The sequence below is a fragment of the Anolis carolinensis genome, chromosome 4 (genome assembly GCF_035594765.1).
Source record: "Anolis carolinensis isolate JA03-04 chromosome 4, rAnoCar3.1.pri, whole genome shotgun sequence".
NCBI lineage: Eukaryota > Metazoa > Chordata > Lepidosauria > Squamata > Dactyloidae > Anolis > Anolis carolinensis.
This window is the reverse complement of record NC_085844.1, coordinates 148622557-148766735: the sequence shown is the minus strand read 5'-3', so window position 1 is coordinate 148766735 and position 144179 is coordinate 148622557. Positions and strand designations below refer to the sequence as shown.

Sequence of the window (144179 nt, the reverse complement as noted above, 5' to 3'; positions counted from 1 at the left end):
AAATTGATTTCTCATATGCCGAAGTGCAGGTATGTGGAAAACCAAAATGACAGCCTTGCTCCCTCTGTAATAAAAATTCTACTCCCTAATGGATTTTTCCTTCAGTGTTCAGATTTCTAGCATTTCAGATAGTAAGACACTGTATACACCTAGGTGGGTAAAGGTTTTTCCCTGACTTAATGTCCAGTCGTGTCCGACTCTGGGGTTGGTGCTCATCTCCATTTCTAAGCCGAAGAGACAGTGTTGTTCGTAGACACCTCCAAGTTCATGTGGCCGGCATGACTGCATGGAGCGTCGTTACCTTCCTGCCGGAGCGGTACCTATTGATCTACTCACATTTGCATGTTTTTAAACTGCTAGGTTGGCAGAAGCTGATCTTTCAATCAGCAAATTCAGCAGCTCATCGGTTTAATCTGCTGCACCACTGGGGGCCTCATCTATATTTTTGTCTTCACATTTCCTTGATAATTTTGCAGGCTTCATTCTTTGGACACCTAAATTGTTATTTCTGAATTACTGCATTGATAAAAATGGAGGAAGAAAACTTTATTGGGTGGACAAAATTCATACTTAGGGGACAATGTCCTCCTTTTGCCTGACCAGTAGTCAGGGCCAGCCCAAGGTAATTTTCAAGTGTAAGCGAACAGAATCCCCCCAAACCAATCACTGAAAAATACAGTAGAGTCTCGCTTATCCAACGTAAACGGGCCGGCAGAATGTTGGATAAGTGAATATGTTGGATAATAAGGAGAGATTAAGGAAAAGCCTATTAAACATCAAATTAGGTTATGATTTTACAAATTAAGCACCAAAACATCATGTTATACAACAAATTTGACAGAAAACGTAGTTCAATACACAGTAATGCTATGTAGTAATTACTGTATTTACGAATTTAGCACCAAAATATCACAATGTATTGAAAACATTGACTACAAAAATGCGTTGGATAATCCAGAACGTTGGATAAGCGAATGTTGGATAAGTGAGAATCTACTGTAAAAGCGTTGGATAAGCAAAAATGTTAGATAATAAGGAGGGATTAAGGAAAATCCTAAATAAAGAACAACACTCTGAAAACAGGAATTCCAGACAGGAAACAATCAGGGCCAGCTAACACCTCCCAACCAAGGATGCCCCCCAGGGAGGAAGCAGCCAGGCTTTTTATCTGCAAGGCAATTAAATGCTAATCAAGCTGGCCAATTGAAACATTCACACTAGCCTCAAAGAGACAAGAGCTCTTTCTCCTACCCTGGACTTTCCACAGATATATAAACCCCACTTACTTAGTTTCCAACAGACCTCACAACCTCTGAGGATGCCTGCCCTAGATGTGGGCCTGGCCCCAGAGGCTGGGTGCAGGCCCCGAAGGCAAGCGGTCCCAGACCAATGCCGAGAGGAGGCAGGGGTGCATGCTTGGGTGCACGCGCATGCGTGTGCACCCCTGCCTACTCTCTGCTTTGGTATGGGCCCACTCAGCTTCGGCCTGCTGAGCGAGCCCGGACTGAAGCCAAGAGGAGGCGGGGTGCACATGCACGCGCACCTGGGAGCGTCTCAACTGTGCCCCCTACAGAATGGCGCCACAAGCAAGTGCCTAGTTCACCTTGAGGTTGAACTGCCTCTGCCAGTAGTAGATAAGTCTCTGCTCATATGCAGAGCTGTATCTTCCTCTGCTAAGAATGGGTGACTTAGAAAAGTTACGCAGTGGGTTTCTTTGGCCAAGCAGTGATTTGAAGGCAGTTCTCCAAAATCACAATTCAGCCCTCTAACCCTACACTGGCTCTCCCCCAAATCTATATTGAATTTTAATAGCCTCAGGGGTGTAATGGAAGATGCTGGTTACATTGGTGAAAATGCTAAACTAGTGGTATGAAGGGTTAAGCATGAATAGCGCCCATGGTTTTTGTTGCAGTGTTGTTATTGTGGTTTTTAAAACACTGGAATACCAGAGTCTTTGCAGGAAAAAACAACACAACTGTCCCTTTAGAAAAATATTGCATTTCATCAGAGTATGGTGTAAAAGAAATATTTATTACCACCTCTCAATACACAGAGCTCTGCAGGTAGGAGATAAGGCAGTCGGCACAGAAGCATCATCGGACATGCTTTCACGATGAGAATGTACATAGGACGCCTCTCTGAAGTCCAATTTTGAAGGGAAAAATAAAAACAAGAATTATCTTTATTTTTAAGGCACTGACTCTTTCCCTACATGCCTTTCTGAACAACTATATTTTTGTTGTGAACAATTAGGGATGTTTCATTATTATTATTTTTTAGAGCAAGACATAATTTGCGCGGCATCTAAAAATATGCATGTAAAGAAACTGCAGATGCATTTTCTTCCAAGGGAGAAGTGTATGCTGAACTCTTCTAGAGCCATTTCACACTCTGGGTGCATTTGAATGTCATGGTAAGAGACAATTCTGGCTTACCATGACATTCAAATGCACCTATTGTTTCTTGAGCTGCTCTTATTAGCTGCAGGAGCAATGGGACAGCAAGTACCTGCTCATAGTAAACCAGGATTTTTGACAATTCTGGCTTACTGTGAGTGGGTACTTGCTGTCCCATTGCTCCTGCTGCTAATAGGAGCAACTCAAGAAACAGTCCATGATATGCTATGTTTAGCATGGCATGTGAACCTAGTAATCTGGCCTGGCTCTCCACAAAAGCCAGAAATAAATCTCAGAGTTTTGATGTATCTCTCTAGCTTTGCAAGAGACAGACAAGCTGGAATATCATAACCACTGATCGGAGGTCCTTAGTTTATTGGTGCCCTCCCATTTTGAACAGGAATGATTGGGTAGAAGGATTACGCTTGAGGATTATGTGATTAATGATGAATTTATTGTTTTAATTGTTTTCAATAGTTTTAATGTATTTTATAATTTTATGTCTATGGTTTGTTTTTAGGGCATTTAATAGTTGCCTATGTGTAAAGCCGCCTTGAGTCTCCTCTGGGGTGGAGACAGGCAGGGTAGAAATCTCGCAAATAAATAAATAAATAAATAAAATAGAAGGCACAAACATATTGTCTCATTCACTTTAAGCCAAATGTGTTAAAGAATTCTGGCTCACTTTGGACTCCAAACACAGTCATGATGCTTCCACCATGACCCTTAAATGGTTGTGCAAGTCTCAAAGTGACGCTTGCAAACCTGTATATCTTTTATTTATGCTTTACAACAGAGATGCACATCACTTGGATTTCCAGAGGTTGTTATACTGACCTTCCCAATGAATGCAAACAGGCAATATCTGATTCCCCTGTGTTATATTTTGGAGCTGAACACTTTAAAACCTCAAGTCTACACTTAATAGGTGGAACATATAATGTGTTTCAATGTATTTCAGTATACACTACAGAGTTATTGCATTTACTAATATTAAAAAGCTCCTGGAACACTTTAAAAATATAAAACATTACTTACACAGTAATAGTTATAACATTGAGGTTCCACTTAAATTTCCAGGGCTGCATTCCATGGAATCTAGTGTTTTGTAGTTTGCTTGTTTTTTTTTTTGGGGGGGGGGGGGGTGGGGGTGGCAGGAGACCAGAGGAATGCTCCGTCTGAGAACTCTGAATAGCTCTACCTAAACTGCAGGTGCCTAGACTCCATATGATGTAAACAGTTAAAGTAGAATCGTAGTGCTATGATTGTATAATGTGAAAGCACCTTTATATCAATGGGGCAACTACAGCCCAGAGTGACATCAAGTGGTGATTTGTGCAGAGCTTGATACATAGACTTGTGTGTGCTGTGAATTTATGATGATCTCGTGAATTTTATAGGGTTTTCTTGGGCATGGAATACTCAGAGGTGGGTTTGCTCATCCTTTCCTCTGAAATACATTCTGGAACACCTGATATTCTTTGGCAATCTCCCATCCAAGTACTTACCAGAACTAACTCTGCTTAACTTCCAAAATTCAAACATGACCTGGTTCCTTGAAGGTATTTGCATGCATTTTAATGGCTATGGGAATCATAGATTTGATTTATTTTATTGTTTATTTAAAATGACATGCAAGCCCTTCTAGCCTATCAACACCGCATGTTCTTTTTTCATGGAATTTACTTTCAGATGAAATCAAGATAGGGAATGAAAACAGTCAGTTTAGTGGGGTCAGCTATATATGTGGGGGACAGGCAGGCAGGCTGTTGACTTAGACTTATGGCAGTCCAATGAATGTGAGATACCTAAGTCACCCTGTTATGAACAGTCCAACCTCATTATACAGGGCTAGACTCTAGCCCCCGTCACCCATGGAGCCAGCCAGTTCCAATCACACGTCATGTCAGCTCCATGGGTGAAGGAGAGTGGAAAAGGTGTGCCACCACTGCCCTGGCAACATGGGAGGCTTCCTGCGTTGCCATTATTTCAATGGGGGAAGCCATGTACCCCACACTTTCCCCTGTGTGAACAGCTGCCAGAGGAGCCTGGCAAAGTGGGGTGTGTGGCAGTGGCTTTCCGACACCCGACGGCGAACCGGAGCATTGTCGAAAGTATGATGAGGTGGCCACTCAGGTCTTGAAAACTCACAACCGTAACTTCCTAGATTATCACACAGTCATATACCCTGTCTCATACACCTTTTGCATACTGGTTCCTATGAATCCTATAAGGTGATGCATGGTTCATTTCATAGGTAACCTGTAGGCAAAGGATTTCTTGACAATACCTTTTGTAAGGTGAGAAACAATCACTTGTCTTTAATTTCAGCACATGCGTCAGCAGCATGGTTTTTTGAGCGTGATCGTACTCCTGTATTCAGCCAATGTACAGCTTGCTGTCTGTGCCAGTGATGTGTCTTGAGGTGCATTTGAGGGGCAGTTTTTTCATCCTGTTTGATTCTCCTTTGCCAAAATAGCCAGAATTGCACTTCTGGAGAGAGTCAGAGAATTATCCTGAGTAAAGCAATTAATATTTCCCATTTCCCCGTGATTGTTTCCTTTAAATAATGTTTTTTTTCAAAAAAAAATTTGGAACTTTGCAGTTTGATAGGAGCAAAAAGCATTTATTTTACGTTTCTCCATTGGAACAAAAGTCACAAACTTGCATGGTTGCACAAGATCTGCCCCCCAAAAAATCAAGAGTGAGAAAAAGGGAAGATATGTTGGATAGATTGGGAGAAGCCATTTCTCTACCGCGTGATAAGTCAGAGACATTTTATTAGAAACAGAAAGGAGAACCAGCATGTGAAATGTATCAATTATGTATCAAGTCCTCATCGAGCTTTGTGGAACTATGGATTGTCTACTTAAAACATGTCTTCCACAATGTGTATGATAAGGTCCTATCTACCTGTTTTAGTAATTGTCTTTAGTAATTCCTTTCACCTGTAGAGTTCTTCCTGTTTGCCTATTCTGAAGAAAGACAATATCTTTAATCCTGTTCTAGAAATGGGTGTAGAAACTGGCTAGTTTGTGGATCAAAGCTGTAATAAATGGGTGAGAAAAGATGCCAAAGGATCTGGCCCTATCCCCTGACATAATCAATTGTTTGACCAAACCACCAAGAATTAGGTTATTTTTATGTCAGGACCGATCTCTGGTGTGAGAATAGTGGCCATCTGTAAGGACGCTGTCCAGGGGACACCTGGATGTTTTGATGTTTTACCATCCTTTTTTGGGAGGCTTCTTTCATGACCCTGCATAGAACTGGAGCTGACAGAAGGAGCTCATCTGTGCTCTCCCTGGATTTGAACCAGCAATCTTCAGATGAGCAATCCAACGTTCAGTTCAGCAGTCCTGCCGGCACAAGGATTTAACCCATTGCGCCACCGGGGGCAAGCAATTAGGTAGCATCATTATAACGCAGTGGCTCTCAACCTGTGGGTCCCCAGATGTTTTGGCCTTCAACTCCCAGAAATCCTAACAGGTGGTAAACTGGCTGGGATTTTTGGCAGTTGTAGTCCAAAACACCTGGGGACCCACAGGTTGAGAACCACTGCTATAATGCCTGGCATGCAGAAGGTTTACATTAATTTAACCGTTTGCATTAATTAAAAACCTTTATTTCCTCCCTTCTCTCTTCTTCTCTCTTTCCCTCTCAACTAGGAGACACAGCATATCTTGGCATTTTTATGCCAAGAGTAAACTTGAAACAGCACAACTTTAGTTCCCTAATAATATGGTAATTCCTTAATAGCATGTTTAAGAATTCCTAACGATTGATGCTAATTTTAAGCTAAAGAGGTACAGTCTAGATGTGAATAAGGCTGGCTAATTACCCTGCTCTCATGTCTGAATATTAATAGCCTTCTAAGCTGCTGCTGCTGCATACATTTTGGACCGGAGTCTGTTACTGTTTTGTACCTCCAATTCCCATTATCAGGATTGGTCCCACTGTGACTGAACAGATATCTTTATGAATACTGGAGGGGAAAAAATTAATTTAGCCTCCTGAATCAAGATTTTAAATGGATGGAAGAATGGATTGTTAAGGTTGCTGAGTCAGCTCAAATGGGCAAATTAATGAGGATTCTGAAGGATAAGCCAATTGAAGCCTTTTTGAAAACCATTTATGGATTTTTTTTGAGCAATAAGAAATCTAAAGATGTAATAATCTGCGGCTATGGTTATCAGTAATTTTAGCAGGCTTATTTAGTTGGATCTGTAATTGTAGAATAATATATATTTTCTTTTGTATTATTTTATAATACAAATCTGTTAAATCAATGAATTTGATGAACAGCACAGTCTTATACACTGTTTCTCAAAGAAGCAAAGATTGTTAATGTTAAAATTAATTAAAAAGAAAACAACAATATACGTTAAATCGATCTTTGTCTTAGAAAAACTTAATGAGTCTGTTCAAACTTTAGGCAAGGTATAATATGTATAAGTAATGGACAATTCTCTAATACTGTGGTCAAAGGGTATAAATTAGCACAGTTGTGATAAATGATCTATCTAAAACACATTTGGAAAACTGGGAAAAATATCCCACCTGATTTTGGTTAAACATTGCTTTGACTGGAAGAGAAAGTGTTAATTCCAAAATAATTTTGGAGTCGATTCTTTGAAGTGACTTAAAGGTCACTTTATGAAACTATCACTGGATTCAATCACATGCATATATTATCACGCCCAAGGTAAAGGACTTCCTTCACTAGTTTTGGGTCTGTCTTTACTCCGAGATCTGTTTTAGAGGCTTGAATTGTACATCCTCTTTGTTGTCACTGTGTGCCTTCAAGTTATTCCGAGTTGTGGTGATCCGACAGGGCTATCATGGCGGTTTCTATCCAAGATTTATTCAGAGGGGGGTTACCATGGCCTTCTTCTAAGTGAGATTTTCCTAAGTCAGTTTCTTTGAGTAGGATTCAAACCCTGTTCTCCCAAAATCCTGAGTGCATCTACACTGTAGAATTAATAAGGTCTGACACCATTTTAATTGCCATGGTTCCATGCTATGGAATAATGAAACTTGTATTACAAAAGTAATTAGCCTTCTAATTTTGTCTCACTAAACTACAGATCCCAGGATTCCATAGCATTGAAGTGGTATTAAATTGTCTTAATTAATTTGGCCATTCTCATCTATCCCATTTCCCATGTTTTTAGACTGAAATGTTTATGGTCTCATTAATTCAGGCCTTCAACCAGGTCAGGTTTAGTATTGGGTCCAATCTCTTTCTCTCAAAGACAGATGCTTGGTGCTATTTTAAATGTGTTGGGCAAGTTATGCCATGTTAAAAGGTTATTATGCCAAGTTGCTGTTACTAATACTTTTAATATAAATTCTGTTGCTTACTTTCTAATATCATTTTGATGTGTTTGTGAGCTGCATTATATGGAAGTTCAGTGAATGAAGCTGCCTCATGAGGACATCGGTCTTCAAAGGCAGCCTAGAAATTCCACAACACATGAAATAAAGACTTAAGAGCAGATTTGTTTATGCATATTACATTTGTTGGCAAAGCCTTGTGATATCTAAAATGGCCCCAGGAAATGAATTTGGATAACAAAAATCCCAATGTATTCTCCCCCATAAGTATCTACTCATCAGCCCCTGAAATTTGCCGTATGAGCATGACCCATTACATCAGAAAAGGCCTTTAGCTAATACAGGCATTTTGCTTTGCAGATCTCATATGCTAAACCTCAGATGGGGGGAAATAATGCAAATGCATTGCCATAAATGTGCATTGTAATGTAAATGAGTTCTTCAGCTCTTAGATATTTATATAAAAATACAAAAAGCTGCCTTTTTGTTTTAAAATTGCATATTCTATCATATCTACCTCATTTTCCCTCTCGTCTCCTCTCTTGTAACCTTTTTTAAAAAGATGGTGATGGAGATATGGGAAATTTAAAATGCCCAATTTTAAATTTGTTTTATCATTTTGGGAGCAAACAAAGATTTTGAATATAGTCAAATGTCTACCCATTGCCACATGGAAGGCTGGGATTTTGGATGATGTAATCAAGAAATGTAAATTTCCAAGCTAGTGTGCATGATGATGTCTGTTTTTACACTTGAGTTGGAGTGGCACCCGGAGCACAGTGGGTTAAACCGCTGAGCTGCTGAACTTGCTGACTGAAAGGTCAGCAGTTCGAATCCGGGGAGCAGGGTGAGTTCCCGCTGTTAGCCCCAGCTTCTGCCAACCTAGCAGTTCGAAAACATGCAAATGTGAGTAGATCAATAGGTACCGCTCCAGCAGGAAGGTAATAGTACTCCATGCAGTCATGGCCTTGGAGTTGTCTACGAACAATGCTTAGAAATGAAAATGAGCACCAACCCCCAGAATCAGACACGACTAGACTTAAGGTCAGGGGAAGACCTTTACCTAGGAATGGCACTCATCTGTGGGAGTGGGACCAGGACCGGAACCATCCTACTCAGATGAAGGATGTCTGCACAGGAATATTGTTCCTCTCTTTAAATTCCCCAGTAGATGTTCCAGAATTTAAAGTAAGAACTGGCTAGATTGTACTCCATCTGTACATAATATTAATGGTAAAAATCAGAGCAGCACATGTCAACTTGCTTGTAAAAAGGGAAAGATCTCTGCAATGTTTAGTTGTAATTTCACATACACAGCTTCTCAAGGCAGTTTTCAGTATGTTTGCAATGTTATCCAAGGTTAAGACCAGAAGCCATAGTTAGGCAATGTGTACCATGCCAGAAAAGGAAATACAGGTTGAGAATCCTTATCTGAAATGCTTGGTAAGGGAAGTGTTAAATATTTTGGGTTGTTGCTGGTTTTTAGATGTTGGAATACAAGCAGTTCCCGAGTAACAAACATCTGATTGACAAACGACTCATAGTTAGGAACTGGATGGGACAAGAGGAAGTGAGAGAAATCTAACCCTAAGAAGGGAAATTCGCTCCTCAAAGAGATATTGTACTGAAAAGGTCTCTACTGAAGCTTTATCACCAATCCTTGTTTCCACAACAAGCCAACTTTTTCAAATCCAATTCTCACAGGGATAAGAAATGAAGTGAAATCTTTTGAGCAGACAGCAAAACAACCACCAGAGGGGTGTTAGCCCTTCCCTATGCTACCCAAAGCTAAAAATATATGTTTGGCTGGAGTTACACTTAAATAATGCACTGGTTCCAACTTACATAAACATTCAACTTGACAACAAGCCATCAAAACCTAGCTTATTTGTAACTTGGGGACGGCCTAGAAATGTGTTTGAATAAACGTACATAGTGAGATATCTTGGAGATAGGAACTAAGTTTAAACACAATATTAATGTATGTTGTAATACGTCTTGCACATATGAGGTTAATTTTATACAGAATATTATTAATAATTCTGTCCATTAAATAAAATGTATATACAATGAACTACTAGTACATAAGCAGTACATGTCGAAAAGATCTTGGAGTTCTCGTGGACAAGTTAAACATGAGCCAACAATGTGATGCGGCAGCTAAAAAAGCCCATGGGATTTTGGCCTGCATCAATAGGAGTAGTGTTTAGATCCAGGGAAGTCATGCTACTCTTCTATTCTGCCTTGGTCAGACCACACCTAGAATACTATGTTCAAATCTGGGCACCACAACTTAAGGGAGATGTTGACAAGCTGAAATGTGTCCCGAGGAGGGCGATTAAAATGATTAAGGGTCTGGAGAACAAGCCCTATGAGGAGTGGCTTAAAGAGCTGGGCATGTTTAGCCTGCAGAAGAGAAGGCCGAGGGGAGACATGATGAGGGCCATATATCAAGATGTGAGGGGAAGTCATAGGGAGGAAAGAGCATGCTTGTTTTCTGCTGCCCTGGAGACTAGGACACGGAACAATGGATTCAAACTACAGGAAAGGAGATTCCACCTGAATATTAGGAAGAACTTCCTCACTTTGAGAGCTGTTCAGCAGTGGGACTCTCTGCCTCAGAGTGTAGTGTTAGAAACGTACAAGAGGAAACAAAAGAGAATATTAAAGCTGTGATCACGCAATTAATATCAAAATTACTATACTGTACAGAACAAGAAGCAAATGGACAATTGGACAGAGTATATAGAGTGCAAACTCATTTTGCAAAGAAAAACAGAGGAATTAGAGATGTTATAGTACACTTTGTAAAGAAAAGCACTCGAGATAACGTCTTACGAGAGAATGCATCCAATCCAGTATTTTACAAAGAAAGGAAAATAACAATTCTGAAGGAGTTCTCCCAATCAATAATGAACAAAAAGAAGAAATACTACTTTCTAACGGACGAATTGAAAAGACGCAATATCAGATTCAGGTGGGAAAAATTCGAGGGAATAATGACAACCTATAATGGAGAAAAGTTTTGGCTGACGTCAGAGGAAAAAGCAAGGGATTTTTACAAGAAATTAAGGAAAGACTGCGAACCAGGTATACCAGAAATCTCGCCGGAAGACATGAAAAACCCGACAAAGCCAAAAAAAAGAAGATTCGACTCACCCGAAGAAGCAGAAGGCACAACAGGTTGTCGATCAAATGATAAGAAAGAATTGACAGAGGACGAAGAGGAGGAAGAAGAGGAAGAAGAAGGAATTTTGGCAGATGAGTGATTTTACACAGTCAATAAAATGTTTTTCCAACAACATCAATGGAATGAATTCTTCCAGTAAGAGGAAGAGACTATTCAATCAATTAAGAAAAGGGAGTTATAGTATAATAGCTCTACAAGAGACACACATAGCCCAAAAGCATGTAAAATATCTAAAAAAATGATCAATTAGGACAAGAATATTATTCATTAGACTGTAAAAAAAAAAGAGGGGTAGTAATTTATATTGACAAAAAATTTAAATCAGAAGAATCATTTAAAGATAAGGAAGGCAGAATAATAGCGGTAAAAATTGACTTAGGAAGTGAAAAAATTCTCATATGTAATATATATGTCCCGAATGGTCCTAAAAAAAAATTTATTAGACTGTTAAGAGATAAATTAAATCAATCAGAGTGTGACCATATCATCATGATGGGAGACTTCAATGGAATTTTAGATAAAAATATGGACAAAACCTGGAAAAATGAAAGCAAAAAGAAATCTAGCCTCTTGCCTAGGAATTTTCTAGCCCTAAAACAAGAATTTGATTTGCAAGATGCTTGGAGAGATGACAATCCCAATCAAAAAGATTATACCTTCTTCTCAAATAGGCACTGTATTTGGTCTAGGATCGATATGATCTGGACATCGAAATCAATTTCAACTAAAATCAATAAAATTCAAATATTGCCGAGAGATCTTTCCGATCACTGCCCACTAACTATGGAAATAAATTACAGAAAACACCCCAGAGTTTGGAGGCTAAATGACAATTTGTTAAAACAGGAGGAAGATATAAAGAAACTAAAATTGATGACGCGGGAATTTTTTTTAATAAATGATACACCTGAAGTTAAACCACAAATAATTTGGGATGCATTTAAGGCGGTAGCTAGAGGCTTTTTTATCCAGCAAGCAGCGATAAAAAATAAGAGAAGAAATATAGAGCTAAATAATATTAAAAAAGAAATTGAACTGAAAGAAAAAGACTTAAAGCAAATCCAAAAAATCAAAAAGCGAGAAGGAGTTTGGAATTATTAAATAAAAAGAAAAATTCATGGGAGCTAGAGAAGATAGCCAAGCAAATGAAATGGGCAAAACAAAATTTTTTTGAAAATGCAAACAAACCAGGCAGGTGGTTAGCGAGACAAATAAGAAAAAAAAAAACAAAGTCAACATGTCACTAAAATCAGAACAAATGGAGAAAGTGCAGTAAGAGATGTTGAAATAAGGGACGAATTTATGAAATTTTATCAGAAACTGTACTCAAGCGATAATATTGAAAGAGAGGAAATAGTACAATACATTAGTAAACAAGGTTTACAAAAGATATCTGAGGAACAAAGGCAAAATTTAAACAAAGAGATAACAGAAGAAGAAATCCAAAAAGCGATCAAAGTGCTAGAGGCTAATAAATCTCCTGGACCCGATGGCCTAATAGCGGGATTTTATAAAATATTACAAAATGACATAATAAAATTTTTGAAAAAGATAATGAATTTGGCCTTAACTAGTAGAAATATCCCAGAGTCATGGAAAGAGGCAGAAATCATAATGATTTACAAAGAAGGAGCTAATTCGGAGGAAGTCCAAAATTACAGACCCATTTCTTTATTAAATAATGATTATAAAATCTTCACAAAAATATTAGCAAATAGGTTTAAAGAATTTCTTAAGGATTGGATATCGGAAGAACAGACTGGGTTTTTACCAAATCGGAGCATAAGAGACAATGTAAGAACTATAATTGACACAATAGAATACTATGAAACAAACCAACAAAAGGAATTGGGACTACTATCATTAGATGCCGAGAAGGCTTTCGACAAACTAAACTGGGATTTTTTAAAAATATTATTGCAGGAAATGGATGTAGGGTGGCAGTTCCAAAATGGTATTAAGGCAATATATAATGAGCAAAGAGCGAAAATTAGGGTCAACGGACAAACGACAGGAATCTTCTCAATAAGTAAAGGGACAAGACAAGGCTGCCCCCTTTCTCCTCTGATATTCATTTTTGCGCTAGAAGTGTTAATTCGTAACTTGAAGCAAGACAAAAACTTAAAGGGAATAAAAATAGACAGGCAAGAATTCAAGGTCCGAGCCTTTGCGGATGATATAATCTGCATCATTGACGATCCCAAACATAATATTAAAGGATGGTTGGACAAAATTGAGGAATTTGGAAAATTAGCTGGATTTAAAATTAATAAGAAAAAGACAAAGATATTAACAAAAAACATGACAAAGAATAGTAAGGAGGAACTAAAAGAAATATCAGGATTAGAAACCCCCCCTAAAATAAAATATTTGGGGATCTGGATTTCGGCAAAAAATAACCAATTACTAGAACTAAACTATATTACAAAATGGAAGGAAATAAGGAAGGATTTGGATACATGGGAAAATTTAAATTTATCATTATTAGGACGGGTAGCAACAATAAAGATGACCATTTTGCCAAAGATGCTGTACCTCTTTCAAAATATACCCATAATAAGGAATAATAAAATATTTAAAGAATGGCAAAGAGATGTAACTAGATTTATATGGAATAACAAAAAACCTAGGATCAAATATAGTACTATGATTACCCCCCAAAATAAAGGTGGTTTAGGACTCCCCGATCTAAGACTGTATCACGAGGCATGCGCCTTAGATTGGATAAAAGATTGGACAAATCTTCAAAAAGTTAACATTTTAACATTGGAAGGCCATGATCTACGCAGAGGTTGGCATGGTTACCTATGGTACAATAAAGTTAATGTGGAAAAAATTTCTGTAATCATTTTATTAGGTCATCTTTAATTAAAGTTTGGAAAAAATATAAAAATTACTTATACACAAAAACACCATTATGGCTATCCCCACTAGAAGCCAATCAGAGGAGGCTTCTAGGGTGGACAGAATGGCCAACTTATAAAGAAATTTTGAAAAAAGAGAGTATAATTCAAAAATCACCTCAAATTAAGGATTTGATTGAAATACAAGAAATTAATAAAAACGTCTCATGGTATCAATATATACAAATTAAAGAAGCCTTCAAGATAGACTCACGAAACGGCTTCACAACAGAAAACAGTTTTTGGGATATTCTGATCCAAAGAAAGAACAAAATTGTATCAGTCATATATAAAAAACTGTTAGAATGGGCAACGGCTGAAGTGGAGATTACTAATTCGATGATAAAATGGGCACAAAACATAGGCAGACCAATAAAATTAGAAGAATGGGAAGCAATTTGGACAAAAAAAATGAAGTACACATATGCGATAGAACTTAAAGAAAATTGGTTAAAAGTAATTCACAGGTGGTACTTGACACCAAAAAAAATAGGATTAATGTGGAAAAATGTAAACAACCACTGTTGGAGGTGTAAGGAACAAGTAGGGTCCTACTTCCATATGTGGTGGAAATGTAAAAAGCTAACTAGCTATTGGAAAGTAGTACAAACAGAATGTAATAAAATATTAAAATCAAAATTCGAGTTGAAACCAGAAATCTTTTTATTAGGCCTCTCAGATCCAAAAGAAAATTTAGATGCAAACAAAGATAAACTCTTCACTTATTTCATTACTGCGGCGAGGATTATAATAGCTAAGCATTGGAAATCAGAAACACCACCTACAAAAGAACTGTGGATAGATAAAATCATTGAGATAAGAGATATGGACAGATTAACTTTTCTACTTAAAAATAATATGGATAACAAAATGAAAGAAACGGACTGGACAGACCTAGAAGATTACCTCAAAGACAACTATGTTTAAAGGACAAGCAGAAAACTGGAAGAAAGAAGATCGGAAGTCATCCATTCCCTCCCCCCCTCCCATTAGAAATTACCCTTCCCTAACCCCCTTTCCTTCCCCCCCCCTCACCATTTGCTATAGAACTATTACATCCCCTCACCCCTCCCCCCCAACCCACATCCCGCCCCTCAGTATCTTTCCCTTGGACAACCCCTCCCCAACCTTCCCATAGGGCCACCAATGTAACTCACAAAAAAGTTTCAATAAAAATTAAAATTAAAAAAAAAAAGAATGTAGTGGAGGGTCCTTCTTTGGAGACTTTTAAACAGAGGCTGGATGGCCATCTGTCGGGGGTGCTTTAAATGCGATTTTCCTACTTCTTGACAAGGGGTTGGACTGGATGGCCCATGAGGTCTCTTCCAACTTGATGATTCTAAAATGTCTACATGGACATTTCTGGATTTCGGAGTTTTTCCGTTTTCAGAATTCTATATACACCTGTATTTTATAAATTATTTGCAGCACGAGCATGGACAAACACTACTTAAATGTGTCACTGATCATGCTTCTTAGATATGCAACAAATGTTTATATATATATATGTTAATGTGTGTGTGTGTGTGTGTGTACACACACACACACACACACACACACACACACACACACACACTGTTCCAAAGTATGATGCTTTAAAACCATCCTTCAACTATTGAAACTCTTGCCTCTGTCCAATGACTGAAGGAACGCCAAATCATGCTTTGGCTCAAGGGGAAAGAATGGCAAGACTGACGTTACTGGAATTTGTAAGACGGAGAAACTACATTGTTCACGTTTCTTTAGAAAATTACATGATATTTGAGATTTCTTTGGAGTCTTTGGGGATTCTATTAGACAGTAGCTTATAAAAGGGAACATTTTTCAGTAGACTTGAACGGCTAAATTTGAGCTGTACACATTTCATTCTAGTAAAAGGTACTGAAAAAATGTAGGCAAAGGAAGGGGGGAGAGGGTGTCCAACCATCATTGGAAATTTCCTTCAACCAGTTTTTAGGCAATAACATGTTAGCCTTTCCAGGTCACTGATAATTAAAACACCACCACTATACAGCATTAGCCATGTAGTATGCAGGTTGGGTGAGAAACAGAGCAAGGCTTTAGCCTGAGAGATTAACACACTGCACACACTGCAGGCTGCTATTTCCAATTAACACCCTATATGTTTTCACAACCCATAGCTGGGCTGAAATTAATGGAACTTTCCCCCCTTCACACTAAACTAATTTATATGAGTCAACCCAAATTAGAGATAGAGCAGGCAGCAGTAAACAATTAGTTTCCTTTTAAAATAAAGAACATTAATGAGAATCAAACATTTCTGCTCTCCAGACAACACCGGATAACCTAGTTATTGATTTATATCTGGTCTTGGAGTGTAGGAGTCATTCATTCGTATCTGCTATATTTGAATATAATGTACACAAAGATATTTGATCTCCATGATTAAGATCTTTGAATCTGTGACTCCATAACCACTTATTCTTTCTGACATAGTTTCCCTCCCTAAAGTCTTGAGACTTAATTCTGCCTTCTCCCTGCCCTAAGGAGGCTAGACTAAACTGGCTAGTATTTTTGTTCATTTCTGATTATAATTGCAAAAGCTTCAGCACTGAGATTAAAAACTCTGCTTCCAAAATCTTGTGTGCAGCAATGAGAACAGGTTATTAAAATAGGCTTTAGAAATTTCCATTGGCTCTTTATTCTGTTGGATTATGGTTGTATGTGTATGAAATGTAAATCAAGTGTTTTCTGCTGTTTTGCAAGAGTGTGTGTTTCAGTAATGAAACAGTTAACAGCAGGCTAGTTTTGACTGACAGCCTGCTGTTGATTTATCAGGCATGATTTCCGGCCTTGGAAGTCGGGAACTTACTTCTACTGAGGAATGTGTTTTATCTTATCTCTGTGTGTGTTGAGCTGGTGCTTGCTGAGGCAAGAGGCTATAGGAGAAATGCCAGCTCAGAGCGATGGCTTTTGCTATGCTTTGTAAATATGTTTATAGATATTGAAATAAATGTTTGGACTTCAGACTACGGATGTGTTTGAGTCTGACATTGAACAGAGGAATTGGTGTGGCAGATGATTGCAACCAATTCATCAGGGTGCTGGAGAAGATGATCGATGGAGTCTGAAAAAACCCACCCAGCACGCACCCTGACCCCCACACTGACATATTCTTACTGTTTTTATGCTTTTTATATTGTCAGACAGAAGTGCTTGAAAGAAACATGAACTGATTAGTGGACTCTGCTGCACTTAAAGATAAGTATGACTCTGATATTAAACAATATTTTAATAGTTTAAAAATGGTATATAAGAGGATTAATTGCTATTCTTCTTGCCAAATTAGGACAGCTTGAATCTCAATTTATTCTGAAGGCAGGTGTAGGTGAACATACATGTGTGCAGTGTAGGATGGGGCAACCTATCATTTATGATTATTTGGTTGCCATTTTAAACCAGTGTTTTGTTTTATATCAGAATCATATTTATCTTTAAGTTTGACAGAGTCTAGCTGGCTCATAAAGGGAGATGCGTTTGGACAGGTAAGCTGGACAGGAACCGTTTAGGGATTTTTAGGCCAAAACCAGCACTTTGAATTCTGCTCGGTAGCAGACTGGCAGCCAGTAGAGCTGACACAACAGGAGGGTTGTGTACTTCCTGTATGCCGCTCCAGTGAGCAACCTGGCTGTCGCCCATTGGACTACTTGAATTTGATGTTACAAATTAAGTCCAAAGGACTTAACTCAGCAAAAGCAAAGAAAGCGGAAGCAGAATCTTGCACTTTCCTGTCAACTGATGCAAAAGCAAAACACTGCTTTCTCATTAATGTTTTTGCTATTTTGATTACTCTTTTATTACTTGGTCCCACATGTCCTGGTTTCCTGTGAGATATTGGAGGAAATAAATTTGTATTATCAACCCATCGATAGAACAACTGGTAGAGGACAAAATTGCCAAGGGTAAAGTGAAATATAAGTTTCCTGACATTTTAGGAAGCTAAACTGGGAGATGATACAAACAGAAGAAGGACAGGTTGCTTACCTGTAACCATGTTTCTTCGAGTGTACTCTGTGAATTCACACTAATGGAGAGGCTGCGCCTGCGCAGGTCCCAACGGAAACTCTTCCCAAGCTGAAGTTTAAATTTTGGCGGTAGCCACGCCCCTCCGTCCCCGGAGGGCATATAAGGCAGCCCTCGGCGTCTCCTCCCCAGTTCCTACGCCGCAAAGGCAACGAGAAAGGAAGAGGGTTTGCCAGAGGGGAAGGAAGGGCGGGCTTGTGTGAATTCACAGAGTACACTCGAAGAAACATGGTTACAGGTAAGCAACCTGTCCTTTTTCTTCGTGTACTCTGTGAATGCACACTAATGGAGACTAGCAAGCTTAGGTCTCGGAGGCGGGCTAAGCAAACCCTGACAACGAGAAAACTGTCCAAACATATGTTTATTAAACATGAAAAACATCAAAAAACATGGTCCAAGGACCCATTAAGGTATTGCATCAACACACGCCAAACACCGAGAGCAGTTCGGTAAGGCATGATATACCCTTTAAGAGCACATGTGAAAAAACAGGAAAAACATCATTCCCCTAAGGGGGAAGGCAGTAGCAATAAGGCACGGATCGTCAGGAGAGCAGTGCAAACATGTACCAAACAGGAAAAAACAACAAGAGGGTCGCGTGAGAAAAAACACCCACAGAGAAGTCATAAATGCAGAAGGTTAGGACAAGCATGAGGATAAAACTGCCCTAGCAAAGGCGGCATCCTTCAAAGTTTTTTGGTCTAACCTGTAGTGAGACACAAATGTAAGGGGGTTGGACCAGATCGCTGCCTTGCAGATGGAGTCCAGGGAAATGCCCCTTAGGAAGGCAGTCGACGTGGAGAGACCTCTCGTCGAACGCGGGCGAACCGACGGGGGAGGAGGTCGTTTGGCTAGTTCATAGGCCAGTTCAATGGCCTGAGCAATCCAGTGTGAGAGTCTTTGAGAAGAAATAGGATTGCCCAGTTTATCTGGGGCATGGGCCACAAAAAGTTTTGGGGTCTTTCGAATGTCCTTAGTACGGTCCCGGTAAAACAGAAGTGCTCTACACACATCAAGGAGGTGCAGTCTCCGCTCAAGGGGAGACGAGGGGTCTGGGAAGAAAGCGGGAAGGACAATGTCCTGGTTAAGGTGAAAAGCCGAGACCACCTTGGGAAGGAAGGTGATGTCCGGACGGAGAACGGCGCGGTCGTGATGAAAGCGGAGGTAGGGTTCATCGACTCGAAGGGCCGCCAGCTCCGAGGGTCTGCGCGCTGAGGTTATAGCCACCAAGAAGGCAACTTTCCAAGAAAGGAGACGTAGGTCGGTCGAAGCCAGCGGTTCAAAGGGAGAGGCAGTAAGCTGGGAAAGTACAAGCTCGAGGTTCCACCCTGGAGTAGGAGGTTGAGTCGGTGGGCAGATGTTGTTGTACCCTTTCAAGAAGGTCTTGACAAGGTGGTCGGAGAATAGAGATGGTCTACCATGTTGTTGAAAACACCAGGATAGAGCGGCCAGGTAAGATTTCATAGAAGCAAGAGAAAGTTTTTGGTCTGCCAGAGACATAAGGAAGTCCAGCACAATCGGTACCGAGGTTGGGAAAACAGTAATTCCTCGGGAGCGAAGAAAGGAGCGAAAGCGAGAGACTTTATAAGTGTAGGCCCTGGTTGTAGCCGGTTTGTGAGCTGCGCGGAGGACCTCCTGTAGGTTTTGCGGGAGGGAGGTCAGGCGAGAATCCTCCAAGCAGTGAGATGTAGAGAGGGGAGATCCGGGTGGAGGATCTGGCCGTTCTCCCTGGATAAGAGGTGTGGCAGAAGAGGTAGAGTGAAGAAGGTCGCCTTGGAGAGATGAAGAAGAGCCGGGAACCAAGATTGACGAGGCCAGGCTGGAGCTATCAGGATCGCCGACGTAGGTACCGACCGGAGTTTCTGCAGGACCTTCGGTATCAGAGGAAAGGGCGGAAAGAGATAGATCGGTTCCGCCGACCAGTCCAGAAGAAAGGCGTCTCCCAGGCAGCCTGGAGAGGAGGACGGGGGGAGTCTTGCCCCGTATCGAGGCAGCTGAGCGTTCTCGGGAGAAGCGAAAAGGTCTAGAGTGGGGAAGCCCCATTTGAGAAAAAGAGAAAGAAGAGTCTCGGGGTCGAGCATCCACTCGTGGGAGGAAGTCGTCATCCTGCTGAGGGCGTCTGCCAAGTTGTTCTGGATCCCGGGAAGGTGAATCGCCGAGATTTGGATGTTGCGGGCTATGCACCAATGCCACAGCTGGGAGGAGAGGAGCATCAGCTTCCTTGAACCCGTGCCACCCTGTTTGTTGATGTAAAAGACTGCTACCGTGTTGTCTGACTGAATGAGTACAGATCTCTGGGAGATCAGGCGTGAGAAGGCTCTCAGAGCCTTGAAGATAGCAAGGAGTTCGAGAAAGTTTATGTGATTTGCCTTCTCGGAGGGAGACCAAAGGCCCCGAACAGTGAGACCCTTCATGTGGGCTCCCCAGCCGAAGTTGGATGAGTCCGTGGTTATGGTAGTGGAGGGAGGAATCGGGTGGAACGGAAGACCCCTGCAAACGTTGGAGAGGGACTTCCACCAGAGAAGCGACCGACGAACGTGAGGCGGGACCGAGAGAAACCTCGAGTTGGGGTGGCGGAATGGCTTGAAAGCGTCTATGAACCACCTTTGAAGAGGCCGGAGATGAAGCCTGGCGAACGGGGTCGTGAAGACTGTGGAGGCCATGTGGCCGAGCAGTACCTGGATGGATCGAGCCCGAACCCTCCGGTGGGTCTCGCAGAAAATGATTTGTTGGCGAAGAGCTAGAAACCTGTCGAACGGAAGGGAGACAGTTTGAGCAATTGAGTCGAACAGGGCACCGATGAAGCAGATTTTGTTCGACGGGGTGAGGTGAGATTTGTCGTGGTTTAATTGAAGACCGAGAGATTCTAGAAGACAGAGGGTGTAGTCGACGTGACGTCGGAGAAGGGCAGGGTCGGATTCGACCAGAAGCCAGTCGTCTAGATATGGAAAGACTGTGATCCCTTGGAGCCGGAGGTGGGCAGCCACGACAGCGACAACTTTGGTAAAGACCCTTGGGGCCGTAGCGAGGCCAAAGGGTAAAACGGTGAACTGGTAGGTCTGGTCGAGAACTTTGAAAGAAAGGAAGCGCCTGTGGTTTTTTCGAATCGCCACGTGGAAATAGGCGTCTCGAAGGTCTATAGACACGAAGTAGTCTCCGCGTTGAAGCATCGGGAGGATGGAGGCGATGGAGACCATCCTGAACTTGGTTGGATGTATGAAGACATTGAGCATGCGTAAGTCCAGAATTGGGCGGAGGCCCCCACCCCTCTTCGGGACCGTAAAGTATCTGGAAAAGAAGCCTTGAGGGTCCTGTACCGATGGAGAAGGCCGAATAGCCCCCTTGGCGAGAAGGGCGTCGACCTCTGCGAGAATTTCTTGAGAAGGGTTGGAGAGAAGGACTTGACCCGTGGGCGGGAGTTCTTCGAATTCCAAGGCATAGCCTTCTTGGACAATCTTGAGAACCCAGGCATCTGAAGTAATAGATTTCCACCGGTGAAAGAAGGGAGCCAGGCGGTCTAGAAAGAGACCATGAGGCTGATTTGGTGAAGGGGAGGGGTGTGGAGGCATGAGAGCTGCATCGGTACCGTAGAAAGAGTCTTTGGAAAGAGAGATGGCGTCAGGAACGCCGGAGAGGTTGAGCAGCAGTGGGGGTGGCTCGGCCGCGTTGTCTTTGTGGCTGAGCGGCCCGACGGGGTTGCTGGCGATTTTGGTTGTTTGATACCGAGGGACGCCGGAAGGATTGATGGCGGTAAGAAGGAGGCGGGAAGCGTCGAAAGCGTTGAGGAAACCACTTGGTGCGGTGAACCTGGGGTTGATCGCCGCATTTAGTGGCCAGAACTTTAAAGTCGTGGTTGGTTTTTAGCTTGTCGTCGGTGCCAGAGTTAAAGAGGCCCATGGCGTCGAAGGGGAGGTCTTCGATGACCTGCCTTGAGGAGGAAGACAGACCGGAAGATCTCAGCCAGGCGTGGCGACGAATAGCAATGGCGTGGGCAATCATCTTGCCGGCTGTGTCGCCCGTATGCTTAGCCATCTGGATTTGATGATGCGCTAACGAATCGGCCTCTTGTTGGAGGGTAGACATAACCGACCGATCTTCGTCGGACAACTTTGAGAAGAAGGGCTGAGCTTTTTCCCAAAGAATCTGCTGGTATGCCCCCATACAGGCCCCATAGTTCGCCATTCTGCAAAGTAGAAGGGCTCCGGAATAGAGCTTCCTGCCGACCGCGTCGAACCTCTTGCCCTCTCTGTCTGCGGGGGTAGTGGATTCACGACCGGAGGACTGAGAAGCTTTAACGACCATGGAATTTGGGTCGGGATGGTGTTTAAGCCATTCTAAAGAGTCGTCGTCCGTACGATACCAAGACTCGATTCTCTTCGAGGTAGGAGGGATCGAGGAAGGGGTCTTCCACGAAGACTGGATGACATCCAGGAGGTAAGGTAAAAACGGCAACAGCGTGGCTGGAGGGGCCTGGGCTTGGACCCGTTTGAAAACTGGGTCAGTAACTGCCTTGGAAGTCTGTTTGATTTCTAGACCCAGGGCGTCGGCCATTCTAATCATTTGTTCGGAGAAAGCCCGAATGTTGTCGGTAGGCGAAGGAGGGTCCACCTCATAGGCGTCATGAGGAGGAGAGAGATCAAGGCCTAAGGATACTACCGAGGCCGAGAGAGCGGAATCAGGGCGATCTATATCGATCTCATCGTCCCCAGCCCCTTGAGGGGACTGGGGGGGAGATGACAACACAGTCTCTGGTGGCGGCAAAGCCTCAAGAGCAGAAGCCATCTGTGGCCGAGTATCTTTGGAGGCCGAGGCCTGGGCCGCTCGAGCCAGGCGAGTGGTCTGTCTACCCCGGTGTCGAGGTCGGGGGAAAAAGCTGCTGGCGAGACGGACGATGAGAGACAGCAGGTCGAGGAGATGGCACCCTGACCACTGTCTGAGTGGAATGGTGGGGTGAGTCCTGTAACTCGCCATCAGAAAGTTGGTGAGGAGAAGTTTGGCGAGGTCGCTGAGCAGGAGCGATCGGAGAGGACCTTCTAGAAGAAGTCGCCGAAGAAAGGACGTCCATCTTGGAGGAAGCAGAAGAGGAAGAACGTTGGGTTGCCCTCTTCTTAGCGAGTGGTTGTTTTGATGGAACCCTCAGGGATTTTCCCGGCGTGGGAGGGACCATTGCTGAGTCGGATTGGGTCCGACGAGCTTCCTCGTGAGCCCTTTTAAGGGCGATCTTCATCGCAGAGGTCGACGGAGGAGCCCCAAGATGGGATCGGGCCGAAGATACGGAAGCCACCGAGCTCGATGTCGAGGAAGGGCCGACCCGACCAGAACGTGTCGACACCGTAGCCGTGGTGAGTGTGCACGGTGGTTTAGCGGCCTTAGACGATCTGGAGGCTCTGGACGCCTTAGACGAGACCGAAGGGGCTTTAGCTGTTGAAGCCGACATCGAACCCGGATTAAGCGGCGGCTTCGTGCCCGAAGTCGACGGAGCGGGTTCAGGGGCAAGCGATTTTTCGTAGAGCGCCGCTCTAAGCCTCGCGGCTCTATTTTTTCTAGCCTGAGCCGTTAGGGCCAGGCAGAAGCGGCAGGTACCGACGACATGTGCCTCTCCGAGGCAGTAGAGGCACTTGGCGTGGCCGTCGGAATCAGGAATTTTAGCGGCACACTGAGTGCAGCGCTTGAAGCGAGTCGTAGACATGAGAATCCGAAGTGAACCTTGCGGCGGAAAAAAAGGAACTGGGGAGGAGACGCCGAGGGCTGCCTTATATGCCCTCCGGGGACGGAGGGGCGTGGCTACCGCCAAAATTTAAACTTCAGCTTGGGAAGAGTTTCCGTTGGGACCTGCGCAGGCGCAGCCTCTCCATTAGTGTGCATTCACAGAGTACACGAAGAAAAAAGATTGTGAATAAAATATATTCATGGTTTCTTCTTTAAACAGTACTGATGTGGAGCTCATACATTAAGATTCTAATGGCTGGTCCCATGTAATCAACAAATTCTGTGCAATCATTGTTGTAAACTAACGCCAAGTCATCTCGCTTCCATCTCCTATAATCTTTCCATTCCTCACACACGTGGGTCCACTATTTTGTTATGCACGATACACATCTATGCCACACTTACTTCCACAAAGTCCAAATTAAGAGTGATTCTAGAATCACTTGGTTCATGGACACACTTTCCACATTGGTATTGTTTAATGGAAACTGTATGCATCCAGTGCATGCATTATCACAAATGAAGAACACTCAGGTGCATTTTGTAGCATGTCTACACATTACTCTTATATTCTTATTTTTTTTAATCCTAATCAGTAATTCTTGCTATAAAACAGGTAATATGTCATGGCAATGTTACAGAGTATATAGTTTCCTACATAGGAAAGATTGAAAAGAAGAGAGATCACTGAATTTCACTTTTAGCACACTGTTACATCCATTTTGCAGTTATCATACACAAACTACTGGACTGGGAGTTGCATATAACATTTTAATGCTCCTTGATTAGTTCACCATCCTAAACAGCTGCAGTGTGCAAATGCTGTGGCCGGGCCATTTGGCAACGATATGAAATGATTATGAGGTTGCTGGCATCCAAGTGTTTTCTCGGCATTTGGGAAATAGAACATTTTTGAAGGAACCACAATAGTACAGCCACCAGTGCCAAAGACTAGAGGAGACATTTTAATAGAATAAATGCACAAAACACCCCATATATACTAATACCTAACTCATTCTGTAAGTGCATATGCATAGTATTATTATTACTATCATTATGTTTATTTTTACCCAGCTTTCTATCTCTATAAGAGACTCAGAGCAGCTTACAGTAATACTAAATGAAATGCAATTTAAAACCTAAAAATATACAAACATTAAAATAGAATTAAAATTTAATTTATTAAAAAGTAAACAGTCAAAATCCTTAGACTGATTAAAAATATATTTAAAGCTAAATCCACAGCACCTTTTTTTTTTTTTTTTAAACCTCCTTTAAAAGCCTGCCTGAATAAAAATGGTAGTAACCATACATCAGAAGGAGGTAACAGTCTTGGGGAAGTTTATAGCACTAAACAGATATATGCTGCCTTTAGGGACAAAACCCCCTAAAACTGATAAGGGAATCCTAAAACAGAACATGCTCACTAGGCAGGTAATGTTAACTATTGGGGGAATGGAAAAATGCAGGTGTAGAAAAAAGAACGTGAGGATTCCTGTACCTTTAATGGTATTCCTTGATTTTAGCAACTCTAGGTAAAGGCAAAGGTTTTCCCCTGGCATTAAGTCCAGTCATGTCTGACTCTGGGGGGTGGGGCTCATCTTCATTTCTGAGCTGAAGAACTGGCGTTGTCAGTAGACGCCTCCAAGGTCATGTGGCTGGCATGACTGTATGGAGCACTTTTTCTGTCAGTTTTGAGTAATTCAAACTGTTCCAATCTTCTTGTTTCCATATTGCTTCTGTTCCCTTGATCATGCTGGATAGGAGTGCCACAATGAAAAGTGGACAGGGCTCTTGTACCTTTAAATGGTACAATTTCAATTGGCATTTCTTCACATGTAACTGGGTAACAAACAGACCCTGCTGAAATTTGCCCTTCCATAACCTTACAGGTACAGGAGCCCACTCCAAGTTTTCGTTCTGGCAACTCAAGGGAGGAAAGGGATGGAGAATGGTAGAGAGTATTTCACCTTGCATCATTCATTCTCACACTTTTATGTCTTTGCCTTATCTAAGTGACATTCTAGGAATATCCAAGTTGTCTAAAAGACAAAACAAATACACTCAAAACCTATGGCAGTATGCTTATTTGATTAGTCAAAAAGTACAAAACACATCACACTGGCTTTCAAAACTTCACAGCCTTCAGCATCGAGCAAAGATGGTAAAATAGAACCCGGGGAGAGAGAGTGTTGTCACAGCACAATTTATTAATTTTGGGTAAATTTTACTGTAGACCTTTATGCTGTGGTTTTCAGTAGCGAATAAATCTCAAATTATGCTGTAAAGCAGCCTACAATGAGATTTTACGAAGGATGGCATAACAATACTATAAATAACAAGCAATGCAATTTTGGTCTGGTTGAGTAAGCCAAGGTTCCTCTAGCCTTCTTTTCTTTGGTCGGTTTTCAAGTCTTTGGTTGGTATTAAAAAGCTGAGCAGGAAAACAATGTTATTTCCCATGCCATCCGCCTCATCCCCAGAATGTCTGTAATGTATATGGAAGTCTCATTTAGAGATTGTAACTAATAAAAAGCTAATTGAGTTTTGGGAGAGAATTCACAATTTAATAAACACAGTCTCCTAGTTATTATTAGGAGACAATGTAACACTATGTTTTTATTACCTACTATACCAAGTAGTAATAGCAGATGGTATGAGAACCTAGCTCCAACTGGTGTTTTTTTCAGTTGGAGAACCCCGAATCCATGGAATTTACACATTTACTGTTGTGTAAATAGATTTGATGTAGTTGAAACTAGAATTTGGATTTGGGCTTGTCTGGCTGAGATATGGTGAATTACCGTAGTACCTGACTAGGAAGACAGTTTGACTTGGTATAATAAGGTAGTTCTTACAAACACAGAGAAAACACTATAGCATCAAAAAAGAGTAGATGCTAAATTTAGAGAATTAGCAATTGAATCTGCCTCTTAAACTAAACATTTTGATGGATTATTTTCCAATCTCATATCCTCCACATGCATGAACAATGGTTCCTTTCACTCCCACTGTTCTTCTTGGCTAGGGAGCTGTATCTCATAATATTTTGCATGTAGTCCTGGATGGGAGACCACCAACAAGCACCGGATACTGTAAGTTATATTTCAGAAGAAGAAACTGGAAAAATCACCTCTAAGCATTCCTTGCCTAAGAAAACCTTACAAAATTTATGGGGTCATTATAAATATGCAGGTGACTTGAAGACACATGCATATATATATAAAAATTAGAGAAACGAAGAATAGCTTTTGCCAGCATGAGCCATATTCCCACTAGGTAATATGGCAAGGGAGCAAAAATATTGCCACAGCCCCAAGATTCACAGAAGTTATGACACACCACTTTTAATTTTATACAATTGTTTGGAGAGAACCACAGGAACCAATGTGCTGTTCTTATGCAAGTGCACACAGTCACCCGGCCCTAGGTAATCAATGGTCTATTAACTCTCTGGCAAAAGTAATCAGGAATCTGTAATTGATTAATTCTTAGATCCATTAATCACGCACTTGAAATAAGAACTCATTTTCAAAGTAACCATTAACAGTAACCCTGATCAAATGAGACTTTCACACTGATTTGATTTTTATTTGCAGAGGTCATTGTTTTATTAATGAAAGGAAAATGAACTGCAGAAGATGGATTAAACAGCTGGGAATAGTGTACAGCCAAAACTTCATACGATGGCAGTGATAGCAGGAATGAACAGAAGTGAGAATGAACAGCAAAATGCTACACATAATTCCATGCAGAGTCAGGACTCAATTCCTCCCAAATTCACAGAGATATTTTTAATATAGTGCTCCTGCTTCACAAGGAAACAATTTAGTATTATCTGGGAGTTACGATTCCAGCTATAAACTTTGCAATGGGTTTTTTTACATTGTTCTTAGCACTCATGCCTTTTTGACAATCAGATATTCTGTATATAAGGGTCTGTACTTACCAAGCAACCTATAAATTTACCATAGGCTGTAATCCTACATTTTAGAGCTAGAATCCTCTTAAACAGCTAAGCAACTTCCTTCTTTCATATGCAGGTTGTGCTTCAACAATGCATCACTTTTACAGATAATTTCCTGCCATGTCAAATCTCTTTTGGTACCTGGATAAACTGGATGTTTCTCAAAGTATCTTTCAACAACTTGAATTGTTTTGTAGTCATTGTCATAATCACATCATCAAGATTTCTCCCCCAGCCTATTTCTAATTCTCAGTCCAACTGCACTTTTGCAACAGATTTGCAACAAACTTCAGATTCTAAAAAACTCTTATAGTCCTCATGGATTATTCTTATTTCAACTGATTTCCATTTCAATTTATGAATAAAATAAATCATGCAATATTTTACTTGATTGCCATGTGATTGATATGAGAACCGAAGAACAATTTATATCTAACTTGTCTGCTCAGGCCTACCATTCTGTTCTCAAATTCCTTCTGCTCCTGTTCACAGGCAATGGGCCACATAGAAGCCACCACCTGTGACTGAATGCTATATATAGCCATCATAACTAGTAGCCATTGGCATACATTATCTTCTATGCATTCTTAATAATTTTAAAATAATTTAATTTTGCATATAACGCTGGAAGTGGCAGGGGGTACAATTTAGCTTTTATTTTGTACTGAATATATATTTTCTTTAACATGTTAATGAACTTGGCATTCAGGGGACTACTATACTATGCCGAGGAAAGCAAAACACAGCCCACTGTGCATGATTAACTTGATAAATTGTAGATAAAATCACAGGTCTTTTTCTAACTTGAGAGGCTGTAAGTTGATGCAGGTCTAACAGATGTAACTATAGCTTTTATCCTGTGTTACCAGGTATTTTTTTCCAGTTTTGCAACCTGACGATGTGGACAGGATCCCTGAAGAGGTAACAGCTATCACGTATGTAATGGAACTCTGCCCTTCTTATAAAAGCAGCCAGAGAGGAACTGACTAAGTACAGGAAGTTATAAACATGACCTAAGAATATTAATAGGCGAATGCTTGCATTTAGCAGGGAAGGATGTCAGCATGCCTAGAACTGGCTATGTTAAGACCTTTACTGGCCTTTAGTCTTTGATATAACTTTCTGGATTTTAATTACTTTGAAGGAATGTTTCTGGTATTTTGTTTTAAATGTTAAATTAGTGGACTTTAAAAATTGTTTTTAGCCATTGCATATCACTTTGGAAAACTCAGTGGGCTGAAGGGCAAAACAGGCAGTTCCGAAGTTGTAGAAACAAGGATTGTTGATAAAACTCCAGTTAAGACATCTTTTCCCCATGACAACTCTTTCAGGAGTGAATTTCCCTTCCTAGGGGTAGATTTATCTCACTTCCTGTTGTCTCACCCCCGCTCTTAACTATAAGTCATTTGTAAGTCGGATGTTTGTAACTTGGGGACTGTCTGTATAGAAATCCAAGAAAAAAGAAAGGAAAATGAAAATCAGTCATATTCTCATAATTGAAGAACCATATAAATGCAATTTTCCCAATAGTAATAAAAATGAATTAAATCTATTAAGATAGTACCACTTCAGGCTAAAGACTTGGACATATATCTGCCATACGACTGAAATATTTCCCCAGCATATACCATAAGTAGCATATTAGAAAGAAAACTAAATAAGAAGCTCTTTTCCCAATAGCTGGTTCCCTAGAATTCTATGGCATGGAGAACCATTCAACCATGAAAGAATGTAAGATGAAAGTGGATTTTATTTTATTTTAATGAAAAGTGTCCTCTGCCACTTAATTAGATACAAAAATGGCATTTCTAGATACTCATCTTGTTAGTTCTATTCACTACCATTGCTGGGACAGCTTGTCCAAGGTAAGATATGGACAGGAAACATGAGCGAGATAGGCTTGCTTGTAGGACCATCACATATGAGAGATTTTTTTTCCTGAATGTTGGCTATGTCCTGAGCCAGGGTTCACCTGCTGGAACAACTTATCAACATCAAGATTTAGAAAGGCTTAACGCCACAGTAATCTGTGAATGCCAGAGCTCAGCCTTCATACACAGAGTGAGTGTCAGGAATGCACAAGTCAATTCACAGAAGTATTATAAGCTTGTAGCTTTTTCTAAATAGAGTATTGAATCAGAGCTTGAAAGAGACTAAAACATCCAGGAAGCATCACATCTTTGGTTCAAAATAAAAGCCGCCTCATTTCATACCTTGCCTTGGAAAAAAAATGTCAAGGCTTATACATCTCCATTCAGATCCAGCTCCCCTTCTGCGTTTATGCAGACAAGTCACCTTGGTGCTTTCTTTTCAGTGCTTGAGTCATGTTTATAGCCATAGGGACACTAATTGCATTCTGTTCTGGCCACTGTGCCCTCTTCACAGGTTAATAAGTTCACTATGCATACCTGCTTGCTTCTTTTAGAAGCTATGAGATGTGTGCTTTGCTCACAGGAGTGTTAATTAGTTGCCTTTGAAGATACATTATTGTTATCCTCTTCAGGCTTCCTAGTTGCTTTTAGGTACTGCTGCAGTATATGCTTAAATAAAGAAGCCTTACTAATTGTAGCTCGAGTTCTTAGAACCACAATATACAAAATATTAAGTGCCCTGCATTTTCTCAACACGTATTCTTATTGACACAGCAAATTTTACTGGAGGCTTGATAACAACTTCTCAATACATATTCCAGCTGGTAGTAAATTACAATTAAACCAATGCTTTAGATGCAATCAGACATCTGTGGCCCATACTTCTGGGACTAGGAGGCTCTTGGATGTCTAGGTGTATATGTTTCCATTCCCCTTCTGTATTTAGGCAGACAAGTCACTTTGGTGCGCTCTTTTCACACTGCCAGGGCTAAACAATCATTGAACGATTTGAATATGGGTGAGATGGTGATCTTGTTTGTGGCAGAGGGTTTTAAAAAACAACAAAGTGTTATGGGATACCTTGAGATTACCCAATGTTTTCTAGTCCCTGTCTAAGTAGTTAGCACAAGAAATCTTGGATCTGGACACCAAGTGTTGACTTGAAAGGCTTGTTCTTGAAATAGGGGACAGGGCCGACAACTGACCACTGTGTCTATAAATGAGTGACGTCTTAAATACCTTGGGGAAATGAGGATTACTCTGGCCCTTGGCTCCCTGATCATCCTGACTACCTTGTAAAAGAAGATCAAAAGGAAGGTGTAAAAGTGATATGGATCTTCAGATATTCAACAAATTGCTTCTTTCTTCATAGTTGAAGGTGAACCTTGTGAGGAGGGCACTGTTTGAACAAAATTCTACGTAGGGAGTCCAGCTTCATAGTCAGTCAAGCAAAGATATCCTGATACGGGATTTGCCTACTGAACCAGTTTACTTCAAAGAACTAAGTACAATTTAGGCGTCTCTATCTGAGAGCAAATGTGGAGATGTTGTCAATAGAATATAGCATCCAAAATCGAAAAATCCTCTGGTACGAAGCATTTTGGATAATGAAGATCCAACCTTTAATGAGTCAGAAACTTATTTTGTCACTAACTTGGGAAGGGGTGGAGGAGGGAGAGCCACTGCAATGCTATCAATCAAGGATCTCTTTACTCTGAAAAAAAGTTTAGGTACTTAGTCCTATCAAGAGAAAAATTGTCATCATCTATGCACATTTTAACTGATTAGGAGTTTTTCTCAAATGATATTCCTAAGATCACAAATAGCAAAATGCTGATTAGTTATGAATTAACTAGCTCATCCTTTCATGGGTTATCAAACATTACAATCAAATTCATGTTACATGTGTAAGGATTATCATGGATATAGTGCTCACAAGCTTCAAAGTTAACTGGTTGTCTTCTATCTCCTGTATTTACAACATAGAAGAGCTATCACAAAAAAGAATGAAAGCAAAAGTCTAGTTAAATAGATAAGTACCACCTCCATTATGCAAAAAACACTTTTAAAAAATCTACTCATGCCCAATATTTCTGCAACTGTCTTCATGTCTAAACTTAATCTTTTACAATATCACACAACGGCCAACCATTTCAATACATTCTCTATATCATTTTTGCTAAATTCATCAATGTAGCTTTGAAAAAAATGTAGTACTGATATAACTGTACAAACAGCAGGTTTTCTCAGTATTTCTACCTGAGAACAAAGGCAGATGGCTTGGAAGTCCTGTTTGCTAGCTACATCTGGCACATCTATTTTGTTTACCATGTTAAAACAAATCAGACATTTTTCGCAACTAAATGCATGTTATTGAGTGGATTGCTTATTTTATATATTTCTGAAGTGTATGAAAACTGCACCATTTTAATAAACAACTAAAGCAAAACAGGATATTCCACCCAAGGCACAAGAGAGATGAATCCAATCAATGCCACATACTAAAAAACTTTGCTTCAGATGATTGTTCCCATTAGCTTATCACTCCTAGTAATTGCAAAGTTTCCAACTGGAGGATATAGATGATGATCTGATATTGGATTGAAAAGAATACATACAACTAGAAAAAGCACATTTACTTACTTTTACCAATTCTGCTTCCAGAAGGAGAATCTTCAACAATTATTCTGTGTGACTGTGCATCAAGCCACAGAAAGTTTTAAATGTTAATGGAATGTTCGTGTCCAGTATTGCTTCACCTTTTCTCTTTAAGTTTAGCATAAGAGGTGTGCCAAACGGCAGGGCATATGAGAATAAACACAAGGCTGCCACAAAAATGCCAACACTTCATTTTTTTTCATTTTAATCTGTTTATACCTTTACTATCTGATTTGATAAGTGTGCCACTCTAAACAGATAACTAATGACATTGAAGAATGACAAGGAAGTGCATAATGTCATGATATAAAAAGACAGAATCTTACACAGGGTAAGGTTCACTAGGTGTTTTTTCAACTGTATCCTAGTGTCCTGGTACTCTTGGGTTGGATGCAGAGAGGACTTCTTAAAGTGGTTAATTTGTAAGATTTAAATCTCTCAAACGCCATCTGAAGGATGGGAAGACTACTGTGTGCAATTTTAAACAGATTTCGTTGTGACTTCAAAATCAAGGGAATGACTGCCCAGCTGAAGTTAGGAGGAAAAACTCTGTGGATCTTTATGCAGATAATACAGGCAGTCCTCAGGTTACAAACAAGACAGGTTCAGCGGGTTTGTTCTTAAGTTGAATTTGAGACAGGTACATAATGGAAAGACAAGGAAGCTTGGAGAAGATAATGACACTGGGGAAAAAGGAAGGAAAAAGGAAGAGGAGCCGACCAAGGGCAAGACGAATGGATGTTATCTTTGAAGTGACTGGCTTGACTTTGAAGGAGCTGGGGTGGCCACGGACAGGGAGCTCTGGCGTGGGCTGGTCCATGAGGTCCCAAAGAGTAGGAAGCAACTGACCGAATAAACAACACCAACAAGATTTCTTAAGTGTAACTCTAGATCATGCACACACAAATACATACACACACATATGTAAACTTTGGATAGCATAGGAACACTGAACGTCCCTGTGGAGTTTGTCTTACTGCCTGTGCCCCTCTTCAGAAGATTTCACTTACTTTCTGTCCCTGTGATAACTGAATTTTGAAAATTTTGGCTTGTTGTAGAAACAAGGATTGGTGATAAAACTTCAGTGGAGACACCTTTTGCCAATGATATCTCTTCCAGGAATGAATTTCCCTTCCTAGGGCTAGATGTCTCTCATTTCCTGTTGCTTCCATTCTTAACTATGAGTCATTTGTAAGTCGGATGTTTGTAACTCAGGGACTGCCTGTACATGAATATGAATATGTTGCTACTGCATGGGAAACAGACCCTTTGAATAATATGCAACTCAAAAATGAAAAATTTGATGCAATTACTAATCAGGAAAATGATTCTAATAAATCATTCAGCATTACATTTGCTCTTCATCAACTGAACACATGTATCTGAAGTTATTTACATTTTAAGAAGTCTCACCTGGTTTTGAAAATACTAATTGCTTATTAATTTTGTGAACTTTTAACAGACCCATAATGAACAAAATGGAGGAATGTCATATTTCATGCCACAATTAAAACACCAAAACATACTACCAGCTTGTACTCCAAAGCGGAGAAAAACAGGTTGTAGCCAAGAATATATTTTCATATATTGAAAAAAATTCTTTAAAATCCTGTTTTTCTAGAAAATACAACTTTTAGCGGATTTTATTTTTAAATTTTAAGATGAAAAAACCCCAAAAGTCTGTAAAAAATCAGCATAAAAATTCAAAAATGCCAAAAGATCTGGAATAAAAGAGGCAAGTTGCAAAAAACCAACATTCTTTTGAAATAGACAACTTCTTGAAATAGACAAAAACTAACAAAATTGTTTTTGAATATAAATATAGATATTTGAGAGTTATAAAATATGACAATTCTCATTTGAATCCAGAATTCTAGTATGACTTGAAATTTAGAGAAAAAAATGACATTTTCCATTTAGAGAAAAATGGAAACGTTCAAGCACATTTTAATACATTTAGAATTAAATCCCACCAGCTTTGCCTCCCCCTCCCTCAGTGTTCCACTATGTCCCACAGACAGACACTGCTCAATGTCTATTTGAGCAAGAATGAGAGTTTATCGCCCATGAAAGTATCTTATGAGTAGTGAAATTATTTTAGCAGACACAGAAAATGGAAGATGAACTGCAGCAAAAGCATGGCAAACCTGAAAGATCAATTAGTGCAGAGATCTATTTTAAAAAACAGAAAAGATAGAATTTACAAGCTACAATAAAAGTTATGTCTAAAGCTGTAGGTTATATAACAGGGTGGGAAACGTTAATATCAATTTCTATCTGTGCTTCTAGAAAGCAGTTACTATTTTTGATGCATAAATTCATACACTTTAAAAACTGCTATGCATAGCATATGATTTTTTTATTGTATAAATTCAGACAATGATAAAATCTGATTATTATGCTTTTCCCACCCTGGCAGAGAATAAACATGAACTCAGAAGCACAGTGGAAGTGGAAAACAAAGAAGAAAAGAGAGAAAAGGCAGCAGAGAAAGACAGAAGAGGTGAATACAGAGCTACAGAAGTGTTTATTGAGCATGCTACAGAGGCAAGCAGCGTACACATAAGAAGAAATTAAACAACCATCAAACCTCCCAACTTTGTTAGAAAATTAATTTTTAATTGTGCCGCTTTCAAACTATACTGAAATATTACATTTCTAAAGATGTAAAAACTCAACTAATAGAAAATATACATGACCTTTTTCTACATAGATAACAGAATCTATGACTTTTGAAACTAAGTACATCAATTGCAAAAGTATTGGTCATTTGAACAGAATCAAGACAACAGCCCAACTGACAGAGGAACTGTTTTCAAATGAAATTTTCCTGTAGATTCTGAGCCATGTTTATAGTAAAGTCAGATCCATTTCTAGATACAAAATATTTTGAAGAGATTTATTAAAACTGAATATTACAATGCAAGGAAAATTAAGACTAAAGGCACATAAACTTTGGTCCCACCTGGTTGTCAGTTTTGTTTTTTGTTTTTATAAAGAAAAACTGCCACAAAATTATTAATCTGTCTGCAAAAGTTTGCAATACTTTCTTCATCCTTGAAATACATGCACCAACTCCTGAACTAGCTAGACCAGTCTGCACATGCTCAGAAATCCACAACCATATTTCAAATTGTAATTACTAACTAAAAATGGCAATATATATTTAAATGCACATAAGTCATGTCAACTTCAAAAAACATCTACAAAAAATATTCAGCCACAAACAAGACATTACTTAGTGCCAACATTTATATGATACGCCCCCAGTGTGTGTACAAAAAGGTTAAGACTTTACAATGCTTTTTCCCTAGTGGCTTGAAGCCAAAGGAACAAACAAGCAAGCAAACAAAAATAAAAGAATCACCCTTCTGCCTTTTAAAGAAATTAATTCTCTGCATCTTGTTAATACTCTCTAACACCTATATCCTTAACTGAACTAAAGGTGGAATACACAAGGCCATTTTAAGTAATAAAGAAAAAAAATAAAATGTGCTAATTTTATTTAGCAATGCAACTTATTTTGTCTTTAAATGATTCATGAAAAGCCAATAAATTTCAAGCAGGAGAAACAAAACTTAACCCTTTTTACACACTCCTGCCTAATACATATTTGGCAAAATCCTGCAAGTTAGGCGACACAGAGTCCCTCTGAACGCAGTGTTTTAATTCCACTGATTTCAGCAGGAAGCAGGTAACCCTAACATTCACAGGATTGCACCCATTAATTCCCATGTAACAATGTGCCCCAGACAACCAATTTTTAAACTAGTAAATGCAACTCTAGCAACTCTAGGTTTTCCTTTTTTAAGGCACGTATGTTAACTAAGTTGAAAAACTATGGGATTTCCTCAGAATCCCTTTTAAACAAAATGGTTTCATAAACATATGCAAAACCAGCAGATAATATCACTGCTTCTTTCTTGTAAATCCTTTTTTGTTTTCATTTTATACATAAACAATCAAGGAATGGTAACAGCATGAAAAACAGATGTCCATCTCTGGTCCCCGCTTTCCCGAACAGTCGTAGATGACAACACTAAACAATGTGATACAACCTTATTATTTTGATCTCTCACTTCAAATGGTTGATTTGGAAAAAGAAACTCTCAGATGATGATTTTCTCCGAGATTGTAATTATGCAGATCAATCAAGGCTTGGATAGCTTCTTCTACTGTTGACATCTGAAGAAGAGCCATCTTGTGATCTCTTCTGGAACAAAGCAGTAAGATTAGAAACAAAAATGCTAGAAAGTTGTTAGATAAATCCTATTTTCCCAAAGATGTCTGAACTCTCATTTAAAATGAAATTTCAAAGAAAACATGCTTACTGGAAAAATTTAAATGCTTTCACAGTGCCGCCAGTATTAGCAAACAGCATACGCAGGTCATCTTCTGATACTGATGGTCTATATATAAAAGGAGAGGATAAGAGGGAGAAAAAATTAGAAAATTACATCTAGTCTTATATCACTCCTTCAGGAAATCTGTGAGCCCAAACTTACGGTATATTAGATAAATGAAGAGTTGCAGAAGGAGGGAAAATATTCTGGAAGTTTTTTGAACCAGGCTTCTTGAAGCGATGAAGAGGTGAATTGCCGAAGTCTTTAGTTAGCCCTTGGTCATCAAGTCCTTCTCGAGGTAGTTGTACTGTCTGATGCTTGGAAAGAGTAACACGGATAATCTTTCCATACATTTTCTGCCCATTAAGATGGCTCATGGCTGGAAAACAGAACAAATCATTCAATTTAGTTTAGTTTCTACTAAATTCCCCATTAAAGTTTCTAAATAATTCAAGATTAAACAAAACAAATCACTGCCTGACAGCAATTTATTCTGTTAAATTAACAAATGTATCTAATCATGTTGGCTGGAAATCTTTTCATTCTAAATTCTAACTGACAGCTCATTTAAAAGTGCTGCTCATACTGCAATATATTCAACAAAGAAAAAAACCCAACAAATATTACTTCCTTCAAATACTTTAGGACATTTTAGTGAGAAATGTATTAGCTTGCTTCAGTATTTAAGTCTTATGGAACTTCTAAAAATTTTTTTTTAGTATGACATCTTGTGGATTACAATCCACTTCCACAGATGCATGATGTAGCCCAAAGTTCACTTATACCGGATGCCTGAATTGTTTTGCTTCCTTACATAATTCATAAAGGACCATATTGAAATAAATATGTTGAGTCTCCTAGGAACCACAAAAGTCTCCCAATTGACATAGTTTAATATGTCAAAAAGTACATTATTACTACTGATGTGCGATGGGAAGTTGCTGCCAATTGTGTGAGAAATAAGGTTGAACACTGTGAAAGCCACCCACTGTATGGCTATACGTCTCCTTCCAGTAGAATTAAATCAAGAAAGAGTTTTATGAGAACCACCACTCCTCTAAATGTTCCTCCAGCAACAGCAAGAATATCCCTGTGGGCAGCAAAACCAGGCAATTCCAACTGGATGGCCTCCCACGAGGATCTTCCTCCATGGGCAATCCAAGAATGGGCAATCTGGAAGTCCCTGAACAGAAGCAGAGCTAGCAGATCAAAAGACAACCTGGCAAAATGGCACTACCTAGAAGAATTCTCCAACTTGTGCGATTGCAGAGCAGAACAAACAACTCAGCATCTGTATGCTTGCCCACAATGCCCAGACTCATGGACAGAGGAAGAACTGTTTAAAGCTACAATGCAGTTGCTGTTGCCCGTTTTTGGTCTAAATCTATTTAACAACTTGTGATCCCTTTATTTTTATCACTTTTAAACTTATTTATTATGCAGTGCTTTTGACACAAAATAAAAAAGAAACTACTGTTGTTGAAAGAAAAGTATTTTAGTAAGACCTTTTTGCAATCAAGTAAATGTTACATTTAGAGATATAAATCAGGTTCCAAAAGGCCATACATGTTGTTCCACACATGTCTTTCAGTACTTTCACACAAAATTCATTTCAAGCTAATATGACCAAAGAGACCTGTAAGAAAGGAGGGGGGAGTACTACTTTCAAGTGTAAATATAGAGAAGCATCTTATTGTGCACGTGGGATTTTTCTGGGTGCTAGTTATCGTCTGGTAATCCTTAACACATCCCTGAATGCTCAACAGTCTTCTGAAGCCTCTCCTATAAGATGCTCTTATTTGTTGATTAACAAGCCACTCCATTTCAAGGAATCTAATTTCCAAAACAGTGCGAAGAGCTATGATCAGAAAAAAAGAAGAAATCCTCAAACATCTGAAGAAAATTCTAGAATGAGCAATACACATACAAATTCTTTCTGTACTGTAGAGTGTATGGATCCTGGCCATATTTTCCAACAAAACAGTTATAGCATTCATAAAGAAGTAACTTTCCACATATCAGTTGGGTTTGTGAAACACTAAGCCACCTTCCATACTAAATTTCATACTTTAGAAAGATTAAGAAATAAACACTGAAATGTGAATTCAAGTTTGTTCAAATGAGTTTAAATTGCAATGCAAAGTGGCACACGGAAGCAAAAACACTCATCTCACCGAGCTGCGATTGGTTTCCATCAGCCATCTGTATGAGAGCACTGTCTTTCTTATTGTATAAAATCTTCACACGCTGCACATCCCCATAAACACCTTTTCAGAATCAGAAAAGCAATTCAAAAGAAACAGTGTTTTAAGGATAGCTAAACAGGACATTTTGACATATCAATGAAACATTCGGACAAGTCTCTCACTTCTCCCAACATTCACACAAATGAATAAAGAAGGACAAGATCTTGAATAGGTGAATTTTGAAAAAAGGAAGACATTTTGATAAACCCTCAAAGCTATGTGAATGATATTAAATTAAAGGTCATGCAAAATAAAAATGCATGCATTAAAAGAAAATTTGCGTCTATGGAGAGTTTTAAAAACAGCAACAGAAAAATAGCAAAAGATTTACTATCCAACTTTAAGCCAAAGTGCTAGCTACAAATAAGAATTAAGGTGAAACAAATAATTAAATCAATAATAAAAGTATAGTGCTAACGATAACATACCGAAGAGGGTAAACAGACTTTGGGGCGTAACCATCTTTAGAAGGAGAGAAGAGCAAGCAGCATAAGACAAGAAGAGAGAAGAGTCGAGGAAGAGCGGAGATGAACAGATCATCCATAACGAAGGGTGGTTCCCGCAGAATGGTGAGGTGGTCATGGATCATGGTTCAAGGCGGTTAATTGGGGCAAGTTGGTCCGAGGAACATTTTGTTCAAGCACAGAAGCATGAACATAGGGAATGAAGACAGGGGGCGTAGACAAGGAATGCAAAGGATAGGACAGGGAAGGGCGTGGGAATTTGGGGAGAGAGAGGGAAAGGGTAGGTGAGCACAAAGGGAGAAGGATGAAATGGGGAAGGGAAACAGCAATGCAGAAGAAAAATAAGGTAGTGGGGGAACAAAAAAAAAGTAAAATATAGGTCAGTACATAGGAAATGCAGGAATTTGGTCAGAAAATGGTTTGGTTTATGTATTGTACAAGAAAACTGAGTAAAATGTAGTCACCCAAGACAAAATATGGGTAAAGTACATCCATATAAAACAGTAAATTACATTTCACCTGAATGAAAAAAGAAAACATGCAATAGAAACTTAAAAAATAAACACCTCTGAACTTTAACTGCATAAGCATAGCTGGTTATGAAATGCAGGCAAGACTTTCAAAATGGCACTCTGATCAAAGCATTTTAACATGCAATACTATGAAAGACAAAATTAATCAATGTGTAATGATTTATATTAAAAACAGAGGCCAATAAATAATGGAACACAATCAAGGTAGACAAACTGATATAGACCCACATTTCATACCAGCGTTCACAGCAAGTCAAAGTAAAGATCCAAGACAACAAAATGCAAAACTAAACTAAACTTCTTGAGATGTCAGAGTTAAGAAAGTAGCAAAGTAAAGATTTTTTAAAGTAGAAAAAATGAATAGAAACTGCAAAGGAAAGATAAAATTACTAAGAGAGACTGAAGAGGTCCACGGCAAGATCTTTGGGAGAACCTTCAAAGAAAAACGTGTTAGAGTCGTTCACATAAATTAATACGACAAAAATGCAGTGACATGTAAGCATGAAATGAACAAGCAAATAATTAGCAGACAAAGAACAGAAGGTGTTTTTAAAGAAGATCTACTTTGCAAAATGGATCAGCATTCTTACAAAAATAAAGTAAAAGACACCCATTACATGCAATATTTACCATATTTTTATTAGGAAAAATAGGTAGGCAAATAGCAAATGAAATTTTAAAAGATGCTACCTGAGAAAATAATATTATTTAACTGTAACAGAAACCATTTATTAGCATCTAGCTGTAAAACAATCTGGAGTAGCATGAAAAAAATAATGGGCCTTAACACAGAGAAGCAAGCTGAAAGTAAAGCTGTATTTAAGAAATTTTGAAAATGAAGGATGGCAAAAGAAAGAGGATGAAGACGTAAGTTCACTGACCTCTTCATTTAAATTGCTAACCAGGAGGACGGTGTTTCCGCCAGATGAAACTCCAGGCATCCCCACACGGCCAGCGGCAGCGGCCGCAGCAGCAGCGGCCGCATTTGGAATACCCAATGGACTCAGCGCTCCTGGAACAGCTGCAACAGGAAGCCCTAATTTTAAAATAAAGCATATTTTACGAAACACACACAAGTCTTTCCAATATAGTCTAATTTAAGAGTGCTATGTTGATTCTGCTCCTCTGTTCATGGCATCCACTTGTTCATTTTCACAATGTGGTCTGTCAGTTTTCTCTTCCTTTAAACTCCTATGCCCTTTCAAGAAGAGTGAAGAAAGGTGGTGTAGAAGGAAAAAGAATTAGCAGGCTGCTTCTCCCTCCTTCCCCTGGAGGAATTAGAGTACAAGTATATAGCTTCACTCATCTGTGAGAATGAATACTTTCAACCCTTTTCATGATTACAAGACAGTTTTTTTTCTCCCCACTCTTCAAAGACCCCCCCCACTCTTTTCTATTTTGACACTTCTTAGCAAAGAAACAAGTCTCCCAACAAAAACAGTATTTCTGCCATTATCGCTACTTGATGTTTCTGAAGTACAAACTACTATCTCAAATAACAAAACTATCACCCCCAAAACATTGTGTTGCTGCCTCCCCCTCAAGAAAACCCTTTGAGGAGCCCCCCTTTAAAATATGCAAAATAAAATTCAAGGATGAGACAATTTGCAAAATATTTTTGTATTCCTAATTCTGAAAAACAAACTTTGGAGGTTAATATTCCTGCTGGCTAGATGGAGGAGCCAACTCATTACAATGAATTCACTTAGTCAAGAAAAAAAGAAGCTTCGTCTTCTTATCTAGTATTCTAGCACAAGGTGCAATGAACCCTGTTATCTATCCTGCATGCCTCTGGCTTAATGGTTCCATCAACACAAACAATATTATTAGGAAGTCTTTACTTAAGTCACTTACTCTAAATGTAATCTACCTTAGATATTTCTCCCCCCCCCCTTTCTAACTGCTGATTACTCAATGATGTTTCATTCTAGCCAATAGATTAGCATTATCTAGTCAAGTAAATTTTATATGAAAGTGTCTGTGACATATGTTTATCATATAAGAAAAATTAAATGTAGGAAATGCTCTCAATCTGCTGTCGTGATAAGACACACGGGTTTTTGAGCTTCCATAGGTCTGGGATTGGATGAGTTCAACCTCATTTTTTAGTCTGCATACTCGCTATAATACAGTGAAAACATCCATAATAAAGAGAGGTATTTAGCCATCAATAATCTATCTCTAGAAGCTGTAAGGCTAATCACCACACCTAACATTGAAATAGAATCAAATGTCTTCAGAAACACACATTGTAGATAATGAGTAATAAGGAATGCACCTTTTCTACCAAATTCTTTATTTACAATCTACATATACTGTACAGAAAAGTCACATGTACCAGAAGCATAATAAAGTTAAGCTGCCCAAAATATAGGCACATTATTATCAAGACTGGAAACTTTTGAAAAACGTGCATACACTGTGCGGCAGTACTACAGCCAACATAGTGCCCATAGTATAGTGTAGTACTGGTTCATCACAAAATATGTTTTAAAAACTAAACTTTTACAAAATTATTAATTGCAAAGTTTCCTTATGTACTAATTGAAAAATGTCCTTATATAAAAAAAAATTCGGATAGAAAAAAAACCCTGCTATAACCTGCAGAATTCATCTAATACCATTCTCCAAAAAAGTAAGAACTCAACAAACTTCATCCCGACAATTTATCTTGTTTCATTTCCAACTAGAAGGTTCCTGGTTTAGGGTGGTCTTGGAAAGTCATTATTATGCTATCTTTATCATGCTTAAATAATCCTGGATGAAATCCCTGGCAACTATGATTTGTGAGAGCATATAAGTGGGAGAAAATGTAAAGTGTGAAGACTACTTCACTTTAAAATATGTTGAACCTTCCTTAAGCATTGAATTACTCAGTCATCACAAAGTGAATGGTCTTCCGACTCACCCAAAGGTGATAATATGTCACTATCAGTCTTTAAGTTTTAGTTATTAAAAACCCAGTATAAATATGTGACATGGAGGTAAAGAGACTTACAGTGATCTTGAAAAACCTTAAATTTTAAATTACTCTTTAAATTACCCCCTTGCAAAACTGCCACATTTAGAATAATACTGGGTAAAATAGTTTTTTGTTTCATTATTACTTAAAGCCCCAAAAGCAAGAACATGTAAATACAGCACAAGGGCATGTGTTTAGTCCTAGTCACCACTGTCATTTTACACACATTGGATCATCAGCCTTGTCTTGGAATGAACAAACTGAACCATACACTACTTACTTGCTCCTCTTCTTTGTCTCTCTATTGCTTACATAGGTGTGCAATTCTACCATTTAATTCTGCAGATGAATTTGTACTAAAACCTAAATCTGATCAATAGAAGATTTTCAAGGAACAAAATGTCTTATGTATTACAGAAAATACAGATGAGAAAGAAGTTAGTATCAGGTGGAATGCCAGAATATCTCCCTTCCATAAAGAAGCAGCCCAAACAGAATGGCTGGGGACTGTCATCAGATAAGTTCTCCTTAGATAGAAGATAGTGAAGTAGAGATGAAAGAAAGCAATGCCTCTCACCTCTCAAGCCTGTCTGTTGCTCTGCTAGGAACTCTCCTAGCTTGGATATGTAAGCTAAAATCAGAAATGTTTGGGAATATAATACTTTACTGTTTTGAATTTTTTTTTTTGCTACTGTGACAATAGGCAATAATTTTGTTGAGGGCAGAGGAGTCCCAAGGACGGCTAATGACTGAACAAAGGATGCCCTCCAGGCAAGAGACAAAACCTGTCCAATGCTAATTAGGGTGATTAACTGAAACATTAATGCCGGCTTCCCAGTGACAAAGGACTCTTGCCACACCCTGGACTCTACAGATATATATTTTTTCCTTTCCTTGCCTAGTTTATCCATGCCTCATAGCCTCTGAGGATGCCTGCCATAGATGTGGGCGAAACGTCAGGAGAGAATACTTCTGGAACATGGCCACACAGCCCGAAAGACATACAACAACCCTATAGTATTGATATGCTTGCTGTAGAATGAATTTTCAGTGTATGTACATATAAGAGAAGTTGTATAACATGTGAACAGTGAACGATTTAATGTTGATAAAGTTTTCTGTACAACTTTTGATCAGCTTTTTTTGAGACTTGGCTATCACTCCCTTAATTATTCCAAAGCATAATATTGGGGTGCCTACAGAGGAAAGGAATATACTACCTCTTGGTTAATTTCAAAATAAACTAACGTCATGCTGTAATCTAATCCAGTTTAATCTTCCAGCATTGTAACAGAGAGGCAGTTTATAGGCCCAAAGGAATAAATTATCAATGAAGAAAGGCATTGCCTCTAAAATGAATTATCTTAAGAACATGCTGTCTACAATCAATGGCTTGACTGAACCATCTTTGAATGTACTGTCCATTGAAAAGACCCTCATGCTGAGAGGGATCTGGATGGGGGCTGTATTAATGCTCTATTAGGAATGAATGATGAATTGACAGCTACAATTACAGTATCTCCCTTGGAGTCAAAGAGTTAATATCCTTCCACCCTGATGAGTTGACTCCCAAAAAAAAAGCAGCTGTCCAAATAGAATCACTTGTGATGATACAGCCTTGATGACAACAGTTAGACAATTACTCTTAACACTCTTGGAATACTGTGGATAGGGAAAATATGATGGAATTCTTGCGCTCTTATTTCTAAATCAGGGAAATTATAATCATAATTTCCCTTATTTTCCTTGAGCTGATACTGAGGCAGCTGTGGCACTCAGTTGTGGTAGAATTCTTGCAGCAGAATATATTAGAAATAGGGATGGTCTCAAGTATATCAATTCTTCTGTGGGGATTATCTACTCAAGGGCTATGTTTCAGAACATACTGTGCCTCTCTATTAGCACCAAAATTCTCCATTGAGCTTCTCGTATTGAACAGGAATTGGCTGTTCAGCTGCATGAATTTCTAAACTTAGACTCAGCTTGCTACAGTCTACAGCAGTGGTTCCCAAACTTATTTGGCCTACTGCCCCCTTTCCAGAAAAAATATTACTCAGCGCCCCCTGGAAAGGGGGGCGTGGCTTAGAGGGGTGGGCGTGGCTCCTGCTCAAGAGGGTAGGGCTGAGCCCCTCCCCTAGTCCAAGATGCAGGGCTGGGAGGGGGAGGTGGGCTGGACCACAAATGGACGGCCAGAACTGGGATGGGTGGAGTTACGAGCTCTGAGGCAGGACTGAGCTTCTATCCCTGTCCTGCGGTGCCTGCCAGGACACAGGGGGCGGGGCTAGAGGAGGGGGCAGGGCCTCTTCCCAAGTGCCTGACAGGGCTGAACCTCTATACCCCGCCCCCGTGTTCTAACAAGCGCCTCAGGGGTTCAGCCCTGTCTCGTGCTCTTGGAAGGAGGCCCCACTCCCTTCCCTAGCTCCGCCCTTTAGTACTAAAAGGCCTCTCAGGGGAGGTATAGAGGCTCAGCTCTGTCTCGGGCTCTTGGGAAGAAGCCATGCCCACTCCTCTAGTTCCGCCCCCTGTGTCCTAACAGGCGCCTCAGGTGCTCAGCTCTGTCTCTGGCAATTGGGAAGAGGTTCCTCCCCTCCCCTGGCCACGCCCCCGTGCCCTAATAGGTGCCATCACCGCCCCCCGGAGCGCTGCAGTGCCCACCAGGGGAAAGTAGCACCCACTTTAGAAATCACTGGTCTACAGCTACAAGCTGAGAGAGTACACCCTCCCTGAATCTGTAAAAGGCAGTAAGACAGTCCCAAAGTTATGAACAAGATAGGTTCTGTAGGTTTGTTCTTAAGTTGAATTTGTATGCAAGTTAGAACAGGTACATTTCTTAAGTATAACTCCAGCCAAATGTAAATAGCTTTGGATAGCATAGAGAAGGGTAAACACCCCTGTAGTGTTTGTTTTGCTGTCTGTGCCCTTGTTCAGAAGACTTTACCTCACTTTCTGTCTCTGTGAAAATTGAATTTTGAAAAAATTGGCTTATTGCAGAAATAAGGATTTGTGAGGAAACTTCAGTGGAGCCATCATTTTCCCATGGTAACTCTTTCAAGAGTGAATTTCCCTTTCTAGGAGTAGAATTATCTCACTTCCTGTTGACTCACCCCCATTCTTAACTATAAGTCATTTGTAAGTCAGATGTTTATAACTCAGGGACTGCCCATATTATGAATCAAATGTTGTGGAGTTTTGAGTGGTAGGCTCTCTATTTTATAACACCAAGTGTGAGCAGGCCAGATTGCACCAGAAATATGCCTTGCCTTTCCTTGATCCCATGACAGATTAGGATAATGATTCAGACATCCTAACTCAACATAGGGCGAAAGTTTGTTTTGAATGCAAAAAGACTTGGAACATACCCTATATACTCAGGTATTAGTCTAGAAAATTTAGTAAAAAACAAACAAACAAATCCTAAAACCTGATGTGCCTTATTCACAGCTCAAGGTGAGTACTGTTCTGTAAGTCTTAATAAAAAAGACACAATCCCTTCTCTGAGTATAGTGGTGAAAGGTAAAAATATAGTATAACCTGGAAGAACCTAAAATATGTACCAAACCTCTACTCTCTCTGCCATAGAATCATTTCTAGTCTTTTTGAATGTCTGGATCAAGAAATAGTGGTGCTGGCCAAGAGTATCTGGCCAACTGAAGAATGATTCTTGACTTATTCATAGGTCATATCAAAATCCAGAATTTTGACCTCAAAACTGCCCTCAATTTATACATCAATACATACTGTAATCAAATGTATGCTGTGAAACAGATAACTGAAAATTATTCTTCATTAGTTTAAAGCTTTTTCATTCAATTCTAATGAATCAGTCTCTGTCCTCCCATATAAATAAGGTGAGTGTCAACTACTAAATAACTTTTAAGATTTTTCTTGAATGAAGTACTGTATTACTATTGTATCCTCCCCTTTCCATTTTACTGAATTACATGGAAAACCATATAATTTCTTGTTTCATTACCTGAAAAAGAACTAGTCACCTTAAGCACTGCACAATTTATTTGCCTCAGCTTGAATGTACAATGCTTATTTTATAATTCCATAACCTAAAAGAATGATTTTTCTTATGCACATATTTTTCATTGAAGTCATTAAGAGAGTTAATATTACTTGAATTCAATGCTATTTCTTTATTACAAGATGAAATTATTAAGAAAGAGCCACAAAGCATTTTGAAATTGATCTTTTTATAACTAACACAGCAGTAATTAAATAATCCAAATGCACATTAGATTTACCTTTAGTTCTGAATGTGCAAAGTTTTAAATGCCCCCCAAAGATTAAATCACAGCACAATGCTAATGTTACTATACTTAAGATACAGGAACAGTATCAGAAAAATTTCAGTCAAATTTTTATTTCATGTACCGTAATTTTCTTCTATAACATGTAAAATGTATATGATTAAATAAATCAAGTTCCTCCTGACAACAAATTTAAAAGCAAGATTTTCTATTTGTTGCTGGGGTTTTTTTCCTTCAGGAAGATAAATACTCATTAGAGAGGGTAGGCACCTTACATTGTCAACAACTGATTGCTGCAAATGAATAAGAGAGCATATGACTGTATATTGTCAAAGATCCTATGTTTAAATTTAATGTTCTAATCTTGGACCCTTAAAAAGACCCAGAATTAGCAATGGCCTTATGTACATTAGATGCATTAAAGACTCCAAATAAGTAATGCATAAAAATGTAGTGATCTAACCAGCAGAACATGGGCAGTGGAGACTCAAAAGTATCTATCAAAACTTCAGAATTTACCAGAACTGCATTTTGTCAATAAATCACTGTACATCTACACATTTAGTCAAAATAACCATCTCGCTCCTAATTCTCATTGAGTCTCACAAACATGTGAAATGGAAATACTTGTATTTCATGCATAATGACCTATATACATACTCACAGTTCAGCGTGTTTTCCCTTGAAGCAATACTCACCAGCACAAAGCAAAAAGTATATTTATTTGTTTACCTTGATAATGCAATTTGTTACCCCAATGAAGATACTAGAAAGATTAATATGTTTTAAAGTAAGAAAACTTGCCATATGCAAGCCCTTACCACAGATCGGTAAAAGTAAATTTCAGCTCTTCAAAACATGATGTGATTGAGGAATTTTCAAATATTTAAATGTTTAAAATTATTGAAAAGGCTTCAGAACTTTCTCCTGTGTTGCGTCTCCCTAGATAGTAGCAGCAAAATTGCAATAATGTGCTGACGACACAAGAGTGTCTATAACTCAATGGTAGTACAAATGCTTCACTGAGAGGAGGTCAGGATCTGTTTGGTGGACAAATCTGTATGACCAGTTTGTTCAAATACACTGTGTATCAAACAATGTCTCTCAACTTTAAGATATTCATCCTGTTCCCAAAGGACATGCACTCCTCTTAAACGACCAATTTTATAGTTTGGGAGTGTTACCAGATCTAGCACTTTTAATAAATGCCTAAACAGAATCTGTGGAACCCAGCATCCTCAAACAACAGCAACTACACATGCATTTTAACACTTCATAATTCGTGTTTTAATAGAGGTTAATATAGTTTTTAATTGACTTTGGTATTGTTTATTGTTTTATTGATTTTGTTACTGTTTTATTTAATGTGTTTTGGGGCAATGGAATTTTGCCGACTGTTGTAAGCTGCCCTGAGTCACTACGGGTGAGAAGGGCGGGGTAAAAATAATGTAAATAAATGTAAATAAACGTGAGATCAGTGACCATCCTTTTCCTTTATGGCTTCCTTTGAGGACTTGTATACCACACTATTCCAATGCATTATATGTGCAATTTTAAAATCTACTTTTCAGGTAATATAAACTGTAATCCTTGGGTTGCTGTCAAGAAACAGATACAGAGACCAATTTCACCAGTTCTAAAACAAATGCTTTCATTATCAGTCTATTTCTGTGCATGAGTTAAACTTTTGGCTGCCAGTCTTCATGCCTGAGCTTGGTGCCTAGTTACTTCAAAGATCATCTCATAATACATGATCTTATTAATCTTCGTCCTCCAGAATGTTCTGCCAAAAACAGTTAGGTGATTGTTTGTCAAGGAATTTCTTTTGGTCACAGTGCTTGACATCCCAGAATGTAAAATACTTCTGAGAATTTCACATATATTCATATGCTGTATCAGTATTGTCAGATTAATATTTTTGAAAAAAAATCAGTAATCAGTTCAGTTCTATCATGATTTTTCTAGAAAAAACCCCCTGAAACCACCTAACTGTGAAAATGATTCCACTGAAAGAAATAACAGAGTTGGGGTTGTTGTTGGGTTTTTGTTTTGTTTTTACAAAAAACATGGAAATATTGATTTTATACACTATTTGCATATAAACCATTGTTAAAAAGTTCACACAAACTGTCTTGGACTTATGCTAGATGAAGATATTATAAAAATAGATAATTTGTGTATGGAACAACATTTGTCTGAAACTCTAAAGCAAAGTCTAAAACTACCAAAAGATGGTGTTATAATCTTCATCAAAGAATAATGATGAACCAACATATGCATTAGCAAGTCTAGTAGATGCTAAAAGGATATTCAATGAACATTAATTATATTTTTATAATGGAATAAAAGTGTTCCAAATGAAGACACTGTGGCAGATACTCAAACTAAAAAGATTGGTAGTGCTGAGCAAAACGGTATTAACATGAGTAAGGAATTAAGTCAGAATTAGTAAAAAAGAAAAAAGACAAACGCCTACTCAATGAAATAATCAGCTCTTAGGCCTTGGGACCTATTTATTTCTATTTTGTGGATAAGTTTATTTTAATGTAATTTCCATATGACACAATTGAAAATAATGGGAATACTTAGAGAAAGAGAAAAAACAGAAACATACCTAGAAGTGAGGTCTCCTTTGCAAATGCAGCAGCAATAGCTGGATCCAGAGCTGGCTGGCCGTCACCGGAGGGAAGGTCAGGACGTGTGTAATCCCTACTTTTATCATTATTGTACTTTACATTCAAGTTGACCAATTTGGAAAAATCAATCCGTAAGGTACAACAGGCATTATAAATATTCTGACCATCTAATGCCTAGAAGAATAGGAAAATATTAATTAAACTATACAAGAGAATTTGTAATTGTAGATGGAGAAAATTAAGTACATACTTGAAATTAATTAAAAATAAGTTTCATAAAGCCAGCTATTTTGAGATGAAACTAGAACTTTTCTTGCACACTTTGCTAGGTCCTTATTCTAGTGTATAATTGCTAAGCTTTGGCATCAATGGATTCATTTCCTTTTGTTACTCCCATGCAAATTCAGGAATAGATGAGGATTGCCTCCATCAACAATTTTGTTATCTAATACTTAACAAGAATTGATGAGATCTCTATTGATATCAACAATTATATTTTAATGAGAATTACATCATTACATCTGTTACAGTCACTCCTGTGTTATGTACAAAATGAGACATTTCGAAAGGTTGCATTTATGAGCTATACAACAATGGCAGACATTCCTAAACAGTGCATTAAAATTTAGGATATTCAAACTTCAGTTTTAATAAACATCTATTTTATCTATGTATGAACTCATACTGTAAAGTGTGTATTCAATGATTTAAGTTCTTCTGAATATCGGGAATCCCTTTCTCAACATATTTGATGTTCTTCCAAGTTGAACCATGCACTAGTTGCACAATTCAATCAATCTAGCTATTAAATTAATAAATAAGTATTCACCCTAATCCACTGCAAAATAAAGAGATAGCTACTGACAGCCGAATAACTGTCCAGTTCAGAAAACATGGCAAAACTTTCTAACAAAGCAGAGGTGAGGAAGACAGTAGGTGAATTAAGACACCTGGGCAACATTTGATAGCAAGCAATATAACCAAAGCTCTAATATCCTTCTCCACAACAATAATTTGAAAGAAACTGTCTCAACTCTTAAAGCTTTTGTTGTGGTGGTTGTTATTGTTGCTGTTGTTAAATATAAGGTTGTGAACATAATGCTCTTTTAAGAAAAAAAGGTGAACTGAATAAGTTCCTCCATATAATCTCTATGGGTGAAATTCCCAAATGCAGCAAGTAATTTAGCACCAAGGGAATACTGATGCTAGCCTGACTAAAATTGTCAAAGCAATTTTGAGATGAGTAAAGAAATGATTAGATTACTTAAGAGAACATCTGACAAGTCACTCCCAACAAATGTCTGTTCAGAATCTGTACTCATCAGGAGAGTTTTTGCTGCTCCAAGTTGGTTAAAACAGTGTCATTCTACCGACTCTGGGGAATTTCTAACTAGTACAAGCCTTCTGGAGCTTCTATTGAAATCATGATTCCATGAAGTTTCCTAGAATGATGATCCCCTCCCCCGTCTTTCCTAAGGTGTGTATATAGTCTCTTTTTATGGCTTTATTTTGTAATATAGTAGAGTCTCGCTTATCCAACATAAACGGGCCAGCAGAACATTGGATAAGTGAAAATATTGGATAATAAGAAGGGATTAAGGAAAAGCCTATTACGTTATGATTTTACAAATTATGCACCAAAACATGTTTTACAACAAATTGCTGGTCACATGACTTTGGAGGTGTCTACGGACAACACCGGCTCTTCGGCTTAGAAATGAAGATGATCACCAACCCCCAGAGTCGGACACGAGTAGACTCCGTTGGATAATACAGAACGTTGGATAAGTGAAGGTTGGATAAGCGAGATTCTACTGTATTTGTATATCACTTATTAATGTATAAGTGCCAGACGATAATTAAAAACAAAAATAAGGGAAAATACAAGAATAGGTGAACTGTGACTTCACCTGGTCCCCAAGGACTAAGTTAAAACATTTTAAAGAGAATGAAAACAAGAAAAGGACTGTGTCTGGAAACAGACTCAGACATCTCTTGCTTTGCATAACATTGGCTTCGTAATGTAAATTTCTGTTGAAACAATTTGGAACAATCTCTGCAAGCAGTGCTAACAAGTTCAATGAATATGTAAGTGCAAAACTATACAAAAAACCCAATATGGTTAGCATTTAATTGCAAAAGAAGCAGCTTCTCATAACTAAAAGGATTAAAGGAAAACTGTTGGGGATGCTTGGATACAATTTAAGCAGCTCAGATAAAAAGTATACTATAGACTGAAAAAACTTTTTAAAAGCTGAAGTTTTAAGGTTTCATTTAAAATGCGGAAAATTGGTCAAATGAAAACAAACTGGCAAAGCAAAATAATCTGACAATAAAAAAGCACAAGATGAGGAAGACTTGGGGAAACAAGATTCTATAATAGATACAGAAAACTTCTACCGCTATTTATCATTCAAATGTTTGGGGGTTTTTTTAAGTGGGGGGAAGAAGAAAGACATTGCAGAGCAGATGATTATTATGTGTAAATGTCTTCACTTAAAAAAGATTAGGCAGATCTCTTCCTTCACCTTGGGGAAGTTATTTGAAGAACTGAGTCACAAGGGTGACAAGGACTGACTATGGGTACAGGATAGATATTTAAAAGTCAATAATTCTAGACAGCATATATCTAAGTGTTCTTAATTAACTGAAATATGAAAGATTTGTTCTAAAAATATGCAGTTTGTCACTAACATTACCTTCCATAACGGAGGGTTAGAAAGTTACTAATGTATCACTGATTTTAACAAGGCAGATGGAAGAGATAATAGCTGGGAAATTATAGCCCAATTAGCCTAATTTCTGTCCTAGATAAGTATGTAAATAATGATTAAAACTATAATTATGCATACATAAGGTCAACAAAATATAGAGATGATCTGACCAATGTTATACATTGGGACTTCCATATTACTCTTGCTAAAGTCCTTTCATCAAAAGTTCCTGAGAGGGTTTGCATGCTTTACATGGAAAGGGGCCTCAAATTCACTTTCAGGTATCTCGAAGACAGGTTCATGAAGACTTATAAAAAAAAAACCCTATAGAGGAACTGTCATGTACTACAGAAGATCTTTAGCTAAATGAAGCAACAAATTCAACTTTCTGTTTTTAAAATTTGGCAATTGTAAAAATTTGGTAAGAAGACAAAGTCTCTTATTCACTGGTAACCACGAAGAACAATAAACCAAGAGAATGGGTGTATTGATCATTCTTGAAATAGAAAGAAAAACAAGTATATATTTGTATAGAATTAGGCCACTATCATTCAGAAATTATCTGTAGTCAGAATGTGAAGAGATATAGCTAAATTTGTGGATTACACCAAACTATTCAGGAAATCCTATGTGGTCTTTAAATAGCTAATTTGAAAGAATATTTTGAAATTCAGTAAAATGAGCTATGAATGGCTAATACAATTCAGCACAATACACAATGAGAGGAAAATATCCCACAAAGTGTGTGTGTGTGTGTGTGTGTGTGTGTATATCTCTCTCAACAGAGTCTGAATTGATGGGGTATAAAACACAACAACAATTTCAACAGTGTGTGACAACTGTGAAAAAGTGTGCCAAATTCTTAGTATTGTTAAACAAGGGACTAAAATAAATCAGGAAATATATCAATATTTTCATATAAATCTATCATCCAATTACATTTGAAAAACTTAGCATACCCCTTGTCTTCTTGACTCAGAAATGCTATATAGAGATGGAAAGGCTACAGAATGATCAGCCAAAACTGTTAACAAAATAAAAGCAATTAGAGCTTCCTAGTTTGTGTGTACATGGACATCTGCATTGTTTTTTTCTGAATAAACAAAATAAATACCATTGTTTTTTCATAAAGCTCAAGATAAAGGTTTGTAGCTCAATGACATAAGATGTGATAAATATGTGGAAAAAAAATCTATAGAAGTCTTTACAATCAGAGTCTTGATTCATTGGTATTACGCCTATGAATATCAATTTCTGATGAACCAAGAACTAGGGAAGTCTGCAGCTCTAAAAAAAACCCTGTACCTCTCAGAAGCCTATGGGAGATAGCAGGCACTGTTGGTAAACTTACCAACCTTTGCACTGATTGAGGAGATTATACAGTTTACCGAACACAAAAGAATCCCCCAATGTTTAACTTACGTTGGGGAAAACTTCCACTGATCTCTGCAGGACTGTGTACGCATGCTGAAGTATTAAGTTGCTTGGCTACAATCTTCAACAAAGGATCTGTATCAGGAGTGTCCAAACTTTTGGTTTCCCTGGGTTTTGTCTTGCGCCACATTCATAAGTGTCCTAAACTGGGCCGCACGTAGCTCACAGGTTGGACAAGCCTAATCTAACAATCAAATTTCTTGTGACATAAAGACACCCACCAACAGTACAGCAACAGCTTTAAAATCCACAAGGTAGCTGATATCATCTAGGGAACTTATCTTCTAATATCTCTGGCCATACTAAGTCTATCATACTACAACCATATGGATATCTAGAAAAGTGATGGGCATGCTAACAAATCACAGCTCTCTTGACAGTATTTTTTAAAGTGGCTGTGGTCATTTGTTTTAAACCCAACAAACAAAACACCTATATTCTGTGAAATCTCTATTAAGTTGGCAGATTTACATGAATCTTCACATGTGCATGGTGTGAAATCATATGGAGCTATTTTAATAAGTTTTAACCTGTCTTCTTTTAACTTATTATATTTACATTTTAAGACTTTCAAAAATCACTTTTATTGTTTACCCCATTCCGAAGTTGCTTTTGTTGTATGCTATCTTGAGAGTTTTAGATTGAGGTCAAGAGAAATAAAAATCCTTCAATCAGAAATAAAGTAGAAAAATTGTTCTGTATTGGTCTGGTGAGACAAAGATCATCACAATATCAACAGTAGCCCAACCTCCTATACCTTGCTAATTAGGGTGCACATGTCCAAATTTTCAACTTCAAAATAAGTTTCTAAATTTCAGTAATAAAGTTTCCACTGAGGCAGAGATGAATATAGCTGGCTACACAGTGATATCTTTAGTGGGGAAAAATTGGATACAAATACAAGCATTGGAGGTCAGTGGAAAAATAATGAATATCACAGGTGTTGCTCATGGCATTTTATGACTACCTCCTGCAGGGCTGCAGTATTTCAGTATAAACAACTAGTACAGGATGCATGTTAATGTTCGTAATTACAATACTGACCCCAAATGTTTGTATTTATACCTCATTCCACCTCATTTGAGAGAATAACTGGCACAAGACAATACATATTAGCAAGAAACCATTGTATACACAGGTAATTTTGCAGAACTATTATTTCCCTATAAAAATGTAGGAAAGAAAAATGGGAATAACTTTGCAAATACAAAATGTGAAGAAAAAAATCTGCTCATAAGAGGCATTCACAAAAAAATCTCACAACATGCATGCACATAATTAGCATTTCTTAGATGATATAGACATTTGCCATCTGCTTTGAGATTTCAAGGAAACCAACCCAATCTATGGAACACAGCTTCTGCCAACATGAATATCTCCACTATGTGCCAGGCAAATTTAATCAGAGAATGGTGACTGAATTCCTGAACACGTCTGTCTGAAGACAACAAGACACTAATAACACTCAACAACCGAACAATATTTCTATAGCTTTCAGTTTGACAATATTCTTATGAAGACTGCTCAAGCTTCTTCAATTCAGAATTAACTATTAATAAGCAAAGCTATACCATTCATCGTACAATCCCATGCATATTTACTTAAAGGTTGTCTCAAAATGTTGAATGGGAGTTTATTTCCAAAAAGATGGGCGTGGGATTGCAGCCTTGCATTGCCTGAATTAATAAAACACTGCAAATCAATTAAAATGTCCCTGTTAAGAATATTCCTCCAATTAATCAAGCATGGGATTAAAAGCACCTTGCAAAAGACACCAAGAACAATCTGTGAATAGGTATTATTTCTTGTCATTCTCTCACATACAGGAAAACTCAGCTGCAGTTTCCACTATGTCTCAACTGAAACCCCTTTTACCGATCCTCAGGCTTGCCAGGAATCAGATGTAACTCAAAAGAAAGAATTGTAATACCCCAATTGATTGTTACATTTTAAAGATAATCAAACTCATTCAGTTTTTCCAATCAAGCAAAGGACTGATCAAAACTTGATGCACTTTGCTAATGTAGATATGTATTAACATCCATACCCTCTGTTCAACCAGACCCCATTCAAGAGGCTAAATAAGAATTTTACAGTGAAAATGCCATCTGTAACCATTACACCAGATCAGCTGCTAGTTTCCTATGTTTAGAGCTGTATCAGGACAAATGAAATATTCTAATGTTTTTATTCATGTGGAAATTAACACACATTTTGTAGGATTACTTTTTGAAACTATCTTCACATGGTAGTGCTCACAATAAGGCAATTTAGGGGTTGGGAAGAAAGGTTTATACTAAATGTGGGGTGTCAAAACTTTATTACGGTCCATTACCAGCACAGAGAGGGACACACACACCCTGAGATGGGGAAACACAGTTCCCTAGAGAGGCAGACATAAAAAATATTGTTTTTTTTTAAACCCAACAACAACAATACTCTTTAAAAGACACAGTTAACATAGAAGATATGGGACTGAGGAGGGGAAGTCTAATAGGAGGGGTAAAACACTGGGGGAGCACTAAAGGGAGAGGGAGGTGCACATTACTAGTCCAGGAGCATCTCAGCTGCAACAGGTTGTTTTAGCTGTGCTCACGTCAGGGTACTAAATGTAGCATTGAAAGATGACTAAATTAGCACACTATATGTTGCAACCTGACATTCAGGTTTTCATTATTTTCATAGGGATGCTTCCATTGTGAGAGCCAGTGTGGTGTAGTGATTTTGGGATCTGCACTGACTTGAGAAAAGAGTTCAAATCCACAGTAAGCCATGAAAACCACCTCATGACCTTGAATACACCAGTTTGCTAGCCTCAGAGGAGGGAAAGGCAATTCTCTCTGAGCAAATCTTGCCAGAAAACTATGTGATTGGGTCATTCTGGGATAACCATTAAGTCAGAAATGACGTGAAGGCAAACAACAACCACCCCCAGCATGGTGACTACAATGGAACTAACATTTTAGGATAAGCCCATTATTTCCCAAGTAAGTGTGCAAAGACTGTATGCTTTGAGAAATCTATCAGTGATGTAGGATGCATGTGCCTTCAGGTTGCCTTATGGTGACCTCATAAATTTCACAAGGATTTCTTAGGAAATGAATATTTAGATGTGGTTTTGCTAGTTCCTTCTTCTGAAATATAGCCTATGATAGTATAGGTGTTTTCTCTGTCAGAGATCAAGGGATATTGCTAATGATGCTTTTCAAAATGAAATTCGAAAGTTCTCTGGCACCAAAAAGACTAACGGATTTATTAAAGAATAGTTTTTGTGAACTATAACCTACTTCTTCAAGGCATGTGGAGTGTTACCCAGCATTTCAGCTACATATGCAGTACATAAAATAGGTAGGGAAATTATTGCAAGGTCAGAGAGAACAGGTCAAGAAAGTACTAAAGGTAACAAATGCTAATGAACATATAGGCTGTAATTCTGCCTGGCTCAGCATAGCTCAACAGTTCAGGATGTAGACCTACCTTAGACTGAGCCATATACTACCTTGTAGTTACTATACAGCCTCTGAAGGCTCCCACCCACATGGCAATCCTCCCTGTCTACAAAGCCCCATAACCACATAGCCAGACACAAAATGATTATATAAATACTGTTGAAATTTGCCATGGGTCCTTGTAGAGAAGGCTTCAAAAGCTGTACAGAGAATTGGAGTAAGGGGGAGCTTTGGATGCTGCAGAGAGAGGAAAGGAATATCAATCTTTGCAGTGCTAAAAGGGGAAATATTCAGGCATAAGGGAAATTTATGTGTCTCCATAGGACTAACAGGATGCCAATCATAGTGTGATAAGAATCCATTTTCTGGATTTATCTCATTTCATTATCCCAGTATTCATTAAAGTATGTTCTGCTTTATCAGTGGTTCCCTTGCAGAAAGTATGAAATGCACTTCTAAAATTAGTGTCTACTTTATTTATCACCGATGGAATTTTAATAAAACATTTATGTTTTACAGTTTGCCTTATATCTGTAATTTTTCATACTATTTCTTTTACAGCTACATCTATTCAAATAGTGTCTTCTTGTACATTAAAATGTTATTGATATGCAAGCCTGTTAAATGATCTGCATAGATATCAATGGTGAATTGTGGTTTACACATATACCAGTATTAATGATGATGAACACTTAATTTTTTTCTGAGCTTGGCAAAGGACACTTACAAAATCTCAATGAGAATAGATGAGTTTCTGTAAGGATATAATCATGATCTACACAGCAGGCCTGCACAATCTGTGTCCTTCCCTGAGGTGTTTGGGATTCCACCTCACAGAACCCCTAGCCTGTTTGTCCAAAGGTCACAAATTCTGAGAGCTAAAGCCCAAAACACATGAAGGGTCACAAGTTTTGCAGGTCTGGTCGATAGGCTCATACATCCTCACCCTCCTCTCTTGTTCATATGAGCATCCACTTTGGGATGACTGAGTCATTCCCTCTTAGTAAAAGAAAAAGAAAAAGGTCTGAATTAGCCTTTTTCATGCTAACGAAATTATCTACGAGTAAAATGGTCACATCCTCAAGAAAAATGCTGTGAGTTTAAGTGAAAGCCTCATCAATATGCTCCAGTCTCAGTTTAAGGTAGAGGGCTTGCTTTAGTTCAATTTTGCAATTCATATATAGCAGAATTTAATAAATAATTGTGCATACTAATTGGTTGCTAAAATAGTTCAACCATATTGGTTTGCAACTTAAAAGGAGCATTTCTGTGACTAGATGAATAATCTCAACAATCAGGTTACAAAATCCACATGTTCTTTATCCCACAGCCCTATTCACTGATATGCATAGATGTATTGAATGCAAAGAGAAGAATATGTTAACTCATCCAGTTGCCTGCCAGTGATTCCATTGTTATCCTTCACGTCTGAATAGAAGAACCTCCTCTGCACATGGACCTTCTCCAAGTGACTCAGGACTTAAATATTTTGGATATCCTGATTGGGTGGATAGGGTCCATAAACAATGGACCCGCCACGATTTCCAGTGATAGTGGATCACCCCTAATTAGTAAATGGTGCAAATGTAAAAGCACCATTTCATGTTGATACCATGTAATATTATGGGGCGTGATCATCCACATTTTTCCTCTTTGTGATGGTCCCAGAACTGAACTCATATGGATGTAGTATGTATACAGAAAGTTTTTCTCCCACAGCTCATATAGAGAGCAACAAGACTGGAGATGGAGAAGATATTATTATCATCTCTTTTTATATGTTCGTTTACCATACGTTCAAAATATGTAAACAGAGCTGATTTGGCTCATAACTACTTAAAGAAATTGCAGCTATTCAGAAAATAAATTTTCCAGAATATTCTTCAAATAATTTTAAACAAAGCATGGTGGATATTATTAAAGCAAATAATGGTAGTCATTGGAGAGAAGACAATATCTCAATGAAATTGTGCAAGTTTGTTTATTCCTTTAAATATTTATATTGATAAATTCTATAAATAAAACAAAATACACTAAAGGATGTAAGGAAGCTTCTTCTGCATGTTATAATTTATAACAAGTAAGACAAACTATGATTTTTTTCCCCATGTCAGGAACAACCTGAGTCACTTCTGGTGTGAGAAAATTGGCCGTCTGCAAGGACGTTACCAGGGGACGCCCAGATGTTTTGATGTTTTTACCATCCTTGTGGGAGGCTTCTCTCATGTCCCCGCAACTATGATTAACACTTGCCTCTAAATGAGAAGCGAAGAATTTTAATTGTCTGATCACATTTTGGAAGGACAAAGAACATAAGTGATAAGACGACATACAAGTGGTAGTTAAGACCAATGCCAAGTGCAGCTGAAAGCCACACCCAAATACCACTTCTCAACATAGTCGCCATTCAAATCTAGGCACTTATCATAGCGATGAATGAGCTTGACAACTCCTCCCCCACAAAACTCTGCCGCTTGCGTCCTCAACGCAGCGTTTTGGTGACGATGTGCAGCTGCGGAAAGGGGTGATCTACTTTCTGGATAACCCTCGTATAAAGATCAAGTGGGCATTTATTTATTTGATTTATAATCAACCTCTTTTTCAATATGGTACTTAAGCTTTAGCTGAAAACTATGTGATGTGAACATTCATATATAATATCAACCTTTTCTCTACCTTGCCTATATTACAGTGGCCTCACAAGAGTTCTGTGGCAGAAGTTGCTTTGTGGCACTCCCTTACTGAGGGTAAAAAAGACACTGAGGTGGACTGGAAGACAGCAAGGAGGAGGGAAGGATGAAGAGTGAGGGCTCTTTGGTGTGAAATCCCAGTGGGATTACGGTAAACTAGCGAGCCACACTGGAGTATCTTCCTATGGCAGCTGACACACAAGGCGTACCGATAGAAAGCAGCCCTTTTGCCATTTGTTGTCTGGGTGGGAAGTTGATTTTGGTATTCATTGGGATCCTGGAACGAATCTCACACAGATAATTAGGGGCAACTGTAAATCTATATTTACTAACATAGGTTTCATAGAACAAATTACAATTGTACTCACAAGTTTTGCTTGTTGAGCATTTACTGGATCACCATACTGTAACAATGCTTGAAACTGGTTATTCTTTGTGAATGTGATTATTTTCAGAACTGCTCCAAATTTGGAGAATATCTGTTGAGGAGAAATAAAAATGTATGATTACTCAAATCTACACACAACAAATCATGTTTAAAGGGTTTCAGAGTTGTAGTTGTCTTAATAATTGCTAATCTTCTGAAATCTCTGAACTTAGGACATATTATGGCACACACTTTCATTAATTAGCTTCCAATTCTTCATATAGGTAGTATTACTCCAATTCAAAACACATGTTTTTAAAGTATATAATATTAGTGATTGCCAAAAATATCTGGTAGGGATAGAAAACAATGTTCTATAGTATTGCACCTTACAGAAAGTTAATTCAATGAGAATTTCTTATAATAAAGACTATGCTTTTTAAATTCCACGCAAGAACTCAGAAATATATTATAAATATATTTGCAAAAAGATGGATCCAATTAATTAAAAATTTAAATTTTAAAATTTTTATTCTTGTTCCAAACCCTCCCGGTGAATACTCCTACCAATTTGTTGAAGAAGTGGGATAACTCTATCAAACAATGGGTAGTGGGAGGAAACAAAAATAGAATTGCCAACTTTTTATACTATAGTAAACAAGAAATGGGTGGTTGGGGAGCTCCCTCATTGGGAATATACTACGAGGCAAGCCAGTTAGCAAGGCTATTAGAATTCGAATTGGAAGGGTCAAAAAAATGGGTGCAAATAGAAAAGGAAGCAAATAATTGCCAAAGGGGAACATCATTGGGAGAGAGAATTGATAGAAAAGACTTAAAGAATTTAAAAGCGGGCCCCTGTTTTTCAATGTTGTTAATCTGGAAAAAATGGCAAAATAAATTACAAATAAATAAAATTGACCCTTTCCCACTAGAAACATTGGAAAATAAGGACAAGACATTCACAAATCTAATTAGAGCACTGAAGGAAAACTGTTTCAAAAGGATTGGGGACATCATGAATCCCAAAGGAGAAATATTAAAGTGGGATAAAATAAAAGATAGCATGGTTAGGTCTGTCCAGTAAAGCCCAGGCCATGAAAAGAAGAGAAGTAGTTGAAACCCCACTGGATAGAATAATTAAAAGGAAAATAGAAATAGATAAAGGAATAACTGGGCTATTGTATGATGTACTAATCACATTAACTTACAATACAAAAATAACCATTATAGATAATTGGAAACAGGAAAAAAACTTCACTGAGAAATTAATTGGGACTTGGATTGACAATATTCATAAAATTAAACATATAAGGATTAAAGAAACCCAAAGGAAAATAATATCTAAATGGTATAGAACCCCACTCCAAGTAGCACACATAACGGGAAATACTTCAAATAAGTGTTGGCATAACTGTGGGGAAATAGGTACATTTTCCCACATGTGGTGGGACTGTAGAAAAATTCAAAACTTCTATAGAAAAATAAGAAAAATAATGGAAGAAATAATAGGGAAAGAATTAATATGGGACAAAGCTAGATACATGTCTCTCACAGTAAAGGTAAGGGAAGATAACAATAATTGGACAGAGATTCTAAAATATATGACAGCCGCAATACAAGCCACGATAGCCCGAGGATGGAGGGATGATACAAAATGGGATGTAGAAACCTGGTGAGCTTATATATCAGAATAATTAACGACTTCATCATTCAAAAGAAAAAAATATATACAAATAGCCTAAAAGATCAAGACTGGTTAAGGAAATGGACTGTTCTCATCGACAAAATAGACGGAGACGAAAGATACCGCACCTTGAACCAGGCGTTCCACATGATTAAAATGATGTATTGACAATTTTGAATGGCTGTTCCAGGGGGGTGGGGGGTATGGGGGGAGAGTGGGGGTGGAGGGTGATACATTTCTAAGGACTGTTTAAAATGTCATTTAAGAAATAGTTACCTTTGGAACAATGTATACTGAAATAAGTTATGTATGGCAAAAATAGTTAATTGTTATGATGTATCAAAAAGAAATTAAAAAAAAGATGGATCCAATTTGAAATCACTGTATCTTTTGCAGTGAATGAAACTCTGACCACCTGAAAGGGTGGGACATAAGAATTTCTGTCGGGGGTGCTTTGAATGTGATTTTCCTGCTTCTTGGCAGGGGGTTGGACTGGATGGCCTGTGCGGTCTCTTCCAACTCTATGATTCTATGATTATTCCTAGATGCCTCTCCAAGGGAACAAACAGCCCCTAGCCCCAGTCATTTGCAAGACGGCGACCTCACAACGTAAATTCTAATGAAGTATTTGTCATTTGAGTAAGTTGCTTTTAAAATTTCTTTCTGGTTCAAAATGGTTAGTAAAACCTGAGAACGTGGTTATTCATTAAACCATCTGTAACTTTTTGTGAAATTTTAACAAATTGCCATTGTGAAATATACTGTCTTGAAATTGGGTCCATCATTTTGAAACTCTATCTAAAGTAGGTAGACCTACATTACAGACAAATACCTTCCAACCTGCTCAATCTACAAAGCAAAATGCCAAATACTACAAATATAGCTTCACAGAATAATTTTGCATACACGTTTTAACAATATTTTCTTTTTTTAAAGTTTATTCTCTCTTTTATTAACTAAGACAAACCAATCAGGGGCCATGTGGATCCTAATTATCTTTATAGCCTGTTCCTATAAGAGGCTTCTATCTTAAAAACTGCAAATTCACTTCTACTTAGCAACAATGGTATGGGATCATACATATTGTATTGTATGCCCTTCATGCAATTAGTGTAATGACATAATCACGTAACTAATTGGTTGTGGCTAGATAAACAGGTTAGCAACCAAAAGCATTTCCAGGCAGCACCAAATCACGGGATTTCTAAGAGGGGCAAAAAACACACACACACACACACACACACAAAACCCGGAACTTCAGAGCAGGTCCCCACACTGACCTGCCGTTCCTGAGCTTTCTTCCCTCACTGTCCTCCCTTCTGTGTCTCAGGATAAAATTGAGGGCAGATGGGGACTCCTGCCTGAAGGTTTTTTAAAGTATACAATTATGCGCTGATCCATATATGCGAATATGCACACATCCTAATAGAATGAATACAAACATATTTGCATTTGCGCATATACAGATCTGTGCATAACAGGAATTTTTTTTAAAAAAACCTCCACCTGATTTCTCCCTTCCCCTAATTATTTATTAAAGTCCTGCTTACAGTGTTAAAGAGCTTCAGAGAGTTCTAATGGCTGTGCTTCTTTTCAATTGGTTGTGTATCCGTTTGACAGCCCAATCAAGATCAGCTGTTTAAGGCTTTTTAAAAGGGAAGGGCATCAGCTGGAGCACTCTCCACAGGGGGAAGGGAAGGAAAACACATGTTTTCTGGCATGCAGGGTTACACAGACATGAGAAGATCCACATATTTCAGTCAGAAACAGGAGAAAAGGAGACCTTTTTATCCCACAGCTTCCCTCCTTTGTAGTGAATAACACGAGTTTTCTAGTGACGTTGTCTAGCCATCACCCATTTTGAAACAGGAGTTCTCGTGATTAAGGTACTGTGTGGACGGGGCCACCGTTTTTAAAAAGGACGTGTATGTCACCAAAATGTGAATAAGCAACAGCATCCTGATATGATTTAAAGACTTCCTAATTTTGTTCTTACTGATGTACTGTGGCAAGTTCATCAGCACAGGGTAATAAGAGAGGAAGTTTAAAAAATGTGAAGTAGAGTTAATCAATTTGGATGAAGGGACTCTGACCTCCACATGTTTCCATGCCTCATTATTAAAACATTAATTAAGGATTGTGTATCCTTAAAATGTAATAGTAAGACAGAGTAAACAAAAGAATAGGCACAAAGGCCTGGATCAAGACCTAGGCCTCATTAACACAAGCCAAATGAGGGGGGCCAGCACAGCCTTGTCCCATATTTAAAAAGTTGCTTCAGGGAAGCTCTGGAGCTTGCCTGCACTTTGTGGTGGTATGACCATTTGGGCGGGTTTTGATTTGGAAGAAGCCATGGCCATTCACTCAGTCATCCTGCTTTTCCCAGGCCTGGCAGGGGCTGACACTTACTATTTCCCTCTCGTTCTAGGCTTAGTAACCACCACCAAGTACAAAGCTGACAGTTATTGTAGCTCATTCTATTCGCTGACATTAGATGGAGCTATCAGAGACAGGAGGGGGGAAAGGAGGGAGAAATTCCTCCTTCCCCTTTCTCATGTCATTCCAGCTAACATTAGTGGACGCAATGAGTAATGACCATCAGCAACTTTATGTCGAGTGGTCACATATAAGCCAAGGACGAGAGGGAGATGGGAGAGAGTGGCACTGTACTATGCTCGGCACTGCTGGTCATGCTTGGCACCATGCCATGCAGACTCCCACAGTGGTGATCCAGACTACGCTACTCTAGATAAGCACAGACAGATGTGGCACCTGAAGATGGGCCCTTATTCATAGTATAGAACATGAATACTCAGGATAGAGCATGAATAAAGTAAATAGGGATTAGTGTCAAGTAACATAAGTCTCACTAATTTCAAAAAATTTACTCTATAAAGACGGGTCTGGTTTTAAACCAAAGGGTCCCAATATAGAACTGTTCAAGTTTAACATACAGTGAACACTCTGTGTCCATAATGTACTATACATACACCCATCAAAATATTGGTAGAAATATCAAGAGTAGGAGTGGGTGGAGCAATAGTCTTACAACCAAGTTATCATTTTTTCTAGGATGTCCCAAAAAGTCATGTTATCATTCTACAGAACCATGACAGATTAACATATTTTCATGGCGTAGAGTTTTCCTACAGTTTCGAATTACAGTCCAGATACAATTAAAAGTGTGATGTTCCCATTAAAAAATGTAACCTTAAAAGTCAATGAGTTAACAATTCTAGCATTAGCTTCATATTTACCATCATTATTTCTTAGCCCTACATTTAACAGAGCAATGGAAAAAAATCCCCACAAAAAGAAGGGCTTACTTGGTGGAGAACATCAAGGGTTACAGGATAGTACATGTTGTCAATAATTATTCTAAGGACTGGACTCTGTGCTGGAGTTACTGCACTCTCACTAACTGTAGTTCCACTTATAGGAGTATTTGTTGTCTGTACAGCAGTCACTGCCTGTAGTACTGCTTGTGCTCGCTGTATAAAAAGGAAAAGGGAACATTTAAAACATATGTGAATTAGGTTTGGATATATTAGGATATTCTATGACAATGGTAACTATCAATGTTTTATGCCTCTCATTTCCATATGACATCATTAATATTTTTAAATCCAGATTTTTAATCCTTTCATTCAAATGTAGGATCTAGGTATGGCAACATAGTAGGATAGCTTAGGCTTCTTTATATACAACAAGTATATTTTCTTTGTTCTTAGAGGCTTTATATATCCCCTTATAAGTAGCAAAACTATCAGTATGCACACAGTTGAAGAGAAACCATATAAATAACAAGTTAAGGCTGATCTGCAACACCAAAATGTCAAAGAAAGCCCCACATTGTCATTCCGCTGCATGACAGAACATTAGCTGAATAATAGTAAGCTCTAGAATTCTAAGATATAGACCCCACACAGGAATACATGGTCTACTGAACGACAAGCTTGTCATGTTTTTATGTTTGCTGTTGCTTGCACGAGACCCATTGTCCTCAATGCTTTGAACCAGTATCAGAGATGAGAAGGAAATCCATAGTAAGGAATACATAGCTTGCTCTTGGACACAAGCAGGAAGGAGGAAAGAAAAAGACTGACAATAATATGTTGGTGTTTTTATATCCTTGATAATCTTACACAAAAGCACTCAGTTAACATATCTCTAAATCAATTTTAATGAAACATGTTCCTACTATCACCCTAATTTTCCATTATTAGTATTTACAATAAAAGTGTGTGTCTGTCTAGTCTATTGCTCCAGGACTGTAAAATGGTGGAAAATCAACATGTGGAGTAAGACAATCTATTGATTTTTAAATTTTCTGTCTGTAGACTGCAGTTCTATACCTAGTGGCAAGGTGACAATAACTTAGTAGTCAGCACACATTAGGATCTGTGAAACTAAAAGAGGACTTTGTGATGACTCATGGGCCATGTAGTCCCGTTCCTGGTACTATTGAGGCAGATGAAGAGGAAAACTTGGGTTTCCCACCGTTTCAGCCAGAATTGGAGCCCTTGCACCTGCAAGATGTTTGCCCACAAGAAGTCAGCCAAACAAGCCTTGAGCAGAAATCTCCCCCATTTTCTCGCCGGGATTATTATAATCAAGATAGGGGCGCTCGAGAGGCGACTCGCCGGAGCGCCAGGATAGCTGCCAGACAATTAGCTGATTAAGTCTGCTTCCCTTGGGAAACTTTAAGGAGTCATGCATCTGGACACAGTATAGGTTTCGTTTCTAGTTCCCCAGAGAAAGTGTTCCTTGGCGGGAAAACAAGATCCTATATAGGTGTTTGCCCGCAAAGGAATCCTTGCGGAGTCAATTCGTCGGCTTGAGGAGTGAAATCGTGTGTAGACTTCGTACTCCAGTTCCCAGATCCCGGATCAAGTTTCCAGCCCAGCCTTGTACCATGGACTTCTATGGACTCAGTTTTTGATTCATGTTTGCCTTGTTTCAAGTTTGATCTTGCCAAGTTTCAAGTCTTGCCTTGCCTTGCGTTTTAAACCACGGACCTTGCTTCTCTGATTCAAGCCTTGTTTTCCAGTTTCCTTCGGATTTACCTTAAGCCTCAAAGACTATGGACAGTTCCCCACACTATTGCTTGTCAAATAGTGTGTGTTTCGGTGAAGTGGATTATAACTTTGGACTTTAATATCACATATTGGACATTGTTTTCCTGGACTATATTTGACCTTTCCTGAAAGGTCTACTTCTGAACTATATTCTTCACTTGTTTTTATTGACTTTATATATTCCTTTAATAAAGATATTAGATAGATTCTGGCCTCTGCGCATAGTTATTGGTGCTCTGCAGCCTGGGTCCTGACAGACTTCAACATTAAGAGATCTTTCTCAAGAGAACGACACTTTGAGGCACAATCCAACTGCTTGAATGTGTACACATACAGGCAGAAAATAAGAGAATTCCTCCTGCTCAGCTGTAGGCATCAATTTTCTATTTTGCCTGGAAAAGGAGGATGGTGCCCTGTAGGGTTAGTTTATTGTTTGCTTACATCTTAACTGAGTAATCTAAAATTAGTTGGTAATTTTAGATGCCTCAAACAGGCTCCCAGTCTTTGTGGAATCCAGAATTTTGTAAAACTCATATGTGTTCAATATCTGCACCTCTTTGCAACTGTTAAAGGCAGAGGAGATCAATGAGGACAAAAAAGTGTGAAAAGGTGTCATGAGGATACATTCTGAGCTAAAGGATGTGGATTTCTGCATTACATAAAAAGTGTCTAATAAACTCCAACCTTCTTCTTACTAAAATCAACTTTGAATGGAGTACATTTGTGAGACAACCTATCAGTATGTATAGTCAAAGATCAAAAGTGTATAGTTTTCTCTAATGAGTAAACTACAGGCAGCCCCTTAGTTACAAACATTCAACTTACAAATTGTTACAAAATGGGGGTGAGACAGCAGGAAGTGAGAGAAATCTTATCAAGGGGAAAAGGTATCTCCACTGGAGCTTTCTCTCCAATTCTTGTTTCCACAACAAGCCAATTTTTCAAAATCCATTTCTCACAGGGGCACAAAAATGAGGTGAAATCTTCTGAACGGTGTTTGTTTTTTCTCACACTTTCTGTTGTCTCACCCCCATTCGTAAATCAGATGTTTGTAATTTTGGGACTGCTTATATATGTTAATCAGAATACCTGGAATTTTAATTGCAGTTGTACATATGATGAACATTTGATTGGTAAGATGTAAATATTACAGCATATGATAAAATGGACAAAAATGAGTTCTAATATTCAGAAAAAATAATGGAGGAAATGTGGTTGAAGGGATTGAAATTTACCCTGCATGATGACCTTAAGGAGATCTTTTATAAAAATCTTATAAAACAATGTATTTGACCCCCCAAACACTGTATAAATAGGTAATCAACAATACATAACATTTTATCATATATGGTTTACTTGTGACAAAGCAAAAAGAAAATTGAAAACATAAATACTAGTATTGCTTGATTCAGATAATACTTAAGATTAAAATCCATTGCTTTTGCTGAGACTGATGAACGAACCAAAAGAGACACAACACAAAAAGTGCTGGAAAAATGGTAATCACAACAAAATTGTTGTATATGAAGAAATGGTAGAATATGGAAATTTCAACCCAGGACAGTTGGATAATTAAAAATTTTGAATAAATAAATTTTCTCTTGATAAGAGAAAAGGCACTGGGGGGTTATGAAGATCTGGGAACCCATAATTGATTTTTTTTTGTAGGAAAGGGATGAAAAGGTATTAACCATAGGGTTTGGGAATTAGTAATTTAGATCTAAAAGTTAGAAGTGTGAGGTAATACGAATATGCAGAAAGCAAGATTTATTATCATATATAAAATTTGCACGAAAGTTGGAAATAAACTGTAAATTCATTGCCATTCTTGCTTTCTTCTTCTTTTTTTGTAATCTATCATTTGTATGGTTTTAGAAGTGTGTAATTTAGAAGTGGTTGGTAGGGTACTATGTGTTTTTAAAATAAGTGTATTATTTTCATTATTGTATGCAGATTTCAGTTAATAAAATAAAACCAGCACATATCAATTGAACCACCTCTATGGGGGGAAAAATCAGTATCAAGCAAGTCTTAATATCTTTCAGTAAACTGGCTGAAAAAGGTGGTTGAACAATTCAATTTCAAATATGACACCTGCCAAGACGTAATGAAGAGTAGAATATAAATAGTCCTAAAATTGCTTGTTACAGCACAGTTAGTATGATCAAGAAAAGAACACAAGAAATGAGCATGAAAGTTTTACCATCTGACATATCATGGGTCAATGCTGCTTTAACATGCTTCATAGGAAATGGCAAGATCAAATGCTTTCAAAGACTTTTAAAGTTAGCACCTGCAGGAGCCGTAGTTTCCCAGTTTGAGTAAGAGTACTGTCTTGATCTGGAAGAATAGGCTCTAAACATCTTCAAGATCAAATACTTATTTTTTTTAGTTATTTCCCCAGAGTGAACATGAATATATTTTTCACAAACTGTATTTTTAGAATAGTAGATCAAATAGATGAGATTACTTGCACAATGTAATTTAAATTGCTTTATTTAAATATACTGGCCTCTGTTACATGTCTGAAGTGGTAACAGGTTTCTTCAGTAGGTAAATCTGAGCTAAGACCCAAAAAGATTATTGATACTGTACCTTTATTTTTTCAGAACAAAGAAATGTTAAACATGGTTAGATATTTGCTGTAAATATGATCTCTACCATGCAATTATAGAATAAAGCCCAACTCTCCTTTAGTGTTACACAAAACAAAGCCAGCTACACATTGCTTAAAGACACAAGGAATAAATGCAATAATTAACAACTATAATCTTAAGAAAACATATTTTACCTGATTCAGTGTATTATCAGTCTTTAATTCTTTATGGTTTGAGTACTGGATATAAATGGGTTGGTTACGAAGATGAGGTGTCACGGCAGAATAATAATTAACCATAGTGATTGCAGCTTCTTCTGTTGCCAACTCCAAAAAAGCCTATAAAATATTTTTTTAAATTGTAGTGATTACAATGCATATATTCAAATTCTATTTCTGTGTTCTTATGTTAAAGCCACAGTTCCAGGTCACAAAATAATGTAGTGCTTAAACAAATTAAATAATTGCACACATTATAAACCTGCATAAGAAAAGCATGTGCTTCAATTCTTAACAGTGCCCATAGTGATTTAAAAAGGGATACTGGCCAGAGCAATACTGTCAATTTATTTAAATAGGCATATACATTCTTCATGTATGTCCAGTTGAAAGAACAAAGAGAATTTATGAGGAATTTAAAAGGCTGTCAGATTGCTTTTGTTCATGGAGTTATGACAACAAAAACTTAAAGAAACAACAAAAAGGAATAAAGGAGAATCCAAAGAGAAATGTTACTTATATAGGCTCTCATATATAAACATGCATGAAGTATTAGTATGGCACACACCTGTCTAATTCACAAAAACCATGAATGAGATGATCCAGCACCAGCATAGCTAGAAGCAGCAGCATTTCAGACATGAACAGGCAGCAACACTCAGATTTATTTACTAGAAAAGCTAAATAAATATTATGCCCATTAGCAGATTACTTTGACTATATAAAAGCTGTGAAAACTCAATCAAGACAAAGGGGAACACTTCTTCACTAATTCAATTTCTGAAATTTCTGTTGCACGAGAGAAGATATGGTAGGCTGAAAAATGAATGTGAGTTTTTATACCTTCTTCCCTTCCTCAGAAAATCTCTAGATTTTCCAGTTTCAACCAGGATGATGAGAATTAGAAACTCTGTAAAAACCACCAGGTTTTGTTGTTGCTGCCAACCACCAATTAAGCAAATGCCTCACAGACACTCAGCAAGGTGGTACATAAGATATTTTAATGGACTGCATAAAATCCTGTACAAGGTTTATACCACTTTCCCACAAAATATTAAAGATCTGTCCCAGCTGACAGTCATGATCCGATATCAGATCCAGAAGTTTGTAGTTTGCTTGTCAGGAAAGGCTTAAGAGATATTAGAGCTGGCATTTGTGTCAGCCTGCAAGATCCTATTGCCTGTAGCCAAAAGTTAACTTTCATAACTTTTTACTGCATCCTTCCATGTGCATGTAAAAGCACAGATCAACAGAAGTTTTCTTCAGGCATCTTGCTAAAAACACCTCCAAGATGCTCAATGAGATGCATCCCCAAGATGCTCAATGAGATACAGAACATCCCCCAAAACATAGACTACTGCACACACATGAATCTAACTTTAAACTGAGTAAAATAAATGTGGACAGTTTTGTGACATGAAGATAGGAAAACACTAACACTTTGTTCTTCTTAATTTCCAGTCTGTTGGATAAAGTACAGTCAGCCCTTCATATCTGCTAATTTCACCACATTTGTGGATTTGATTATTTCTGAGTTTGCCGTTGCCCTGCCGCAGCTGATTTTCTCCTACGTTCCAAGATGGAAGCTGTGCTTGCTCAGATTCCTTAGCCCATACAAATAGTCATATAGACACAAAGTTAAACCACCACTCCAAGCCTTGGCTCAATTTCTATTTCCAATCTGTATGGGCTATGGTGTATTAGGAGTGCACACCTGGCAGTCAGATACCACCCTCTTCTGAGACTTCAGGGCTTCCCCTGTGATGACCCTCACCACAAACTGCCAGGGCCACCGGGTGCCTATCACTCAGAAGCCCCATGCTTTGAATGGAAGATGAACAATCACTGCTGCCATGAACCATCTCTCAAAGCTGAGGCTGCTGTGTGCACATTCATACAGGAGCTGCATACTTTAGGAGGAGGGAATCTCCTTGCTATCACCACAATCTGTATCCCAATGCTGGGGCCGCTGTGTGCACATTTGAAGGAGTTAGATGCAGAGGGCTCTCAAGTTTGTAAAGCAGGCGGCTGGGGGCTCACTAGAAGGAACAAGGAAAATGTGTGCCTGGTGGCTGACCCACACAGCGACCCCACCCCCAAGCTCAGGGCTGCTGTGTGGATATTCAAACAGTAACCTCGTGTATTGGGAGAGGGGGAGTACAAGTTATTGTTGAAACTGCAAACCATCTCCCAAAGCTGGGGCTACTGTACACACATTCACATGGCAGCCCTGTGTTCTGGGAAGAGGGGAGGGCAAGCAATTGCAGATTCCTGAATATTGTTTAGATTCTGGTCAATATTAATACCAGGTTGATACAATGAAAATAAAAGGTATCTCTTATTTTCAGGACCTTGGTTTTTCTTTAAAAGAAAATATGATCAATGTGATCATAAATGGAAGTACTATGCTTTTATATGTTTTTATGTATTAATTCATTGTAATTGAATGTATCTTATGTTGTTGTATTTTATTGTTGCATTACTGACCTTGGTCCCCATGTAAGCCACCCCAAGTTCCTTCGGGGAGATGGGGCGGGATATAAGAATTGTTGTTGTTGTTGTTATGCTTGAGCCATTGGCTACAATTCTTTCTTTCCTGGAAACTCACCAGAGCCCAGTATCAATGGCTACTAATGGTCCGTGGGCCACCACTTCGAACAATCTGGTTTAGGTAAGTTTTAGGCTTTGTGACAAAGATTTACAGCTTGTGGAATATGGCATAAAGCAAGCAGAGCTGAGAAGGATAAAAAGGAGTGAGGCAAAGAAACTGAAAGAATAAGTGGAAAGAGATAAACTGTGGGGTAGCATATCAAGGTTTGGCCTAGGAAGAATGTGAGAAGAAAACACTCATGTAGAGAGAAGAGGTAAGACAACAGTATAGCTCCCTATGCCCAATATTATCTCAATGAGTCCCTTTTAAGGTGTAGGTTACTTAAGAAAGAAGTGAAACATGGGGTGTGGGGTAGTACTGCATATTACATCTTTGTCTCTTGGATTAGATCCTTTGAAAGGTTGGCAGATTTTCACGTTTCTTTGGCTCAATTCTGACCAGTCATGAGATTTAACTCATGCCTAACATTTTCTCTTGTAGTAACAGGAGCAGGCATTGCTAAAATGAACTGCAGTTGTATTTCCTTATCAACATCTAGCCAAAAAATAAGTACAGTTATGCAAAGCCAAACATTTCCTCAAAATTCAAAAAATGTTTTCCCAAATAATAGGCATAAATTATGTTTTCCTTTGCAAAAACAAATGATCAAAATGTTGAGCGAATAAACCTCTTTCACTTTTCCAGTAAACCCTAATTCAGGGGTCAAATAGACAGCTGAAGACAACCCTCAACAAAGCTTCGTTTGCCCAAGGTGGGGGAGAGCTGCAGTGTTCAATGTCCAGTGTGTTCATACAAAAGGGTCAAGTGATCATCTTTTCCTAGGCTATCACCATATTATAATCCTGGTGGAGACAGGCACATTTCAATTTTTCTCCACAAACAAAAATCCTCATTGCAATTAGAAATGTAAGAGGACAGGGAGCACTTCAGCACTACATAGGATCAGTATCCTTTAATAGGAATATAAACATCAAGCGAAATTCAATTTCTAGCTCAAACTAGAGTGCGCCTACTTATCAGTTGGACATACCTCAGTATTGATTTATCAAGTCACATTTATTTCAATTGATTTAATCTAGCTGGGCTAAACCAAGTAAACCAAGCTCTGAATTTCATCTTAAACTTCTCTAAGCCACACCAACCATCTCTAAACCACACCAACCATCTCTAAACCACACCAACCATCTCTAAGCCACACCAACCTGTTTGGTATGTGAGAAAATGCCAGCAATGCTGCCAGTAGTGGGGGGTAAAGCCAGAACACAGATAGAATCAGTAAAAAAGCATTTTGAGCTAGGTGTTAGGCATGAAGAAGTACTAGACAACAAATCCCACCAATTCTATTTCCAAAAGTCAATTTGAAGGACTGATAGTACCACTGGGTGGCAAGAGTGTCAACTACAGTAACCTGTGCAATGCTCTCCAAGGATTTTTTAAAAACTGCATTTCTTTCATTTGTTTTGGGATCCTCTTAACTAAAATCTTAATGAATTAAGTTTCTGAACTATCATTTCAAGTTCTGCAGAGTTAAAACATATAAGGTTTAACATAATTTTGTAGCTCAAGATGTGCACATTAAAGTGGATTATTTCAGCTGACTTCTATGTAAAGGAAAACTATGAATATAAATCTAGATACACTTGTTTGGGAATAAGTATCATGGGAGTCAGTGGGACATTCTTTTCATTCTTTGCTGAGTGGGAGCAAGGGTGAAGGTATATTGCAAACATTTTAAATTTGAACCTTTGCCAATACAGCATAACTCTGCTCTGTTATACTAAATGTGGGTATGAGTTTTAGAGACTGAAAAAGCTAACTTTATTTTGAAAAAAAAGCATTTTCACATACAAAAATAGGTATTTTGGAAAACCAAATATAGTGGGTCTTCAGAATCCACTGGTATTTGAGTCTTAGGATCCCTATGGATATCAAAATCTGTGGGTGCTCAAATACAATAGTATAGGATATACTATATCCTATGAGCAATATTGCATATTGCTCAAATGAAATATTATATACAATAGTATAGGAAAATAGGATCCTTTACATAAAAAGAACAAGTGCTGGAGAAAATCTGAAAATCTGTGAAATGGCTACAGTATGCTATGCCTATGCATTAGTATAGTGCTTAACATGTAGCCATGTCAAGCACTGCTTTTTAGAATCTGAAAATTTTGGAGACTTGGTTAGTGAATCCATGGATATAGAAACTATAGATATGGAAGGCTGACTATAACAAACTTCCATAACAAACTTCTAGCAAATAAACCTTGAAAGACAATAGCTCTGTTCACATATTGTTTCTCGTGCTCTCTTCTAAATAGAAACAAGGGAGTACAGTAGAGTCTCACTTATCCAACATAAACGGGCCGGCAGAACGTTGGATAAGCGAATATGTTGGATAACAAGGAGAGATTAAGAAAAAGCCCATTAAACATCAAATTGGTTTATGATTTTACAAATTAAGCACCAAAACATCGTGTTATACAACAAATTTGACAGAAAAGATAGTTCAATGCACAGTAATGCTATGTCATAATTACTGTATTTACGAATTTAGCACCAAAATATCACGATATATTGAAAACATTGACTACAAAAATGCGTTGGATAATCCAGAACGTTGGATAAGCGAGTGTTGGATAAGTGAGACTCTACTGTACTTAGCTTTGTCCCTACCTTCTTCTGCAGTTTTGAAATGCAGAAAGTGATACATGTGAAGAGACTAATTCCTATTTGCATATAGGCTCTCCAAGTAAGCATGATTCCTGGAAATTGAAGGAATCTGTTGGCATGAAAAGCTTAAACAAATAGGAAACTCTGCATATTACTTTCCACGTGAGGAAGGTTTTTCCACAGGGGGGAGGTAAGGGCTGTGTATCCCCTTAATTACTGTTTCAGGACATCATGGTGAGTAATGCCTGGGAAAGGGTAGGGTCTACCTAAGAATGAAAGTATCAATAGTACTAAATGCCACAGGAAAGATAAGAAAGCATAAGGTGAAAATAAAGAATCTACTTTCACTGAGAGCCTTTCCTACACATAAGAACCACCTGTTTCTGACTGTTACAAATTTTATTAGAGCCACAAAAAGTTAGAAAATATAAAATGAAGGTAGAAAGAGCTACACATTCTGATTAAATTTCTTTAAGAGCAGGAAAGAGTATGTGTTTCTTTCTTACCCTCTCAAAAATACAATCTCTCAGATGGGTGCCCTCATATGGCAAGTGTTACTAGACTCTTTGACAAGGCTCTACATGAGCTTCACTGGGCTCAATTTAGACTGGACGCAATCAGAGAGTCAATTTAGCTTTGGTCACAGTTCTCCCCAATGTCACTGACCTCATTTAAAACTGTGCTCAAGGGAGAAATAATGGAAGACAGCTCATGCTTTAGACCTGGACATTGTTGTAAAAATGTGGAAGGCCATATGTTGACATTATGAACATTTAGGGGTAGTTTCCAGTAATTCTGTAGTATGAGTATACAATCTCTACCGCTACCAAGATGTATCAGCAAATACAGTATTTCCCATGTTTCTTTGTGTCAAGTGGGTTTAATCTTAAATTTGATATTCTACTGGTAGCCCATCACTACGCTGAGTAATCTTGGGAGTGGCAGTGATGGGACTATGCATTTCTTTTTGAGCTCAACTGAATTAATTAGGAACAGTTTATGCTCAATTCAGAAATAGATCTTGTAGAGGGGGGAAGTTTAGAATTTATAATTTTGAGATTTAGCACAATGGGAGAACTAGAATATACTTTTAACCCTTATGTACTGAAAATTATGGGCAGTTGAAGTAAATTGTTTTCTGAATTGTGCCATAGTAAAAACTCCAAACCCATGTTCTGCAACAGATCACAAGACAGAATCAGAAGAGTGCAGGAAAAATAAAACAGATGACCAGTCATTTTAGGATGAAATTTAATATCTCATTTTTTTTTTCAACATGCAGAAGGATTATACATAAAGATCATACACAGTTGCTTTACTTCTGGCACCTAGCCACCTGAAGTACTTTTCCAAGCCTGGCTAGTGCACTAGGCTGTGAAAGAATGAAACATCCCTGACTCCAGTGCTGGGGTCTGGCCCCACCTGTGGAAGGTAGAGCTTTCTATACTAAAATTATAAGACAAAATTAGAAAGTACCTGGTTCTTTCCTTTCAGCATGAGAATGTTGGTTACCTTACCAAAAGGTAAGCCTAAAGCAATAACTTCTGTTTCTGTCACTTCCCCTGGTAATTTTCTGATATGAAGAACACGAGAAGGAGCCCCATCCATTTTGTCTTCACCTTTGAATTTCTTGTTGTCGTTACCATTGGCTGAAAGACATTTTTATAATTTATTTCATATCTGAAAACTAGCCTATTTATTATAGACTCAAAGAAAAAATACATTGGTGCATGCATACAGATTCCATATCAGTAAGTGAAATTAGTAACTGGTCTTTTAAAAAGATATTTATATCATTATAAAAAAAAACTTTGTGCTTCCTCACAAAGATATGCTCTAGCTGATGGATCGACTTACCATGCATTTTCTTCCCCAAACCACTGCAGAGTTAATTACCTGAAGCACCAAGGAGTAGTGAACACCATATAATAACTGGCAACTATTTTAAGTGTTTAGGTTATCAAGTAACTACTGTTCCATAACTGATCCTGTGCCACCAAAAATAAATGAAGATCCTGTACCTGCCTAGTAACAGTGGAGGCCCTTCACTGCATATCTTTCTGACTTTCTGCTTTAATTTTGCCTCCAACAGATCAGTTTTCGTTATTCCATGGTAAGTAGCTTTATTCGCCCTCTATTTCAGATGTGATCTATGCACTTCCAATACAAACAGTTCACAGTAGCACAGTATGTGTCTTAAGGAGAAGTTTCCTATTATGTCTTTCAAGGGCTACTGTGGACTGCTTAGCTACCAATCAGAAACAATTCAAACAAAGCCATGTTAGTCTGAATCAGTATGAAAGTGATTTGGCAGCACCTTTGAGACTGAGAGAAGGAAGTTGGTAGCATAAGATTTTGCAGGCTTAAGTCTACTTCATCAGATGCATGGATGAAGTAGATTTAAGTCTACAAAAATTTAAGCTACCAGCTTCTTTTCCCCCAGTAAAGTCTCAAAGGTTCAGTACTACAAGATCCCTTTGTAATAGAAAAGAATGTATCAGCAATGTATCAGCGGAGGAGGCCCTGCTCCCAGTCCCACTCCCATCTCAAGTATGGCTGGTGGGAACGAGAGAGAGGGCCTTCTCTATGGTCGTCCCCCCTAACCTCTGGAACTCCCTCTTCTCCTTTAAAAAGCAACTGAAGACTACTTATGCTCATTAGCATATGGAGAGGAGGATTAGAGCATGAGAGATCACTACCGAGCCCCTGGTTGAGAACTATTTCGTGTTTGGACTCTTCTAGTCCATACCAGCCCACTGACCATCGTTTAACTACACAACCAACCCACACTGTTTTGTGAACTCTAGTTGGCTGGTATAAATGAATGTGGATGTTTGTTTAGATTTTATGTTATTATATAATTTTGTTTGACTACGTGAAATTTAATTTATTGATGTTTAGGTTTAATTTACTGGTTAGGCTTTAATTTGATGTCAGATTTTAATGTTATTTTCATATGCGGAATTTTATGGGATTTTATGTCAGTATTTGTTTGTTTTACGGAGGCATTGAATGTTTGCCATTGTATGTTGGAATCCGCCCTAAGTCGCCTCAGGGAGATAGGGCGGAATACAAATGAAGTTTTATTATTATATATTATTACAATGGGGTCCGGCTCTCTTAAGTGTAAAATCTGTGCTCCATTTTAATGGCAATGCTATCAGATATTTAGAAACATTTGACCTAACCCAGAGAACACAACTAACAACCATGTAAACCCAACCTTTTCCCCATCAGAAATAACTGCATTTTCTTAGTCCTTTGTTTCTAGACAGATGTCATATTATGACAAAAATGTAAGGTTATAAAGATAAAAACATTTAAATTCTCTCCAAAACTGAGCAATACATTGCAATGAGCTTCTCAGCAACAAATACTATAAGTTATATACTGTGAGAAAAGGACATGATCATAATTAGGATATAGGAAAAGCAGGTATTAATTTCTACTTTGAAGATGAAATTAAATAATTGGAAGAGAAATATTAGCAAATGAGAAACAATTGATCAAAGAATCCACCCCTGAAATAAAGAATAGTTACCATAACGCAGAATAGTTAATTTACATTTTTTCCTGACATGTAACAGGAATATCATAATAATCTGAAACTGAAGAATGGAAAATATTGTCCTATAAAAAAATATGTTGATCAGATTTTAGAATTAACTGCCTAAAACACAAAAAACAGATTTGAAAAATTCATGGAAGATAAAAATATCAATGAGTACGTGTCACAGGGATGATTTGCTACCTTCAGGAACGAAGGCTCTTATGAATACCAGGTACTGGAGTAGGACAATGAGTGACAGCTATTGCCTTTATATTCTCCCTGTGGATGTCCTGCGCGTATGTTGTTGGCCATCATGGAAAGCAAGATGATTGAAAAAAAAAAACCCCAATAACCATATGTTATTATCCCTAATAAACAGCTAAAAAAAGGGATGCGTTGCAAATTGGAAATCAGAAATTTACACAAGATGCCCAATCCTAAACATTTTTCCCCAAAAGCAAACTTCACAGAGTGGTATAAGGAAGTATGGAAATTGGCAATAAATGATAAGCTGACATGTAAATTAAAAGTTAAGAGGGATATGGAAACAAAATGATTTCGGTGATGTAGGGAGAAAATTTATTGAAAGAGGATTTAAGAAGGATGGAAAATTAACTCCACAACAGGAAATGAAATTTTGGACAGATGATGTATAAAAGAAATGGTTCGGGGGGGAGGGGAAAATGGTGGTATGGGACAGAAGATATATGTAAGGGTGAAAATAACAGTAGATGCAAAAAATGTATTGTAGACTGTATTGAATATTATGGGTCTGCTGTATAACAAATGATGTATAACAAATGTTTTAATAAATATTATTATTAAATAATAATAATAATAATAATAATAATAATAAGAAATGCTTGCTTCTATGTTAAATGTAATACTTCCACTATCCTCCTGTCCATTTACCTAGAGTCAGACAGCTAGCAATATGAAGAATATTACCAATTTTTCTTGTCTGTGAGAAAACAAGTGAAAAGACCAACACTTTTTATAAAAGCAGAAACTGCATAATATTTTAACTGAAAAAAAGTATTTTGTGTAAAGTTATTATTTCTGTAAATTTTATGAATAAGAATAATAGTTTTATTTCTTGCCCGCCTCTCCTCATGCCTCGAAACAAGTTACAGCATTACTAAAACATAAACACAAAATCATTTTAAACATTCCATAAAAGACATATATTAAAACATATTTCCACAAAACAAAAATTAGGCATACAGTGTTAAAATTCATCACTGAAACTGTCTGGGTAGGCCTGCCGGAAGAGAGAAGTCTTCACTTGTATCTTAATTCCAACAGCTGATCCAGCTGTCGGAGCTCTACCGGCAGGTCGTATGTGTGTTTGTGTGTGTGTGTGTGTGTGTGTATGTACACACACATGCATACAGTATTATTTTTTTATGAGGCAAACAGTACCAAAATGTAAAAATGGTACACAAAATATACCAAAATGTTTAAAAACACTGAAAAATGCATATGTATTCTTAGAATGCATAAATCATTCTCATCATGTATGTTTTTTACAAGGGGCTCAGCATGGTAACAATTGATATCTTTATTGTGAATGACACTTAAAAACTATTTGACATTTGCACAATTATCTTTTATAACAAAAGCTAACAGTGGAGTCATGGGGAAGGTTCTTCTCAGATACACTGACCTACACAACATGACATCATTAATGTAAGTTTGTCCCCTGCCACTAAGCATAATATTGTCAGTCTCAGTCCCATCCACCCATCTCTACCTGCAGTATGCTAAAGAATAATAACAATACAATAATAATAACTTTATTTATGGAGGTATGCTACCTCCATCTCACCAACAGGGACTCAAACAGTTAAAACAACAAGCATTATATTTAAAAACAAATTAAAGAATAACATTGCCTTGCCTGGAACTAAGCATTATATTTAGACAACGCATGCACATTTTTGAAAATGCTATGATAATAAACCCAACATAGCATGCTGACATAGTAATCCTTTGCTGGCCCATATGGAGACAAATATTTTCATAGGCTTTGGCTGTTTGTCTAGGCCAGGCATGGGCAAACTTCAGCTCTCCAAATGTTTTGAACTCTTACTCCCATAATTCTTAATAGCCAGTAGACTGTTAGGAATTGTGGGAGCTGAGGTTCAAAACACCTTGAGGGCCGAAGTTAGCCCATGCCTGGTCTGGACCAAAGAGAATTGTTTTGGAGGGTAAAAACTGAAACCTTCAAGTAAATAAGAAGTTCTCCTGGTACTACTCTGTTTCCCCTAAAATAAGACATCCCCAGAAAATAAGACCTAGTAGAGATTTTGCTGAATTGCTAAATATAAGGCCTCCCCCGAAAGTAAGACCTAGCAAAGTTTTTGTTTGGAAGCATGACCGCCAAACAGAACGCCAGAGCATGCAGGATTGGTAAATGTACGTACCATAGAGTGTTGTACATGGAAACAATGGTAGTAACAAGAAATTCTTGATAGGATTTACAGTTTGTCTGGTTGACTATGTTGGTTTGTGATGACAACTGCTGTACAGTATATAATAAATGTTCTTTTTTTTTGTTCAACAATAAATGTGAATTCTTCTTCATGGAAAACTAAGACATCCCCTGAAAATAAGACCTAGCGCATCTTTGGGAGCAAAAATTAATATAAGACACTGTCTTATTTTTGGGAAAACACAGTAGGTTCTCCTCAGTCATATATGAAACAAATATACTAATCTGAGAGAGGTGGCCAAAAAAAGTTGAGGGACTACTCATCCCTACGTACTTATTTCTTTAACACAACAGGATTGAAATGAATTTCACAAGTGGGGATACACAAGAGAAGGCCTAGGCTGCTCCCAGATATTGGAACTCCCTTCCTAGGGAGGCTAGGCTGCCTCTCTCCTTATTGTCCTTTCATCAGCAGGTAATGAACTCAGACTTTGTTGAACTGGTTGTTTTAGTGTGCTGTGCTAATTGTATGATATGCTTTTAAATCAAATTTACATAGTTTTAAATCTTATATACAGTCCTAACTTTTAATCTTAACTTTCTGTGTTTTAGCTACATGTGTTCACAGATTTTCTTTAGATCTTGTAAGCCAATTAAACATCTCAACTTTGGGGACGGGGGGGGGGGGGGAGCACAGGGATATAAGATATAAACAAAGCAAGAGTATAGACTAGAATGATGGGTCAGGAGACTGTCTTCCTTAAATAAGTATGTGCCCCCTTTGTTCTCGTAGATGATATGAGGATGTTAAAAGAGATGGACAGGATTGGTCCAACCAGTCACACGAACACAACCTACTATAAGACCTTCAGTCAAACAATGCTTTCGCCAAAGCATTGGCGATGACTCTGTCAGTCTAATACATACATTGTGAATCATTCTCACTTAGAAATATTTTAGTACTAAGATTATCATATTATGCAAATCTAATGTGTGCTGTAATTTTGGAGACAACACGTAGCCAAAAAAGGTGAACATTCGATTCAACTAAATAAGGTATTTGTTTTACTCCACACCCTACTAGATGTGTGTGTGTGAAAGTTATGTATACTTTCAGATACAGGTTGATCACTCATATTTGATAGGGGTGTGCACGATTCCATTTGGAGCTACAGGATTCGGAAAATTTCAGAGATCCAGGAGCCAGATTGTCAAAAACGGACTGGACAGGACCCAACTGAAGGATCAGTCGGAGCGGACCATGTGGCAGCGGATTTTTCAGCTGCATTCGGCTGCTCCATGATTGACAAGAACAAACGCATAAGGGTTTTTCCCCCGTTACTCTTGCCAGAGCCAATCAGATGAAGTGACCTTTTGCAAAGCTGGTCTATATATACCAAGGCTCCTCTGTGTCTATCTCAGTGCTGCTGCTGTTTAGGATCATTTTTTTGAGAATTCCAATCTTTCTCTTGGGCATTATATCATTACTTCGTTTAGTATCTTCCTTAGTTACGCCTTCTTTAGTAATTTCTCTAGGGAGGTGTGGGTGGGCATGCATTTTTTTTTGGGGGGGGGAGCTGTGAAAGGGCATTTTTTGTTTAAATGTTTTACCTTTTTTTGCTTTAACTTGACTGAGTGAGTGTGGGATAGGTTTAGGGAAGGGAGGGATAGCCTGACTCCCTTGAATCCCCACGGGGAGAAAGGTTAGTAATATTATTTCAATTTCAATCCCTCTCCAGCTCTACCTTTTGCCTTGTGTGTACTTCTGTACCAGCAGCCGCTCCCCCCCGCCCCAATATTTTAAAATTACAAAAAAGCCCTGTAAAATCTATTTGTAAAACTTTTAAAAATTTCCTAAAAATTGGTAGATGAGTGAATCTTTCTAAAACTTTGAAGGAATGATGTTCTACTCTTGTTCTGTCACAGTGGAGAAATTAAGGAATACATCTTTTGGGTTTTTTAAAATACTTTTTTTTGTAAAATCTTTAAAAATTGCCTAAAAGCAGTGGATGACCCAAACTTTCTGAAATCTGACAGACTTGCAGTCATAAATGAGCCATACAAGTTTTGCCAGTTTTGTCTCAATATCCATAAAAATGATGGAAAAATGAGCCTTGGGAAACTTGTCACCAATGGGCCGGATCTTCCTGGAATGAAAATGGAACTTCCGGTTCTATTTCCCTGGAAAACAGAACAGTATGGTTTTTGGGTGTTGTGCACACCCTTAACATTTGAAATTCCAAGTCCAAAATACTCCAAATATTTATATGTTTGGCTGAAACAGCAGGATCAGCCAAACACAAACTTTAACATACTATTACCTTCAGGCTATATGTACAAAGATGTATACATGAACTTCATGTTTAGACTTGGGTCCCATTTCCAATATCTCATTATGTACATATATTCAAATATATGTATTCCAAAATCAAGAAAGTTTGGATATCTAAAACAGAAACCTAATTTGAAAAATTTGATTACATTTCTCACGGTAGAAGACAAAAGACTTAAATGTAGAATTCACCAAAATGAAAGAGTTGATGTTACTGTGGCAGAGATATAAGTCTTACTGAAGAACAAACTTAACACTGGATACAAACTAAAGAACTAGTAATAGAATTTGCCAGAGCTTCCAAAAGTGCTAATGAGAATTGCGGGTACCTAATGAAGGGTAAAGAAAAAGGACAAAAATCAGAAAATAAGGGGATGTGCTATCTGTAAGCAGAATGGAATATGACTCAGCCTAGTCCAAAAATAGTTTTCTCCTCTTCGACAGCTCAAGTCACTCAGATGAGCTGGTGGTTCAAAAAAGGAGAGTACAAGTCATCCTTTTCAGGATGTCCTCTCCCATGAGACTGTCAGTTCTTAGTACCACAACTAAACATACCACATTTTACTTTTCAACTGTACCTACAATCCATTATAAATATTTATAGGAACTAAACATAATGTGAAAATACATTAAGCCTTCAGATACAAACTGTGGTATAATTCTGTTCAAAAGATATATAGAATGCAATAAGCAAGCAGCTAGGTAAAACTGGAGGCAAAATAGCAAAAAGCTGGAGTTTCTCTGTGGTTATTACACTCCTGTCCACAGAATGCTATGAGGGCAATAGAACATATGAAAAGCATAAGAGTGGAGTAAGATTGTCTAAGAATTAATGGAGTGGGAAGATGCTGAAGGCAGAATGAGGGACTGTAGAAGGGAAGAACACTTGGTCTTTAAAGAATTTCAATTTTACCTCTGTCTACCTTGTTTCCCACCCCACACCCAAATCAGTACGGCCTATTTTTTTCAGGTGCGGAGCTAGGAATGGTAGGATGGAGGCAGCAGTGGCAGAAGCAGGGAAAAGGGAAATATTTGGTTTCTGTTTCTGAACACTTAGGAAGAGAATGGGGGAAACTGAGAAACAATGACAGACAACAGGAGCCTTTTGTTTGAGGTAGTATCTGGGTGAAACAAACTGCGGGTGGTGCAACAAAGGCAAATAATATCAGCAGTCGGGAAACCTCAGCAGCAGCAACTGTCTACTTTGCTATCTGTCTATGAGACAGTTAAAAAGATCTACTTTCTATTTCTTTCCTTATTGCTGATACTGCAGCTTTCGGTCAAACTGTACTTCCATCCCCGCCCTCCAAAATAACCCCAAAAAAGCTAATTTGAACTGGAGGCTTTCCTCATGGTCACTAAGGAGGAACTAGGCTACAAATGGAGGCTCCATGACCTTGTATTCCCAATCTCATTATTTATTTTAATATATCAAAGTATGGTATATTGGCTCTTATGCAATAAGGTATTAAGATATTAAGCAAACTCATGTCGAGATAGCTGAAAGAGCTTAGATTTATTTACAACTAACAATTTCTGGAAATTACTATCAATATTTTAAAAAGCTAAAATAGTCAAAAGTTAATTCACTAGAACTTTACAAAAAGCAACAGAAAGACCTCAAGGCCAGAGGTGTGCATGAAAATTTTTCCATCGTTTCCTTCATGCTGTTGTTTTGTGCCAACCGATCGTATGCATGAAACGACAGACAACATTTTCGTACGAAACGATAGGCAACATGATAATGAAAGCCACACAGTTATCGTGCTAGTTTTCGTTTTCTGCCACATGGCCTCCATGGCTACAATTCACTTTCTCATGCGTCAGAGGAGGAGACGGGGAGGTGATCCTTGGCCAATCGGAGGCCAAGGAATCACTGAAGTGGGCTGGGCAGGGAGTGTATATAAGGGGAGGACTGCACCCAAAAGAGCCATTTTCTGCCGTTGCTGGGCTGTGGTCTGGTTGGGTTTCGCTGCTGTGCTGTCTCCGCTTGGGCTGGGGTTGCCCTGGGTTGCCTGGCTGGTGGGCGGCTTGCCTTCTTTCTGCCTTCTTGCCTCTGGTGAGGGCACTAAGTAGGGACTACTGGGGGACTTGGGGGGGGGGGGGTTGGACTGGCTGGTGGGTGGCTGCTGTTGCTTGCCTCAGTTTAGAAAGTTTTCCTTTCATTGGGTAATTTCTTTCCATCCTTTCCCTTCTCAGTCTGCCTTGGTCCTCCCTCCGTTCCCTTGAGTGTTTTATTTTTATTTAACATTTTTGAAAGCAAAAACTTTTGGAGGGTTTCATTGTAATCCCCACCCCCCAAGTGCACTGCCTTGCTGGGGATTGGGGAACAAACAGTTCTGCCTGGCTGGCTGCGGAGAGAGCTAGCTTATTTTAAAACTACTTTAACAATATCAGGAAAAGGGGCTGGGATTTTTCAAGTGGGTTTGGCTGGGGAACTTGTGAGTGTGTAGTTCAAAATCACCTTCTTCCTCCCGATAACCCTCCGATTGGTTATTTATTATTATTTGTTTAAAAATAAATAAATTCAAAAGGAAATAATTTCTGCTTGAGTTAACTTTCCTATCATTTGGCTCTAGTTTTTTACTCCGCCTTGGACCTCCCTCCCTCTCCTTGGCAACAATAAAGATAGGAAGGATACTGACTTGTTATATTATTACTTTAGTATATTTTTTTCTGAAAGCAAATATACATTTCTTCTGGAGTTTACTTTGTAATCCCCTACCCCCAAGCCCTCCCATTGCTGCCAATGGCACAAAAATGTTAATGTTTTTTGTTTGCGAGACGAAAATTAATGTCGTATAGGCGGCCCATTTTTGTTAGTGGGACGCAAATACGAAAATGCCATGATACAAATGAAACTACACAAAACGAACAGCAATTCCATACAAAAGCACAACAGTACTTAAGGCAGTTGTGTGATTTTCAAATCCAAGATTTCATGTCACTTAATGAAATACATGGTATGCTTTCTCACTGACAGGAGTGATATAAGCATATATTCAAGTACAGAAACCAGATACATTATTGAACTAATTCTTTGCAATGACTCAATCATATACCCCTATTCCACGAAAGCACAAGGTTTCAGCATTTCCTCTTGCACACAAACACCAGAAAAAAAATACACGCACAAGGGCACTTGGACCATAACCTGAAGGGTAGAGCCTTTACAGTTGCTCAATTACACTCCTGAAATAGGCATTAAATTCAAGAATGCACAGAAAGATATAAGAGAATTCATTAAAAAACAGTGTTTGACATATCTAGGATAGAGGAATGAGGAAAGTGTTGTTTCCCAGGACAACATCAAGCCCACAAATATACCAAATAGCCCTGCAGAGCTAATAAATGGCCAATAATGGAACCAAATTATTATTTTGCCTATGTCTGATACTGGTGATGGAGTCTATAATGGATATGGTAGGGTTGGGTGGTATCAATGAGTTACTTTTTGATAGCAAAATAATTATTCCTGCATCTATAAAGATAGAAAAATAGGAGCTGTTGGAAGATTCAATATGTGAATCAGTAGAAACATGGAGACAATACTATTCCTTACTAGGCTAGGAGCTTCATGAACATCCCTTCCCACTTTTCATTCCTTATATTCAGCTTTTTAGTGACCTTATTTAGTGACCATTTCTTCAATTCATGTCAAACAGAACTAGATTTTATGGGGGGGGGGGGGGGATGAAGAACAAGATAGCAAGGAATTGAGATTCTAAAACATCTATTAAATAAATAAAAGTTCCACCTGTGCAAATACACCAATGCAGCTTCTTAGTATCAAAGAATTAGAAGTCTTTAGCCCAACAAACGGCATGTTCTATGCACAAATTCCTACCCTCTGAATTTCCAGTAATTATTACTGTTCAGGTTCTAAATTGCTGTTGATGTTGTTTTATGTGGTTATAATGTTTTAATTTTGCTGATTTGTGTTTTAATCCATGTTGATTGGGCTTGTCCTCATGTGAGTCCCTTTGGGAAGATGGAGGCGGGATACAAAAATAGTTATTATTATATTATTATGTTTTGATCTTGATTTATACTTCCATTTTTATTTAATGTTTAAGTTTTATTCTTGTTCATACCATTGTAATATTTGAAAATTTTAAAACTATTTTGACTGATTTTTTTTATCCACAATTTGGAATGTTGTTGATTTTTGTTTTCCTGCCCTTCTCTAGGTGATGTAACTTATAAAGATGATATACCTTCCAATTTCTAAACAGAAGAGTCAGTCAATATTGTATACTTCAACTACAACAACATATTTCTTTCAAACCATAAAAGTGAATATGAGAGAGAGAAGCTCCCAACTTTATCAGAAATTTGCTAGAAATGAATTTTAAAAAGAATATGGAGCATTAAAAAGATACACTTTCTGAAATCTCATCCTTTGGTTTTGGAGCTCATCAATAAAGAAACTACAAAATTGGATGGTGTTATGTGTTCCTGGCCATTCTTCTTTCCAATACAGCTCTTTCTTTTCTTTAGGCAACAGAAGAACAAGTGATATAATACATAATATTCACCACAGGAAGTCAGGAGAAGTCCTGTAACAGGAGTTTGGATTACAGCCATTCCTTTTCCAAATAGTACTACAGTGCTACACTAATATTGTAAAGGTAAAAATAATAATTGAGGGATTCAGTATTTAAAGTATTATTATTTCTACACTACTTTATGCTGCTGTAATATGAATATTTTATATTTAACGCTATATTTTGTATTGTTTTATTTTCTACTTAATACTATTCCAAGTAGTACTAAATTATTATACTAACACTTTAAAAGCAAAATGATTTCTGAGAGATTCAGTATTCAAGGCATTATTGTTTTATACTACTTTATGCTGCTGTACTATGAATATTTTATATTAAACGTTGTACTTGAATTTTATTTTATACTTAATACTGTACTTTTATTTTATTTCTACTTTACTGATCATTGACCAAAATAAAGATTCATTTATTCATCCATGTTGTTGTGTGCCTTCTAGTTGCTTCCAACTTCAGGGAACTCCATCACGTGGTTAAGTATAAATTGCTAAAGGAATCACATTCCACCTGTAAATTAGATTTCAGAGGAAGAAAATGGCAAATCACAATCTAAATATCACATGCTTAAAGAAGTCCTATGAAATTCATGAGATCTCCATAGCCCAACAGGTAACTTGAAGTGACATACAGACACACAGTTCCCCAAAACTGAAACCATATCCTCTTAAAAATAAATATATTTCCTGTCTTGGAAATAATTCTTCCTTCCCCCATAAATATTTTCTATCTTTTTAAAGTCCCTGGAAAAAAATCACCAAAGAAAATGCAATTTTGGAGAGCTTTATGTAAATGTTTAGAAAAATCCAATCCCATTTGAACTCAGAATTAAATTAATACTTCGAAAAAGTAGTTTAAAGAGGCTCCTAAACTATTACCATATATACTCGAGTATAAGCCAACCCGAATATAAGCCGAGGCACCTAATTTTACTACAAAAAACTGGGATAACCTATTGACCCAAGTATAAGCCGAGGGTGGGAAGCGAAGCAGCTACTGGTCAATTTCCAAATTAAAAATAGATACCAATAAAATTACATTAATCAAGGCATCAGTAGGTTAAATAATGTATATATACGGATACAGATATACAGGTACATGGATCTATATGTATACAGGATTTGCAAAGACCTCCAAATGTGACCAAAATATGCATATATGATATGATATGAATGGAAGAGTGAAAGAGAGCTAGTTCATTTGAAGACACCAGTCTGTAAAGCCTGCAAACAATTAACTACCTGCACAGGAATTGTAATTAAAACCTGCTAATGAGACCTGAAATAGTTGATCTGCCTAGCAAACTGTGATAAGAACTGCGACTGATAAGAGAAATGTTTACATCTGTTAACATCTGTCAACATTTGCTAACTTGATGAACTTTTGGGACAGAGTTGCTAACACCAATCAAGAGGAATCAACATCTGGTCCAGGAAACTGAGGATATTCCAGGATGGAAGACGTCTATCACTCATTTACAACTTTGGAACAACATCATCAGCAAAATATTGCTATATAAGTGACCTTATGACAGTCCAGAAGGTGTGACAGCGACGCTGTTCACCCGCCATGCTCAGTGGAGATGGTGTATTTGGGAGTGGCAGATCTGCTATGGGAAAGCAGGATTCTGTTCACTGTTTGGGGCCTCCTTTTCTCAGGGAAAGAGGAAGGAGTGCATTTTGAAGTCATGGTCTTTTGAAGTTTTGGCGTTTTGGAACTATATCTTGGCAGGCAGCAGTGGAAGCTGGGTCTGGCCTAAGCAGGTGCTTCTCCAAGAAGGGAGAAAGAATATGGTAATATTTGTGTGCATGAAGATGGATGCATGTTGTGCGTGAATGAAGAATGAAAATGTAACCCCCCCCCCCCCCCGTTTGTTTCTTAGCCAATGTAACTGTAGGTTGTTTGTGAAATCCAATGTAGTTGCATAGAATTTGTATGTTTGTATGTCTAAATGTTGTTCTTTGTTTGTTCTATAAAAGTTCTCTCAGACTGAAATTGCAATAAAAAGAACCTATGCTTTAAAGTTATTGAAAAATTATTCATAACATTTTTGGTGTCAGAAGTGGGATATTCTGTTCAGTCTGAGCAGGATGTTTTAACATTTGTTTTAAAAGTCTTCATGACACAAACATATGAGGGGGAAATTCATATATAAAATTAATGTATATAGATAGATACAGATATATATAAGTACATAAGGATTGCAAATGCATGTAGGAGAGTTTAACAAATATTTCAGGGGAAATGCTTTTATAAGATTAATGGATATATATTTTTCTTCTTCCTGACTTGCAAGGACTTCTCTCCCTTTTCAAAACATTCCCTTGGTTAAGAGCGAGGGAGGCTTTGGAAAACACACTGATAAGGGAGGGTAAGAGAGAAATATATCCTACATGGCCTCCAGGTTCTGTTGCCCGGCCTTGACCTTGACCTCATTATAAGCCGGGGGAGGCTTTTTCAGGTTAAAAAAAAGGACTGAAAAACTCGGCTTATCTTCAAGTATATACGGTAATTTCAACCCCCATTCTAAATCTTAACAAAAAACATACGCAATGTACAAAACTCAAGTTTCTAATAATTAGCAATTTGCATGACAATTCAAAAAAATTCCCTTAGTTTACTGCCAGTTTCCTCAGCTACAGAGATACAGCTATATAGCTTCCTCACTCTTCTAACTTCAGCTTAATGAATTTTTCATGGTTTGAAACATTTATTAGCCCCCTTTCAGCCATAGCTCACTGAATGACTTACAACATAAGATACAATGAAATCTGACAAAGACACATTTAGAAGGCTGATAAAAGTCCAGTATGAAATTAGAACATATATTTAACTAACCAGTAGCTCATTAAAATTAACAAAAGACAAACTTTCAGCATGCAACATGCATAGTATGGCTATGACTTCAGATCTGTACAATGGGAAATCAAGCAAATGATTCATTTTCACTCATAGTCATGGAGGAAAGTCTGGGAGAAAGGATAAATAAAGCTCAAATATTGGGAGAAAGTAAACAGTTAACTGTAAAATTACTTGTAAAGTTGACAGCAATTCATGGGGTATCAAATTTTCAGAATAATTATTTTTCAGGGTCAGTATTATTGAATGTTTGCTCAATATAAATTTAAATTTTGTAAAAAGACTAGAACACCATTTCTATGACACATGACATTAAACTAGGGATGGACCAAGAGCAGCACTCCAGATGTGGTTGGGATTGAAGTGCCTAGAAACTTCAATTACCATAATTAGTGCACTTTTGCACTAAAGGAAGGAACAGAGTGAGAAAAGCAATAAAGATGCCTATTAATTATCAATAATTAAGTTATAAAATCATAGCAGCAAAGAGTTATGGGGTGAAAGGAGATGTATCAGGAGATTCCAGACAAAACGCTGGAGAAAAAGACTCTGCTTTTCACGTTGCATCCTTCTGCAGCTAGGTGGAATGAGTTTTGAATTAAAATAGTACTACAGTAGAGCCCCGGTTAACCGAGCTCCAGTTAACCAAGACTCTATTACCCAAGGCGCCGCCGAGGGTGCCCCTCCCTCTCCTTCTCTCAAATTCGAGAGAAGGAGAGGGAGAGGGAGGAGGAAGTGCCCTGCGAGGCGCTTCCCAAGGGGCGAGGGTTTGCCAAGGGATGTTCCTCAGTGAGACCTCAGCCCAGGCAAGCACCTCATCTTTGCTGCTGCCTAGACAGCAGCGATGGCGAGGTGCTTCCCAAGGGGCGAGGGTTTGCCAAGGAATATCCCTTGGCCAGACCTCGCCCTATCCGAGACATTCAGTTATCCAAGATGGGGCCCACCTCTTTATCTCGAATAACTGGGACTCTACTGTATAACCAATATTTTTAACAGTTATTCCAACCTACAGAACAGCAGCAGAATTTTATAAGAGGAAACATGGTTACAACATTCTTTGCATTTCTTCACTTAGCAGAGGGTGGAATAACCATCAAGCAAGAGAGACCTGAGGAAAAAGACATAACAGCTACAGAGTATTTGGGCGTTCTACAGAATAACATAAAACTTGCGGAAAACATACAGATAAGAGAGAAGGCTGGAAAAGAAATGGGACAGATGAAAGGCCAATCCTAATTGGTTATACAACTGTGTTGGAGAAACACTAACCAAATATTCCGACTTGTGTTTCTTACACACCTAGAAAATAATAATAATAATAATAATAATAATAATAATAATAACAACACAGTAGAGTCTCACTTATCCAACACTTGCTTATCCAACGTTCTGGATTATCCAACGCATTTTTGGAGTTAATGTTTTCAATACATTGTGATATTTTGGTGCTTAATTTGTAAAATCATAACCTAATTAGATGTTTCATAGGCTTTTCCTTAATCCCTCTTTATTATCCAACATATTCGCTTATCCAATGTTCTGCCAGCCCGTTTAGCTTGGATAAGTGAGACTCTACTGTACTTTATTTATACCCAGCCCCATCTCCAAATAAAGGACTTGGAGCAGTTTCCAATCATAAAAAACATAATATATACATAAAACAACTGGGTGACATAATAATTTAAAGCAAGTCAAAATTAACACTAAACAATCAACACATAAACAAGTATTATATAAAACAACTAGCTGTGCCCGGCCACACGTTGCTGTGGTGTTGTCTAGTGGTGTTGGTGAGAACTTGTTGAGGTAGTGGTGGTATTGAATGTCTGTTGTATGGTTGTCTTTATGTTTAGTATGCATTTGGTTGTTTGTGTACTGTGAAAGTGGTGAGGGTAGAGGTGGGTCTATGTCCCTGTGTAGTATTATATAGTATTTATACGTTGTCCATGTATTGTGAATGCTTGGATTGTGTCCTGCTGCATAGTAGAAAGGGTTGGGCCAGAATGGCCCGTAGGGGTCTCTCCAAACTCTTGGATTCTATGCTTCTATTATTATTATTATTATTATCATCATCATCATCATCATCATCATCATCATCATCATCATCATCATCATCATCATCATCATCATCATCATCATTATGTAGAGGCTAGATGGCCATCTGTCAAGAGTGCTTGGATTGTGTCCTCCTGCATGGTAGAAGGAAGTTGAGCTGGATGATCCTTAGGGGTCACTCCAAACCTTAGGATTGTATGTTGTTGTTGTTATTATTATTATTATTATTAGTACTAGTATTGAGAGGGTGGGTGGCCATCTGTTTGGAGTGCTTGTATTGTGTCCTGCATGGCAGAATTGGGTTGGACTGGATGGCCTTTAGGGGTGTCTCCTAACTGTCTGGTGCTATGATTCGATGTGTATTATTATTGTGCAGATACTGGATGGCCATCTGTCAGGAGTGGTTGGATTGTGTCCTCCTGCATGATATAAGGAAGTTGAACTGGATGATCCTTAGGGGTATCTGCTAACCTTAGGATTGTATGATATTCTTATTCTTATTGAGAGGCTGGCTGGCCATCTGTTGGGAGTGCTTGGATTGTATCGTCCAATGGCAGAGTTGGGTTAGACTGGATGACCTTTAGGGGTCTCTCCTAATTGTCTGATTCTATTATTCGATTTGTATTATTACTGTGCAGATCTTGGACGGCCATCTGTCAGGAGTGCTTGGTTTGTGTTGTCTTGCATGGTAGAAGGAAGTTGAACTGGATGATCCTTAGGGGTATCTCCTAACCTTATGATTGTATGATGATGATATTATTATTATTATTATTATTATTATTATTATTATTATTATTATTATGAGGCTAGGTGGCCATCTGTTGGGCATGCTTGGATTGTGTCCTCCATGGCAGAATTGGGTTGGACTGGATTACCACAGTAATTATTATCATATTACAGTAGAATCTCACTTATCCAATATTCGCTTATCCAGTGTTCTGGATTATCCAATGCAGTCTGCCTTTTAGTAGTCAATGTTTTTGTAGTCAATGTTTTAAATTCATTGTGATATTTTTGTGCTAAATTTGTAAATACAGTAATTACAACATAGCATTACTGAGCATTGAACTACTTTTTCTGTCAAATTTGTTGTATAACATGATGTTTGGTGCTTAATTTGTATAATCATTACCTAATTTGATGTTTAATAGGCTTTTTCTGAATCCCTTCTTATTATCCAACATATTCACTTATCCAACGTTCTGCCGGCCTGTTTATGTTGGATAAGTGAGACTCTACTGTATATTTATAATCTTATATTATCTGCTTAGAACTTGATTATATGAGGCCCCTTCTACACAGCTGTATAAAATGCACACTGCAGTGAATTATCTGGCAGTGTGGACTCAAGATAATCCAGTTCAAAGCAGATAATATAAGATTATAAATGGGTAATATAGCTGTGTAGAAGGGCCTTGAGTCTACACTGCCATATAATCCAGTTAAAATCAGATAATCTGTATCTTATAGGCAGTGTGGAAGAGGCCTGAGGCCTAACTGTGCCTGTCCCCTGGGCTGAGTAGGTTGCTAAGAGACCAAGTGGGCAGAGTTTAGCCTTGTAACTGGCAGCAATTGGATAAAACACAATTATTCCTCTCCCTCTAATTAGGACTTTTTCTTTTCTTTTTGTTGTATGAACGTAGAGGCATGGATGAGGGGTTGTATTGCCAAGTTTAGTGTTTCTGAGATGTGTAGTTTTGTTGTTTTGTCCTACGCCGATTTTTTTTATCCTTTTATATATATAGAGATTTAAACAAGCTTTTAAAAGACAAAGCAATGGGCTTTCTTTTAAATGGTAGATCACAACGTAATCATCCTTGCTCTAAGCTCTGCAGTTCACCATGCTTTTAAAAAATAGTCATACACAATCTGTTTTTAGGGAGTACATATAAGGCAGTGATGAGAAGAGACTTTCTCTCTCCCAACTGCACTGATTTCCATTGTTATGCCAGCAATAATCTATCACTGGATCCTACTCATTAAAATAAAATCTACAGCTACAATTCTGTATCACCTACTTAGATATGTAACCATCTTAAATTGCTAAGTAGTTTCTCCTACCTCAACCAATGCAATCTTTACTGGACAGAAGCTGCTGTGAGTGACAAGCATCGGTTCTGCTGTCAATTGAGAAGCAACTGACTGACTTTTCTGTCCCACCCCAAGAGCAATCTCTGGTGCAACAGTCAACACCAGGGTCCCTGCCACAATTTCACCCACACTACAGATTGTTCAAATAAAAGGTCTGAGTAGACAAAGCAATCACCTGCTTCCTGATTAATAGGGGAAAAGGCCCAATGCTCGCAGCTACTGGTGCCTGGAAAATGAGCACTAGAATGCTTTCATGATCCCTATGCCCTAAATATTGGTATCCCAAATATTAACCAGTCATTAATGCATAACTGTTGTTAGAGATTTGCAAATGCCTCAATGAATTCCAACCCACATCTTTAAACACAGACAGATCTACTTAACTAATGAAGTTTGAAAGAAAAAGAAATTTCAATACACAAATACCAAGAAGTCATTAAAATAATGGTTTATGCTACATGTTTGGTCTTGTTTTATTATAAAAGATGTGCTTTGATATTACAATGAATGGTGTTTTTAAAAAGGCAACACTTACCAGTATCAATCAATAATTAATAACAGTCATAGACCAGCATAAACACTTACCAGTAACTACTATGCTGCTCATGTTAGTGGTCGGGCTACTGAGTACACTGCCTGAAAGAAGCTCGTCAGATCCTCTCTAAAAAACAAAAGAAACAGTAAGTAATTTGCCATTTAAACATATAAATATTATTACTTTAACTGTTTTAATCGTTTTAGTTTATTGTATATCAGTGTAACGGCATCAATTGCCACTTGTAAGCCGCCCTGAGTCCCCTCGGGTGAGAAGGGCGGGGTATAAATAATTGAAATAATAAATAAATAATACTAAGATGTTATTTTACATACTTTTTAAATTAAAACCTTGAAGAATAAATCTAGAGGCATCCATATAGTATTTTTTCTTTTCTGGTTTTTTTTATTTATTCAGATACCAAGGTGCTTTCCAAATCACATACAGAACCTCCATAATTGTGGGACCGGTATTTGTGGTTACATTTATGCATGTCAAACAAAGCATGTACTCTCCAGGCATTTTCTAAACCATTTAGTATGATTCTATGGTATTCTTGAGTTGGAAGTTCTTCCTTTCAATAGGACTTGCTATTATCTTGCTATTTTATGTATCCATGTGAGGTCTGGGAACATATCCCCTGCAGATACAGGGGTCATACTGTACTATGGTTACAGGCTCAATTATGAACAGCTCAATTAATAACTTACAAGACAAAGGAAAGCGCTGGCTACTTCTCCCCTTAAATTTAGCATGTTTATCCACTGATTTTTGTCATGATTCATATTTGAGCAGTATATGCTTCAGTGTTTTTGTGAAACCAAGTAACTCACTAAATACTTCTCAGTTTGAAACAAAAACATCAGTTCAGCTCCATCAAATACATCCCAGAAGTTTAAATATAAAGTGTATTAAGTGTACATTCACATCATTCCTCATTTGTACGCTTAATTGTCAAACTCTTCTAAATCCAATTTAATGAGACTGGCATTATTAACAGTGATATTATTTAATCCACTTTCTAGAACAACAGTAGTGATAAAAAGAGAGATTCAGAAAGAATAAAAAATATGGTCTGTATAATATCTTTCAAGAGTTTTGCTTTGCATTTGTCTATAAGATTTGACAACCAATCAGGTTTTGCTTTGTGAATTGTTTGGTTGGTTACAAGTATTTAGTGCAGTCTTCTGTTCCCATAATGGCTATTGAATCCCCCTCAATGGATTTGACGTGGTGAGGGGGCTTGCGTGTTCCAATGAACCTGAGGGCACAACCATAGGAGTCACACACTCCCAGGAGTGGCCACAGGGGAGGATCCAGACCATAAGCAATCCAAAGACCCAAAGACCTCAACGGCAGAGCAGGCGGAGGATAACATGGTACATGTTACAACGGCTGTGAAGGCGGAAGAAGGCTGCAACAGACTGAGAAGCCACTCTTGTTGTGTTAATCACACCACTGCTGGGACCTCAATCTGTGAAGACTGTGTTTTGACCGGCCGTGCACCGACCTCCACACATTAAAAAAAAAAATCACGCACAGACGTCTTCCAAGAAATGGAGGACCATCATCCTCAAACTACGAGGGATTGCCTAAGTAAGTAAGGCTATTGAATACCCAAACAAAGCCCACAAATTGGGCATCTTTCAAATTATATTTTGAAACAAGCAATATGTAAAAATGACAGCAATCTCTAATATTGGAAGAATTAACCTTGTCCACCCACATCCCCCTGAATTCTTCTAGCCCTCTTCTAAAGCTGCCTAAATGTTAACCATCATTACAATCCATGGAAGTCACTTTAATGTATATACTGTGTAAAAAAATGTCCTTTTGTCCACTTGAATCTCTCACTAATAAACTTTACTGGATGATCCCTAGTCCCAATATGAGAAAGAAGGGGAGAGGAATCTCGTTCTTTGCATTGTCTGCGCCATGAATGATTTTGAAAAAGGGCTATCATAAATATTCCCCATTGACATTTTCTCTAAGCTATGTTATATGAAAAGGTGTAAGTTTTTCTCATACAAGATTTGTTACAGCCTCAAATGATTTAGTTTTCCTCTTAACCTCTTTGTAGTGTTATGTTCAGAATCACACAATATCCAACATGTAATTTACCTTTTTTTACATCATTTGTACACTAAGTCCCCTCGGCGAGATAAGGCAGGTTATAAATATTATTATTATTATTATTATTATTATTATTATTATTATTATTATTATTATTATTATTATTAAACATTTTTCATAGGGTATTTCACTTCAAATCTCCAAACAACATGTCCATATCAATTTGAAAAGAAAAGAAATATATGTGGTAGCATTCCTACAGATCCTATTCTTAATCTGGATTCTGAGTCAGAACAGACATGACCTACATTACTACAAGTGGCTGACAAAGTGTTCTCCTCACTGTCTCACAGGTTACCTTATAATACTCCTTTTATCATTAAGAACTCTGTTAACAGAATGGAGATAAAATACTACAATCATTGTCATAGAACAAGCCTTAAATAGTCAATAAATTAAAATGGGCACAAGGAATTGTGAGATCAGAAGAATCTGCATTATTTTCAACTGACTAATTTGCCATCCTGATTTAATCAGGAGAAATTCCGGGTCATTTTAACTCTCTCTTGTATTGCCATGCTAAAACCCGTGATATACCTCCATTTGTTCCACCATGGGAAAACCTAAGACGCTACTGATAAGATCTATTTTCTGAGACTTATTTTCATTGCAATTTTTTTTAGGCTGGGTTTAAGCATGGTTCTGCTTGCCCTGATGACTGAATGTGCAGGGACAATAATGCAGGACTTCAAGTTCAGCACCTTATCGGTAACTTTTGATCTCACTAGACACAATAATTTTCTGGATAGGATAAGTTAGTAGCACTTTCATACTTGAATGGCTGATCCCAGAAGTTAAACCTGAACAATCTGCTGCTTAGTCACTCAGCATTTAAAATACGAATCTCTCAATATTCTCTGTATATAAACCCATTGCACAATATCATCTGTGAAGAGAAATCTCTAGAATGTACAAGATAACTAGTGAAGTAGTGCCTTGAGTCACTGATGGGATAAAAAAAGAGTGTGTAAAAGGTAACAGGAACTTGATTCTGACAGGTTGGAGTTCTCTAGGTACATAGTTTATATGGTCAAGTACTGTCCCTGAAGCCTTTCACTGTGTGGTGCATTAATTGCAACCACTAAAACCATTAGACTAGTTCTGATGGATTAAAATAAAGGCTCATCTGTGAGACAGAAAATGTTGTGAAGAGTTTGTACAACACTTTGCATAGAAAATCACTGAGATTTGTTCTAACTTGGATGCTGCAGTTGATGCAGTTCCAGTGGAAATAGCTATGGGTTCTTGCAGAGATGACAGTCACCATGTGTGTGCTAGACACTTGTCCTTCCTGGTTTATTAATCAGAGCAAAAAGAAACTGGAACTAGTCAATGCCTCCTTATGGGGCAAAGTTCCTTAGAAGGTAATTTCTGAGGCCTTTGTTGAAAGAGCCATCCTTGAATCACTTCATAATGGATAATGATCAGTCAATGTCCAATATAGTGTTTCCTCACTTATCGCGGGGGTTACGTTCTAGGACTACCCGTAATAAGTGAAAATCCATGAAGTAGAGACGCTATTATTTTAATATTTAATATTTATTTATTTATTGCTGCTTCTCCTCAGGGCTGCCCCCTTGCTTCGTGCCTGGCATATTCCTCTGGCTGCCTCTGCTCCTGCAGTCAAGGAAGAAGGAACGCTACTCCGCTCGGTCAGTAAGCAAGCGAGCGAAGGAGGGTGGGTGAGAGAGGTATGCCAGAGAGTGAGGAGGAAGCGGGGCTGAAAGTTAGGCTGATTCCTACCCTGTTTCCCCTAAAATAAGACATCCCCAAAAATAAGACCTAGTAGAAGTTTTGCTGAATTGCTAAATATAAGGCCTCCCCCGAAAGTAAGACCTAGCAAAGGTTTTGTTTAGAAGCATGCCCGCCGAACAGAACACCAGAGCATGCAGGATCAGTAAATGTATGTACCATAGAGTGTTGTACATGGAAATAATGGTAGTAACAATAAATTATTGATAGGATTCACAGTTTGTCTCCTTATGCTGGTTTGTGATGACAACTACTGTACAGTATATAATAAATGTTCATTTTTTTTGTTCAACAATAAATGTGAATTCTTCTTCATGGAGAAATAAGAAATCCCCTGAAAATAAGACCTAGAGCATCTTTGGGAGCAAAAATTAATATAAGACACTGTGTTATTTTCGGGGAAACACGGTATGGAGAATGAAAGGAGAGTGTGTCTGGAGAGAGAAGCATGGCAGAGAGTGAGGGGAGAGGGCAAGGCTGAGGGACTGATTCCTATGGAGAATCAGTTATACGTTTCCAGCATGGTCCGGCTGGAGCGGCGGTAGAAGCGCCTGGCCGCCTCTTCCAGGCTCCTGCCTCCTGCCCTCACTCTCTCTCACTCACCCTCCCTCGCTCACTGACCAAGCGGAGCGATTTCCTTCTTCCCTGGCTGCAGGAGCAGAGGCAGCCAGAGGAACATGCCAGGCATGAACCAAGGGGGCAACCTTGAGGAGAAGCAGCAATGGGGCAAATAAATAAATAAATAAATCCCCCCCATGAAAGAGCGAGTCCGTGATAAGCGAAGTAGCGAGGGAACACTGTATACCACTTTGGGGCAAGATATTAATTACCGCCTGAATTCATTCAATCAAATGTCAACTGTTAGTTCCAGCCAAAAGAAGGGACTATGAAAACATTAGCTGTATCCCTTCAAGAATCTTTCTCATCTTGTTATGTTGAATTATCATAGCATACATACTCAATTCGGGGGGGGGGGGGGGCACACACACATATCCTCCCTCTTGATACAAATGTCCACCAAAAACCTCAGATATATGCAAATACAAAAATCTCTCCCAAATTGAAAGAACCTAATTTCTTTCAAAATAAACAAGAGAAGGAAACATGACACTGAAACTCTTGTGGCAATTGAGTTTTGCCCCTTTCTGGTATCACACTGAGGAATAGGCCTTAGCTACACCAAACCTCTAATGCTTCACAAGTTGTAGAGTCTTCCAAAGGTTAAGTAAAAGCCATACAAGTTCCCATAAACAAAAAAAGAATGAAACGCCATCACTTTTGCTGCAAAAAAGCATCTATTAGTATTGCTGGTCATACAGCTAAATCCTTTGTTGAATGACAGGCACAGTAGAAGGACCAGAACAATGAGTAACTGAAAACAAAATTCCAGTTCAAAATCCTAGACTGAATGGTTGTATCTTAAAGATAATGTAACATCAGATGGAGTACCTGCTTAGTACAACAATCAGTTTAAGAGTGGGAAATTTAACAGGGCATGGTATGAAGAATACAAAATCCTAATAATGATGCATGGTATTCTATCATTTATTCACTCAAGTCCCTGATGGACTTGTGGTCTTAAGATACTGTACTGAGGAAGCAAATTGTCACTATGAAATGATTTAGCAGATAAACTGGTGTACAGAATAATTCATGACCGGTTGAATACAATGAAAGTAATGTGAAGTAATGTATAAGTCAGGCAGCTATCTGAACAAGGCCAGTTACTTTGATTTACTGGAGCCAAGACTGCCAAGCTGTCGCCCTCCATATCTTGCAAGACAACTGGTAGCATTCTTCACCACTGGCTATGCTGGCTAAGGCTGAAGTGAGCTGCAATCCAATAGTATGTGGAAGGCCACATTTTGTCCATCATTGCACTAAAACATGAAAATATTTATATGTTGCAATGTTTGTCTAAAGAAACATTGCACTTGAGACCTTTTGCATGCTCCACAAAGCTAAAGCTGCATGTAGATTCTCCAATCATCTGCATAGTCAGAAACTATATGCTGGATCAACATAGGTTGAAGCCTATGATCCAAGATAAACAACAAAGATTCCACAAGAAATGTCTTCTCAATACTGCTTCTTGTGCTGCTCTACAGTGCAAGCATCAGTCTTTCTAGTTCTGTTCTAGTCAAAAATGTGTTGCTTTGTAGAAAACATATCAGAAAGGGAAGTAAAGACTCTATGTATATATTTCAGATTTCAATATTAATGTCAAAAATACGTAGTATGATTTTACATAGGATTTGTGTTACATTAAAACTGTAAAGACAAATATCACTTTAGTAAAAGAAACAATCTATACACATAATAAAAGTGAAAATCTGTATGTGTGTATGTGGCACGGGTGTCCGTTCAAACAGACAGCCTCCGGCCCGCACAAACAGGCTATAGTTCCCAATGCTGAGAAGCCACCAAGTCACTCCATCCCAGGACATTGCAGTTACAGCGAGCACATCCCAGTGTTCCTTTGTCTCTCCATATGTATGACCACACCCACTGCAGCTCCGTGAACCCTTTCCTACCCTTTCCTATGGTACCCTGCTGGTTCTCTTGGACATCTCAGCAGCTTTCGATACCATCGACCACTGTATCCTTCTGGGGCGGCTCTCTGGGATGGGCCTTGGGGGTACTGCACTGCAGTGGCTCCAGTCCTTTCTGGAGAGCCGTTCCCAGTTGGTGAAGCTGGGGGACACCTGCTCGGACCCCTGGCCATTGACCTATGGGGTCCCACAAGGTTCTATTTTGTCCCCCATGCTTTTTAACATCTACATGAAACCGCTGGGAGAGGTCATCCGGAGTTTTGGAGTACGGTGCCATCTCTACGCGGATGACACCCAACTCTACTACTCTATTCCACCTAAATCCAAGGAAGCCCCTCGGATTCTGGACCAGTGTCTGGCCGCTGTGTTGGCCTGGATGAGGGTGAACAAACTGAGACTTAATCCCGACAAGACAGAGGTCCTCCAGGTCAGTCGTACGTCTGATCGGGGTATTGGGTGGCAACCTGTGCTTGACGGGGTCGCACTCCCCCTGAAGGCGCAGGTCCGCAGCTTGGGCGCTGGTCCGCAGACTCGGCGCTGACACTTGAGGCCCAGGTGTCGGCCGTGGCTGGGAGGGCCTTTGCACAACTAAAACTTGTGCGCCAGCTGCGACCATACCTCGAGAAGTCTGATCTGACCATGGTGGTCCATGCCTTAGTTACCTCTAGACTGGACTATTGCAATGCGCTCTATGTGGGGCTGCCTTTGAAGACGGCCTGGAAATTACAACTAGTACAACGTTCAGCAGCCAGGCTTTTAACTGGAGTGAATTACAGGGCGCGTTCAACACCTCTGTTTAAGGAATTCCACTGGCTGCCATTTATTTTCCGGGCCCAATTCAAGGTGCAGGTTATAACCTACAAAGCCCTAAACGGTTTGGGACCCACCTACCTTAGAGACCGCATCTCCCTCTATGAACCCACACGTTCTCTTCGCTCGTTGGGGGAGGCCCTTCTCTCGCTCCCACCACCCTCACAGTCACGGTTGGTGGGGACGAGAGAGAGGGCCTTCTCTGTTGTGGCCCCCCCGGCTTTGGAACTCTCTACCTAGAGAGATCAGGCAGGCCCCTACCCTCCTCTCCTTCCGGAAGAGCTTAAAAACCTGGCTCTTCCAAAAGGCCTTCGATGTTTAGTTGTTGCTGGATTGATCTATCTGTCCATTCCATAATAGTCCCATTGTTGTTGTCTTGCCATTTTATACCGCACTTTATTGTCCATTCAACTATGAAATTTCTTTTTCCCATTTCGTAACACTCTGCACTTTGCCTGGGATCTATGAATTAGTCTCCTGTTTTTAACACTGTATCCTGCTTGTTGATTTTAATCATTATTTTTATTGATGTTGATGTTTTTTACTGGGATAATTGTTTTATTGCTTTGTTACTGTTATTTGTTTGTTTTATTGGGCCAGGCCCCATGTAAGCCGCCCCGAGTCCCTTCGGGGAGATGGGGCGGGGTATAAAAATAAAGTTATTATTATTATTATTATTATTATTATTATTATTATTACACAGCAAACAGAGGAAATGATCAGCAACTAAACATAATGGAGAGAGAGGTTTGGGGAGAATTCACCATGACTTAGGAATTGTAGGCACTGGGATGTATAATTCACCTGCAATCTAAGAGCACTCTGAACCTCACCAACATTGAACCTGGAACTAACTTGGCACAGAGAGCCAACACGGGCAATTCTGCATACTGGTGGGGTTTGGTGAGGACTGACCTTGCCATCTGGGGTTATATTCACAGAACACCGAACCCATCTGATGACAGATCTGGACCAAACTTGGGACACAGACCCAACATGGCCAACTGGGGATACTGGTGGACTTTGGGGGTGACTGACCTTTATCTCAGGGAGTTACAGTTCACCTGTATTCCGTGAGTCCTCTGAATCCCACCAATGACAAATCTGGACCAAACTTGGCACACAGACCCAACACTGCCAACTTTGCATATTGGTGGACTTTAGGATGACTGGCCTTGGCATCAGAGAGTTATAGCTCACCCATATTCAGAGAACACTGAACCCAGCAGATGAGGGGTCTCAACCAAACCTGGCACACAGACCCAATATAGCCAATTTTGGATACTGGCAGGGTTTGGGGAGGATTGACCCATGATTTTGGGAATTGTTCACCCACATCCTTATGCATTTTCTAATGGGAGCATTCATAAAAAAAACATAAGGAAAGACTGGCATTTTTCAAATAAATAGCATTACACATTACCAAACTGATATGACAAAACATTCCAAAACAAAATATGCCCTTTTCAAATAACCCAGGCACTGCCGGGTACCCAAGCTAGTATTAAATAATCCAAAAATAAAATAATATGTAAACACTTAACTAATCTGGGAATCTGATTTTGCAACACATTCAACAAAGTGGTTTAAAACCAATATTTTTTTAAAAAAAGGATTAAAAATATGTTTCAGTCTACTTGGAATACATGAAGCTCAATCCAGAAGTTTTTTTCCCCAAGAGGCATCCACACCTCCCCCTAGCAAACTGTTTGTTCCCATTATACTATCTGACTGTGTAATGTTACAGACCTCATATCTGGGAGGTATTGGCACAATTGGACTCCAACCTTACTCCTTAGATAAAGCCTAATACAATCTAGATTGCTTTAAAAATGGCCTTGAGATGAGTATCTAGAGATGGGTGGGTGTACCTAAGTCTTACAGAATCACCAGATCCTTCCATGTCACACCTCTGGATCTATTCATTATAAAAGAATGGCTTTCACAATGTCCCCCCCCCCCTGAAAACTGTTTATAGAATATCCCAATTGTATTATGACATTGGAGCTGATGGAGGAATTAAATCAACCTTCATATGATCAGAATGTTTGTTCAAAGTTCAGTGTAAAACCTATAGAAGTTTGTGAGCAGGGCACTGCAGCTTGTGTGCGTATTAAATTGCAAAGACAAAATAGACTGAATTACCAGACATCACTCAGGTTTCCTGCCATTGTTGAGTGTTGGCAGAAAATGTCCATGCATTGTTTAACTGTAACTCGATTACTTAAAACATTCAAGTTTAAATTGTATTCCTTTATTTTAAGCATCGTAATATAGTCTTATTATAAAGACTTTTGAGACAGTTATGAGTCCCAACAGTGTGACAGGCACAAAAGTAAAAATTGTGACTCAATGAATGTTTTACATCCATAAAAACACTGAATATTGGCATTCTTTTCAGTCTGTTCTAAGCTTGTAGAAAATATATTTTCTAGGTTTTCCACAACTCCTATGAAAAAATGACACCATTCTACATGGCTGAAATAGATCCATAAAGTCTAACTATCATATCTATGATAGTAGGTCAAATGATGACTCAGAAAACACTTAATCTCTTTAATTACTAGGACAACACAACATATTTTCAGATTTTTCAGTAAAAATGAAAACAATTTTGATTTCCTATGTATTCCAATGAGCACAGACTGATTAAACCATTCCCTTAAAATCTGTAACAGTAACATATTAGACAGTGCACTTTTCTGAGATTAAGCCTTAGTCTAACAGAAAGGACATTCTGGTATCCCAAAGTAGAATTTGGCTGCAAAATTTACACAGGAAAACATTGCACAGAACATGGTAGTGTGGAACTAGTGAGATGTATCTTTTAAAGGAAGGAATTGGTAGATATCTGTTGAAGGGGTTCAAAACATTTTTATTGTTTTCAATTGAAAATAAAAGTTTTGAAATATAGGACTCACCTTTCTCTTTTTATCAGTCTACGAGCTAACAAAATAAATTATCTGTTATGAATTTGTCTTTTTTGTTCAAGTCTTGATTTGTGTATGTAGAATGTCCTTAAAATACTCCAATTTCTATTTTCTGTAACACGCTGAAATTCTCATTTGGTCAGAAAACAGCCAAAAGGTTACACAATGTGGACTGTTAATCTTAAACCCATCTGGATGCAAGTTAAAATTGACGGGAGAAATGTTACAACAGCTAGTCACCACTGAATCCAAGTTGCACCTCCATTTTTAGGGTGGCAAAATTGGTGTTTTTGCAGTTCTTCGCATAATTGTTGCACCCTTTAATCACTCATCCAAGAAAGTGAATGAATGACTCAGCCACATACCTGTCCTCTTGGAGCTACCGGGCTTCCCTTGGCTGCAGGCCAAAAAGGTGAAAGTATTATGTGGTAAAATAAGGTATATTTTTTCAATACCATCATAAAAAGTGAAAATTGCTTACCAAAAATGATTAGTTTCCATTTAAATGAATTTCAATACACAGAAGCAGTGGCTATTTACATAAAATAATTTTTATATCTAATCACAAAACTGTATGCAGATCTATTGTTATTCATCGCATCTGCCTTCCTAATGCTTTCTACTGATTACATATTTTTTATGTGACATGAAATCTATTACGATTACAGCTTGTGGGAATTATGGTTGTAGTTGTTATTTGCTATCAAGTCTGGTTTATTAATGAAACAACTACTAGAGCACTCTTCATACCTTGAAAACTCAGGGATGTGATTTCTTGAGTTAATCTATCTGTAATGTGGTCTTGTTCCTTCGTCTGCTTTCCTCAGCATTATCTTTTCCATGTCATCTAATGATACTGTACTATAACCTTGTGAAAAAATGTGCCTAAAACCTAGTCTCAACTTACAATTGAGGTTGACTTAGACATGAGTATATAGAGTAAGTCTGGATGTCAAATACTAGGTTAAAAGCTGTCTGGCTCTAAGAAACAAAAATGTATGCATCTGAAGTATATGAAAGAAAAAGTGCATATATTTTCAACTCTTCGTGCCACTAAGTATTCACTAATTTGTAAGATCAGTTGCCATGCATGGAATGATTCTTAGATAACCAGTAAATGATATTCTTAAATATTTTGTAAAGCAGAACTGTAAATCAGCTTCTTGTCCTGACATGTTTTCATGTCAGGACAGTTAAAAGACTGGAAAATGAAACCCTTATGCCAAAAACATACATCATCTCATACTCAGTGCCTCTCCAATTCTTCCTAATTTGCTTCCATTGACTCAAACCCCAGCACCACAACTTGTAGGATGTTCCACAGATGTCCAGCAGAATAACTAGGGCAGGGGTCCCCAAACTAAGGCCCGGGGGCCGGATGCGGCCCTCCGAGGTCATTTACCTGGCCCCCGCCCTCAGTTTTATAATATAATATATTGTATATACATATAATATTGATAATAATATTATAATGTAATACAATATAACACTAATAATACTATATAATAATATTATATATTCTATATTACATATAATATTACTAATAATATTACAGTATAGTGGTATAGTTAAATATAGTAATATATAATGCTAATATTGTGCTATGCTAATAATAAAATATATTGTATGTACATATAATTTGTAAGCCACTCTGAGTCCCCTTTGGGGTGAGAAGGGTGTGATACAAATGTAGTAAATAAATGCAGTAAATAATAAATAAATACATTTTAGACTTGGGCTCACCCAAAGTCTGAAATGACTTGAAGGCACACAACAACAACAACAACAACAACCCTAATTAACTTGACTATCTCATTGGCCAGAAGCAGGACCACACTTCCCATTGAAATCCTGATAAATGTTTGTTGGTTAAAATTGTTTTTATTTTTAAATATTGTATTGTTCTTTCGTTGTTCTTGTTGTTGTTGTTGTTGTTGTTTTTGCACTACAAATAAGACATATGCAGTGTGCATCGGAATTTGTTTGTATTTTTTTCAAATGATAATCCGGCCCCTCAACAGTCTGAAGGATTGTGGACCGGCCCTCGGCTTAAAAAGTTTGAGGACCCCTGAACTAGGGTATAGAAATACATCCCAGAATTAGCTGGCATACTATAGATTGTCTTGAACATACCAAGTGTCAAAATAAGGATTAAAACAGAAAACTTGCCTTGAAGAAAGACCTTTCCTGAAGAAAGAGCGACCACCTGTGCTCTAGACCCTTACCCCTCTTGGTTAATCAAACTTACCAAGAAAGGATTGGTAAATTGGATCAAGAGAATAAATTCCTCCTTGGAGCAAGGGATTTTTCCATTAGCCTAAAACAGGCAATAATTAGGCCTGTATTAAAAAAGACATCCCTTGATTCCTTGATTCTTAACAACTATAGACCGATCTCCAACCTCCCTTTCTTGGGCAAGGTGCTGGAGCGGGTGGTTGCTTCGCAGCTCCAGGGATTCTTGGATGATACTGATTTTCTAGACCATTCACAGTCTGGTTTCAGGCCTGGACACAGTACTGAGATGGCTTTGGTCACCTTGGTGGATGACCTCTACAGAGAGCTAGATAGGGGGACTGTGTCCCTTCTGGTTCTCTTGGACGTCTCAACAGCTTTCAATACCATCAACCATGGTATCCTTCTGGGATGGCTTTCCGGGATGGGTCTCAGGGGCACTGCGCTCCAGTGGCTCCGGTCCTTCGGAGGGCTGTTTCCGGTTGGTGAAGCTAGGGGACACCTGCTTGGACCCCTGGCCATTGACCTGTGGGGTCCCGCAAGGTTCCATTCTATCCCCCATGCTTTTCAACATCTACATGAAACCACTGGGTGAGGTCATCCGGAGTTTTGGAGTTCGGTACCATCTCTACCCAACTCTACCACTCATTTCCACCAAACTCCAAGGAAGCCCCTCGGATACTGGACCAGTGCCTGGCCACTGTGATGGCCTGGATGAGGGCGAACAAGCTGAAGCTTAATCCTGACAAGACAGAGGTCCTCCAGGTCAGTCGTACGTCTGATCAGGGTATTGGGTGGCAACCTGTGCTTGAAGGGGTCGCACTCCCCCTGAAGGCGCAGGTCAGCAGTCTGGGGGTCCTCCTTGACTCGGTGTTGACACTTGAAGCCCAGGTGTCAGTAGTGGCCGGGAGGGCCTTTGCACAACTAAAACTTGTGCACCAGCTGCGACCATACCTCGTGAAGTCTGACTTGGCCACGGTGGTCCATGCCTTAGTCACCTCTAGACTGGATTATTACAATGCACTCTATGTGGGGTTGCCCTTGAAGACGGCCTGGAAATTACAATTAATCCAACGTTCGGCAGCCAGGTTGCTAACGGGAGCGAATTACAGGGAGAAGTCAACTCCCCTATTTAAGGAGCGCCACTGACTGCCTTTTATTTTCCAATTCAAGGTGCAGGTTCTTATCTATAAAGCCCTAAACGGTTCGGGATCCACCTACCTTAGTGACTGTGTTTCCCCCTATGAACCTGCACGATATCTTCGTTCATCGGGGGAGGCCCTTCTCTTGCACCCGGCTCCATCGCAGGCTCGGTTGGTGGGGACGAGGGAGTGGGCCTTCTCAGTTATGGCCCCCCAGATCTGGAACTCCCTCCCTAAGGAGATCAGGCAGGGTCCCAACCATGCATCTTTTAAAAAGCAGTTAAAAACTTGTTTTTGCTGCGTATTTGAATAACTCAGTCCGCATATCCTAAATTAAATCAATATATTTCTCACACACTGTTCCCGCTTTATAATTAACCGGACGCCCATCCCTTCTAAACGATTAAAATTTTTTCCATCTTGTCGTTTGTCCCACAGCACTTTATAACAATATTACTGCACTTTAGTTCAAATGTCCCCTCCATACTACCCCCCTCCATTAACCTGGTGGTTCATTCCGTTTAATATGTCTGTACTCATTTTATACTTTTAAATGAGTTTTATGATCATTGTAATGTATTGTTTTATAGTGTTGATTTTATTGTGGTTTTATTTACTGTAATGTGTTTTAACTGTTGTATTTGTTTTGTTAGCCGCCCCGAGTCCCAGTCGGGAGATGATGGTGGGGTATAAGAATAAAGTTACTTACTTACTTACTTTCCTGACAGCCTTCTTAGACAGCACATACAAATAAAGAATCTATGTAGATTCTTAATCTTAAAGCAGATTTCATTTTAAGGGATGCCTATGTAACACAATGTAGTTACATTCAATCAAATGGCGTTTTGATGCCAATCAGATGGATAACTACCAGAAATGCTAGAAAATATTTTACTTCTGCTTACTGCTGTTACTGTACATCCGAAATCAACATGTATTACTGCTGTCCAAATTATTTCCAGTTAAAATGACTTTGAATGACTCATTCTGCTGTTCAAGAACAAAGGCAGCAAACCAGCTCTTTCATCACAACTGTGCTGATATCATAATGATGCTTCTGACAAATAAAACTAGATGTGCACAACTACTGGTTAAACTCTAAAAGCTGCATATTATCTGATGGAATAATTATAAATTTTGTATATGTTTCTCACGGACAGTTGTATAAAAGAACTTAAGAAAGGTATCCACAAAATTCTATGCCATCTTCAGTGTATGCATGCTTTGCAATGAAAAATACTACAATCATTCCAACTTATTCAACAGGTTAGGGGTCACAGAACTGTCAGAAAGTCCAAATTGCTCAAATGTGGAATCAAGTCAACAAGCATATAAGTATGAATATCCACTGAGACTGATGTGGACAGATTGCTAGGTCTTAGTTCAAATGAGTAGTGGTAAGGAGGAGTTGGAAAAAACTGTAGGTGCCAGATGCAGAAAAGGAACTTTACAAAAAAAAAATTCTGCTGGCACCAGAAAAACAAGTGCATTGTTGCAGATAATGGGCTGGGTTCTAGACCCAAAGATTTACAAGAGGGCTGTTCTTGGCTTAGTGGGTTTTCTTTCAGAAGTTACCCAGCAGCAGCAGCGGAGATGCAGCTCCCCCAAACCAGAGCCAGGCAACCTCCAAGACATTTGAGCAGTTTGCACTTCTCTCTTGTGTCTACTGAGTCACCTGAATGAGTAGGCGAAAGAAGCAAACTGAGGCCACTTTCAATCATTCAGCGGGGAAGACCTCATAGACACTCTTTTCTGAACTAGTTGTCAGTATTATGCAAAAGTCATTCATTGTATCATTGTTTTATCTGGCTGTGAAATACTGTATTGTATAGGCATTCTCACTCATATTTGTGCTTATATTTGTCAAAAGAGTGAACCACGCATTGAATAAATTGGTTTTGGTGATAATTTAAAAGTTTTGAAAGAGTGGACAGTTGAAAAGTGAAGAGTCAAAAAGTAGGAGTTTCCTGTATTCTCATAATTCCCATCACATGTTGTATCAGAACAAGTTTTTTTTCTAGTTTCTACGTAGTATAATTATATGGACAGAATCTACAGGTACACCAAACCATGTGGTGTATCTACATAGCAGATATGACATTATCTCTAAAGCAACCGGGACACACGGAGGTAGACTGTGTAGGAGAAAGACACATATGTATATCTTCAGAATGAATCAAATCCCTAATTACAAACCTTCACCAATATTCAATACAGTTTTAGAAAAGCATAAATATACACCAACATAATTATGCTGGATTCCAGGGTTGCACAACTAATTGTGCAACTGGTCTCAAAACTCAACAGTTCGCCATTTGCAAAATGGATAGTTAACCTATCAAGTCAAAAGTGAGAGCGAGCTATGTGCCATTTGGAAAATAACTGGTTACATTAGGGACATCTATGCAATTTTTGATAATGCACACATGCACTAATTTTTATATTAGTGTAGTGTTCCAACAAGACTCTTGGCATTATGTCTAAGCCAGGTATCTAAGAACAATAAGAACATTAGGCATTAAGCAAAGAAACTTGGAATAGCCTCACTGTGGTTAAGAATTAAAGCCTGCATTATTTTTAAGAACTTTGTAATGTAAAAAATTAACCAGAAATGCTTCACTCCATAATAAACTTTTCATTAATTGTTTCTATAAATCAGAAGTATGTGACCTGTAGCCACTGTTTGTTCCTGTGCTGCATCCAAAATCAGCAGCCCAATTTCTCTTGCAGCTCAAAGGTATGCTGATCTAAGGACAAAAGAGGCAGCTCACTGGTTTCCAAGCTTACTAATAGCAGTGTCCAACATACCAGGTATGCTCTTCTCCTTCAAACCTTAACACATACCTTCCCTACTATGGGCTGTATTTGTGGGAAAGGAACTCACACAACTACTTCTGAGTATATGAACCTGAGCACATGCCTTCCCTTCTATAGGCTGTATTTGTGGGAAAGGAATTAACACAACTACTTCTGAGTATGTGGTGCCTAAAAAAACCCATTAAATCCATGGGGTCACTATAAGTCACACAAATAGCAAACTGTAATCTCAATGGTAACTGATGGAGGATGGGGGTGGCAGATGTGCAGATGTGGGGAGGTGTGTGTTAAGGTTTGGAGAAAAGCCTACACATATGTACATATATGTACATATGCATGTGCAGTCCTTGGACTCCAACTGAAACTGAATGTGGACTTCACAGGCAAAAACATTTTGCACTCTGCTAACCATATAATAATTGGCATGTTGAGTTGCAATGTTCAAAAACTGTACAAATCTATATATATATAAAAGAGTGATGGCAACACAGCAACCCACAAAACAACAAAAGTACAGGCCCCCCAACCTCGAAATTTGACAACACAACCCATCACCCACGCCTCAGGGTTGATACAACAAAAAGAAAAGAAAAATAAAGTCCTAATTAGAAGACGAGCAATAATTGTTTTTATCCAATTGCTGCCAGTTTAGAGGGCTAATCTTTGCCCACTTGGTCGCTTAGCAACCAATTCAGCCAAAGGACAGCCAGGATTCAGTTAGGGGACAGGCAGATTTAGGCCTCACTTAGGCTTCTTCCACAGATTATCTAATTTGCACTGGATTATATGGCAGTGTAGATTCAAGGCCCTTCTACACAGCTATATAACCCATTTATAATCTTATATTATCTGCTTTGCACTGGATTATCTTGACTCCACACTGCCATATAATCCACTTCAGTGTGCATTTTATACAGCTGTGAAGAAGGGGCCTCATATAATCCAGTTCTAAGCAGATAATTTAAGATTATCAATATACAGTAGAGTCTCACTTATCCAACATAAACAGGCCGGCAGGATAAGTGAATATGTTGGATAATAAGAAGGGATTCAGGAAAAGCCGATTAAACATCAAATTAGGTAATCGTTACACAAATTAAGCACCAAAACATCATATTATACAACAAATTTGACAGAAAAGGTAGTCCCACGCGCAGTAATGTTATGTAGTAATTACAGTAGAGTCTCACTTATCCAACACTCGCTTATCCAATGTTCTGGATTATCCAACGCATTTTTGTAGTCAATGTTTTCAATATATCGTGATATTTTGGTGTTAAATTCATAAATACAGTAATTACTACATAGCATTACTGCGTATTGAACTACTTTTTCTGTCAAATTTGTTGTATAACATGATGTTTTGGTGTTTCATTTGTAAAATCATAACCTAATTTGATATTTAATAGGCTTTTCCTCAATGCCTTCTTATTATCCAACACATTCGCTTATCCAACATTCTGCCGGCCCGTTTATGTTGGATAAGTGAGACTCTACTGTACTGTATTTACAAATTTACCACTAAAATATCACAATGAATTTAAAACACCGACTACAAAAACATTGATTATGAAAAGCCAGACTGCGTTGGATAATCCAGAACATTGTATAAGCAAATGTTGGATAAGTGAGATTCTACTTTGATATGAAATAATTACTGGGATAGAATAATGCAGAACAATATAATCTCTAAAACCAGGACAGTAAATAAAGAAATAAAGAAAGTAAATAAAGCAGTGAAATTGGAAATTCCACAAAGGAAACAATCAGGGCCAGCTAACACCTCCCAAGAAAGAATTCTTCCAGAAAGGAAGCTGAGAAGGCAGTGAAGCACTGTGTATTACCAAAGTCATTATTATTATTATTATTATTATTATTATTATTATTATTATTATTATTGTTGTTGCGGTCAACCGTGAAAATTAGTGTTGCGGTCAACCGTGAAAATGAATACAATCTGGCTCCAAGTATTCAAAAACACTAAAATCAGAATATATAAAAATTAATGTGGTATAATAAAACAGAACAATACAATCTCTAAAATCAGAACACTAAATAAAGAACAACACTCTGAAAACAGGGGAATTCCACACAGGATACAATCAGGGCCAGCTAACACCTCCCAACAAAGTATTCCCATCATCAAAGACTGGCAAATCCTCTGTTTTCTTAGTTCCACAGACATTAGAAGCACATAAAATATCGCAAACAACACCACTCTGAAAACAAGGGAATTCCAGACAGGAAACAATCAGGGCCAGCTAACACCTCCCAACAAAAAAATCACTAAGAGGAAACAGCCAGGCTTTAAAGCTGCAAGGCCATTACATCCTAATCATTTTTCCTAATTGCAGCATTCATACTTGCCTCCAAGAGACAAAAAAACAAAAAAAACAATTAGAAATATTGTATATTCACAACTTTTAGGAAATAATATCCCCTGATGGCGCAGCGTGTTAAAGCGCTAAGCTGCTGAACTTCTGGACCGAAAGGCCGTAGGTTTGAATTGGGGGAGCGGAGAGAGCCCCCATTGTTAGCCCCAGCTTCTGCCAACCCAGAAGTTCAAAAACATGCAAATGTGAGTGCATCAATAGGCACTGCTCCGGTGGGAAGGTAACGCCGCTCCATGCAGTCATCCCACATGACCTTGGAGGAGTCTACGGACAACGCCGGCTCTTCGGCTTAGAAATGGAGATGAGCACCAACCTCCAGAATCAGACATGACTGGACTTAACGTCAGGGGAAAATGTTTACCCTTTACCTTAACTACCACCAATTCCTCAATACTTTATTTCCCATACCACCATACTTCGCCACAGCAACGCGTGGCCGGACACAGCTAGTATTATTATAAAATTAGAACAGGGTGAGCATCCCTTATCTGGAAGCCCAAAATACAGTATGTCCCCTTTAAATACTGACTCAATATCTACAGTTCCACCCCAAAATATCATCTCTTAATAGTTTGTGGCATCTCTAGGTTCTCCAGTGCCATTCTACAGTGTCTCTTCAGTCCAATATAGTTAAAACATACGTTTTTGTTATTAACCATAGTTTCAGATATCGATGTATAGGTCTTAGAACAGTGGTTTTCAACTTGGGATCCCCAGATGTTTTTGGCCTTCAGCTCCCAGTAATCCTAAGAGCTGGTAAACTGGCTGGGATTTCTGGGAGTTGTAGGCCAAAAACATCTGGGGACTCTAGGTTGAGAACCACTGTCTTAGAACATATGCCCTGAGGATACAGGGGTTGTACTGTACTTCAAAATCATCCACATGGGAACTTGAGATAGTAATACCTTTGCTTTCTGATGATTCAGTGTACACAAACCTATTTAAAATATGGTGTATAACTACTTTCAGGCTATGTGTATAAGATGTATGTGAAAAATAATTTTGTGTTTAGACTTGGATCCCATCTCCAAGATATCTCGTAACATACTATATAAAAATACAGGTATTCCAGCACGCACGCCCCCCCCCCTTTCACCAAAATCTGGTCCAGAGCACTATGGGTAAGGAATATTTAACCTGTAGTTCTAATGATACCTATTGGAGAAGAAACCCTATGTATATAAAACTGAAGGCTGGCAGCTAAATACCAGTCTTCAATACGTTCAGGATAGGTTTATAGGTTCACATGAAACATAATTTTGTGTTTAGACTTGGTTCCCATCTCCAAGGTATCTCAGTATTAACATGTCTGCAAATACTGGTATTCCCAAATCCAAAAAAATGTAAAACGCTTTTGATCCCAAGCATTTTGAATAAGGAATACGCAACTTGTAATATCTTTTTTGACAAGAGTTACACCTATTCCAAATGTAAAGTCCCTATCACTAACAAGCATAAAAAAGCAATATGAATTAAATGGATATTATAGAAAACAAAAATATTCTGAATGCATATTAATTATCTACAAAAATGTGCTGCTACTATATTAAATGCCAAACTTTTCATTTGCTGAAACTTCTTGAAGAAAATGACAATTACCAGAGAGAGTATCTCATAATTTTTGAAAAGAAAACTTAATATCAAAAATTTCATTATTTGGTATTATCCGTAAAGTGCATAGCCTACCTTTACACCAACTGCAACATCAGTAACAATGCTGAAAAAGAAAAATAAGTTTTTGGTTAAAAAATGATTTCTATTTCTTTTTCCCAATAAATAAAACATTTTTTCACAAAGAAAACAACAATAAAGAGATTATTTATAGTTTGCTGTCCTTGACAACTGAATAGCATGTTACAGTTATGTTTTTTCCAATACATTTTGCATTGCACTAAAAGAATTTGGATTTACTAATGCTACAGTGAAACAGCAAAGAACTCCAGCGATGCCATACATACAACTCAAATACTCTTGGTGACAATGGCAAACACAGAAGATGAAGGGTATGTCCAACAAAATTGTTTGACAAGTGTGTAAAACCATAGACAAAAGAAAAAAATATGTAAGATAGGGATACGATTCTGAGTTGCTTTTTATTTCTTAAAAAAATGTCAAATTAACCAAAACAAATACCTCCTAAAATTACTATTTGCTATGACCCTTCCAGATGTTATTGAATTGCATCTCCCATAACCACTCACCATTGGCTATAATGAAGCAGTCCAAGGAAGCAGCAGACCAACAACGTCTGGATGGCCAGTTTCCTAACTGTGTCTAGGATATGGATTTTGAATATTACCTCACAGAACAACTCCCATGAAACCATAGTCTACAGGCACCAACATTTCAAAAATCACCACAGAATTATGAGTCATAGTGTGGTAATTAGAGGGGAAAAATAAAACCAAAGTGACCCAATTTCCTGTAAATATGAGAGTTACAAATCCAACTTAAATTAATTTGCCTTGGAAGACCCATTTCAATAACAACAGTCACTAAACTGTCATCATAGTCGGCATCATCATCATCATCATGTATTGTGAAAAAAAATAACCATTTGAATTAACTCGCCCTCATGGACAAGTTGCACAATGTAATAAAAGTCATGATAAATCTTGGTTTTTAGCAAGGCAGGGTGAACTAATTAATAAAACTTGAGACTAGAGCATGCTACTGTGGTGCCTCTTTAAATATAGGCGTATAACTGCCTATCTTAACTCCAAAATAGATGAGCTTTGTTTCAAGTTACTTCTGACACCGTGCCATGAAGCGGACTAATTTATTATTTATTTATTACAGTACTTGTATCCCACCCTTCTCACCCAATAGGGGACTCAGGGCGGCTTACAATAAAAACACACATATAAAAATAATACAGAAAATTCAATCAATTAAAATTAAATACAATAAACACTCATAAAAATATACATATAAATATATAATTGGCACATTTAAGTCTAAAAAACTGGGTCTGTCATTGAGTTCTAAAGCGTGTAGTAGTAATTGATGCTGCTATTATTGTTCGAAGGCCTGGTCCCACAATCAGGTCTTAACTTTTCTACGGAAAGATAGGAGGGAGGGAGCCTGCCTGACATCATTTGGGAGGGTGTTCCATAGGCGGGGAGCCACTACTGAAAAGGCCCTGTCTCTCGCCCCCACTAGCTGCACCTGTGAGGCTGGCGGGACCGCCAGCAGGGCCTCACCTAAAGATCTTAAATTTACTTCTGTAAAGTTTTAGTAAGGCTTGTCAAGCAAATGTTAGGATAGCTCATAAAAGTTGACCCAACTGTTTACAAGGTGCAGAAGAATGCAGCCTTCATTCCAAAGGCGGATTCAAACTTCGATGAATTGGGAGGGGGCCAGTACTCTCCTTTCCATCACTGAGTATGGCCAAGAGCAGGTAGCCCCAGTTCCCAATGAAAGTCTGACCTTGGCCCGATCTACAATGACCATTTATGGCCGTTTCAAATCGGTATTGAAGATAGTGTTTTCGCTGTGCAGATGATGATGATAATTATATTTACTTATACCCCACTTTATCTCCCCCGAAGGGGACTCAAAGCGGCTTAACATAAAAGCATCAGCATAACCATTAAAAAAATTACAAATATATGAACATTAAATGGGATTAAATATAACCAGTATTAAAATAATTCCTGTAAATAAAGAACAACATTCAAAAACAGGGGAATTCCAGACAAGAAACAATCAGGGACAGCTAGCACCTCCCAACAAAGGATTCCCTTGGGCAGGAAGCAGCGAGGCTTTGAAGCTGCAAGGCTATTAAATGCTAATCAAGCTGGTCAACTGCAACATTCACACTTTCCTCAAACAGACAAAGAGTTCTTTCTCCCACCCTGAGCATTCCGCAGATATATAAACCCCACTTGCTTAGTTTCCTACTGACTCACAACCTCTGAAGATGCCTGCCATAGATGTGGGCCAAACGTCAGAATGCTTCTGTAACATGGCCATACAGCCCAGCAAACTCTCAGCAACCCGTTTATTATTATTATTATTATTATTGAATTGTTCCCAGAAACAGACTGGCAGGCCATAGGGCAGACCTACACAACCTAGGCATTTTGGACTTCAGCTCCCAAAAGTATTGACGAATGGACATGCTGTCTAGGGCTTCTGGGAGTTGTGCAGGCCTGCCATAAGGAATCCTGGGACCAGCTTGAAGTACAGAGGGTGATTCCACATTACGGGCTTTTCTTTCACATGCTTAGTGGGAGTTTGTTGCCTGGCCACCACAGTTTGGAGTTTGTTTCTTATTTATTTACTTCATTTATATCCTGTCGGGGATCCAAGGCAGCTTACAACTCTGGCAAAATTCAATGCCACTTATAAACATTACAATAAAAACAGACTCCATCAATTATAAAACAATTAAACACTTGAGCAAATACGTACATAAAGTAATAAAAACAGATTAAAAACATATAAAGTGCTTGATTACATTTATCCATAACCTTTTTTCATAATCCTTATTCAGACTGTGTCGAAATCCATAAAGTCTTATTCTCCAAACGCCTACATACAAAGCCAGGTCTTTAGCTTTTTTCTGAAAACCAGAAGGGATGGAGCTTGACTGATATCACTAGGGAGTTCCACAGCGGAGGGGCTACCATTGAGAAGGCCCTGTCTTACGTTCCCACCAGTTGTGCTTGCGAAGGGGGTGGGACCGAAAGAGGGGCTTCCCCATCCGATCTTAAAGCTCTTGTTGGCTCATAGGAGGAGATGCGTACGGACATTATTATTTATATTGTATCTGCTTTGCTGTAATCCACCCAGAGTCCCCCTGGGGAAAAGGGGTGGGATATAAATAAAGTTTTATTGTTATTATTGAATTGTGCCCAGAAACAGACTGGTAGGCCATAGGGCAGGCCTGCAAAACCTAAGTGTTTTAGACTTCAGCTCCCAAAGTGCTTGACCAATGGACAAGCTGGCTAGGGCTTCTGGGAGTTAGAGGAGTCCCAAGCCCCTGGAGGTCCACAGGTGGTGCAGGCCTGTAATAGGGAATCCTGGAACCAGTTTGAAGCCCACAGGGATATTCCATAGACCACATTTTGGGCCAACAGTTCTGGCCCAGCTTACCTGTCTGAACATATCTCCCTCTATGATACCCCTTGGAGATAAAGATCTTCTGGGGAGGCCCTGCTCTCGGTCCCACCTCCTTTGCAAGCGCGTTTGTTGGGATCGAGAGACAGGACTTTTCAGTGATGGCCCCTCGGCTATGGAACTCCCTCCTCAGCGAAATCAGAGCAGCCCCCTCCCTCCTGACCTTCAGGAATGAAGTAAAAATCTGGTTATGGGACCAAGCTTCTGGTTAGCAAGTTAGTGCAAAATGAGTATATAGAATAGTGAAATAGCTAATGGAACAGCCTTGGATTTTGATTCTGGACGTGGTTTCAATAATTGTTTTTAATATTGCTGTTTGATTTTTGATTTTAATGTCCAGTAGAGTCTCGCTTATCCAACATAAACGGGCCGTGAGAATGTTGAATAAGCAAATATGTTGGATAATGAGGAGGAGCTAAGAAAAAACCTATTAAACGTTAAATTATGTTATGATTTTACAAATTACGCACAAAACATCATGTTTTACAAGTCTGCCACTTGTTTGGGAACATGGCTGCACTTGTGTTGTTGTTGGGCGTGTTGGCCCGCTGCGTGTTGCTTCCTAGAGAAACAGCTGTGGATCTGGGTGGAAGGCAGACTGAGTTGGATAATACAGACCGTTGGGTGTGCGATGGTTGGATAAGCAAGACTCTACTGTATATGTTTATGTTTACTGTGTGTATGAATGTTTATGGCATCAAATTGCTGCCTTTTTGTAAGGCTGCTCTGAGTCCCCCTCTTGGGGTGAGATGAGCGAGATAGAAATGTAGTAAATAAATAAATATACATTTTGAGCTTTCTTTCACATGCTTTCTTTCACATTCGTGGGAATTTGTTATCTGGCCACAGCAGTTTGGAGTTCGCTTCGAACTACATCAAATGGTCAGTGTAGATGGGGCCCTTGCCTGTAAGATGTTGCATGCTGCAAGCTGCCAATGAAAGCAGGCCCCGGTGTTGTCTCCATATGACTGGCACTTGGGAGCCCCTTCCTATACAAAGGCATCTTTCTACCTTGTAGTGGAGGGGAAGGCCATTAAGCAGAGAAGGGAAACAAAAGAGCAAACAAGAGACATCTGCCTGCTGCTGCTTGTCCCTGTCTCTGGGTGGGTTCAACATGGGGCTTCTCCACTCCCTCTGTGTGCAGGTTCAAGAAGGGGCTCCTTCTTCCCTGACACTAATAAGAGGAGAAGGTTCGAGAGAAAAAGCGGAGAATGTGTGAGGTAAACAGAGGGAAGGGGCTAAGGCTCTTGGGGATGGAGGGTAAGGGCCTCTCCTTGACGCCCGCCACAGCCCAGTGGGTTCACTCACTGGGAAGTGAGGCCAAGGCTCCTTTGGGGCCCAGTCTCCCCACATTGACAGGCCCCTTGTGCTTTTATATTGCCGTCCAACCCACCTTCCCGGCCCCAAAGGCACGCCGCGGCCTTCCTATTCCTGTCAGCACTCCCTCAAAGGCGACACCCAACAACAGGCAAATGGGAAAGGGATCAAAGAGGGGGCCCTTCAGACAAGGGATGCGCTGAGAGACCCGCTTCTTCCTTCCCTCAGGCCAGATAATGGGGGGGAGGAGGGCGGGAAGGGAAGAAGGAAGGAAGGAATTAGACAAGAAGGGAGGCAAGGGCGACAACAAACCCCTTCCTCCCTCTCTTCCTCCCTCCCTCTCTTCCTCCGCTCCCTCACTCACCCGTCCATCGCCGAACAGGACAAAGCGCAGGCGACCAGGGCAGGGAGCCGCGCAGGTAGTCGCGGAGTTGCGAGAGGGAGCGAGAAAATGGCGGCCGGGCCCCAACGGAAACCGCCGAAGGTTGCCGAACGCTCAGGCAGCTCGGCTCCCCATCCGAGCGGCTTTGTGGCCAGCGCGCGTGCGCCAGGCGCCGCGAGCATGCGCAGTCGGGCGCGCTGAGGGCTTTTTTTGCCCTCACCGGCCTCATAGGGAGAAACTGAGGGCAGGGGAAAATGGGACATGACACAGAAAAAGAAAATTGAGGATGGGATAGTGTTCATTTCTCGCGATATGCATTGAGAGGAACAGATTTAACATGTATTGGGGATCCCTCTCCATTGTTGCTCAGGTTGTCTAAGGGCCCTTCCACACAGCCATATATCCCAGGTTATCAAAGCAGAAAAATGCCACAAGATCTGCTTTGAACTGGGTTATCTGAGTCCACACTTCCATACAGCCCAGTTCAAAGCAGAAATTGTGGGATTTTATTCGGCTGTGTTGAAGAGGTCTGACTAAACTCCCACTTGGCCTGTTTTCCTTTCCTAATGACTTTTGCTGCCCATTTTTGCTGTTGAATTTGGCAGCAGTCACATATGTACAGACAGGAGCAGGTCATACTGACATCGGAAGGGCTTATTTACAGATATAAGAGCATCATAAATAAAAGATTTGGAATTAATCAAACTTGAGGCCCTTCCACACAGCCATGTAAACCAGAATATCAAGGCAGGAAAAGTCACAATATCTGCTTTGAACTGGGTTATCTGAGTCCACACTGCCATATATTCCAGTTCAATGCAAATAATGTGGGATTTCCTGCCTTGAAATTCTGGGTTATATGGCTGCCTGGAAAGGCCCAGGGTATCCCAAAAGTCACCCTACATAGAGAAAAGGGGAAATTGTAGCTAAATGTGCCTTTATTTCCAAAATATTTATTAATAAAAGTAAAGGTTTTCCCCTGACATGAAGTCTAGTCATGTCCGACTCTGGGGGTTGATGCCCATCTCCATTTCTAAGCCAAAGAGCCAGCGTTGTACATAAACGCCTCCTAGGTCATGTAGCCGGCATGACTGTATGGAGCGCCATTACCTTCTCGCCAGAGCGGTACCTATTGATCTACTTACATTTGCATGTTTCCAACTGCTAGGTTGGCAGAAGCTGGGGCTAACAGCGGGAACTTACAAAATATTTATGATGATGTTGATGTTTATTTAAACCCCAACTTTTCCCACCACAAAGGAGGCGGAGGCCCCTTCTACACTGCCATATAAAATCCAGATTATCTGCTTTGAAATGGCATTGTGGACTCAGGCCCCTTCCACACAGCTGTATAAAATCCACACTGAACTGGATTATGTGGCAGTGTGGACTCAGATAACCCAGTTCAAAGCAGATCTTGTGGATTATCTGCCTTGATATTCTGGGTTATATGGCTATGTGGAAAGGCCCTCATATAATCTAGTTCAAAGCAGATAATGTGGATTATCTGCTTTGATAATCTGGATTATCGATGAGGGCCGTGGTGGTGCAATGGGTTAAACCCTTGTGCCGGCTGGACTGTGGAGCTGAAGGTTGGGTTGCTAACCTGAAGGTTGCCGGTTCGAATCCACAAGACGGGCTGAGCTCCTGTCTGTCATCTCTTGCTTGCGGGGACGTGAGAGAAGCCTCCCAGCAGGATGGTAACACATCCGGACGTCCCCTGGGGAATATCTCTGTAGATGGCCAATTCTCTCACACCAGAGGCAACTTGCAGTATGTTCTCAAGTCACTTCTGACATGATTTTAAAAAAATCTGGATTATATGGTAATCTGGGAGCCCTTCCAGACAGGCCCTATATCCCAGGATCAGATCTGTTTTCTGCTTTAAACTGGACTGTTATGAGTCATACTACCAGACAATCTGGGATAAATAGAAAACCTGGGATCAGATCCTGGGATATAGGGCCTGTCTGGAAGGATCCTAGAAGGGGCCTGTATTGTATGAGTCAATGCTGCCATATAACCCAGTTCAAAGCAGGTAATCTGAATTTTATATGCCAGTGTAGAAGGGGCATCAAAGTAGCAAAATATTCTAAATGTGTTATATATCTGAAAGTATAAAAATATTAAAAATTTAAAATATATGAATTTGCTATTTTTTCCTATGTATGGACACTTTCGGGACACCCTGTGAATTCCAAGCAATGACTGTTTTCCTCCTGGAAGGAGCTTTGCATGTCTCTTCAACCTTTCGCAAGTGACAACCAGGACCCCATATGACTAAGGAGCTTCATCAGTGTGTAATCAAGATACACAAAAATATTAATGAGGAAGAAGACATAAGCTGCCTGAGGTTGCAACAGTTAGCTTATGCCTGGGCCTGTTGGAAAAATCGTGGTTTAAAGACTATGGAAGAATTTAAAGACCATAGAAAGTGCAGATTTGCATTGTTAGGAATAACGGGCAAAGACCAAAAACTCTGAACATTTATTTATTATTTACTTTGTTTTGTTGAAGATTTTCACGGCCGGAATCACTGGGTTGCTTTGAGTTTTCCGAGCTGCGTGGCCATGTTCCAGAAGCATTCTCTCCTGACATTTCACCCACATCTATGTCAAGTATCCTCAGAGATTGTGAGGTCTGTTGGAAACTAGGCAGGTGGGGTTTATATATCTGTAGGACGTCCAGAGTGGGAGAAAGAACTCTTGTCTGTTTGAGGTAAGTGTGAATGTTGTACTTGGCCGGCTTGATTGGCATTGAATAGCTTTGCAGCTTCAAAGCCTGGCTGCTTCCTGCCTGGGGGATTTTTTTGTTGGGAGGTATGAGCTGGCCCTGATTGTTTCCTGTCTGGAATTCCCCTGTTTTCTGAGTGTTGTTCTTTATTTACTGTCCTGATTTTAGAGGGTTTTTTTAAAATACTGGTATCATTTACTTTATTTCTACTCTGCCTTTCTCCCTGTGGGGACTCAAGGCAGCTAACAATCACCCACTTTGGTCACAATTCAAAACAAAGCACAAACAATTAAATGATACAGTGTGGTTAGCATACAGTTGAAATATAATAAATACATTTAAAATTGAATTTCAGACTCACAACTCCCTCTCCCCCAGTTCCACCCACATCTTGGGCTCTAGCAGGGAAGAATGCAGAAAGACACTTCTCTGCAGCTCAAAAGAAAGAAAAGTCTCATTGGATGACTAGTGAAATTCTTCAAATAGCTACGGACAGGCAAGAAGCAAAAATGAAGTTGACAGACATAGAGTCAGAACCCTAAACACAACTGTTCAGTAACTTTGTGTATAGGGACAAAGAGAACATTTGCAATTATCAGTGCAAAGAATTAGAAGATGTAAGACCTTGGCAGGACCCACTGGTTCTGGTTGTTTTACCTGTAACGCATCATGCACATTGATGGTACTGTATAAATAAGTGATTGATGATAATGATGATAATGGTGTTCCTATGGCTCAATCCTATTGCAGTATGCTGTGGTGATGGATTTTGAAGAGACACTAATAGCGAAGGAAAGGAAGAAACGTACCAAGAGGATGGCGCATCAAGCAAACTTTTGTCGGGAATGCCTTCCATCTGGAAATCAATGCCCTCATTGAGAAAGGCCATGCTAATCCAGAATAGTTTTCTACAGTCACTTATGAACCCATCATCAAGACTCCGCTTTTGAAAGACAATCATAATCCATGAAGGATCACCTATGATGAAGTTGTGGTGTATTATGATCTCAAATTGGATCCAATTTAAACTAAGCAACCTTTTAAAAATATTTCACAAGCTATAGTTCCAGACCCATAATATTATTGATTATACAGTGATAAAATCTGAGCTATTTTCTCTTAAACATAAGTGCAGGATCAAATAATGACCCGCAGAGTTACAATTAAAGTAATAGTATAATGCTGAATCTCTGTTTTTGCTACATTGCGCTAAGCAGTACTGTACACTGTCATAAAACGTTGGCTGAAATGTAAGAGACTGAAAAAAACATCCTCTTGTTATGTATGTGTAAAGAGCTAATAACGACTGCCACCAATTTGTAAAGGACTAAGAACGTCTAAGGTTCTTTCAGGCAAGGGGGGAATGTTTTTATCCCACCGCTGCCACTAATTTGCGAAGATGCAGCCACCAAAGACTCAGAGGGGAGACCTTTTACTTTTTCTTTCTTTCTTCTTCTTCACTTAAGAGGGTAGCGTAACTTAGTTTATAATATATGCGATAGAGTCTTAGATGTTGGAGGAACAATAACAAGTTTATTCAGGCACAGAGCTTAGTGGTTACAATTCTCACTTAGAGGCACTTTCATTAACAGTTACAATATTAGAATAAAAGGAGTCAAACTCCCTAAAGTGTCACTTCTTTAACTTAAAGTAGTCAGAACTTCATCCTCTGCCACTTTTAAACCGTAGTCACCCCTGTGATATACGATCACAGATTCTCTGTTCCTTACTAGGACACAGACTACATAAAATATGTCACCAAACTTATTTTAATCTGACTCAAAATGAACAATCGAGTCTCCCTTGATCCCCTCAACCTAGGATCAATCTTCCCTATGCCTCACCAGAGCACAGACTGAATTCCTTTTTAAAACTCTGCACTTCTTCAACAAAACGGCAGTTGGCTCCGCCTACTTCTCCATGGCAACCAGCCTCTGAGTGCAGAGAAGCAATAACTGTAATACTTACCCTTTTTAAAACACAAACACACAATTAAACATAACATCTGTAAACCAAAAATTCATACTTCATTACAGTATGAAATATATTTTAGAAAAATAGAATAATTTATCATAGAAATTGTATAATCTACCAGATCTACAAAACAATGACTAGTTTGTGATGCTTTTCTTTCTTTTCCCAGATACTTTCTTAGGGCAATACTTGGCATCCTTATCAGTGAATAAACATCTTCAGAAATGTGATTGGTTTTCAAGTATGCATGTGTCAGGTTTGACTGAACTGGCTTAGAACCTAAATAGTACTCTTGTTGGCTCTAGCACTCTCAAGAAGGTTTGAATATTTTTTATTTATTTATTTATTTACTATATTTATACCCCACTCTTCTCAACCCCGAAGGGGACTCAGAGCGGCTTACAGATTATGGCAAAATTCAATGCCGCATTATACAACAAATAATAAATATAACATATCAAATTATAAAACAATTAAAACATATACATGCAATAAAACATTAAAACATAGTTTTAAAGGAGCAGATGTTCCATCAGGCAATGAGACAAAACTGGTGTCGCAGTGCCAGCATTCACTCGAGAGGGCCCAGGTGAGTCAAGGACCATGGCCGGAAGAAACAAATTTTTACTCAGGAATTAGACAGTTGAACATGGCCAAGCTCTAAAAGACTGAAAGGGACACTGAGGGGTTGAAGACAAAGAACAGATGCACTTATTCACCTTGGCCAAAGTGGATGTCAGCAGAGTCTGCCTTCCAAAGACTGACATAAAAGCAATTGAAAATTCAGATTTATTTATAGCACTTTGACAGCTATTCAAAATAAAAGATTTCGCTACCCTGCATGCTGATTGGTCCAGACTGCGGCATGCAAGAATCTTCTTGCTGGTTGGTGGAGACGCACAGTCTGCCATCGCTGTTGATTGGCTTGCAGGTTTGGTGGGAATTTTAATAAACTCTTGTTGCCTGATTTTTGTGGCTGTTTAACTTGGTCTGCCCATAAAGGGGTGTGGGAGGAAAGGAATGTGGGCAGGGTCAGAGTAAATAAAGCTGATAGCTTTGGTCCTGTCCACCTGGAACAAGACAGTGGGTTTGCTGCCAATACAATGAGTGCCAGGGGTGTTGGCACAGCCACAACAAATTTCTTGGGGATCTGATCAGTCGATTGAAATTGGAAAGTGTTCACCAGGATAAGCTTGATAATATCTTGCAATAAACCGTGTGGCTCTCCTTAAACCCATTGTGGAATGTGATGACTCATGGGCCTTGTAGTCCTGTTCCTAGTACTATTGTGGCAGACGAAGAGGAAAACATGGGGTTTTCGCCGGTTCAGCAAGAGCCGGAGTCTCTTCACCTGCAGGATGTTGATGTTTGCCCTCAAGAATTCAGCCAAACAGGCCTTGGGCAGAACTCCCCTCCGTTTCCCAGGAGGGAAAATTATTCTAAAGACAGGGGAGTCAGGGAGGCTAATCGGAGAAGCCTGAGAATCGCTGCCAAACAAATGGCTGATTAGGTCTGCTTCCCTTGGGAAATTCTAAGGAGTCTGCATCTGGACAGAGTTGGGTTTCGCTTCTCGTTCTCTAGGGAAAGAGTTCTGTTGGCGGGAAAACGAGACCCAATATAGGTGTTTGGCGCGAGGGATTCTTTGCGGAGTCAATTGATCAGCTTGAGGAGAGAGATCGTGTGTGGACTTTGTAATCCCAGTTCCTTGCTTCCCGGATCAAGCTTCAAGCCTCGCCCTGTCTCACGGTTTTACCACGGACTCTGTTCACGCTTCATGTTCGTCTTGTCTCCAGTCACGGATCTAGCCAAGAATCAAGTTTATTTCCAGCCTTGTTGTCAAGCTTCATTGGACTCTAAGACTCTGTTATTTCCCCACACTATTGCTTGGCAAAGTGTGTGTTTCGGTCAAGTGGATTAAAACTTTGAACTCTAATATCTTATATTGGACAATACATTTCTGGACTATATTTGACCTCATCTGAAAGGTCTGCTTCTGAACTATATTCTTCACTTGTTTTTATTGATTTTATATATTTCTTTAATAAAGATATTAGATAGAGACTGGCCTCTGTGTAAGGTTATTGGTGCTCTGCAGCCAGGGACCTGACATGGAACTTCTCAGGGTACTGTGAGGTGATTATATCTTTTCCTGGACCAAATGTTGAGATATTCATTGAAGTGTATGTGATGCTTGTGCAAACTTAGGTGAGTTTATTCTGAAGTCACCTGGAACTGGAGGAAAGGTAACTGCAAATTCCGTTTCTGGACGCCCTTGGTTTTAGGATCTGTTTTGGGGTTCTGGTTTTCAGCAATAGTCTATATCAGTGGTTCCCAAACTTATTTGGCCTACTGCCCCCTTTCCAGAAAAAATATTACTCAGAGCCCCCAGGAAAGGGGGGCGTGGCTTAGAGGGGTGGGTGCGGCTCCTGCTCAAGAGGGTGGGGCTGAGCTTCTCCCCTAGTCCAAGATGCAGGGCTGCGAGGGGGAGGGGGAGGTGGGCGGAGCCACAAATGGGCAGCCAGGACTGGGATGGGAGGAGTTACAAGCTCTGAAGCAGGGCTGAGCTTCTATCCCTGTCCTGCGGCGCCTGCCAGGACACAGGGGGCGGGGCTAGAGGAGGGGAAGGGGCCTCTATACCCCACCCCATGTTCTAACAAGCGCCTCAGAAGAGGTATACAGAGGCTCCTGGGAAGAGGCCCTGTCCTCGCCCGTAGCCCCGCCCTTTAGTTCTAAAAGGCCTCTCAGGAGAGGTATAGAGGCTCAGCCCTGTCTCAGGCTCTAGGGAAGAAGCCATGCACCTCCTCTAACTCCGCCCCCTGTGTCCTAAGAGGTGCCTCAGGGACTTAGCCCTGTCTCCGGCACTTGGGAAGAGGCCCCTCCCCTGGCCACACCTCGTGTCCTAATAGGGGCCATCACCACCCCCCTGGATCGCTGCAGCGCCCACCAAGGGGCAGTAGCACCCACTTTGGGAATCACTGGTCTATATATTCTAAAGGTGCGTTCTTGGACATCAGCAGTGTCAGCCTTGTGTAGTACTTGGGTGGGAGAATAGCAATTAATATCAAGCGCTATAGGCTATATTTTAGAGAAAGGAAGTGACGAAACAATCTCTTAAGTATTCCTTACCTAACAAAATTCTGTGAAATTAGTGAGGTTGCCATAAGTCAATAGAAGACTTGAAGGCACATACAAATAGGTCCCCAATACTGAGGCATGTCTTCTTAGTAAAACAGCTGGACTTACACCTGTGTAGACGTTTTTAGAGTGAGATTGTTACAGAAAATGAGAAGTTTTGGGACCATAAGTCTAATTCCTAAGTTGATATATTTGCATTGTAAATGCTTTTTATAATTTGTTCAGGTTCAGAGAAAAATGTTAAAGACAGAGTCATTAGTAAAATTAATTGAATGTGCTGGTTTAAACATTTTCAAATTAGTTGAGGTCTAGTACGATCTTTTGTGTTTACTACAAAATGAATGTTGTCAGTTAAAGATACGTTTATCGGCTAATCCCATCTTTTTGTGATAAAAGAGGAACCAACTCTTCAGTCCAAAATTTACATTCTGTAAGAGACATAAAAACACTACATTTCTGCACATGTTGCCACTTTCTACTACTGTAGCTTTCTTGATTCATACCATCAAGTGACATTAGATCTGGATGTGTAGAACAGATGATAGTCCAATTGAAAAATAGGTTAAAATATAGTCACTTTGTTCTTTCCGTTAACATGTCTAGGACATGACTGAGGAACCATTTACATGTGCCTGAAATGGTGATGCTGATGGTGAAGTGGGGTAATTTGGATTATTTATTTAATAGTTTTTAGACATCTGTATTACATATTATTTTGATCACAGTTTGTTCTAATATATATTGTAAGAAGACTTGGAGAAAGATGGGATAATATAAATACATACATACATACATGCTTATATTTTCCCTATATTCTAAAGTCTGCAGACATTAATAAAACAAGTGCTCCATACCACACTATGCCTCTACCTGAGACAATACTATCCACACTGAAGGTAAATGCATGGTGTCTAGAACCAGAGAGGCCAAGTCTACAGTTCAATCTCAGGATGCCTTCAAAAGAGGGGAGACAGTGAAACTTTGACTTAAAAGCATCCAAAACTATCTTAACAGATTAGAGAGATGGGCCGAAACCAACAAAATTAAGTTCAACAGAAACAAATGTAAGATACTCCACTTAGGCAGAAAAAAATGAAACGCAAAGATAAAGAATGGGGGATGCCTGGCTCAACAGTTGTACTTGTGAAAAAGACCCTGGAGTCCTCGTGGACAAGAAGTTAAACATGAGCCAACAATGTGATGCGGCAGCTAAAAAAGCCAATGGGATTTTGGCGTGCGTCAATAGGGGTATAATGTCTTGATCCAGGGAAGTCATGCTACTCCTCTATTCTGCCTTGATCAGACCACACCTGGAATACTGTGTCCAATTCTGGGCACCGCAGTTGAAGGGAGATGTCGACAAGCTGGAAAGTGTCCAAAAGAGGGTGACTAAAATGATCAAGGGTCTGGAGAACAAGCCCTATGAGGAGTGGCTTAAAGAGCTGGGCATGTTTAGCCTGCAGAAGAGAAGTCTGAGAGGAGACATGATGGCCATGTATAAATATGTGAGGGGAAGTCATGGGGAGGAGGGAGCAAGCTTGTTTTCTGCTGCCCTGGAGACTAGGTTGCGGAACAATGGCTTCAAACTACAGGAAAGGAGATTCCACCTGAACATTAGGAAGAACTTGTTCAGCAGTGGAACTCTATGCCTCGGAGTGTGGTGGAGGCTCCTTCTTTGGAGGCTTTTAAGCAGAGGCCGGATGGAGTGTTTTGAATGTGATTTCCTTGCTTCGGCAGGGGGCTGGACTGGATGGCCCATGAGGTCTCTTCCAGCTCTAAGATTCTGATTCTATGATCTGTCCTAGGTGGACCAGTGACCAAGAACACATCTCAGTTAAGTTCCACTTTTTTATTTTCTTTCTTTTTATTCCCAATTTTTCTCTTTTGAGTTTTTCCAATTAATTATAATAACCTATGTTTGCTCAGATTTGCACAATATTTCAATATTTGTCATTCTAAACCACCCATGATGTCTTATCCTATCACATATGCTGTACCAGTGAATTATGGCCCAATTCAGTAATGAAGGCAATATTTTAAAATTGTTGCTTGTATCCTTCCCAGTCAAGTACCATTTATGTTCACAGCACTTATCCACAGTAGTGTTATTGCAGCATTGATTCTATGACATTTCTCCTGAATTCTGCAAATCATCAAAGACAATCAATGCCACTGAAGGAACGGTCACCTCTCACCAGTATGAACATATTCAAAGGGGATATTCTTTAAGTTGTAAAAAAGAAAAGAAAAGAGACACAAGGGACATAAGAAACCTAACTTCAAAGAGGATACCCAAGCAATGTGACTGTGTCTGAAGGGGAAAATAATCAAAGGAAAGGAAACATTTCCTCTGCAGTGTGAAAATCCTCAAAAGGGGATTCCCTCTGGAATGAGGATCTTTGAAGGTGAAGTCTCTTCAGTGATGTACAAATTTCAAAGCAGGAGGAAATAGAATTCCAAAAGTTTGAAAAAGCCATTTTTAATATTCTGCTTTCTTCATGGGATAAATTTACAACCCTGTTTTCAGTCCAGGAGAAAAGTGGCCTTTCTCTCTTGTTTCTCCTTGCCAGCGGAGATTCAAAGCGATGTTGAATCAACAGAGCCACATCATTACCTAGTTCATATGCAGCATGTTTGGGCTGGAAAATGTTGGCAGTCGTCCCAAATGCATTTGTACCAGCTGAGTTCTTCCAGACTGAACAGTACATTTCCAGTTAGTATAATGAATTCCAGAATAGCAATGGAAGTGAGCAGACAAGCGACTACTGCTACCACATTTTGAGACCTTTTAATAAAATATTTTAGCTGCGGCTTAATTGAGCATTTACATAGCATTTCTTCTGCATGTTAAAGCACTTGACAGGCTTTATTGCCCTACTTCCTAGAATGCCCTGTAAGACAGACCACTGTTATTTTTCAATTCCAGAACTTTTAAATTATAGAAATACCTAATCCAGGCCTGCACAATGATCCATGAAGCCCTATACACCCCATCAAGCAAGTGTGGTAGCCTTCTGGAGTCTTGAAAAACCTCAAGTTTTTTCTGTGAGCCCAGGATTGCAAGAATACAGGGCTACTTGTCAAGTTTCTGACAGGTTGCCATTGAAGACTGTTGGCTATATTTGGTTCGGTGGATTAAAATTCAAATTTACCTGCCCCATTTTTTCCTTTCAGTTAGAAATAACTGATGCTGCTAGCTGCCACAGCATGTGTGCTGTCATTGAGATGAAGTGTTGTATTTTCTGGAGTTACAGAATATCCCATTCTGAAAGCTCAGAGCGAGTAGTAGAAACCTGTTTTAGACATGATCTGAAACTGTGGGGGTTGAGAATGCATGTATAGTCATCCCCCCACTCCCCACACACACACTTGCTTTTGAGGAAACCATTAAATATCCAGCTAGTTTGACTGATTTTAGCTGTATTCTTTGAAAATCCCAAACTGAGAGCAACGCAACACTGTTAACTCCCTCCCTAAAGAAATAAAAATGGCCCCCACCCTTCTCTCCTTTAAGAAACAGTTGAAGACACTTCTATGCACCTTAGCGTACGGAAGAGGAGGATTAACATAATTGTCAATCCATAGCAGCTATGGTCTAAGTGAAACTACAACAAATACTGAACATTTTCTGCAACCTGGTGATTTAATTCGGTCCAGGTATACACTTGCCCTGTGCAATAATGTTTTTACTGACTGCCATGTTTGAATGTATTGTTTTTTCTAATTTGGAATTTTTATTATGAGTATGTTATTGTCATTTTATATTTTTGATATTAAGTGAAGTAGCTGTGGCATTGAATGTTTGCCGTTTATATGTATGTTAACTGCCCTGAGTCCCTCTGGGGAGGGAGAGCGGTCTAGAAATAAAATAATAATAATAATAATAATAATAATTATTATTATTATTATTATTATTATTATTGTTGTTGTTGTTGTTGTATGGCAAAAAGTGACCACTCTGCTGTCACCTTTAAATGTTGTTGTTTTTCCATCACTGCTCTCATTAAGTTGGGATCTACATTTCCTAAAGGAACTAGATCCTGTCTGATCTTGGAAGATAAGCAGGATCAGCCCTACTTACCACTTGGATAAGAAACCTTCAATGAGTATCAGGAGCCATAGGCTAAATTTCAGAGGAAGGAATTAGCAAAATTATCTCTCAAATATTACTTACTTAAGAAAACCCTATGAAATTTATGGGGTCACCATACATAATGTTAGATGTGATTGGTTATGTTATTATTAAATTTTTGATTATTTGTTATAATTGGGTCCCCCTGGGGGCGAAGAGCGGTATAGCAAATAAACAAACAAACAAACAAATAATTGTGGGTTATATGTGGATTTATTTCTGGGATTTGGTTGAGTTGTTTATTTGTTTTTATTGGTTTATTACAGATTGAAAGTTTTCCATTATTTTGTTGGAAACCACCCTGAGTCCCCTCGGGGAGATAGGTGCGGGATATAAATAAAGTTTTATTATTATTGTATTACATCAACAAGTAACTTGAAGGCACATTCATCCAGAGACATAATATTTTGATACTATTTGATGTATGTGCCTCCAAGTCACTTGCAGATGTAATATAATAATAATAAAAAACTGTATTTATATCTTGCACCTATCTCCCCAAGGGGACTCAGGGCGGTTTCCAACAAAAGAATTGAAATTGAAATTGAATCCAGACAAGACAGAGGTACTCCTGGTCAGTCGCAAGGCCAAACAGGGTATAGGGTTACAGCTTGTGCTGGACAGGGTTACACTCCCGATGTAGACACAGGTTTGCAGCTTGGGTGATCCTGAACTCATTACTGGGCCTGAAACCCCAGGTTTCAGTGGTGGCCAGGGGAGCTTTTGCCCAATTAAAACTTGTGCACCAGTTGCACCCATACCTTGGGAAGTCAGACTTGGCCACGGTGGTTCATGGTCTAGTTACATCCCAAATAGATTACTGCAACGCGTTGTACATGGGGTTGCCTTTGAAGACTGTTTGGAAGCTTCAAATGGTCCAACAGGCGGCAGCTGGATTGCTCACCAGAGTGATGTACAGGAAGCATACAACTCCCCTGTTACGCCAGCTCCGCTGGCTGCCAGTCTGCTGCCAAGCACAATTCAAAGTGCTGGCTTTAGCCTATAAAGCCCTAAACAGTTCTGTCCCAGCTTGCCTGTCCAAATGTATCTCTCCCGATGAACCATCTCAGAGATTAAGATCATCAAGGGAGGCCCTGCTTTCGGTCCCACATCCTTCGCAGATGCAACTGGTGGGAACAAGAGACAGGGCCTTCTCAATCGTAGCCCCTCAGCTATGGAACTCCCTCCCCAGTGACATTAGTTAAGTCCTCTCCTTCCTAGCCTTTAGAAGAAAGGTAAAAACTTCACATTGGGATCAGGTTTTTAGTGAATAGGTGTGATGACTCATGGGCCATGTAGTCCTGTTCCTAGTACTGTTGTGACAGATGAAGAGGAAAACTTGGGTTTCCCACCGTTTCTGCCTGATTTGGAGCCCTTGCAGCTGCAAGATGTTTGCCCACAAGAAGTCAGCCAAACAAGCCTTGAGCAGAAATCTCCCCCATTTTCTCGCCGGCTTTATTATAATCAAGATAGAAGCGCTCGGGAGGCGACTCGCCGGAGCGCCAGGATAGCTGCCAGACAATTAGATGATTAAGTCTGTTTCCCTTGGGAAAGTTTAAGGAGTCATGCATCTGGACACAGTATAGGTTTCGTTTCTTGTTCCCCAGAGAAAGTGTTCCTTGGCGGGAAAACAAGATCCTATATAGGTGTTTGCCCGCAAAGGAATCCTTGCGGAGTCAATTCGTCAGCTTCGGGAGTAGATTGTGTGTGGACTACGCTACTCCAGTTTCCAGGACCTTGCTCTCGTTCCAGCCCTGCCTTGTTCCCCGGACCTCGCCACGGATTTCGCCACGGACCCTGTTCTTGCTCCTCGCTTCTTGTTGCCTTGAATCAAGCCTTGTTTGCCAAGAATCTAGTTTGCTCCCCAGCCTTGCATTAAGCTCCATGGACTAAAGGACCTTGCCATTTCCCCTCACTTTGCTTGGCAAAGTGTGTGTTTCGGTTATTGGATTACAACTTTGGACTTTAATATCTCATATTGGACATTGTTTTCCTGGACCATATTTGGCCTTTCCTGAAAGGTCTACTTTTGAACTATATTCTACACTTGTTTTTATTAACTTTATATATTTCCTTAATAAAGATATTAGTTAGATTCTGGTCTCTGCGCATGGTTATTGGTGCTCTGCAGCCTGGGTCTTGACAATAGGTTAGTACAATGACAGATCTGGTATATGTGGAATGACTGTGGAAAGGCCTGGACTATGACTTTGGATGGTGTGATTCCTTATGTAATGTAATGTTTTGTTTAATATGTTTGATTTTAATCTAATTTAATTTAATTTCTGAATTGTATATGTTTCAATGTCAACTGAATAATTTCCTCTATGAATGCCGCCTTGAGTCCCCTTCAAGGTAGAGAAAGGCGGGATATAAATAGTGTTCCGTCTCCCAGGAGTTTGATTTTACAAGCTGCCCATAGTTGTAGAAATAGCACCTGTTTGCATTTGTTCCAGGGTTGCTGCAGATTCTGCAGCACTCCGATAGTCAACCATTAGCAGAGTTTGTAGCCTGTTTGCAAAGCTTTGCTGCTTGCAGCCTGCAAATGTATCTTTTTGTTCTGGAGACCGCCCCTTTTCCTGGGGAAAGAAGGCTCCATTTTGAGAAGCCTCTTGCCTTCTAGACTGAAGAAGAAAGAACTTAGATGTGCTTGTGTGGCCAAACCAGGCCAACTCTGACAAAGCCATCATAAGTATTGACCTGCCTTTACAACCAGTGCTGAGCATAAATAGGGAAAGACCTGTTCTTTCTAAAAATAGTAGCTTAGCACTGGGGCAGAGAATATCTCAGGATTTCTCTGCCACTGGAGGAAGTTCTACCTACTTCGCCTCAAAAACTAGCTTGGAGCTTAGATAGTTATAGACCTGCTCTTTCTGATAGCTCAGGGCTAGGGTAAAGAGGATCTCAGGATGTCTTCACCTTTGGAGGAAGTTAAACCAGCAACTAAAGGGGAAAAGCAAGAAAGGAACATCTGCAAGGTTTTATAAGTTGACTGTTTATATTTGCAACCTTAACTACGTGTGCCAAGTCTGCCATAGACTTTGTGAAAATAAAATTTTGTTTGATTGTTCAACTCAAAGTGCCTTTGGTTACTGGGATTTCCAGAGCTTCTAAGTAAGGCCCCGCAGTTCACCTGGGCAAAGGAAGAAGCACATCTCAAAGCTTTAAAAGGTGCCTGGGTGTGACGGTATAAATAGAGTAAATAAATAAATAATAATAAATAAATGACATTGAATGGCTTCCCTAAATATTTGATAAGTAAAATATTTAAAATATAAATGAAATTATCTTTGCTGGTGGAAAGACAACAAAGAAAGGGCAAACTGACTTTCCTATCCACAGAATGGGGACAGCCCCTAAGAAGGCTGCCTTCCATGTCCTGACCAAGCCTGCCTGTGTTTATGGCGACCAAGACAACGTTCTCCTCTGGGGATCTTAAAATTCAGGTAGCCTCATATTGAAAGTCTCAAATAAATAGTTCTTTTCTCAGTCATTCCAGATGTTAATGATTTTAATCATTTCACTCTCAATATAAGCAAAGCAGTGGCATTCCCATATCGTTTTAGTGACCCTACATTTCCTACAGTAGGGCAACATGTGTGGACCATGTGCCCCTTTATTTAGACGTTATCTACCCCCCATATCATTGCCAAACTCACCACCAGATATTCAAGTTCTACTGCCAAAATCACTGCCACTGCAGAAAGGAATACACATGCTAAAAGGCTGCTTAAAATGGCTTAAATTGTTACACTACCTTCTCCCTTGAAAGCACCATATTTTTATCTCATCTCCTCCACGGCCAACTATCCGTTCCCTTTGCCTCTTTCCTGTCAGTCTCTGTAATGGAGGAGGCCACTCTGTCATCCTACACAGCAGAGCTACAATAGCTGCCTCCATGTTTGATGGAAATGGCAGTGGCAAGAAGAGAAAGATTCAGCTCCTGAAGGGTTTGTGGCAGCAGGCAATGTGGTCCCCTGAGTCCCCAAAACTTGTCATCTCTTGCCTTTAGCATTAACTGAAAAATGACATCTCCTCTTGGTTCTTTGAACAAAGATTGAAGGTGCTTTCCTTCAGCTTCTTTTTCTCTCAGCTCTCGGAGACCAAAGAGTATATCTCCTTTGATCAGACAATTAATTTATTTTTCATCGTATTTCCCATTTTTCTTCATAAAAAAGTTTCTAAGGAGACTGATGGAGCAATAATATACCAATGAATCTATAATAAACTAACCATATCTGGAGATATTGATATCTTTTGGTGCAGCAAATCTCCATTTGTGGTTATTTGCTTGATGAACTGTGGGAATAAATGCATTTGTCTTTTTAAAGGAGCACAAATACCTGTAAAATGCCCTATTGGGCAAAATATGCCAGAAGAGCATACTTTAAAATGTTGGGCAATGGCTTATTATCACACCAAAACTTTTTAAAAGCTTCATATTTCAATAAAGTGAACACTGTCAGCCACAATCATATTTTTGAAAATATTTTGCAAAATAGTCTATTACTACACTATTTACCCACTGCAATTGCAACACTGTGCACATACCTAAGCCTATTTCAGGCTTTCAAGATACAGTTAACAGAATGTGTGGGGAAATGCAGACTAAATAGCATTCCCTTCATTGCTGCTATAATTATTGTGTAGAAAGCAGAAATTCACATTGATTAATTTTTGATATTGCAGTTGACTGTTCTGGGGATGCTTTTACCTAATAATAGTGTGGTTGTATATTTCCAAAGTGTTTTTGGTTATATTTTAATAAAACTAAATTTTACTTATTTTTTAACTATGCAAGAGCTAGTTCATTGAGTATTTATGTAGTATTTAAGGGCACATCTTGCCACTGATTTATGTAGCATTTTAATGGTTTATGTAGTATTTTAATGGTGTATTTTGTAATGTATTTAATTATCTGGTTTTTATGTATTTATTTGTTTGTCCTGTATGTGAAAGACCTATGGTCTAAGCATTAAGAAAACTACTACTACACTGAAAAGGGAGATTTCACTATGTGTGGAAACTCTATGCAATCTATGAGTGGGTTATATACAGTCATCCCTTCACATTTATAGGTTTGACTTTTGTGGATTTGATTATTCACAGTTCGGATTAGGGCCTTCTCTTTGGGAATCTGAGGCCCATTCCACACAGCTAAATATAATCCGACATCATCTGCTTTGAACCGGAATATATGGCAGATAACCCAGTTATCTAAGGAGATATCTGCCTTGATACACTGCCTTGATATTCTGGGTTTTATGACTGTGTGCAAGGACCCTTAGTCCTCTAGCTTCTTGAACTCCGGGTCCCAACCCCAAAAGAGGCCTCTTTAGCTCAGTGTTGGGGTCAAAAAATAATAATAATCTGGCAACAGTAAAAGATTTCTGAATACCACCTATATATTTACACATATATGTTAGCCTCAACATGCAATGTTTAGAGTGGACTTTGCAGAAAATGCTTCAGCAGTACTTCATGAAATGGAAAATCAGCCTGTTTAGCAAGCCTTGCAAGTACTGATTTGTTATCAGCAAATGTTTGATTTTTCTTTGGTGGAAAGAGGTGACAAATATTTCTCAGATGGAAAGGGATCACAAGTGGGAAAAATTTAAGAAGCTCTCCTCCAGTGCAACTGTTATGGTCAACCTCCACCAGAGGTTGATCATAGAACCATGCAGGAGGACCTAAAGATTTCTAGAAATAACACCTCTCTTGGAAGCTCTAGTTCCTTCAGTGCAGTTGTATTGTCAGCTTCTGGTAGTGAATATGGAGGACTGCCTGTATATTATACACAGGGAAAGCCCAAGTCATTTTGCCACTTTAAACACAATAACATAACGCTTCACACACACACCCCCGCCCCCCGTGCATGCGCGCGCACACGCACACACACACACCAAGCATTGCAGAGGATGAAACTGTAAAGACCTGTGGGGTTAAAAGTAATTTTACCACTTCAGGATGCGTGAAACCATCATTTCATGTAATTTTTAAATCAAATTTTTGAATCCTTGCATCACAGACACAGAAATGCATAAGATAATCAGACACACATAAATTATCACAGCAGGTTGGTAAATCAGTCTTTTAGCTTGCGTTCTGTCTTCACTCACATTTTTGCAATGGCAGATGTGTTTACATGGGAGAGAACATTATGTGATGTACCTCCGCAGGTTACAGTGGTGCAATCTATTATTTGAAAACTTTGCCACTGAATTCCGCTGCATGGCCTGATATGCATTCAGATGGCAAGTCTGTTATCAAAGACTTGCACCTTAATATTGGGGTGGGAGTGGAGTGGGAATCATCTATAATGAAGCCATTAGCAACTCATGAGACATGCATGGTCCAACTTACAAAACGGGTTGCTTGAAGCAGCCAGACTGCATTTTCGAAAACAAAGGATAAGCAGACATCAATTAGAGCAAAGCAAAGCTTGCTTTTTGGATCTGTTCCTTTATCACTGTATATATTCTACACTGTGGATCAATTTCACTTATGGATTTTAAGGTGACTTTCAATGCACATTGCTTTCGAGGCTGCACTTCAGAGCCATTGTAATGTATTAATGTATTACAGAAGTACAAAGCACTGTGGCAAATAGATGCTGTTATTCTCACACAGTTATACACTCCTGGCTCTCCTTTCGTTATGTTTGTTAGCTTTTTAAAAAATATTTCTTCATTTAATGATATGGGAAGAACGGATGAGCTCCCTCTGTCAGCTCCAACTCCCCATGTGGGGACATGAGAGAAGCTTCCCACAGGATGGTAAAACACCAAACATCAGGGTGCCCCCTGAGCAATGTCCTTGCAGATGGCCAATTCTCTCACATCAGAAGTAACTTACAGTTTCTCAAGTTGTTCCTGACACACACACACAAAATCTAATGACACATTTATACCAGGGCTGGGATTTGCTAATGTTAAGAAAATAATGGTATTAATTCATCTGTTTACCAGAGTAGCAAACCAATGTAAGTATTTAGCTAGAGATCATGTCACAGATAAGGAGAATATGGACAGTCCCTGTAATGTGAAGGTCCCAATAACAACACCTATAACAGTATAATGCCACTATAAATCAACGTCTCATTTCCCCCAGAGATTATAGATTTAACATTTGATCTTAAGCACACTTACCAGGAGTAAAACTCTCCTGAAATTAAGGGAGCTTAGTTCCACATTTATGGGGTGTTAGGTTTACAACTCACCTTATAATTATAGCTGTTAGCTGGTTAAAGATTTTTAATCAATTATCCCTCTTACTTTTAACCAATTAATTAACCAATTAATTTACAGATGTAAATGATTACTTCTAAGAGCCACTAGCCTGATGAACATTTTCTATTAATTATCCATGTGAAGCCTTATGTTTAATTGCTTAATCTAGAATTATAGGACTGGAGGCAACAATGAGGACATGTGTTTAAGTCCCTTGACTGTAGGATCCTTCACACATCAGTCCCTTTCAGACTTAAATTCATAATCTGGATCACAGGCTGTGACAAGCAGATTTGGAAGATGTACCTGAACATATGGATCTGTAGAACACAAATGCTTTTATACAATCAAAAGAACCTGGCGGAGGGGGTTATGTCATTTCTTAGCCGATACGTTCAGAATTTATATTAGTTAAGATTGTCACCTGAAACCTAAGACTGGAAAAGTTTTCTTTTGTATGGTATATGGGAGGAAGTGAAACAAAATGTAGTGTTTGGATTATAGTGACCTTTTCATGGTGCCAGGCTGCCTAGCCAGGCTTTTACCAAGCTATTTGTTTTTACTTTGTCCTCTCCAAATATGCCCCTAAGGAAAAAAAAAAACCTAACTATTCTGTAGCTACTATATTAAATCCGCATTGGTTTGTGAGGTTTTTGGGGAAGGAGGGTCACCTTTAGAATATCAACCCTCTTGATTTTTATCTCAATGCAAATTTTGAGCTTTCCCCACATCTGTTGATGCTTGACAGTGGACTATGCTGTTTGGTGGCCTTTGCTGCTCTAATGCACCATCCAAATAAGGTCATCAGACAAGCAGATCAAATGTCTGAAGAGACAAAAGAGCCTACTTTCTGTTATTCAAAATTCGCCTCAGGCTTGATTTCTCAGTCTGAACACCTTAAGACAGGGGTCAGAGTTCTGATCGTCACAAAGACTGGTATAACAGTCTCTATACTGGTGCAAGGTTGGGTGAATGTGGGATTGGCAAGTAGAAAAGCTTTCTGTTAGGATAGAGGGCTGTCCAGCCAGCTCCAAGTTAACTTCCCTACCTGACTGAGATAGAATTTCTTGTTATGTTTCCCATCATTGCAATTCATTTTAACCTCTCTTATAATTGTATTTTTACTGGCATTATCAACAGGACTGTGGCTGCAGTTACTGCTTCAGCTGTGCTTGATTCCAGCTTTGCTTGATACTCATCTTCAAGTCCCAACCAATCTTCCCAACATGTCTATGTCTTTGTCTTTGCCCTTACTGATATTGTTTTAGTGTTCTGGATTTTGACATCTGCTTGACCGATATTATGACTTTGCCTTGGGTCCTTCTGATGGCTCACAGAAGGGATCTCAAAACCCCCCGACATCTAGTATTTACTCGAGCCTAATGTGCCATCAAATCTAATGCGCAACTCATTTTTCAAAACCCTGAAACAAAAAAAAAGCATTTTCTCCCAAATGTAATGCACAGTGGCAAAGAGTGTGTTATTTGTAATTTGGTCAGAAAAGATACACTTGCTACCTGCTTAGAATTTCTTTGTTATAAACAATTGTGTTAGAAGGCCAAAGCTTCCAGCAATGGAAAAGAAAACCTTAGGGTGCATCTATGCTGTACATTTCCTTGGTTCAATTCTATGTGATCATGGGAGCTGTAGTTTGATAAGGGTTTAAACCTTCTCTGCCAAAAAATTGCTGGTATCTCACCAAACTACAAATCCCAGGATTGCATAGCATTGATCCCTAGCCATTTAATTAGAGATGGCATCCCTCAAAGAGGAGCTCCAGGTGCAGCTCCTGAAGCAGCTTCCCCTTTGGCTTAACTCTAAGAATACTATATGATGCAAATCTAATGCACATATCTAATGAACAAGGTTATTTAGCCAAAAGAGGTGAGCATTAGATTTGAGTAAATACAGTATATCCCTTTGTGAAGGAGTCAGTAGTCAGACTGGGCTTCAAGACACCCAATTGCAGCTCAGGAGACCCTGACGGGAGGCTGCCAAAGGTACAGAATGTATCAAAAGACTTGTCTCTGTGGGATTCAGACAAGGTTTTATGCTGAAGCCAAAAAGGTACTCAGCTGACAAAAAGAGAGGTTTAAGCTGACAGAGATTTGAGAAAGAAGAAAGAGCAATCTTTGGGGGGTTTTCTTTGGGAGGGGGCCTAATGGATAGAATATATATTTATACTGTGTTCACTGTTCGATAAACCTATTTGTGTTGTTTTACACCTGTCTCTAGATGTCTGTCAAGGCTATGCATACAAAACTAGAGAAAGGTTTCCCCCTGGCATTAAGTTCAGTTGTGTCTGACTCTGTGGGTTGGTGCTCATCTCCATTTCTAAGCCAAAGAGCTGGCGTTGTCCATAAACACCTCCAAGGTCATGTGGATGTGCGTTATCTTCCCGCTGTAGCGGTACATAATGATTTACTCATATTTGCATACTTTAAAACTGTTAGGTTGGCAAAAGCTGGGGCTAATAGCAGGAGCTCACTCCGCTCTCCGGATTCAAACTGTTGACCTTTTGGTCAGCAAGTTCAGTAGCTCAGCGGTTAGACCGCTGCAACACCAGGGGCTCCCATACAAAACTAAGGAACCCATAAAACAACACAGCTACAAGTCCACATTTAAAGGGCTTACCCTGAGATCCAGGAACCCAATTCAGCAAGGGAATAATTGGGGGAACAAGGACATTATTTGTGGCTAAATTGCTAAGGGTTAGAGTTTTGGGGCCAGCCTGGGTAAAATATATGTTTAAAAGCAATTTCTCACCCTGCCCCAAATCGTATGCTTGCTTTGGGAAACCTAGTTTCCTCACAGTGAATAGTAGTAGCCTTTTTTCTTCCCTGAGCAGTTTGTTAAGAATGTGTACAAGAAATCACAGTTTAGAGCATTCAGGTTCAGTGATGGATGTAGGCTTGCTTTGACCTTTCTCAGCACGAAACACGCCCTCTGGCACTTTGAACCAGAGTGTAGTGGCATACAAATCAGAAATGGTCCTCAGTCTTTGGAAGGTTAGTAGCTTGTCTCATTTATCCCACAGGGTACATATAATCAGTAAGACATAAAATGAAGTTTTGGGCCACCTGCCATTAATAGTGAGTCTAAGCTGGCCCTACCATTAGGCAGAGAGAGATGGCAGCCTCATGTAACAGATTAGCAGTGTCATGAAAAGGCAGTAAGGTAGGGCAGTAACGTATGGCTTAATTTGCTCTTATAGTATTTTTTAAACTGGTAGTAAGGAGAGAAGTGCTTGTGGGATGTTATGGACTAATCCTTCTGTTACTCAAAAACAGAATAGAGTTATTAAATCAATTGAATAACCTATGAGTTGATTCACAATTAAACAATTGATTCAATGGGATTTTAGTTTGTGTCCCATATGCCGAACAAGCCTGGTGGGTTTCAAGTACTGTTTATCTAGTAACAGTGATAGTGAGTGGCATCAATGGCTTGGTGAACCTGCTCTGGGCTTAATTTGAACTTTAAAGGAGACATTGAATGTGATAAACCTGTTTAAGGAAAAAAGTCCAGCACCAATGGATGATACCTCATTAATTAAAACTCAGAGGAGAAAGCACAAGTCACTACTTATGAATGTCTGGGTGTGCTTGAGGCAATCTGTAGTGAATATACCAGTATCAGCAAATGAACCAAATATGAAATAGGTGATTAGATTCGGTAAATAATTGAATTCCTGCCTGTTTGCACAAATTCTCACTAGCAGTAACCACAGAGGACTTGCAGCTCTGGAGAACCAACTTAAGCATTATCTTTCTCTGCATGTCATTAATGTGTTACCACTGTTTCTTTGTCATGTCCCGTTTCTCAGATGCCCTGACTGTCTTTCTAAAACAAAAAATGTTACTAAGATTATAGGGCAATAGTAGAGGTTGGAAAAGTTACATTGAGGATGGGTGGTGGTGTACAACTATGATAATCCCCTG

At 39.0% G+C, this 144179-nt stretch overlaps 1 protein-coding gene and 1 long non-coding RNA gene across 5 annotated transcripts; one reads left to right on the top strand and one right to left on the bottom strand.

The window, feature by feature from the left end:
* Positions 1-34583: 34583 nt before the first annotated feature.
* ptbp2 (polypyrimidine tract binding protein 2) lies at positions 34584-121176 on the bottom strand. Of its 4 annotated transcripts, none has more exons than XM_008109220.3 (14): positions 121018-121176; positions 115899-115929; positions 95502-95577; positions 76510-76682; positions 69723-69866; positions 65180-65344; positions 60171-60281; positions 49494-49689; positions 40543-40697; positions 39093-39126; positions 38593-38685; positions 36581-36797; positions 36407-36484; positions 34584-36288 (listed from the first exon to the last, which is right to left on the bottom strand). In XM_008109220.3, exons 1-14 carry the CDS (start codon positions 121023-121025, stop codon positions 36156-36158), a joined length of 1614 nt encoding a protein of 537 aa, XP_008107427.1. In that variant the 5' UTR covers positions 121026-121176; the 3' UTR covers positions 34584-36155. The 4 variants fall into 4 exon arrangements, with proteins under 4 accessions (XP_008107427.1, XP_062834046.1, XP_062834047.1 ...); XM_062977976.1 differs by having other exon boundaries at positions 34584-36285; XM_062977977.1 differs by having other exon boundaries at positions 40543-40682.
* LOC134298304 (uncharacterized) lies at positions 120337-127803 on the top strand. The gene is made up of 3 exons (XR_010005316.1): positions 120337-120556; positions 123238-123753; positions 124519-127803. It is a non-coding gene; the product is annotated as an uncharacterized LOC134298304 (long non-coding RNA).
* Positions 127804-144179: the final 16376 nt, after the last annotated feature.

Bases quoted from the DNA above. Each gene is read 5' to 3' on its own strand.
- ptbp2 (XM_008109220.3), bottom strand. The intron at 60,282-65,179 runs GTAAGCCCTTCT...TCTCCTCAACAG, and splicing joins CCCTTGATGTTCTCCACCAA to ATATTCTCCAAATTTGGAGC. The intron at 36,289-36,406 runs GTAAGCATGTTT...GCTTTGTTCCAG, and splicing joins AAAGCATTTAAATTTTTCCA to AAGAGATCACAAGATGGCTC.